The 144,179-nt window shown below is 45.1% G+C and overlaps 1 protein-coding gene across 5 annotated transcripts; it reads left to right on the top strand.

Moving 5' to 3' along the window:
- The first annotated feature begins 38,353 nt into the window (after positions 1 to 38,353).
- On the top strand, positions 38,354 to 133,751 carry LOC144933143 (protein TANC2-like). 5 transcript variants are annotated; one of them, XM_078857769.1, is made up of 28 exons: positions 38,354 to 38,393; positions 41,862 to 41,933; positions 56,316 to 56,552; positions 70,518 to 70,616; positions 81,234 to 81,382; positions 82,398 to 82,593; positions 85,166 to 85,771; positions 95,185 to 95,310; positions 98,887 to 98,919; positions 100,730 to 101,047; positions 101,230 to 101,372; positions 102,264 to 102,495; positions 102,899 to 103,065; positions 103,335 to 103,631; positions 109,987 to 110,321; positions 113,967 to 114,075; positions 117,078 to 117,200; positions 119,336 to 119,572; positions 122,625 to 122,810; positions 123,650 to 123,743; positions 124,785 to 124,918; positions 125,114 to 125,237; positions 125,352 to 125,527; positions 125,959 to 126,091; positions 126,813 to 126,904; positions 127,480 to 127,626; positions 127,827 to 127,927; positions 130,501 to 133,751. In XM_078857769.1, the coding sequence occupies exons 2-28, from the start codon at positions 41,870 to 41,872 to the stop codon at positions 130,517 to 130,519; spliced, it is 4,677 nt and encodes a 1,558-aa protein (XP_078713895.1). In that variant the 5' UTR covers positions 38,354 to 38,393; positions 41,862 to 41,869; the 3' UTR covers positions 130,520 to 133,751. The 5 variants fall into 5 exon arrangements, with proteins under 5 accessions (XP_078713895.1, XP_078713861.1, XP_078713870.1 ...); XM_078857735.1 differs by having other exon boundaries at positions 128,088 to 133,751; XM_078857744.1 differs by lacking the exons at positions 38,354 to 38,393; positions 41,862 to 41,933; positions 56,316 to 56,552 and adding an exon at positions 64,453 to 64,572 and having other exon boundaries at positions 128,088 to 133,751.
- The last annotated feature ends 10,428 nt before the right edge of the window (positions 133,752 to 144,179 follow it).

Raw genomic sequence — 144,179 nt, 5'->3', positions numbered from 1 at the left:
AACGGTTGTGTGAAATCGGGGTAACACAAGGGGGGAGCCTGCACCAAGGCGTCACGAAGGGAGCAGAACGCAGCCTCCTCTTCCGCCCCCCAGTGAAACCTCACACCCTTAGCCGTCAAAGCGTGCAGGGGCCTGGCTATGGTGGCAAATTGCTTGACAAAACGACGGTAATAGGAGGCGAAACCAATGAAACTGCGAACCTCCGTGACCGAGGTTGGCGTTGGCCATGAGCTGACGCAATGCGTCTTAGCAGGGTCCGTCGAGATCCCTGAACGACTCACGATATGGCCCAAATACAGGACCGATTCCCGAAGCAGAAAACATTTAGCCGGTTTAAATTTAAGCTTAGCGGAACGCATCCTGAGGAACACCGCTCTCAGTCGCTGGAGGTGCTCCTCGAAAGTCCGACTAAAGACGATGATATCGTCGAGATAAATCAAACAGGTATCCCATTGGAGGCCCGACAAAACCAATTCCATGAGTCTCTGGAACGTGGCGGGAGCGGAATGTAACCCCATGGGCAAACGGTTGAATTCAAATAGGCCACCAGGTGTCCGGAAAGCAGTTTTAGGTTTAGACTCGTTATCGAGTGGCAATTGCCAAAATCCAGAAAGCAGATCGAGTGTGGAAAAAAACTGTGCTCCCGCCAAGGCATCCAGCGACTCATCCATCCTGGGGAGCGGATACGCATCCGCCATCGAGATTTTGTTTAAGCGGCGGAAATCGACACAAAACCGCAAGGACCCGTCCTGTTTCTTTACTAGGACAATAGGAGCACCCCACGGACTAGAAGAGGGCGAAATGATATCGGCCGCCAACATATCATTAACCGCCGATTGCACATGTTCCTTCTCGGCTGGGCTGAGCCGGAAGGGATTCTGTCGAATAGGGGCCGCGTCCCCTGTAGCTATGTGGTGGCGCAACAGGTCAGTGCAGCCGATATCGTACTTATGTTTGCTGAACACGTCAGCAAACTCGAGTAGCAAACCCCTCAACGCTCCCAATTGCACCTCGGACAAGTTAGCAGAACCGGCACACAACGAGTCCAACCACTCAGTCCCCTCATCACTTGGAGGATGCGACTTGACAGTGAAATCTGCTTGAGCCACGAGCCGTTCCTCAACGGGTAGCGGCGCGGCGTGAGCCAGCACCGTTCCCTGCGCAATTACGGCCGGCCGCGACCCCGTATTCAGGACCATTACGAACGGCTCACTGTCCCCTCTCACCATGGTTTGAGCAACCGCTAAGTCGAGGCCCCTTCTGGCTCTGTTAGACGGCCCCAACAGCACCCCCTGTGCCTCCGCACCCACCTCGAGTGGCTTCCTGAACCGAAGGGGTACTAACATTTGCGATCCCGGGGGCACCCGTACAGTGTGAGTTGCCAGCGCCTGCACCGTCGCACAAACCGTGCGCATTTTGGTAGGGCTCGTCAAGAACGCAACCCGCCGACCTGACGGAAGCTCTATGCAGGCCTGATCTATAAGAATTTTGATGGGCATTTTGGACAAAAAGTCCGTACCTAGCAAACAGGGAACGGCCAGCGATGATGATACAAAAATAGGGCCCGCCAATTTGATGTCACCAATGCAAATAGTCGCCCGAATCTGGCCGATGATCCCCAGGGATCCCCCATTCGCCGCATAAAATGGCACGTCTACTGGCAGAAGGGGTCTACTTTGGACGGGAAGAATGTTATAAATAAGGTCCGAGATGATGGTGGCCGACGCACCCGTGTCAACAAGCACCCGGACCTCAACCCCGTCAATGAACCCCGTTACCACGGACGACCCGGCCGACGCAGCCACGATCCTGTGGGCCAATTCGGACCACTCGACTGCTTGCGGGCCGCGTACGGACCCCCCTCGCCGAAATGAACCCCCGGCACCCAGCCGCGAACCCCCCACCGCCAAGCGGCGACCCGAATGTGCCGTGTTTGTGGACCGAACGTGTGAGGTGCCGCGACTTGCCGGGTTTTGTTGGGATGACTTGTGGCCCTGGTCGTCGTCCCGACGTGGTCCTGTGGCGCGCTGACGCGGGGCCCGGCACCCGGCTGCGACGTGACCCCGAAGGCCGCAGTTGTAGCAGACGACGGACGTCGTAGGTTTCGGTTGCTCCAGCTTGCGGGGTGAACGTGTGGGCGAACGACCTCCCGTTCTCCACTCCCCCGGACGCGATGCAGCGAAGGCCTGCTCCTGATCCGCAGCTGGCTGAGGTTCGGCGATCGTGGCGGCCAGTGCCGCGTTCCCCGCCCATTTGCAGACGACCCCCGGCTTGCGTTTGAGGACCTCGTACGCGTGAATGCTCGTGGCGATCGCCAGGGAGCAGATATCCATCTCGTCCGCCACATTGATGGGGACCCCCAACTCGTGGGCCAACGCCAGCAGCTGCTCCGTCACCATGGCGTCCTTCCCTTCCTTATCCATGCGGGGAAAAGCTGCGTCCGCCAAGGCGAGTAGTGCCGTGCGATAGGCGAGCGTCGTTTCTCCAGCCACCTTCCGCCGATCGTAGAACTGGTGGCGACACGTGGAGGGCGGCCCGAACACCTTCGCCATCAGGTGTAGTGCGGCCTGGAGCGTAGAGCGGGACGACCTTGCAGCAGATGTGAAGGCTGCAAGCGCGTCGTCGTCAAGCATCGCTGGCAACGCACGCAGGGCAGTGGTGTCGGACCACCCTGACATCTCCTGATGAGCGAGGAACCTTCGTTGGAAGGCTCCCCAGTCACCCCCATCCGCCTTGAACGCCGACAGCGCGGGCAATCTTTGCTGGAGGACCCGATCGTCGTCGACGTCGGAGAGATTTTCCCGCGCTCCGCTGTAGTTGTGTAAAATGTCGGCTCGGTTGTCAGGCGCAAAATGGAGAGCTCCGGCGCGCGCTGATGACGTGGGCAGCGCTGAGCGGAGGTGTCCGGCCACGTGGCGTCCGTCTTTCCCGCCAATCGGTGGCGGCCCCCCAAAAACGGCGGCAACTTCCAGACTTTTGGCGCGAAGCGCCTTTTGGTGGGATTCCTCCAACGTCGCTTCCTCCACCAACCCCGCAGCCGTTTTTCCGCTCGCCGGAACGGAGATGTCGGCCAAGACAGCGGCGGCGGCGAGTAGCAACTCCGCCAACCGGGAGTGCGCGTCCTGGAGGCTGGTGTCGGAGGCAAGCGGAGCGTCGGCCATCACCGCGAAGTGCTGCATCGGCGGCAACTCCTCGTCCTCTCCTGCCGAGGTTGGTGTCCCCGGTACGCCGTCGTCGTCCCGACCTCGCTCGTGGGTACGGGTAGTCTTCCTCGTGTCCATACTTCTTGAAGACAGGTTTACTTCTGACGCCAGTTGTAATGTAGTAACTCGGCGGGAGACGACTTCACGGGTAACACACTCTTTATTTTATCAAACTCGTTCACAGGTGACTAACACCTACTTTGTATCTCGGGTGACAAACACCCACTTAGTATCTCGGGTGACAAACACCCACTGAGTATCTCGGGTGACAAACACCCACTTAGCTACTTGGCGACTAACGCCCACTGAGCTACTCGGATGACCAACATCCACTTAGTATCTCGGGTGACAAACACCCACTTAGCTACTTGGCGACTAACGCCACTGAGCTACTCGGATGACCAACATCCACTTAGCTACTCGGCGACTAACGCCACTGAGCTACTCGGGACACTCCCTGCCCGGGGTATCCGTCTCGACTGTGGGTCCCCGGCCCGACCCACGGGGGCATCGGACCCCGGGTCCCACAGCCTCGCCTCCGAGCCACACAGGGCCCCGGTCCCCACAAGGACGGCGGGACTAGGGGTCTCGGGGCACTAGGTCTTCAGCTCCGTCTTCGGGTCTTCAACTGGGTAACTCTCCCCGAGTGCTCTCGCGCGTCCCCCTTTATACCCCACCTGCGGACGTCGCTGCGAGCACCCACTTATTCGAACAATCGCTGGGCGCTGGCTACGATCCTGTTTTCCCACATCTCATCGTGCCTCACCACCCACGCCGCGCCGCCCCGTCATCTGTCACTCCCGGCGCGCGCGTCCACACCACGCCCACAACGCGTGCCCAACCCCGCACCCCGCGCCGCCCCGTGATCCATCACTGTCACAGTCGGCGCACGTCAACACCACCACTACAGATATATAACGTTATGGTATACTACTATTAGGCCATCGTTTGTATGACTGCCACATTTAAATTAGTATATGTGTATTCCTTAGCTTTACGAACGTTGCTGGAAATGATGCTGTTATCTCAATGCATTGCAGTATTTTTACAGACAATCTGCAAGAAGTCAATAATCAAATTATCATATAACTCACCGTGTCTTATTACTATGCAGTGCATGTGTTGTGGAATTATAGTTTGTTCTTGTAGGAAACGTTGACAGAGCTCTCAAGTAGCTTTTGGCTCAATTCATCATTCAAATATGTAAATGATTAGAAAACCCATCTCAGAAAATTAAATGTAGGCCAAACCAGTGGACTTGTTGACATTCTTGTGCTTACACGTAGAGTGCTTTTAGGTGGTTCTCTCATTTTGATATTTGGTAATAAACAGCAGAGGTAGGGTTAATGTATGTTGCCTTACATTATAATGCAATGGGGATGTGTAGATCTATATGCATAGCCACAGCAATACAAATCAATATATTCGTCATTGGCCTTAGCTCTGTTGCTAGCTTGGAGAAGCATCCCGAAGGCTCAAGTAATGGATTCTCAACTGGTGACTGCTATATTTTACATAGTATTTAAAACTTCCAACAAGCGAAGGTTAAGTTGAAAGATATTTAAAACCATCGTTTTCATCCCTTTTTTTTACATATACAGTACTTTACTCTATTAGTCTCAGATGTATTTGTTCATTGCTTTTTATTTCCTATTGGTTTTAGGTTGATGCTGTGTTTCTACACACATTGCGATTAGCCAAATTTGCCTGCATTTTAACAATGTTATGTTGAGATGTTCTTGTTTTCTCGGAAGCAAAAAAATTATTCAATGTCAAATATATAAACGAGAATGGTATGCAAAAATAGAACCAGGCAATGTCATCAGCCACTGCTATTCTCATTTATTCAGTGGAAACAATTGGTCTGGCAGATAGATGGTGGTATTTTTTGTTTATGATTTATCTTATACAGTATGTAGTGATCAACAACTGTCAGATTATAAATGTATATTTTCCTTACCTTGGTCATTGTAAAACTCTTCATCCTAGCTCTATGAGATAACTGGTCGATCACTAACAAGAAGAATGGCATCATACTGTATATTGCAAATGCTGCATAATCATATACAAAACAGAGAATGCTTTTAGCTCACTATTAGAGGAACGTAAAAATACTGCATATTATAATAAAAAAAAACCTTTGCATCCAATACAAATAACAATGTGGATTGCCCTGGTCATTCCAGTTGGTAGCAGATGGAAACACTTAGGTAATCCAAAGCCTCATTGATCATTCTGCATCTTGACATTAAAAATCTGCAATCACTGGCAAGGACGTATGCCCCACCACACAGGCACACTGTACTGTGTTGTGCTCTTGCCTGAGGCTGTGGATTTTAATAAGCTGAGTGGAGGATATCGCTTTGTTCCTTTACAATGCAGAGGAAAACTATGTGCCGTGTTGGTGGGCTGGTGTGCTCTTAACTGGTGCTGAAAGCTTTGTGCCCTGTACATTTGCGATGAACATAAAGCCTCCGGAACTTATTGTTAATGCTGTGTAAGTGCTGAATTAAATCTATCACGTTTGAAGTTGGGAGTGTAGTTTCCAAATGTATTACACAGTAAAAGTCATCTTTATTCAGTACTGTATTGACTTTTTACCTTTCTGACACTGAAATGAAAGGTCATGCATGTTTTTGCTTTCTGATGCTGCGGTTCAGTACAAATCAACCCACCCCCCAAACTTTTTGTTATATAGGGTTGAGGAAGTGGATTGCCAATTCGGTTTCCTTTTGGAGGAAACCTCGTGTGCTCTTCGGAAGAATAGCAGCTTTTTTCACACTGACGAGGTCACAAGTCATGTGGAACCCCAGAGGAGGGATGGGTCAGGGTTCCTGGTGTAATTATGTGTGGGGGTTGAGCATTGCTGGAGTGTTGATCCAAGGATGTGGTCTTTCTGTGATATTGATGCTTTAATTAAAACCAAATTAGGGGACTGCAGTAATATTGGCAGTTATGCACAAGCCAAATGATCTCATCACATTTACAGTTCTCATTGCTGCCTTACAACAGAAACAAAATACAGCTAAAGATTGTCAACAACGTCCTTTGTTTAGACCGTTCCCAACATCCTATTATAGCCTGTAAATATAGATATGCACAGCGCTTTGTAAATGCACCACGAACGCCGTGTCGGTCATGGATGTTTTTTTAACCTCACTGTACTTTACTAGGCTGGTCAGTGTAGTGAAGAGAGACCACCTTGGACTGTATAAGGGTATCCTTGATTGTCATCCGTGATGGGGTCTTGAAGTCTGGTCGCTGAGTTTAAAGGGCAGCATGATAACTACTGTGCCACTGTTCACCTATCATGAATCCTATTTTAAAATATTGTATTTGAGCGTATGGCACCACTGCCAACACAGTAACTTACATGTTTGTTTCATTTCAATACAGTGACTGTGCTGTTGCGTTTATGTTCCGAGTAGGGTATCCTCGGTATGTTTTGTGTGGAGCAGAGGTTGTCTGTGTGCCAGCGTGCAGCGTATAGGACTGTTCCATTGACCACCTCACTAAATATTGTGTGCGGTCACAGCCACACCAGCCACAACATCTTCTGTGGCCACAGCAATTCTTTGTGAACTGACTTTGAAAGGTTTTTTAAAAATACATTATTTCAATGATAGCTCAAAAAAAGATTTGTAGCAAGTGCGGTGCAATGGCTTGCATTAGTTAGTGTGCTGCGCTATAAAGCTGGTAACCAAAGTTTAATTCCTGGCCACGGCTGACATCAGTGGCAACTAATATAAAACTGGTACTTCCCTCTCCCTCCCCCCCCTTCAACCTTCACTAACTAGCATGGTATGTCAAAAAACATGACTGCCATGATTTGGGGAGGCCTTCGTCCATTGGTGGTTTGAGAATTGCTGGAATGTATATTATTTGTAGCAGATCTGAGTTTACCAAAATGTAAGATGCATTTGAAGTAATAATTTAAAGCTAAAAATGCTTTTTGTCATAGTGACTAATTCCATCTTAACAGTTGTGGCATTAAATGCGTTACATACATGTAGGACGATTTTCTATCAATGCATGTGTCCTGATGTAATATAATCTAAAATGCAATATGATTACAATGACCGTGGCTGTAAATGTATATCAATGTTTATTTATTTAGATATATATTTTAGATCAGCACGATTAAATGGAGGAAATGTCAACATTATTTTTCACTCATCCCGACTGAATTTAATTCACAGATATGTGCTAGAGCTACAAAATAATAATCTGGGCTCAACCATGAGATGAGGTCACTGAAATTCCTATCCCTGTACGTGCCTGCGCAGTCAAACGAGCCCGCTGCGCCTTTGCAGTGTCATTTTGCAACACAAGTGCGCATTTTGGCCTTGAGGGTGGGGGCCCCAAGCATTGAGACCCCATCTTTTTTTAATTTACCTCCTTCTGCAGGTAGTAAGCTGCCAGGGTGTAATCCTTACCACACTGTACTTACAATCCAGAGGTCGCTGGTTCGATTTTCCAGCGAGGCATTTGAAACAATTGGCACATTTCTTGAATCCACCTCACCTCTGTCCACCCAATAGATTAAATATTAATACACCACAGTCGATCGGCAGGTCACGTGTGGTGGGGTCAATTGGGGGGGCTCCTATCTCATCTAAGTCACGTGTCCAGTGTGGAAGAGTAGGCCAAACGTTTCCTCTATTGGGGTTATCTAGAGCTCCCTCTTAACTGGAGACCTTTCCCCCAGCAGTAGCATGAGCAATACATTTCAATGCTGTATTCTCAGATAGTGCTACTACCTCTTTCCTCAACTCATCGGCAATTCTGTGGATATCTGGAAGGGCCCAAAATGGGGTTGCATGGTAGTGTTGTGCCAATGTAGAAACATCTTTATTGAGCTACCCGAGAGATTTTTTGTGATAATTTTTTTTTAATTCTCTAAAATTGTAAAAAAAAAATGTAAATCGTTTATGTGCACCATGTATTCTTCTTAACAAATTCAATGTTTATGGACATTTTGAAACTTGTTTTGCACAAAAGAAATATGAACAAATATTTAGCTATATTTTTGTGCCAAAAATTACGAATGCAGCATTTGTGCAAACAACACAGATATTTCGGCATGGTAAAATAGTATATTCTATATGCATGATTATGTGTTTGTTCATCATGATTGCCTGTATTGACATGTGCTTTTATCAGGTGTTTGTGTGCATGCAATTGAAATCAATTATAGTTGCATATCTTCATGTAAAGGCCTAAAACTAAAATGAGTAAACCTATTTCAATCTGTTAAGCAGTAATTAATTTTGTTGAGGTGAAAACACAATTGATATTGATTGGGCCTGATTTATATGTTAGCTATATATGTTACTGTTTGTTATAAAAATTTACAAATTTCCACTGTATGCCACGGATGTGGCTGTTCTTCCACTGAAATTTTGCTTAGAATCCATTTCAAAAACATATAAACCAGACAGGCCCTCTTGAAATGTGGACCTGAGATTCTATAAGATAATAAAAATAAAAAAAACCACGATGTTTAGATCGCAACACAAAACATTGTGTTTTTTTTTACCTTTTTATGATATTCTATCTACGTGACTTTACCGAAAGAACCAAAGAATATAAATTCCTGCAGTCACGAAAGCTTAAAGTCAAGATTTAATATATGGATTGTCCTTGAAATTGATTGGTCCTCACAAGAGACAGCTTTCATTTGAGCCTCGTCTCAAACGGTGTGAGACCAGAAGACGCTTAAAGGCATACAGCCCAAAGACAATGCACTATCAGAGTAATGAGAGCTCGGGCTGAGCATCTACATCAGTACCAAAATATGATAATAGGTTTTTCTCCTTTATTTCTGGCAACAAAACAGGTGTCAAGATGTTAAAACACCAAACTGCCTACACATTTATCTCATAATGTCCTTCCATGAAATGCTGTGATTATTTTTTTTGTCAAATATAACAATTGAACATGGATATAGCCTATACTAACACCAATTATGTAAAACGCTTTGTGTAATGTCACGATTAACACTCCTTTAAACCTGAAAGTACAATATACCAATGTTTATAATACAGGTTTTTTTGTGTTAGATCGCGCAAATATATAAGTGTGTCGTTAAACCCACCACCACCCGACACAGCCAATTAGTAAGGTTTGTCACGTAAACAGAATATGCCAATTCGTTACGAGTACAGCACACCAGTGTGTTGAAGAGCAAAGCACAACATTTACAATCTGAGTACGACCTTTTGCCAGCAATTACAATTAGCTTCATCAGGCGACAGCCAGATTTGTGGAGAATCCTATTTCATTCCTTAAATACCCATCATGAGTTCCATCAAATTGTTGAGAACTATGCTTTCCATGAGCTTTTATGAATTCGATTTTTAAAAACTACATTTAGAGGCAGCTCTGATGCGTTTACGGGTTGTACCACGTGTTGGCCAGTGACAGAGGACTCACTGATGCATTTTAAATGCAGTATATGAATTAATACAGCAGCAAGGTTTTGCAGGCAGTTTTTTAACCAGCTATAATCCACAACATGATTGCCCCATTGGAACCTCATTTGCCAGTAAAAAATATGATAATTGGTTTTTTTACCCTTCTATCTGGCAACAAAACTGACACCTTTTTTTACAAGGAGTCATGTTTACTTAGACCACAATACCTGCAGTCATAATGGAAACAAAAACATAACTCTGATAATGTGCACTGTCCTTGAAGTTGATTGGTCCACACCCGAGACGGCTTTCTTTAGAGCCTAGTCCCCCATTGGTGTTGGATCAGATGACACCAGAAGGCGTACAACTCAAACACAGTGCAATATCAGAGTATTGAGAGCTCGGGGTAAGCATTTACACTATGATATCTCTTTTACCAGTGGCAAAATATAGTAGTAGGTTTTAACCCTTTTAAACTGGTACAAAACTGACACCTTTATTCAAGGCATCATGTTTGCAATAACCACAACACAAGTAGTCAAAAAAGCAAACAAAAAGAAGCAACTCTGATAATGATAATAATATGCACTGTCCTTGAAGTTGATTGGTCCACACCCGAGACGGCTTTCTTTAGAGCCTAGTCCCCATTGGTGTTGGACCAGATGACACCAGAAGGCGTACAACTCAAACACAGTGCAATATCAGAGTATTGAGAGCTCGGGGTAAGCATTTACACTATGAGATCTCTTTTACCAGTGGCAAAATATAGTAGTAGGTTTTTACCCTTTTAAGCTGGTACAAAACTGACACCTTTATTCAAGGCATCATGTTTGCAATAACCACAACACAAGTAGTCAAACAAGCAAACAAAAAGAAGCAACTCTGATAATGATAATAATATGCACTGTCCTTGAAGTTGATTGGTCCACACCCAAGACGGCTTTCTTTAGAGCCTAGTCCCCATTGGTGTTGGACCAGATGACACCAGAAGGCGTACAACTCAAACACAGTGCAATATCAGAGTATTGAGAGCTCTGGGTAAGCATTTACACCATGAGATCTCTTTTACCAGTGGCAAAATATAGTAGTAGGTTTTTACCCTTTTAAACTGGTACAAAACTGGCACCTTTATTCAAGGCATCATGTTTGCAATAACCACAACACAAGTAGTCAAAAAAGCTAACAAAAAGAAGCAACTCTGATAATGATAATAATATGCACTGTCCTTGAAGTTGATTGGTCCACACCCGAGACGGCTTTCTTTAGAGCCTAGTCCCCATTGGTGTTGGACCAGATGACACCAGAAGGCGTACAACTCAAACACAGTGCAATATCAGAGTATTGAGAGCTCGGGGTAAGCATTTACACTATGAGATCTCTGTTACCAGTGGCAAAATATAGTAGTAGGTTTTTACCCTTTTAAACTGGTACAAAAATGACACATTTATTCAAGGCGTCATGTTTGCAATAACCACAACACAAGTAGTCAATAAGTATAACCCGTAAAAACAAAGTTTTTCACTATAAATCCTTTATATGCGTGGCAGCGAACTTAATATAAAGGATTAAAAAATATATTCGCCTGTGGAGGACGCGGGGATCGATCCCGCGACCTTTGGCATGGGAAGCGAGGGCGCTACCAACTGCGCTACTCCGCCACGGCCTGTGGAGGGGTTACGCTCTGGGCTCTTACACTGTGACGTTCAGCCAAAGCCATGAATGAGTTCTATTTGAATATATGTAAAATAAAAAATTTTTGCCTAAAAAGTATAAAATTTTGGGAATTTTTTTTCACGAACATTAATTGTCTCGCACAACGAGTCTGTGTGGAAAATGTCAGCTCGATTGGATCACAGGAAGTGGGTTAAAAAACGACCGAAAGATTTGCACGGTCGTAAGCAAGCAAGCACGCAAGCAAGCATGCAAGCAAGCACGCAAGCAAGCAAGCGAACTTAATATAAAGGATTTAAAAAAGCAAACAAAAAGAAGCAACTCTGCTAATGATAATAATATGCACTATCCTTGAAGTTGATTGGTCCACACCCGAGACGGCTTTCTTTAGAGCCTAGCCCCATTGGTGTTGGACCACATGACACCAGAAGGCGTACAACTCAAACACAGTGCAATATCAGAGTATTGAGAGCTCGGGGTAAGCATTTACACTATGAGATCTCTTTTACCAGTGGCAAAATATAGTAGTAGGTTTTTACCCTTTTAAACTGGTACAAAACTGGCACCTTTATTCAAGGCATCATGTTTGCAATAACCACAACACAAGTAGTCAAAAAAGCTAACAAAAAGAAGCAACTCTGATAATGATAATAATATGCACTGTCCTTGAAGTTGATTGGTCCACACCCGAGACGGCTTTCTTTAGAGCCTAGTCCCCATTGGTGTTGGACCAGATGACACCAGAAGGCGTACAACTCAAACACAGTGCAATATCAGAGTATTGAGAGCTCGGGGTAAGCATTTACACTATGAGAGTAGTAGGTTTTTACCCTTTTAAACTGGTACAAAACTGACACCTTTATTCAAGGCATCATGTTTGCAATAACCACAACACAAGTAGTCACAAAAGCAAACAAAAAGAAGCAACTCTGATAATGATAATAATATGCACTGTCTTGCCTCACGGCAGATGGGGAGCGTACGTTCACAGGAAGTTCCTGTTTTTTTATGCTAATGTTGGTCACGTGACCAGGAAGTGACGATGTTAGATTTCCACTGTACCACGCGGGCGTCAGCCATTACACAGATAAGTCAAGATGGCGGCACGCATCGCATCTCAGTGAGACCACAGCCGCACGTGTCCATTGTGGGAGCTTAAGAAACATTATCTGTAAGTTGTTTATATTCCTATAATATTGGAAATGCTGTTGTAATGTTGGAATGACCGATATAGCAATGTAAATGCCTTTATGATGCCGTTAAGTTGTTGTAGTAAATATGAGGCCTAGTTAGTAACGAAGCCTGTGACTTTCCTTATTGTGGATGTTACTTGTGATTTAGTAGGTCGAGTCAGACTTGTGCCTATGTTGCGATCCTGAGAGTGATGACGAAGTATCTCATCCACAATTTAGTGTTAAGTGTAATGCTGTACATTTGGGGTGCAGTGGGATGAATACACTATGTGCCTGTATGCAACGCACCAGCTTGTGCCTTTGTCTAGTTGTTCAGGGGTAATGTGGGGGCCTGGTCCTTCCAGGATCTATTGTTATCTGAGACAATGTTCTGATGCTGTGGTGTTCATTGTGTGGGTGTTTCCGAATTATAACAGATGCTGTATCTGTGTTTTCTCACCAGTTTTACCTGTTACAATCAATAAATGACGATCGGAGTTGGACGGTCATCCTGGCTCCGAGGGTTTATTGAACACATGGTTATCTACTCGACTAGCGGTGCAACGCAGCGCACAGCGAGGCCGAGATAGTAAAAAGATATTCTTCTTAAAGTTCCCAAGAAGTCCTGCAGCCAGCTCTGCAGCCAGCCCTGCAGCCAGCTCTGCAGCCAGCTCTGCAGCCAGCCCTGCAACCAGCTCTGCAGCCAGCTCTGCAGTCAGTCCTGCAGCCAGCTCTGCAGCCAGCTCTGCAGCCAGCCCTGCAGCCAGCCTTGCAGTCAGCTCTGCAGCCAGCTCTGCAGCCAGCTCTGCAGCCAGCCCTGCAGTCAACTCTGCAGCCAGCTCTGCAGCCAGCCCTGCAGTCAGCCTGCAACAAGCAAGGAGCTCTGCAACGAGTCTACATTAAAATCGTGCTGCAAGCATCGCAGCATGGAAAGCCACAGTTCAGCAGGGAGAGATGCTGAAGAAGGTGAACCAAGCAATCCAGGATCTCCCATCCTGCCTCAAGAGGACCAAGGGAGTTCAAGGCCCCAGAGGGAGGTCAGGTTGACGCAACGGGCCTTGGAAAGCTATGAAGCTGAGAAACAGGACCTTGATGCCAGGATACAACGGGCATGGAACCGGGTTGAAGCAGATTTATCTGAAGCTTCAAATGCCTCAGACACAGTGGCCTCAATTCAGCGGGCCATCCAGCGAGTGAATGTGAGCAGCTCAAGCTACAAGCTCCTGGCAAATAAATACATCTCGCTCCTGATGAAGGTGAAAACAGATGAGGGCATTGAGGGAGTGCGCAGACAAGAGCACTTCCTCGAACTGCTCGATGATAATGTGCAGGCAGTGATACAAGATGCAATGGACCGTGTGGAGGGCTTAAGAGAGACACGATCTCAGCACTCTGTCTCATCCAGGTCCACCACAAAATCTAAAGCCTCAGCACACTCAAATACATCATCTACTAGTATGGCAGCAGCTCAGGCACGCGCAGCAGCAGAAGCAGCAAACGCCCGTATTGCCTACATGGCTGAAGAGGAAGCCATGCTAATTGAAAAGGCCCACATACAAGAAGAAGCAAGCATAGCAACGGCTGCCGCACGGAGGAAAGCAGAGCAAGAAAGTATATTAGCAACTGCTGCCGCACGAGAGCAAGAGAGTATATTAGTGGCTACCGCCACGCAGAAGAACATTGAGCTGGATGCTAAGTTAAGCACCCTACAACTCAAAAGGGAAGCAGCTGCTGCAATGGCCCAGGCAGAGGTGCTCGAGGCAGCAGCCAGGAATGGTGAAAATGCATATCCTGCCCTGGCAGTTAGTCGCCAACTCAGCGTCGCGCACGTGGGGTCAGACGTGGATGCACCAAGTCAGACCCACATTCCAGACAGTCATATAAGGGGATCCAGCCAACGTGATCGAAACCCTTTGGGCCCACAGTCCAACGCCATCGCAAATGACGGCATGCAAGGCAATGCAGCAAATAATAGCACCTCACAAGCGCCAATATGGACACACTCTGGATCAGCAGGACTAGGGGACTTTGCTAGGTACCTGGCTCACCGCGAACTAATCAACACAGGACTCGTTAAGTTTGATGACCACTCTGAGAACTATCGAGCCTGGAGATCTACCTTCAGGAATGCAATCCGAAATGCAGACATCTCTGCAAGTGAAGAACTCGACCTGTTGGTGAAATGGTTAGGAAATGAATCTGCAGAGTACGCAAAGAGGATCCGGTCAGCAAACATTGACGACCCCGCCTCAAGCCTGCATGCGGTGTGGGAGAGGCTCGAGGAGTGCTATGGTAGCCCAGAAACCATTGAGAAGGCTCTCTTCAAGAAGTTGCAGAACTTTCCAAAAATCTCTGGTCGAGACAATAAAAGGTTACGGGAGCTTGGAGATCTTTTGATGGAGCTCGAATCAGCCCAGGCTGATCCCTACTTACCAGGTCTCATTTTCTTGAATACCTACCATGGCGTGAACCCCATCGTAGAGAAATTGCCATTTGACGTGCAGGAAAAATGGAGAACAGCGGGTTCAAGATACAAGTCAGAGCATCAGGTTGCATTCCCCCCATTCTCTTTTTTCTAAAAGTTTATCCGCAACCTGGCTAAGACTAGAAATGACCCGAGTTTCATGTTTGGCACCACGGGGATTTCCAGTCCAGATCTCCCAAAAATGGAAAGGACAACGGCGAAACGAGGAACAGCGAGAGTGCCAATTTCCGTACACAAGACTGAGGTCTCTCCTGCGACATTCGCAAACTCCGTCCAGGCAACCACCACAAAGAAAAAGATAGAGGATCCAGAGAAGCAATGCCCATTGCATGATAAACCTCACTCCCTCCAGAAATGCCGTGAGTTCAGGAGGAAGCCATTGGAAGAGCGGAAGAACATGCTGAAAGAATTTGGAGTGTGCTTCAAATGCTGTGCTTCTACAAACCACCTTGCAAGGAATTGCGAGACAGATATCAAGTGCGAGGAATGTGGCAGCGACAAACACACAACTGCTCTGCACACATTTTACTCGAAACCCAGTAGCACTAAGGCTTCCGATCCCGAGGCAGAACACGGCGGGGAGCAAGGCGAGACCGCCGCACTCACTTCGTCAATCACAACCAAATGCACAGAAGTCTGTGGAGAAGGCTTCAAAGGAAGATCTTGCTCAAAGATATGCCTCGTCCGAGTCTATCCCAAAGGACATCCTGAAAGGGCAGTAAGGATGTACGCCATAATGGACGATCAGAGCAACAGGTCTTTGGCAAGGTCAGAGTTCTTTGATCAGCTAAGTGTAGGTGGGAATTCCTTTCCATACACGCTCAGAACATGCTCAGGACTGATGGAGACAGCGGGAAGAAGAGCGAGCGGCCTCATGGTGGAAACCATAGATAGCACCATGAAGCTAGCCCTTCCTACGGTGACAGAGTGCAACGAGATACCGGACGACAGGAGTGAGATTCCCACGCCCGAAGTTGCACGTCACCACCCACACCTGAAACCCATAGCAGAGTTCATCCCGCCATTGGATCACGCGGCACAGATTTTACTTCTGCTTGGCAGGGACATGCTGAGAGTCCACAAGGTTCGTAACCAACGCAATGGACCTCACGACGCTCCCTACGCCCAGAGACTCGATCTAGGATGGGTCATCGTGGGTGACGTTTGTCTCGATGGGACCCACAAACCAGACCACATTAGCACATTCAGAACGAGTGTGCTCACGAATGGACGCACGTCGCTCTTCAAACCGTGCCCCAACCACTTCACGCTGAAAGAGGAACTCGGCGAGAGAAGTCAAGGCTGTACCGTGCAGACTTACGAAGAAACCACCATGACTTCGCTTGTGCATCCACCGTCTTCGTTGGAGTTTGTTCCTCCACGTTTCTCCAAGCCAGTCCTGACTGACGGGAAGAAGACTAAGGTGAAGCCGCTGCTCGTCGCTCTGCTGGTGGTCGTGGCGGTGGTCGCTGTGACCGTGGCCTCTCCGTTCCTCGACTCGGAACTATCGTCCGAGTGGGAATTCTGGAAGGAGTTCCACGGCAAGGCCCCACAACCGGAACATACCATCTCAAGGCTCGAGCTGTGTGGAGCCATTCTTACTACAGAGGTGGCGGAACTGATCTTAGACGAATTTGACGTCAAACTGGATGCGGTCAAGTTCTACTTGACCGCGTCCAGTAGGCTACATAAACAACCAAACCAGAAGGTTCTACACATACATCAGCAACCGGGTGGAGCGCATCAGGAGATCGACGCAGCCGGAGCAATGGAATTAGGTTCCAACTGGCCAGAATCCAGCAGATCTCGCAACTAGGTCCGTCCCTGCATCTCTGCTGAATCAAACCATCTGGCTGACGGGTCCAGCGTTCCTGTTACGACGTGACGTTGGCCCATGTACTACCAAGGAGATTCGTCCTCTAGTGACAACTTTCGTAACAAATGTGCGACCGAGAAGTCCACTGAGTCCACACCATTTTGAACATTTCTCGAAATGGACGACGCTCGTGCGAGCGATAGCACATTTAACGCATATCGCAGACTGCTTCCATCGCCCGATGAGAGGCACCACTGGTAGCTGCAATGGATGGCATTACTGCACAGTGCCACGCACTGAAGACGAGCTTTCCAGAGCAAGGAAATCAATCTTCCGCTGTGTGCAACAGGCAGCTTATGCAAGTGAGATCAAGGCCATTAACAAGGGAGAAGACCTTCCTAGGGTCAGCACCCTCAGGAAGCTAAACCCCGGGATGGACAAAGACGACTTGCTCAGGATCGGTGGTCGGCTAGGGAATGCAAAATTAGATGAGAATGAACGAAACCCCCTCATAATCCCAAGCCAGAGCCACATCGCAATCTTACTCGTGCGCCACTACCACGAGAAGGTCAAGCACCAAGGTCGGCACTTCACAGAAGGAGCAATCCGATCTGCAGGGCTGTGGATCGTTGGAGCAAAGAGGTGCATCGCCAGCACAATCCACAAGTGTATCCGGTGTCGCAAGCTACGTGGAAAACAGGAAGAACAGAAAATGGCAGACCTCCCAGCCGATCGACTCAGTGTGGAACCTCCCTTCACCTCTGTAGGGATTGACGTGTTCGGACCGTGGACAGTCATCTCCCGCCACACCAGAGGAGGGCTCGCGAACAGCAAACGTTGGGCAGTGCTGTTCACCTGTATGAGTACACGAGCAGTGCACATCGAAGTCATCGAGTCCATGGACTCTTCGAGCTTTATAAATGCACTCCGGAGGTTCTTCGCCATCAGAGGGCCAGCCAAGCAACTCCGTTCTGATTGTGGAACCAATTTCATAGGAGCATGTAAAGAGCTTAAGATCAATACGGAGAATGTCGAAGATTATTCTGTCAGGAAATACCTTAGTGACCAAGGCTGCACATGGATCTTCAATCCTCCCCACTCTTCGCACATGGGTGGAGCCTGGGAACGCATGATCGGGATTGCTCGACGCATTCTCGACTCCATGCTATGTGATGTCGGGTCCACACGGCTCTCTCACGAGGTCTTGACCACTCTCATGGCCGAGGTCTCAGCCATAATTAACTCAAGACCCCTGATCCCCGTCTCAACCGACCCGGAGTCACCATTCATCTTGACTCCTGCTACACTTCTTACCCAGAAGACAGATGTGCTCACAGCACCTACCGAGGAGGCCAGCACTGCAGACCTCTACAGACGTCAATGGAGACAAGTGCAGAGCTTCGCGAATACGTTCTGGCGTCGCTGGAAAAACGAGTACCTTACGACACTCCAAGTGCGCAACAAGTGGCAGTCTAATAGACTAGACATCCAAGAAGGCGACCTCGTCCTACTGAAGGACAACCAAGCCAAACGGAATGAGTGGCCAATGGGCCGCATCCTCAAGTCGATTCCAAGTGCCGATGGAAAAGTTCGAAAGGTCGAGGTTATGACTGCGAAGCAAGGAGTCGCAAGAACTTTCATCAGGCCCATAGTCGAGATAGTATTACTTCTCTCTCACAAAGATATGGACAAATAAGTCGACCCGTTGAAGTTGTTATACACTTGTTTATGAGATAAGAAATAAATGGTGGTATCTCCTAGATACCAGACGGGGAGTGTCTTGCTTCACGGCAGATGGGGAGCGTACGTTCACAGGAAGTTCCTGTTTTTTTATGCTGTTGGTCACGTGACCAGGAAGTGACGATGTTAGATTTCCACTGTACCACGCGGGCGTCAGCCATTACACAGATAAGTCAAGATGGCGGCACGCATCGCATCTCAGTGAGACCACAGCCGCACTTGTCCATTGTGGGAGCTTAAGAAGCATTATCTGTAAGTTGTTTATATTCCTATAATATTGGAAATGCTGTTGTAATGTTTGAATGACCGTTATAGCAACGTAAATGCCTTTATGGTGCCGTTAAGTTGTTGTAGTAAATACGAGGCTTAGTTAGTAACGAAGCCTGTGACTTTCCTTATTGTGGATGTTACTTGTGATTTAGTAGGTCGAGTCAGACTTGTGCCTATGTTGCGATCCTGAGAGTGATGACGAAGTATCTCATCCACAATTTAGTGTTAAGTGTAATGCTGTACATTTGGGGTGCAGTGGGATGAATACACTATGTGCCTGTATGCAACGCACCAGCTTGTGCCTTTGTCTAGTTGTTCAGGGGTAATGTGGGGGCCTGGTCCTTCCAGGATCTATTGTTATCTGAGACAATGTTCTGATGCTGTGGTGTTCATTGTGTGGGTGTTTCCGAATTATAACAGATGCTGTATCTGTGTTTTCTCACCAGTTTTACCTGTTACAATCAATACATGACGATCGGAGTTGGACGGTCATCCTGGCTCCGAGGGTTTATTGAACACATGGTTATCTACTCGACTAGCGGTGCAACGCAGCGCACAGCGAGGCCGAGATATGCACTGTCCTTGAAGTTGATTGGTCCACACCCGAGACGGCTTTCTTTAGAGCCTAGTCCCCATTGGTGTTGGACCAGATGACACCAGAAGGCGTACAACTCAAACACAGTGCAATTTCAGAGTATTGAGAGCTCGGGGTAAGCATTTACACTATGAGATCTCTTTTACCAGTGGCAAAACATAGTAGTAGGTTTTTACCCTTTTAAACTGGTACAAAACTGACACCTTTATTCAAGGCATCATGTTTGCAATAACCACAACACAAGTAGTCAAAAAAGCAAACAAAAAGAAGCAACTCTGATAATGATAATAATATGCACTGTCCTTGAAGTTGATTGGTCCACACCCGAGACGGCTTTCTTTAGAGCCTAGTCCCCATTGGTGTTGGACCAGATAACACCAGAAGGCGTACAACTCAAACACAGTGCAATTTCAGAGTATTGAGAGCTCGGGGTAACCATTTACACTATGAGATCTCTTTTACCAGTGGCAAAATATAGTAGTAGGTTTTTATCCTTTTAAACTGGTACAAAACTGACACCTTTATTCAAGGCATCATGTTTGCAATAACCACAACACAAGTAGTAAAAAAAGCAAACAAAAAGAAGCAACTCTGATAATGATAATAATATGCACTGTCCTTGAAGTTGATTGGTCCACACCCGAGACGGCTTTCTTTAGAGTCTAGTCCCCATTGGTGTTGGACCAGATGACACCAGAAGGCGTACAACTCAAACAGTGCAATATCAGAGTATTGAGAGCTCGGGGTAAGCATTTACACTATGAGATCTCTTTTACCAGTGGCAAAATATAAACTACCACTATGGTTGAAATATTTCATTTAAATCCAACATAACCCGCTGAGCTGCAATACCTTGTTGTGGTATAACAAGGTGAATTGCAAGTACAGCAGTAAAACTGGCATTAGTAATATAGTTTAGATCATGATACATTCAACATAACAATCAGAATATGTATTTATACTGGAGGAATCCGATGAGCTATGAAGCTATTTTTCAAAGATGTGCTTTAGGGGCAGGTAAGAACGTTACAACAACAAAGAACAACACAAAAACACGATAGGAGTGCAAAGTATAAGGAAGGTAAACAAATCACCCAAACACATAGAAATAAAACTAAACCATCCCAAACCTACCAAACAGCTCACTGAGGTATAAACTTATTTTTCCAAAGCATGACCAGCTGCTGAAAGAAGGCATCGATTTATATTTATTATGGTCCTTTGATGCAACAATTAACCGAGCATCTGCAAATGAGCTGATTTCATTCCTGATTTCATCGCATGCACCGATCCACACTTCTTTGAATCCTTTTTAGCTTTTCCCATTTTCTTTGTCAATATGCACGTCTCCGATCACATCAGGAGGGTATTATATACCTCATGGCAGTTATTGAAGGTAGACCGGGATCAACGTGATAATTTATAGGCAGATGAGAGCAGGTTGTCGGGCTTTTGAAAAACGGATCTCAACATTGAAAAGTAACATACTGCTGTGCTTAAAGAAGATAGTGTACCTTCTGTAAAATAGATACAGTACTGTTTATTTTTTTTATTCATCTTATTGAGTTCATGTTGCAGTCATTTTAGATGGGTTAGGATTAGGATTACTTTATAGTATGCACAGTATTCCAATTTAGTGTGATATTTGTACCATAAATGTAACTACACAATTATATTTGCTTAAAATCGCTGGCCCCTCTAGCACATATAATGTCACATTTAAAATGTGAAGTAATGACTGGTAATTTGGTGCTCTTACAACCCATCTGGCCAGCATTACTGCAAAGCACAGAAATGTGAAAATGTACCCTGCCCCTCATAATTAAAGGCATCAAGTGTCTTATTTCAGCCTGGATCAATTGACCTTTCAACTCTTTCAACATTTGGCTGACAATAATGAATGTCACTTGCCATGCAGACTTTAATTAAAGGCCCCAATAAATCATTAGTTTTATTTCAGACAGTTTTTAATTCAAGTAGTATATAGCAGAGGTGTGGACTCGAGTCATGCGACTTGGACTCGAGTCAGACTCGAGTCATGATTTTGATGACTTCAGACTCGACTTGGACTTGCCTCATCTCTGACTCGACTTGACTCGGGACTCGAGAGCAAAGACTTGAGACTTACTTGTGACTTGCATAACAATGACTTTGTCCCACCTCTGGTATATAGCAAACTTTATATCACTGATATAAGGGCTTCCGTTGTTTTACGAGTACTGGAATGTACACGCAAACACTATATTTAATCCCTCACTGGGTAAATATTGCATCGTCATTCATCAGCTAATGTGCTACTTTCAGTGCATCAAAACTATATTTTCTCAACTTGCAGTGATTATGCAAGTTTTTACTCCTCTTAAAGGATTTGGTTAGAATGATGTATATAATTTCAGTCACCTACGGGACATGCAATCATCATCAGCCATTATCCACTGCTGAATAAAGACTCGCCCCAAGCCGTTGTCATCTTTTAAGATTCTGTAACGTAACAAATCACCAGGCACATACACACGAGCTGATTTCATTGTTCCATCTCCTAGGCATGGATTCTTTTGGATGGTTAATTCCTAGGCTGCCATTCCATCACTATTTAACTATTAACTATCTCACTATTCTTGACTATCACTATTCAATCACTTCTTTCCCATCGATTATCACTTCTTCTGACATGTTCTGCTTAATTGTTGGAATGTTGGAATTCACCTGTGTGTAGAGTATATGTACTATACTGTTGAATATCAAGATGAAAAATCGTAATTACGGTCATGCACATACTGTGTTATTGAAGATTGCTTGTGTGACAATTAATTGAGTTATCCGAAGAACAAAAAAACATTCGATTGTTAATTCATACACATGATGAATGCAATGTAAATCATTTTCAAATAATTTGTATACATAGTATGGTTTGAATTTAATATGCTATCATTTAATGAATGGTTGTATGAAACATTAATTTTAGCAGTGCAACTGATGATATTTTATTGAGTAATGAAGCTCAGTCACCGAAGCATCACTTATATGCTAAAGGTTTATATGGCGGAGTGATATTACAGAGATGGATCCACAAATCGATATCCTCATTCTAGTGATAAATGTGGCATCCTGTTTTCTGTGAGTGACATGTAATATAGCCTTAGAAGCCCAGGGTTGACTACAATTTTAAAGTGAATCTCATACTGACTTGCAAAACTGGTAAAAGCATTTTCTCTCACTAAGATATACCGTCATTGACTGGATACTGTATTTTACTCGCACACCTAGAGGATACGTATGCCATTCTTGGAGTTGCATTCATAAACAGAAGAGACACACGTGAATTAGAACATATATGCAAGTTAATTATATGATTCAAACCGTAAATAAAAATAATTGGGCTTTAGTAGGATATGTCGGTAGATGGTCAAGAATAATGATGGAATGGCAGCCAAGGGGTGAAATGTGCCCAAGAGGACACGTCGTAATGAAAGCAGCTCTTATGCAGTATGTGAGGGATGAATATGGCTTCGGGAAACCTTCATCCAACAGTGGATTGATCATGGTTGATGGTGATGTGGAGGATAGTTGTGTATATTCTGTATACAAATCATTCAGTCTGGATATTTAAAATATGGGAATTTATATGTTATGGCATTCAAGGTAAGATTTTGCAGATTGCTGAAGAATTACTGAAGAATATCCATGCTTATGCACTGCTAAAAGGATAAACAACAGAGTAGCTTGAGGCGAGAACCGGTATGTGACAATGATGTATTTTGTCTCTCACTTTGTTCAAATATTGTACTTAACTTAGTGTTCACTGAAACCATGGATATGGAAGAGATGGCAAAATACCAATGATTACCCTGGGTCATTTCCAACTCAGAGACTTGAAATGTGTGGATAATGCAGGTTTGTTCGTTAGACTACAGACTGGGGCTTTGCAGAGTTTATTTTATCCAGTCTCAGAGCCTGAGGCTCTACAATGGGACCATTACATAAACCTTCCCAAAATAAAATTCATGATAGTGGCTTAGGGATGTGAGCTGTGCACGTTTATGATAAGTGTAAGTAGGAAATGAGAGTGTGGAGGTAATTTCGGGCTTGTATTTGGGTAGTCCAGGTACAGGAATGTTAATTTTATTTGGGGTAGTGATCATGAGGTCAAGAGATGTAGCACATTAGCAGGGCAGGCTTTTGATGGACCACATAAACCACATTGGTATCGGTCCACATTGGTGTTAAAAGCCAAGTGTTTGAGGTAGGAGTTTTTTGTTACTGTTTGGATTAGAGAATTGGATTTCAATAAAGCAAATAGAAAATAGGCCCCTGGCCTTTAGATGCACATCAATGCACATAATGCTAGATATTTCATGGAAGGACCTTTTGAAGAATAGATTTGGAAACAAACATGTTATGGATATAATTATGAAAAGGAGGTTTCGATGGATGGGATATGTGCACGTAATGACTGAAACAGGCATTGGAGGGGTTAGCCAGCATTCAGCGATTAAGTGGAAGTGGAGAACAGTATCTTCAGTTAGAAAAGCATTAAATAGTACACTAACTAGATAGTTAGATACTCTAAGAAGGGATCTTTAAGATTAGGAATCAACATAACAACTCTGGGATCGGATCTAGCAAAAGCAAGGAAGCAAAAGCAGGATACGGAGGCATCAGCAACATTGTTTGTGATGACCTTGACCTTCACTTGAAACAATATTCTACACCTATTGACCACAGTAGGGGATACGCACTGTTATGTAAAACATTTAATTCTAGATGTGTTGGTGTCTTTTTTTGTCTTTTATGTGCATGCGTGCGTATATAAAAGGGTACTAAAACATTGAACTGACTACAATGCATGAGTAAAGCAATGCTATATAATGGCCTATTTTTTATATGTAATGTGGAAAAGAGGATGCTGCAGTTTCGTGAGACATAGGACAGGTTTCAGACAATACATTTTTCTTCAGAAAGCTGTGAAAATCATATCCAATTCGAGAAATGCCACTATTGTGCTGTGCTTGATTACCGTTTATTGCAATCAAATAACATTGAAGATTCAGCCTGCTGTAATGATACTCTTGCCAGTAAAAAAAAAACATACGCTGTATGTATTAAAATAAAAAAGGTAACACATAAATAATCAGATAATAAATTTCTTGCTGAAATTAACGTAGTGTAAGGAAATTGAAGCAGCCATGCAGGGCATCAAATGCCTATAAATTATTGTGGTTGCATTGGATCCTCTTTAATAGCTTTTTTAACCCTAATGACCATTGTGACCCTAATAGCCACTGGTTGTCAAAATGATATAATTCACAATGGAATAGGTTTCTATAGTACAAAAAGTCTTGACCGGATGCAATTTTTTAAGTCACAAAGATATCTGGGACTGCTTGGATTCAATTAACAATACAGATAATACACTATCCAGTAGATGTGTTTATCATCTGTTACTGTGTTTGACGATTTAGTACTGTATCCATGGGATAATCCAATTTGTAATTTACAAAACAGATTTCAAAGGTCAGCGTCCAAGGTCAAGGCTTTTTTTGTTAAATTAAAATCACTCTATTGCACAAGGCTTAGCTTACTTTATGCTCAGACATCATTAAACATTATACTCTGGGGCCTGCCTTTAAAAATATATTTAAAAAAAGTAATAGATATATAAATGATGAGAGTATTTTGATAAGAGATTTGAAACACTGTACTTGTGTAATGTAGCTCTCAGATACACCGTCTTATTCAGTTATATGTATATTATTATTAATAAAGTCCACCGACTCACTGATAACTTAATGAGTAACTGCGAGTGATTATATACAGTTGGGTAACTTAGATAGCTCTATTCTGAGACAACATAACTCTAGCCTTCCAAGACTACAAGGTGCCCCCGCTCCAAGGTGATGAAGGTGACGGCAATTCTCCCACAACAGCAGCCCAGCGCCCCGGTTTGCGCCGGCTCTTATCCCCCTCACGACCCGGCCACGCCCCTATTCCCAACCCTCTCTCACCACACCTGGCCCTGTCTCTGCCCGTATTACAATTTACGACCGTTAGGTCCCATGCTTCCCCTCACATGACCCTGTCAACGCTTGTCGCATCAATCGTTATTAGCAACCACTTAGGTCCCACATTACCCTAACGTGACCCTGTCTGTTCCTGTTACGTTAATTAGTAACCATGGCCACGGGGAACTGTACTGTCCCTACATCACCCTGTACTGTCCTTACACTTGGAGCAAAGATCAAATACTCTGGTTTCAAGAGCGACAAGTGGATGGTCTGCTATGGTAATGATTTATAAAGTGGCACCGCACAGAAATAATTTATCTAATCCAGGCAGTTGGCTTTTACTTAAAGCTGTACATTTTTTTCATGGTCACCTATACTCGTCAGTTGCAGTTTATATATGTTTTATTCATTGTTGTTACATAGTATTTTGGGATGCTAACTTTAATATGCCTATTGATCACATTTTTTTCATACAAGAGTAGTGAGTTACTTCGAAATCACTATTCAGGAGGCAACAACTTTATTCTACATTACATAACACCATTACACACGGGACTATAATACACCTGACTCTTACCCTCGTTACACACGAGACTATAACACTCCTATCTCTTGCGCACATGGGATAACTATAACCAGGTCAGAGCAGCCAACATGCTGTCTGACCCACGACGTCGTAGACGGAGACAAAGACGTAGCACTTGGGTTCCACATCACCTGCAGACAGCCCCGATATGTGATCAGGGCTCCCCTTTTATCCCTCTCGGCGCGACCTGGCTCCACACTTGGCCGTGCCCCCCTCTGGAACTCTCCAGAAGATTCCCGGCTACACTTCCCGTGTCCCCTCGGTCACCTTTTCCCCCGACTTCTCACCCCGGTCCATCACGTGCTTCACCCGATGCCGGGGTGACTCGTCCTCACATGCCCCCCTCCGCCAGAAGCCCTCACCACGCTCCCCCGTGACCAAGTATGTGGCAATTACTTGCTGCGATGGCGGAGTGGCTGCTATTCCCTATTCTGTCGGTAGGACTCATTTGCCTCTTTCTACTAGCACCCGGTACCATGCCCCTCATGACCCACTGTATGGGACTGCACGGTGTGCGAGCCTCTGCACCCATATTTCCTTGTTTTACAGCACTTAGCGCTACGCGCCGTAGTGATCCATTTTACATCACTACATAAGTATAAAATGCATGGGGAGGCTCTCATCCAGCAGTGAATTGACAAAAATTGGGTGTACATTTATAATTAAATACAGTATTCCACTATACAGCATATACACCATGATTGCAAAATTATTTTAAATGCTATTTATTTTCATGTTACAGTATAGCGCGAGATAATTTCGCAATTAATATTCTGTATTGTAAAATTACTTCTGTTTTGTATTTCAGTCATTCTCTTTCCACGGCTGGATGAAGACCTCCCCAGGCCATAGTAATCATGGGGATTTTTGGTCAAGGGAGCTCGGGTGGAGGAATGGCAGTGCCAACTCTGATATCACTTGTCACTGATGTTAGCCGTGGTCAAGAATTGAACTCGGGTCACCAGGTTCATGGCGCAGCATGAACTACTGCTCCAACCCCTCTGCTCAGTCCTAGTTATATCCAGTACTAAGTAACGTTATGCAAACAAGAATACATACTGTGTGGTATCATTCCTTTAAAAAGAATGCTGTATTTTATTCAGACAGTAATACTGAGTCGCAAACGTTGTCTTGGGAGCAACACTATTTATTACACCAACTCAACACAACATAACGTAACCTACACTTGGGTGTTGAACACCCATCTAACCATGCTACGGCAGAACTAGACACGGTTCACTATCGCGGTCCGGACCACGAGCTGGGTCCCGGACCGCGTGGCTAGAGGCTTCTTCAACTCGACGTGGATCTTCTTCACCAACAACCCCAAGAACCCCGAACCCCTCACGGGGCCCCGTTATATCGGCCTGGGCTGGGGCTGGCTCCGCCCCTCGCCCCGCCCACCTTCTAGATCTCTCGAGCTCCACTGTGGCCCCCCTCCAATATCATCTGGTCACATGTCGGCAGGTCAACCAGCGTATCATGCCCCAACGTAACCCTGGCTGGCTGACACTCCCTCTCGCTCCCTCACCGAGAGCCCGCACCGCACACTGTACGTGATGCCACCACGCTGATCAGCGCTCACCCAAGCCCCCCTAGGGCTGGTACTACGCCCAGTAACCGGGCTGCACATAATGACAACATATTATTCGCCGTGGCTTCGCAAGCCCAGCACCAAACAGTGACATTCACAGTCACTACACATGTAATAGTCCATGAGTACAAAGGCATAGTTACTAAAAGTGCACACGCAAGATGATTCTTTTTTAAACACTGTACTTTATTCTGGAATCCTGCTTAGATTGAATTTAATGTTTGGATGGGTTGGGGTGGCTTTGAACATAGCACACTATTGCAGGGCATACTCTAAAGATAAGGGGAAATAAAAAATATATTTTAAAATGTCAGATAAATTATTCATACGTGCGTGAGTGCAGCATACATTGCAGGGATTTTGACAGTTCACACAACTGTGATAAATGGTGCCTGACATTTCTACAAATGCTCCTTTAGAAGTTCAACTTTTCAGAAGAAAATATGAGAGATGTTAAGTCAACCTGGTGCAAAACGTTTTTTTGGAAATTATATTGCCGTACATATTTACATCCTCTCATTTTTGGAGGGTAAATATGCTGTGGTTGGCACAACAACCCATACAGTATACAATGACATGAGCCTGAAAGAGTAATATATATTAAAACACTGGAAAACATCTGTTAATAATAGAACTGTTAGCAAAATTCTGTGTACATATTTTTAAACAGCAGATAGTTTAATTGCTCTGTATGTACAGTATATATAGTACCAGGAAGATTCACACGATCAGTGTGAAGTGTGTACATTTAAACGAAACGTTATGCATTCCTAAGATCCTTGTCTAAACATGTTGATGTTGTACAATGGTACGTGTTGTTTTGCTGCAAGCACTTTGAAAAATACTCGCATGCTTTTTCGCCCTACTGCCATGCTTGCTTGCATGGTGAATGTTATATTTGGTCCAGCGGGATACGATTGGTTGGCCAACAGTATGCCATCTGTAATTCCACATGATGAGTGGACTGTGTGATACAATAACAGCGGTACATTTGCATTCTGAATCCATTATTGCCTCATATATATGTGTAGTGTCACGTAGAATCACTCAGTCGGACACGTTGTTCCAAGTCACCTGCTTACACTTTATTACTGTACTCTTGCACGGTCACTTTGTTAACCAACTTCCCCCATCTACTTTATACCTCGCTGACCTGCCTGCGGCAGCTCTTCCTCACTGCAGCTCCTTATTCACAGCTCCGCATTCACAGCTCCGCACACAGACAGCAGCTCACACAGAGGCTTCGCTCACACAGAGCTTGCACACAGCAGCGCTCACACAGAGGCTTCACTCACACAGAGCTTGCACACAGCTGCTCTCCTGCGCCGCTGCCCTCGCCTACGTTCCCTCAGACCCACTCACTCGTCCGATCCGGGCAGGGCCCCGATCAACCATCACCCGCCCGTCGACTCGTGAGAGTTGAGGTCCGTCCCTGGCTTGAGCCGCAGCGGCGAGATGTCTTCACCTTGGTGCCAGAACCCGAACTCCCGCTCCGCTCTCACGCACCCCCTTATATCCTCCACCCGATTATCCAGCTCCTCCCTTGTGTCTCTTTAGGGCCCGACAGGCTGGCACCTGTCAGGCCATCAATCACTCCTTATCGCACGTCTCCAAGGCGACACCGGTGCCAGCGTACGACCGACCCCGTCTGCAACCGAATCTCCCGTTAACGAGGTGGCAGTTTGCACGTGCAACCTTACGGTGCACACGCGCACCTGCCTGTCCTCGGTTGACCTCGGTCAGCAGTGCGCACCGCGTATTTTACCACACTACATCTGTATGTATGTGAGGCGTTGAAATCAAGTAGGATAAAAAAAACACGTATCGTGCTCGACTTGTTTGCAAGGTTAAACTGTGATACCACTGGGTAACCTGGTATTTGTCTGCTGAGGCAGTCCAGGAGTTGGACCCCCTTGCGCACTTTGTCCATCTTAAATCTCAGCTCCAATCAAATGACAAATTATTTAAATTGAGCCCTGGTTGTTTGATGTATTAGTCAATTGCAAGGGCAATGGAGTGACAGCAAACGCACTTCAATTATTTGACGTTTAATGTTTTTTACAAAATCTCAAACATTGCAGTTTCATATTACATATTGAATGAGATAGGTCTTCCTCTTCTTACAGTAATGCAGTCCTGTAATATAAGTACAGTATATTTTTTCAATGATATATTATAACCAGTGCAATCTGTCCTGACCTACACAGTTTTGAATACATTTATGAGCACGCAGCAAAAAACACACGCCGTGTGTGTTTGCGCATGTGCATTAACTGAGTACTATACATGCGTGTGGATGCTTCCATTGTGCACGTGCGTGCAAGGGCGGGCAGGCACGTGAATGAATTTTGGTGCTGCAGAGGTTGACATACCAAGGTCCCCCATCACAAATGATGGATGAACCCTGGATGAAACTTATGGGACGAGACCGTTGCTTTTTATTGTATCTTAGATTGGCTTGGGGCTCATTACTCTGGTCACAAGTGTTGTGTATCTCTGTGCTGTGGATGTGCGAGATATGTTTTTGTTTGTGTGTGTGTGCTTTGGCACGGGTGTGTTTATGTGCATTTAAAAATATATATATAATGTATATGTCAATGATACTGAAATGCGTATAGTGGTTTGTATTCCCTTTTATACTGTGCATTATGATGTATTGTGCATTAAAATTAATTGTAATGCATTTACAAAGGGTTTCATTGTATTCAGAATAAATGGGTTAAAATAAGTGCATACTGCTGTGCATATTTATTAGCCATTTTTAATACCAGTCCCTCCAGAAAAACGCGGAGTTTTTTGGTGATTGTTGCGGGCAAAAATCGTTGATTATGCGGCACGTTTTCTTAAAAAATGCGATGGAATATGCGGGATATTTATGCAATTTTATGCGATTAAATTGCGGGAACTTGCAAAAATTGCGGGAACTTGCAAAAATTGCGGGAACTTGCAAAAACTGCGGTTTGATGAAAAAGAGAAAAAAAAGTGATTCCCCCAACACCCTATTCACTAGGCTACTACTTTAATGTAAAGAGTCATTTCTTATTACTTCCTATGATAAGCAAGCATACTACATCATAGAAAGTGCTGGGAATATTTAAGTTCTCATCTTGTTTTATTTCAGACCTTAACAAACAGATGGCTCAAACTTACAAAACATTGAGTCGAACAAGTTCTGTAGCTTTACAAAATGAATATGCTACAACTTCTGTAAAAATGAATAAATAAAATATTAAAAAATAAAATGTGTGCTTCCTGTTTTACAGAGGTAGCTATGCAAAATAATTTGCCCCCACTGTCATGTAACACACTGGGGAACTGCTTTGCGCGGTCTTTTGCGCTTACGTTTGTTGGCAAATGAGAAAGATTTGCGGGCTTCATCATGGTTTCATTGGCATCGCGGGGTTTGCAGCTTTTCAATGATGTCGCATAATGAGTGACGTCACTTCATAACGTTCCCATGGCAACAGGGGAAATGGCTGCGCTTGTGTGAAGTAAACGCAACATTTTTCAACTTTCTGCTAAGATATATGTGACTTTTTGCAACGAAAATGCGGGGATTATGAAATCATGCAAGCCCGCATATTTTGCGCGCGGAAATTTGCAATTTATGCGGCGAAAGTGCGGCGTATTTGAAAAAACGCGCCCCCCGCATAAATATGCGGACTTTGGCTGATTTTGCGTGAAATCTTGCGATCGCATAATCGCGTTTTTCTGGAGGGACTGTAATACGGTAAACGATGAACCATATAGTAAACCACTATAGGCTGAGCTTATTCAACAGAGGAATATGAAAACTACACGAACTCTCTCCTAAAGCCCTCTCGTGGCTAGCAGACATACACAATGGCATTTAGCGCCTGAAAATATTTCCGTACACACGGATAAACACAGTAAACCATTTTTGACCGATGAGAAGCAATGAAATATGGCAACCGTGCATCTGTGACCCACCATAATGGCACGGGGGAATGTGTACCATGCCTTAATTGGAACTTGAATAAATCATTACGCAGATGTCGGGTTTTTTTTCTAATGCCTTTTTTTTATCACAAGTAGCAGTTACATTTAATTTCAAAGGTGAAATAATTATAGTTACAGCTGGGAGATTTTTTTTTAATAGCAAGTTACTATCCTGCCTTTTCAGTAGTGTTCTTGTTTCTTGTATAAATCTGACGCCTTCGTCCAGCGGTGGATAGACAATGATTTATACATTCACGATATATAAACATTGAACCATTTTATGATCGCTTCTCGCTTGTCTCAATATACATGTTGCATTCCAGATTTGACTAAGACGATAATTATAGAAATCCAGTCTTTCATCATATAGTTCAGCTTACAGTATGAGTAATCATGTTTTAAAATCCAGTACCTTACTGTACAATATCAAAACGATGGCATGTTATAGAGTATTAGAATGGAAACTAGCATGCAGTAGACATTTACCCATTAACACCAGCCAGTCATTTTGGAAGCAACGCTGAATTTATATTACACAACAGTTAGTCTTGGAACCTCATTTGCCAGTAGAGAAATATGATAATTGTTTTTTTTACCCTTTTATCTGGCAACAAAACTGACACCTTTTTTTACAAGGAGTCATGTTTGCATAGACCACAATACCTGCAGTCGTTATGCAAACAAAAAACATAACTCTGATAATGTATGTGTAGTGGTGGTGTTGACGTGCGCCGACTGTGACAGTGATGGATCACGGGGCGGCGCGGGGTGCGGGGTTGGGCACGCGTTGTGGGCGTGGTGTGGACGCGCGCGCCGGGAGTGACAGATGACGGGGCGGCGCGGCGTGGGTGGTGAGGCACGATGAGATGTGGGAAAACAGGATCGTAGCCAGCGCCCAGCGATTGGTCGAATAAGTGGGTGCTCGCAGCGACGTCCGCAGGTGGGGTATAAAGGGGGACGCGCGAGAGCACTCGGGGAGAGTTACCCAGTTGAAGACCCGAAGACGGAGCTGAAGACCTAGTGCCCCGAGACCCCTAGTCCCGCCGTCCTTGTGGGGACCGGGGCCCTGTGTGGCTCGGAGGCGAGGCTGTGGGACCCGGGGTCCGACGCCCCCGTGGGTCGGGCCGGGGACCCACAGTCGAGACGGATACCCCGGGCAGGGAGTGTCCCGAGTAGCTCAGTGGCGTTAGTCGCCGAGTAGCTAAGTGGATGTTGGTCATCCGAGTAGCTCAGTGGCGTTAGTCGCCGAGTAGCTAAGTGGGTGTTTGTCACCCGAGATACTAAGTGGATGTTGGTCATCCGAGTAGCTCAGTGGGCGTTAGTCGCCAAGTAGCTAAGTGGGTGGTTGTCACCCGAGATACTCAGTGGGTGTTTGTCACCCGAGATACTAAGTGGGTGTTTGTCACCCGAGATACAAAGTAGGTGTTAGTCACCTGTGAACGAGTTTGATAAAATAAAGAGTGTGTTACCCGTGAAGTCGTCTCCCGCCGAGTTACTACATTACAACTGGCGTCAGAAGTAAACCTGTCTTCAAGAAGTATGGACACGAGGAAGACTACCCGTACCCACGAGCGAGGTCGGGACGACGACGGCGTACCGGGGACACCAACCTCGGCAGGAGAGGACGAGGAGTTGCCGCCGATGCAGCACTTCGCGGTGATGGCCGACGCTCCGCTTGCCTCCGACACCAGCCTCCAGGACGCGCACTCCCGGTTGGCGGAGTTGCTACTCGCCGCCGCCGCTGTCTTGGCCGACATCTCCGTTCCGGCGAGCGGAAAAACGGCTGCGGGGTTGGTGGAGGAAGCGACGTTGGAGGAATCCCGCCAAAAGGCGCTTCGCGCCAAAAGTCTGGAAGTTGCCGCCGTTTTTGGGGGGCCGCCACCGATTGGCGGGAAAGACGGACGCCACGTGGCCGGACACCTCCGCTCAGCGCTGCCCACGTCATCAGCGCGCGCCGGAGCTCTCCATTTTGCGCCTGACAACCGAGCCGACATTTTACACAACTACAGCGGAGCGCGGGAAAATCTCTCCGACGTCGACGACGATCGGGTCCTCCAGCAAAGATTGCCCGCGCTGTCGGCGTTCAAGGCGGATGGGGGCGACTGGGGAGCCTTCCAACGAAGGTTCCTCGCTCATCAGGAGATGTCGGGGTGGTCCGACACCACTGCCCTGCGTGCGTTGCCAGCGATGCTTGACGACGACGCGCTTGCAGCCTTCACATCTGCTGCAAGGTCGTCCCGCTCTACGCTCCAGGCCGCACTACACCTGATGGCGAAGGTGTTCGGGCCGCCCTCCACGTGTCGCCACCAGTTCTACGATCGGCGGAAGGTGGCTGGAGAAACGACGCTCGCCTATCGCACGGCACTACTCGCCTTGGCGGACGCAGCTTTTCCCCGCATGGATAAGGAAGGGAAGGACGCCATGGTGACGGAGCAGCTGCTGGCGTTGGCCCACGAGTTGGGGGTCCCCATCAATGTGGCGGACGAGATGGATATCTGCTCCCTGGCGATCGCCACGAGCATTCACGCGTACGAGGTCCTCAAACGCAAGCCGGGGGTCGTCTGCAAATGGGCGGGGAACGCGGCACTGGCCGCCACGATCGCCGAACCTCAGCCAGCTGCGGATCAGGAGCAGGCCTTCGCTGCATCGCGTCCGGGGGAGTGGAGAACGGGAGGTCGTTCGCCCACACGTTCACCCCGCAAGCTGGAGCAACCGAAACCTACGACGTCCGTCGTCTGCTACAACTGCGGCCTTCGGGGTCACGTCGCAGCCGGGTGCCGGGCCCCGCGTCAGCGCGCCACAGGACCACGTCGGGACGACGACCAGGGCCACAAGTCATCCCAACAAAACCCGGCAAGTCGCGGCACCTCACACGTTCGGTCCACAAACACGGCACATTCGGGTCGCCGCTTGGCGGTGGGGGGTTCGCGGCTGGGTGCCGGGGGTTCATTTCGGCGAGGGGGGTCCGTACGCGGCCCGCAAGCAGTCGAGTGGTCCGAATTGGCCCACAGGATCGTGGCTGCGTCGGCCGGGTCGTCCGTGGTAACGGGGTTCATTGACGGGGTTGAGGTCCGGGTGCTTGTTGACACGGGTGCGTCGGCCACCATCATCTCGGACCTTATTTATAACATTCTTCCCGTCCAAAGTAGACCCCTTCTGCCAGTAGACGTGCCATTTTATGCGGCGAATGGGGGATCCCTGGGGATCATCGGCCAGATTCGGGCGACTATTTGCATTGGTGACATCAAATTGGCGGGCCCTATTTTTGTATCATCATCGCTGGCCGTTCCCTGTTTGCTAGGTACGGACTTTTTGTCCAAAATGCCCATCAAAATTCTTATAGATCAGGCCTGCATAGAGCTTCCGTCAGGTCGGCGGGTTGCGTTCTTGACGAGCCCTACCAAAATGCGCACGGTTTGTGCGACGGTGCAGGCGCTGGCAACTCACACTGTACGGGTGCCCCCGGGATCGCAAATGTTAGTACCCCTTCGGTTCAGGAAGCCACTCGAGGTGGGTGCGGAGGCACAGGGGGTGCTGTTGGGGCCGTCTAACAGAGCCAGAAGGGGCCTCGACTTAGCGGTTGCTCAAACCATGGTGAGAGGGGACAGTGAGCCGTTCGTAATGGTCCTGAATACGGGGTCGCGGCCGGCCGTAATTGCGCAGGGAACGGTGCTGGCTCACGCCGCGCCGCTACCCGTTGAGGAACGGCTCGTGGCTCAAGCAGATTTCACTGTCAAGTCGCATCCTCCAAGTGATGAGGGGACTGAGTGGTTGGACTCGTTGTGTGCCGGTTCTGCTAACTTGTCCGAGGTGCAATTGGGAGCGTTGAGGGGTTTGCTACTCGAGTTTGCTGACGTGTTCAGCAAACATAAGTACGATATCGGCTGCACTGACCTGTTGCGCCACTACATAGCTACAGGGGACGCGGCCCCTATTCGTCAGAATCCCTTCCGGCTCAGCCCAGCCGAGAAGGAACATGTGCAATCGGCGGTTAATGATATGTTGGCGGCCGATATCATTTCGCCCTCTTCTAGTCCGTGGGGTGCTCCTATTGTCCTAGTAAAGAAACAGGACGGGTCCTTGCGGTTTTGTGTCGATTTCCGCCGCTTAAACAAAATCTCGATGGCGGATGCGTATCCGCTCCCCAGGATGGATGAGTCGCTGGATGCCTTGGCGGGAGCACAGTTTTTTTCCACACTCGATCTGCTTTCTGGATTTTGGCAATTGCCACTCGATAACGAGTCTAAACCTAAAACTGCTTTCCGGACACCTGGTGGCCTATTTGAATTCAACCGTTTGCCCATGGGCTTACATTCCGCTCCCGCCACGTTCCAGAGACTCATGGAATTGGTTTTGTCGGGCCTCCAATGGGATACCTGTTTGATTTATCTCGACGATATCATCGTCTTTAGTCGGACTTTCGAGGAGCACCTCCAGCGACTGAGAGCGGTGTTCCTCAGGATGCGTTCCGCTAAGCTTAAATTTAAACCGGCTAAATGTTTTCTGCTTCGGGAATCGGTCCGGTATTTGGGCCATATCGTGAGTCGTTCAGGGATCTCGACGGACCCTGCTAAGACGCATTGCGTCAGCTCATGGCCAACGCCAACCTCGGTCACGGAGGTTCGCAGTTTCATTGGTTTCGCCTCCTATTACCGTCGTTTTGTCAAGCAATTTGCCACCATAGCCAGGCCCCTGCACGCTTTGACGGCTAAGGGTGTGAGGTTTCACTGGGGGGCGGAAGAGGAGGCTGCGCTCTGCTCCCTTCGTGACGCCTTGGTGCAGGCTCCCCCCTTGTGTTACCCCAATTTCACACAACCGTTTTTGCTTGACACAGACGCCAGCAACACGGGTATCGGGGGGGTGCTCTCACAGGTGGTCGGGGGGGTTGAACGGGTGGTCGCCTACGGTAGTAGAGTTCTTTCCCCCGCCGAACAACGCTATTGCGTAACTCGTCGTGAATTGTTAGAGATTGTGGTTTTTACACAGCAATTCAGGCCGTATCTTTACGGCCGTCATTTTACGGTCCGTACGGACCATGCGGCTCTACAATACGCTATGCGCGTGGCACAGCCATCGGGCCAATTGTCCCGATGGTTGGAGGTCCTTCAAGACTACCAATTCACGACGATTTACCGCAAGGGATTGCGACACTCAAATGCGGACGCCTTGTCGCGGTTGCCTCCGTGCACGGACTGCACATGTTTGTTGGGATCGGCGCGGTGCAAACCCCCGGTCGCCGGCACCCCGGGAGTTGCGCTCGCCGCCACTGACACCCCGGGAGAGGACGCCCCCACGGGGAGGGATTCGCTGTTGTCGTTGCCCCTCATTGAGTGGGGCCGTCTCCAGATGTCCGACAGCTCCCTACTTACGCTACGTCGGAAAGTTGGCGCTCCCGAGGTAGGGGAGGCGCGGGTCGGTTCCTGGGTGTGCAGACAGGGCCTTTTGATGAAGTGGGACAACATGTCCCGGCGTCACGTGCTCGTTGTGCCTGTTGCTATGCGGGGTAGGGTTGTTCTGGCAGCTCATGAACGGCTCATGCATCTGGGTTTTCACAAAACGCTCGCCCTAATCCAGCGAGACTATTATTGGCCGGGGATGGGTAACGACGTGGCGAATATTCTTAAGGGATGCGTAGGGTGCGCCAAAAGGAAACCGCCACCATTGGCAGCTAATCCACCGCTGCAATCCATTCAGGTTTCGCGTATAAACGAATTGGTAGCGTTGGACATCTTGGGGCCCTTTCCGGCTACACCAAGGGGAAATAGGTTCCTGCTGGTTGGCGTGGAATACTTCACCCGATGGCCTATGGCATGGCCGCTCGCCAACCAGTCGGCTGCGGCGGTGGCGGACGCCTTTGTCCAGGGTTATGTTTTGGACAAGGGCGCCCCCGAACGCTTGCTGACGGATCAAGGAAAGAATTTTTCGAGCGTTTTGTTGCGCGAGGTGTGCGACCTGTTGGGTACAAAGAAAGTGCGTACTTCCCCCTACCACCCGCAGACTGACGGGATGGTTGAGCGTCTGAACAGGACGATTACGTCTATGTTGTGCCAACAGGTCTGCGACGATCAGGTTGATTGGGACTTACAGGTGCCGGGGGTACTCGCGGCCTATCGAATGGCCCCTCATGCGGCGACGGGGTTTTCCCCATTTTTTCTTATGTATGGGCGGGAGGCCGATCCGGCCATGGACGTCCAACTGGGGATTTCCCAGCCACGTGCAAAATCTAAATTGGCAGACCACATCAAATTTAATATCGCCAAATTGACTGAAGCGCGGGAGGCGGCGAGGTTGAATTCGCGGTCGCGGCAAATTGCGAACGAGAAATTGCATGAGCGGAGGGTGCATACGCATGATTGGAAACCAGGCGATAAGGCCTGGCTGCATTGTCCACATGCACCGTTGGCTACGTCCCCCAAGTTGTTGAGACCTTGGAGGGGACCGGTGGAAATTGTGCGGGTTGCACGACCCCAGAGTATACAGATTAAATGGGGGAAACGCCGTTGGTACGTGCACCCCTCCCGACTGAAGCCCTATGCGGCACCGTGTGACCCCGTTCTGTGCCGTGACGACCGGGCGTGTGATGTGACCGTCGACTCGGGGAGGGAGGTGTCGCAGGCTGATCCTCACGTGTCTCCACCTGACCCACCCCCAGGTGCCTCGGGCTTGACGGCTGCTGACCGTCGGGAGCCTGAACCCCGGGGCACGCACGGGTCCTCGATGCCTGGCCGATGTCTTCCTGAACCGCCGGCACCACCGGACGTTCAACCGCGTCTGGTGCCGTACGACGGACCGGCAAGGCGGACTCGGGCTAGGGCTCAACAATTTTCATGAAGACGTTTTTTCTCTACACCGAGCTCGCCCGGTGTTCCCCTCTGCCGGGGTAATGTCCCGTTGTAGGGACGCTCGAAAAAAAGGGGACACTGCACGAGTCGAAAGAAAAAAAAAAATTTCCATTTATTTTCCTTTCTGCATACACATTGCTATTGTCACTCGCCGGTTTGTATATATTGTTCTATTGTCGCGGTGGCATTGGTTGATGGTTGCGGATGGTAGTGTTCGCGTCGTGTTGTGTTGTTACGTTAGTTGTTGTTCTTGTTGTTGTGTTGTGTTACGGGGCACACAGGGCGGTTTCCAACACCATGTGAGACTAGGCTCTAAGGAAAGCTGTCTCGGGTGTGGACCAATCAACTTCAAGGACAGTGCATACATTATCAGAGTTATGTTTTTGTTTGCATTACGACTGTAGGTATTGTGGTCTATGCAAACACGACTCCTTGTAAAAAAAAAGGTGTCAGTTTTGTTGCCAGATAAAAGGGTAAAAAAACAAATTATCAACAGTTAGTCTGACAAACACAAACCCTCTTGGGTTGGACAGGTTTGGGATGCAAGGGCTGGTTCAACATTGAAACCCGTGTGAACACATTTTGTACAATTCAACCCAAGCAACACTGCAAGTGGTAACCTTTAAGCTGTTATTACAAAAAAAAATACCGTGTACAGTATTGTTTAATGGATTGCCACGTTTTATGTGACAGGTGTAATTTTGTCTCATTAAGGGGGCTTGAATTAACTTTAAAAGCAATGGTTATTTAAACCAGATTCACAAACTTTAACCATACCTAAAACATACATTCGTTTAAGTGCTAATATGCACTGAGTATACATGCATTAAACTTTTCAGTAATTTTGTAGTATTTGATATGAAAAAAAATCTCATTACTTTGTAAGTGTCTGATCTTATTCAATTATTGTTTATTAGTTTACTTACAAACCTGATAAATTTAAAGAGGAATTCAACGTGTAATAAGAGAGTGCCATCTCCTGTATTATTGTGGGGGGTGTATTACCTTATACAGGCTGTTTATCTATAGTGGGTATTACATCCAGGTGAAAGGTGATGGGGCGGATCCACCAGGGAAGCCTCTGGAACGTTCCCGAAGGTTCCAAGAGGGGCGTGGCCAGAGGCGGGGCTTAGCCTCCGGGGAGCGAATATAAGCCGGGGGCAGAGCAACGTTAGGGGTCAGTGTTGAAGATAAAGAGAAGCTCCCCGTCGCTGCTGCCCCACCATCTCCACCTGCCATGTGGCGGCTTGACCTTCAGCCGCTCACCCAAGTGGGTGGACATCCGCAGAGAGTGAAACAAGTCTGTACTGAAGATTTATTAATAAACAACTTCAAGTCTTTACCGTGTCAGAGCCACTTATTACAAATGTACTATGACACGTCTGCATATTAGGATCACTAACTTTACGCATGCCAACAAATACTTCAGCCTCGCGTTGAAGCAGATTTGGAGTACCTTGAGCTCAATTAATCTGCCGTGAGAAGGGACAGCTGCAGCTTGTGGATTAGCCCCATTAAATTAGAGGCACCTGGACTCTATGAGGCTCTGGTTCCGGCAATAATTTCTCTTGATGACCTCGCCAGTAACGTCAAGTGACTGATCTATTCCGTCTCCTTTACCCATTGCCTATTCTAGTGATCACTGCAAATGAGCAGCCTTTACAAATATATATATATTTTTAAACAGTAAAGATACCTTTAGATGCTGCTTTGATGGTTTTGAATTTAATAAAAGAAAATGGTAAAATATTTGAGGATTTCAAAGTATTGCATTAAGTTAAAGCCACCGATGTGCAAAGTCAATTGTTACTCATCTTACTTGTGGCACTCGGGACGAGCGTAACGCTTTTATACCTTAAAATTGTGAAAGACTAAGTGCAGGTACAATATGATGCTTAATACAGAGAGGCCATGGGTTCGATCTCAACCCTGATGCCTGCATATTTGGGATTTGCATGTTTTTCCCATGGTCGTGTGGATTTTTCTCCACGTCCGCTTTTTCCTTCCGCATTTAGAAACATGCATTTAGAGTATTTGGCTGCTTTATATTTCCATGTGATGAGCCATTTTTTTTGCCAATGAATGGAGTCACGCAGTTTTCCTTTCAATGCGGGACACACCGCATCGGCAAAATAAAAATTTCATCATTATTTAGTCTAACCTCCACAGTGTGTCATGGATCTGAAAGTAATGGAATAGACATTCAGCTGCCCAACAAATAAATATTGCACTATCAGTCACTACTGACTTGAATACTACGCATGATTGTGGTGACAAAAACCTGGTCAAGTTCAACAAAAAAACATTTCACGATAATATCCACACTTCCATTATATTCGTATCTACAATAAAACCATGACATTACTTGACAGTCTCATCTGACCTGTCTTGGAATGGCTATACAGTTTCACTAAGCTGGTTAAGGAGGCATGCAAGGAGCTAGGATTTATTTTATGTGTCAAGGCCTTTTTTACTATGAACAATTCGTACCATACAAAGCACAATGTCGGCCAAAGTTGGAATATTGTTGCATATCTGGGATTAAGCAACCAGTTTCTACCTCACTGTACTTAATATAATTCAGGTTAAAGCAGTCAGGGTGATTGGTGGTCCAGCACTCACTAAATTTACTCCATTCACTCACTGGCAACCAGTAACCACCTTATCACGCTTCCATCGCTACTACCATGGTTACTGTCCCCCTGAACATCACTCATTGATTCCTCCACCCATGTTGAGGACTAGGTCTATGAGACTGACTGTTTTGTCTCATCCATACTGTGTTCAACAAACTTACTTATAATCACACGTCTATTTCTGATACTTTCCTTGTAATACTCAACTTTCTAATTCCCTCCCACACTTGTCTTTTACCAAGCTCTCATAATCTTTCTCAATTTAAGAACGTGTTAAATCGTATCTATTACAACTTCAACCGTGCTTTTTGTTGCTGGTTCTTTGGCTTTGTGGGCCTGTGGGCCTATGCTTGGCAACCGTGTAAAACATAAGCCTCTTCTGTTTCTACACACTCCTGCTCTTTGGATGGTGTGATGCCTCAAACCTCCTATACAAAAGTGGATCACATGGGAAAAGAGCCTTTGCTTTTGCAAAGAGGAGGAGGAGAGAATAAAGGACCCATAAATCAATGCTGAGCTGTTCCCTGACATCTTCAGAAATGAGAGCCACCTGAATTAACTCCTGTGTATCCTCTGTGAAAAGGGCACAGCACTACTCTCGGTTCAAATTACATTTATTTTGTGCATTTGAAGTGAGTTAAATTTTTTCTAATCAACTCTAAAGGAATACTTAGAAAAAAACGTTTCAATCAAATATTGAAGATGATGACCATTTATGCATTTGTCAATTATACTTACATGTTTTATTTTCTTTGACATTAAGGGAACATTTTGTACAGTTCGCATTTGGCATGTTTTGTGTGAATGTACAGTTGTAACCAGAAAGTTATTTTCCAGGTTCTAAGCTGACATTTAGATTTTTTTTGGCAGATAATGGGATGGAGGACAGTGCTCACAAAAAGCGATCCATTGCTGGGCTGGGCACTTTCAACAGAAAATCTGGTAAACGTTCTTCTTTTATCATTTGATTTTAGGTATCCACTATTAAGTAAAAGTGTATCAACATTACTGTAATCGTTTTCCTTTCATATTAAGTTCCAATGCTGTGTTTGAATGCGATATGACAATTATCTATATGGGTCCCATGATTTTTTGGTTCTCAGGTTGCCTCATGGTAAATCTGCAATTATTATGTGTAAAATGCAAAAGGTAGATTGCTGACCTCTCTTAAACAGCTTCTCTGTCATATCCTCTTGAACAGTACATGAGTTCTTATACACAGAGGAATGCACAGATGGGTTCAAGTACCCACTCGCTGTACTGCCATCTCCAGGTCACCTTTTAGCCCAGCAGCGAGCTTAAGAGTCAAACCAGTGATCCAAAACCCCCTAGGTACACCTCTTCGGCCGGCTGTTAACCCTTTCACAATAATGATTGCAGTTGGGATTTCACGTTCATGGAAGACTGTAATTAGCATCTGCAGTATGTGGTTGATGCAGTTCAATTTCTGGCATGAGTATGCACTGTAATATATTGTATGACATTTATTGGTGGCTTAGATGAGATTTTAATGAGATTTTTTTAAACCCTGAAAACTATTGTAAATATACCTTTTGTCATATCGTTCCTGTGTCAGAATTCAGTAAATTTTTATACCATATGTTATTCCATGTTACTCCATTGTTATGCTATATATCATATTTGCACATAATGTTACTTTTTAAAATATGATTAGTACAGTAATGCTTTGTGACTGAGAATATTTTTCTACTGAGGTATATTGCATAAACGTTATTCATTTGTAATACAACACTATATTGTTAGTTTTGCATGTCTTTTTATCTAACACGTATGCCTCTGTAGCCTTTTAAGCATGAAAAAATTGGTTAATAAGTATTGAACTCTTACCGGACATTGGTGCATTAAATCTTATATCCCTTGGCACATGATCCGGTTGCAATCATGCTTTTGAAGCTCTCAGTGCTAATTCACCATGCAGTCATGGGCAGATGCAAATTATCATATGTCAATCAAAAATGCGGAGGTTGATGATGCACAGTTCTCAAAGCATTTACAGTAAATGCATTAACACTTCACGAAATTGAATCACTTCACGATTAAGGGTTCTTTCGGTAAAAATAAGCCCATTGCAATTTAATCAAAAGTTGTGTTCACCCTAATTATAATCTCGTAAGTTTTGATGTGACTTCTCTGTTCAAGAGGGTTCCGGTCAACGAGTCAATTAAATTACTCGACACTGGTATTGAACAAAGGTTTAGCCAAAGATATCCCAATACTAACTGAACTCTGTCTAAAGAACACCTATTTCTTGTGGAAAGGTGACTTCTATAAACAAAAGGAAGGAGCAGCAATGTGCTCCCCTTTGTCTCCTGTGATAGCGAATTTGTACATGGAAGATTTTGAAACAAAAGCAATAGCTTCAAGCAAACCCTCTGCTTGGTTTAGATATGTGGATGACACATTGGTGGTCTGGCCACACGGAAAAGATACACTTCACGGATTTCTAAATAATCTCAACTCGCAAAACCCATCCATCCATCCAAGTCACCATGAAAGTGGAAGTTGACAGAACTCTACCATTTCTGGATATTCTGCTCGGATGGGGTCGAAATGGTAAAATAACACACGGCGTTTACTGAAAGAAAACGCATACTGACGCCTATTTCAATGCAGAGTCACACCATCACCCTGCACATAAATCTGCTCATATCAAGACGCTCAATCATCAAGCCAAAAAAGTTTGAGATATGAAATTAAACATGTTAAAGAAGCACTGCAAATGAACGGTTACAATGATGCACAAATCAACAGGGTATTGAATACCAAAACCAAATCAAATACCACGAGCATTTAAACTGCCCAAGTAATTAAAACGATCAAAATAGCGTACATTGCTTGAGTAACTGATAAACTAGCCAGATGTTTGGAAAAACAAAACATCCGAGTCAGATTTGGCATGGTACATAAAATGCATAAATTAATATCTGGTACAAAATATGTATTACCGAAGCTATCAACAGGTGTGTACAGGATTAACTGCACTCGTGGCAAATGCTGATGAATGATCAGCACGAGACTAAAAGCACATCAGAGAAATATGAAATACTACTAAATACAACTGTCAGCGAATCATCAAATAATACATTGTTTAAATGCATGGCTATACAGGCAACTATACTTCCATAGGGATTACCGTTGGTACGGCTATTTTAATACACACAATGGACAGGAAGGACAAGATCTAAGGGCTCACATATTGCACATGAATAATGTAAGTTGACTCATTAATCCCCCCACATCTACGCCTCTATATAAGGAATGAAACAGGTGGACTTCTGCACAAATCTAGCTGTCGCCTGATGAAGCTAGTTGTAATTACTGGCAAAACGTCGTACTGAAATGGTAAATGGTGTGGCTTGGCTCTCAAACACACTGGTGTGCTGTACAGGAATACCTTGTACTTTCGTCTGGTTAGGGACCAGAGCATGGACGAATGTCAAAAATGGACGAATGTCAAAGCAGGGCCTTTATTTAGCTTGCAAATTTATTTTGGGTGGCGAAAAACGTACATGCAAATAACTATAGTAACTATATAAACATGCGTGCGAAACCTAAATAAACACATAAAAGAAAAATAAACGTAATAATAAATAAATAAAACTAAATAAATAACCAAAACTAAATAAATAAACAAATTTATACCTTCAAATATTTATATTTTTGCTCAAGTGGACGATGAATATATTGGTGATTTAGGGGGAATCTAGGTTCATAAAATAGGAAGGAGAAAATTGGTGAGTATGAGATTCATCATCAGAACTGGAAATCAATATCTTTCTTTTGGGAGAAGGGGACTTTGATTGAGATCACAAAAATAACTATGAATTGTTTACATTATAATCACAGAAATAAGTACAGGATTAATAATATATTAATAAACACAAATATAATAGATGCTCACTGAACGACTTCTATTCAAAGACTGAACGTAAAAAATGGCGCATGGCGCGAACCTCGTGGAAGGTTGGATGAAATTGGACGAAAGAGGCAAGGACGTGGACGAAATTTGAAATGTGGTTATGATTGAAAACGGCTGAAAAATCGAAGCGACGAAAGTCAAGTGGACAGAAGTCAAGGTATCGCTGTACTCGTGACGAATTGGCATATTCTATTTACGTGACAACCCTTACTACAGTGAGGGAAAAAAGTATTTGATCCCCTGCTGATTTTGCACGTTTGCCCACTGACAAAGAAATGATCAGTCTATAATTTTAATGGTAGGTTTATTTGAACAGTGAGAGACAGAATAACAACAGAAAAATCCAGAAAAACGCATGTCAAATTTGTATAAATTGATTTGCATTTTAATGAGGGAAATAAGTATTTGACCCCTCTGCAAAACATGACTTAGTACTTGGTGGCAAAACCATTGTTGGCAATCACAGAGGTCAGACGTTTCTTGTAGTTGGCCACCAGGTTTGCACACATCTCAGGAGGGATTTTGTCCCACTCCTCTTTGCAGATCGTCTCCAAGTCATTAAGGTTTCGAGGCTGACGTTTGGCAACTCGAACCTTCAGCTCCCTCCACAGATTTTCTATGGGATTAAGGTCTGGAGACTGGCTAGGCCACTCCAGGACCTTATTGTGCTTCTTCTTGAGCCACTCCTTTGTTGCCTTGGCCGTGTGTTTTGGGTCATTGTCATGCTGGAATACCCATCCACGACCCATTTTCAATGCCCTGGCTGAGGGAAGGAGGTTCTCACCCAAGATTTGACGGTACATGGCCCCGTCCATCGTCCCTTTGATGCGGTGAAGTTGTCCTGTCCCCTTAGCAGAAAAACACACCCAAAGCATAATGTTTCCACCTCCATGTTTGACGGTGGGGATGGTGTTCTTGGGGTCATAGGCAGCATTCCTCCTCCTCCAAACACGGCGAGTTGAGTTGATGCCAAAGAGCTCAATTTTGGACTCATCTGACCACAACACTTTCACCCAGTTGTCCTCTGAATCATTCAGATGTTCCTTGGCAAACTTCAGACGGGCATGTATATGTAATGCGAGCAAGGATTGAGGGGGGGCGGAGTCTGGGTCACGTGGGGAGTGGGTGGAGTTAGGGTCACGTGGGGGAGAGGATTTAGGGAGAGAACCGGAAGGGGAAGGGGGAGTTGAGACGGAGTGAAATACGAGGAGGCCACGCTGGGCAAGACGGAGAGAGTGGCGCGGTCGCCACGCGGTGGGAGATGTCGACACCGACAGCCATCGGTGTCAGACGAAGAGAGCTAACGGGGCAGTGAGAGGCTAGCTGTGAAAGGGGCAGCAGTGACGCTAGATAGCGGGGCAGCGGTGTGGCTGCAAGGATTGCCTGACGGGGCAGCAGGGAGACTGCATATTGGAGCAGCAGGGAGACTGCACAACGGAGCAGCCGAGGGCTGTGGAGAGGTCGTCGAGCGGGACGCGGGCCTGAGCGAGACGCCGTGGTATCGAGATTCTACGAACCCAATAAAGGACAACGGAGATCGACATCTGAGAGAGAGTCCTTTATTACATTGGTGTCAGAAGTTGGGTTGGCGAAATTGTGCGTCCTCGTGACGCCGGCGACGACTTCGGGGAGGCCCGGCGAGGAACAACGGGCCGGGGCCTTGCCGTCGCCATCAGCCCTCTCGACCACGCGGCACAAAGACGCCATCTTGGGCGTGGCCGAGGAAGAACGGCGGGAAGCCGCCATCTTGCGCCCTCCGCCGCGGGAAGCCGCCATCTTGCACACGTTGCGGAGCGACGCCATCTTGTCGCTGCCGCGCGTGTCACCATCGGAGGAGGACAGAGGAGCAAGAACCCGCAGCCGTCATTTAACAACGGTCAAAGAATTCTCAATCAGCAGCGATTGGAGCGCATTCGCCTGCTGTTTTCAAGTGGCCGTACGCTCCGCCAAATGGACGGACGCGGAGGCCCTGGAAGTCTTACCAACACTTCTCGACGACGAGTCCGTCCGTTTCTTCTGCTCCATCAAGGCCGACAAGAAGAAGACGCTGCAGGGTGTCTTCGAGGAGATGGCGGATGCGTACGAGCCTCCGGACGACGCCCATCGGAGATTTGTTCAGCGCCAACGGGCGCCTGATGAACCGCCGGTGGCATTCAGAGGAGCAGCTCTGGAACTGGCGATGGTGGCATACCCCGAGACGGAGCCCGATTTGTTGGAGCCCCTCGTGTTGGGCAAAATGCTCGAATTATCTAGAGACCTGGGGATCCCCATGCCGGTGTGCAGCCATGATAAATTGACATCCCGTGCTGTGGCTAAGTGCTTGGACGCTCAATTTAATCTCCGACGCTGGAAGCAGGTGTCAGCTTGGACGGGGGGGCCCGTCGTTGAAGGCGGTGCTACGGGGTGGTATCCTACGAAGGCGATCTACGTTCCTGACGACAAGGGTCCGCAGGAGTTGACGGCCGCCTCCGCCCAGTGGCCTGCTCGGGGGGGGACGGGGCCGATGTCCGGGCCGCCGGCGTGGGAGCGTCGGGACAGGGGGGTGCCGCGCATTGGAACGACGTGGAGTGTTTCCACTGCGGCCGTAAGGGCCACTTCGCCAGGGACTGTTGGGCTCGCATCCCAGGGCCGCCCCAGCAGGAGGCCTCGACCACGGACGTCGCGCGAAAAGACCCACCAGTACAGGCAAGTCGGTGCGCACCAGACACCCGGCAAGGCCTGTCACCTCATGCATCACCATCACCGCGTTGTCCGTGTGTCGTTAACAACAAGGTGCCTCCGGTTGACCCGTGTCGCTCGCTGACGCAATGGGGCCCGTTCGGCACGCAGGGTAGTTGCGGCCGCTACGGGGTCGTCCACGGTACCGGGTTCCATTCAGGGGTTCGAGGTGCGTATTTTGGTGGACTCCGGTGCGTCCGCGACCATTATTTCGGATGTCATTTTCCATCTTTTGGGCATTCCGCCAGGGAGAGTGCGAGCGGTTTATGATTCATGCATAGCGGCGAACGGGGGAAGTATGGGCATTGTGGGCCAGGTGGATGCCAACATATCCATCGGGGGGGTGTCGGCTTCAGGGACCGTGTTGATCTCTAGGTCCCTCGCGGTACCCTGTTTGTTGGGGACTGATTTCCTGGCAAAAATGCCCATTCAAATAAGGATTGATCAAAACTGCATTGAATTACCGGGGGGGCGCAAAATTTCATTCCTACCGTCGCCATGGGGCCGGCCTGCCCCTGTTTGCCAGGTGCAGGCGCTGTCCGAGGTATCTGTTGACATTCCACCTGGTTCGCAGATGCTTATCCCGTTGAGATATCGGAAGCCAGTACCTGGTGTTGAGGGAGCGGCGGGGGTTCTGTTATCGCCGTCCACGGCTATAACGGGCGGCTCGGCGCTGGTTGGGGCACAAACAATTGTCCGGCCGGGCCAGCCCCCGTTCTTACAGGTGCTAAATGGGAGTGCAGAGAATGTCAGTGTCCCGGCCGGAACGGTTGTGGCTCACGCCACGACCGCGTTCACGACCCATGACAACCGGGTCCACCGGGACATGTTAGGAGGGGTTTCGGGGCCAACGGGGCAGGATGACCGTTGGGTTGCCGAGTTATGCAGGGAGAATTCATCCCTGACCAGAGAGCAACGGTCCGCGCTTCACGCGCTGTTGCTAAGTTATTCCGACGTGTTCAGCTCGGATGATTTTGACTTGGGACGCACCTCCCTGCTTTCCCACCACATTGATACGGGGGATGCCGCTCCCATTCGGTTGAACTCGCATCGGTTGAGCCCGACGGAGCGGGATCAGGTTCGCGGGGCAGTGGAGGACATGCTAGCCGCTGACATTATATCCCCGTCTAACAGTCCATGGGGCGCGCCGGTAGTCCTTGTGAAGAAGAAGGATGGGAAACTGCGATTTTGCGTCGATTTTCGGAAATTGAATAAGGTGTCCGTCGCAGACGCGTACCCACTTCCGCGTATGGATGATTCCCTCGATGCCTTGTCTGGGGCGAAGTTTTTTTCAACATTGGATCTCTCTTCGGGATTCTGGCAGCTTCCCCTTGACGAGTCCTCGAGGGAAAAGACGGCTTTTCGCACGCCGCAGGGACTGTTTCAGTTTAATTGCCTTCCGATGGGCTTAAATGCGGCTCCCGCCACTTTTCAGCGGTTGATGGAGCGGGTTGCTAACGGGTCTGCAGTGGGAGACATGTTTGATTTATTTAGACGATGTCATCGTCTTTAGCCGCACATTTGATGAACATTTGCAGAGATTGGAGACAATTTTTGCTAGGATGCGCTCCGCAAATTTAAAATTCAAACCGAAAAAGTGTCACCTACTGCAACGATCCGTGCGTTATTTGGGACACATAGTCAGTGCGGACGGGGTGGCCACGGACCCAGAGAAGACGGCGTGCGTCCGCAACTGGCCAACCCCGGCCTCGGTTGGGGACGTACGTCGCTTCTTGGGGTTCGCCTCATACTATCGCAGGTTCGTCCCGATCTTTGCTATGATCGCTAGGCCCTTGCACCTCCTTACGGGTAAGGGTCGGAGGTTCAGTTGGGGTCCGCCGGAGGAAACGGCGTTTCAGGGCCTACGCGATCGGTTGGCAACGGCGCCGACATTGGACTATCCGGATTTTGATCGACCTTTTATTCTGGATACGGACGCTAGTGACATTGGGATTGGGGCCGTTCTGTCACAGTCCAAGGGCGGCGTGGAGCGCGTGGTAGCCTACGGTAGCCGTGTACTGTCCCCGGCAGAAACCCGCTACTGCGTCACTCGCCGCGAATTATTGGCTATTGTCTATTTTCTCCGCCAATATCGGCCGTATCTTTACGGCCGGTCATTTATTGTGCGCACGGACCATGCGGCTCTGCAATATGCCCTGAGGGTTGACCAACCATCTGGCCAACTGGCACGATGGTTGGAGACCCTGCAGGAATTTTCCTTCGACATACAATATCGGAAGGGGTCGCGTCACGTGAATGCGGACGCACTCTCTAGATTACCGCAGGGGTCCCCTTGCGCTTGCGCGTCGGGTACGGTGTGCCCAGGACCGGCCGATGGGGTTCTGAACCTGCCGCGCTCGGTATGGATTCGCGAACAATTGCTTGACGACTCGTTGGGGGCTTTACGGAGTCGGGCTGCGAAGGGAGCGGGGAGATTGCTGTCCGGTGAGACGCCGGGGGCCGCTCTCCAGGATGGTTTGCTCATGTGGAGAGAGGGATTGCATGACCGCTGGCGTCTGGTAGTACCGTCGTCGCTACGGTACGAATTGATTCGGACTCTGCACGGCGACACTTTATTACATCTCGGGGTGCAGAAGACTTTGTTAACATTACAGCGAGACTACTTCTGGCACGGCATGACGATGGATGTCGTCGGACACATTCGGGTGTGTCCCGAGTGTGCCCGGCGGAAGCCGCCTAAAAACCCTTCCGTGCCGCCGGTGCAGTCTATACAAGTGTCTCGAATCAACGAGTTGGTGGCGCTGGATATTTTGGGACCTTTCCCGCCATCCGCTAGGGGTAGTAAATATTTGCTGGTCGGGGTGGAATATCTTTCCAGCTGGCCGATGGCTTGGCCCTTACCCGACCAGTCGGCGGCGTCTATCACGGACGCCTTCCTATTTGGATATGTGATGGACAAAGGGGCGCTGGAGAGGCTACTCACGGATCAGGGGCGAAATTTTTCTTCCAAATTGTTGGCGGAAGTGTGCGCTGCTCTGGGAACCAAGAAGGTTCGTACGTCTCCTTACCACCCGCAGACGGATGGCATGGTGGAACGCCTTAATCGGACGCTGTCGGCCATGCTATGTCACACGGTTGACGAGAAACAAGCTGATTGGGACTTGCATATACCTGGGGTACTCTCCGCGTATCGGATGACGCCTCATGCGTCCACTGGGTATCCTCCATTTTTTCTCATGTACGGCCGCGAGAATGTGCCGCCGGTGGAAGTACAGCTGAGTACGGGGGCGAAGGGTCCTGTTAAACCTCTCCCCGAATACACTCAGGACACGGTTCGACGCGTCGCCGAGGCACGGGAGGGGGCCCGGTTGGCTACTGCCAAGACTCAGGCGCGAAACGAGCGTTGAGCCCGGCGCTCGACCGGTACATGCCCCTGGCGAGCGGGGGACATGGCATGGCTGCACTGCCCGCAGGTGCGGCCGGGGACCTCCCCTAAGCTTCACAAACCATGGCAGGGGCCGGTTAAGCGTATTGAAGTCCCTAACCCGCAATCCGCACGGGTTCGGTTCGGATCACGGCGCTGGTACGTTCATACGTCTAGGCTGAAGCCTTACGTGGCCCCACGGACGGATGCGTCATCCCCTGATGTTGCCTTGCCGGTGTCTGTTGCGCCCGACGCACCTCTGCCCTTGCCTGTTGACTCTGCAAGCGCGCCTGTCGTGCCTTCTACAGATGAACCAGCCGTGACGCAGGCGGATGTGGTGAATCCTGCTCTGGGTGGGCCTACCACGGCGACGGGGCCACTTGGCCCCGCTGCCCTTCCAACCCCACCACAGACACGGTTGCCAGAGACCCCGGACTTGGGTCTCCCTGGGGAACGGGACCTTGGCGTTGACAGGCCTCCAACAGCGGCAGGCGGTTCTACTCCCGTCGATCTTAAGACCCCGTCGCGTTCTCGGTCCGTGAGCGGACCGCCGCCCATTCGGGACGGGCCGGCGACCCGCACGTGTTCCAAATCCCTTTCCTTTCGTTGATTGTTATTGTTCTTGTTGTTCTTGTTATCGTTCTTATATTCTCTGTTGTCCAGTGATGCCAGATGGTTCCAATATTGCTCGCATTATTTTCTTTTAATTATTGCAGCCGAGGACGGCTGGGTTTTCATTAGGGGGGGGGGTCGTGTAATGCGAGCAAGGATTGAGGGGGGCGGAGTCTGGGTCACGTGGGAAGTGGGTGGAGTTAGGGTCACGTGGGGGAGAGGATTTAGGGAGAGAACCGGAAGGGGAAGGGGGAGTTGAGATGGAGTGAAATACGAGGAGGCCACGCTGGGCAAGACGGAGAGAGTGGCGCGGTCGCCACACGGTGGGAGACGTCGACACCGACAGCCATCGGTGTCAGACGAAGAGAGCTAACGGGGCAGTGAGAGGCTAGCTGTGAAAGGGGCAGCAGTGACGCTAGATAGCGGGGCAGCGGTGTGGCTGCAAGGATTGCCTGACGGGGCAGCAGGGAGACTGCATATTGGAGCAGCAGGGAGACTGCACAACGGAGCAGCCGAGGGCTGTGGAGAGGTCGTCGAGCGGGACGCGGGCCTGAGCGAGACGCCGTGGTATCGAGATTCTACGAACCCAATAAAGGACAACGGAGATCGACATCTGAGAGAGAGTCCTTTATTACATATATGTGCTTTCTTGAGCAGGGGGACCTTGCAGGCGCTGCAGGATTTCAGTCAATCGGCGTAGTGTGTTACCAACTGTTTTCTTGGTGACTATGGTCCCAGCTGCCTTGAGATCATTGACAAGAACCTCCCATGTAGTTCTGGGCTGGTTCCTCACCGTTCTTATGATCATTGCAACTCCACGAGGTGAGATCTTGCATGGAGCCCCAGGCCAAGGGAGATTGACAGTTATTTTGTGTTTCTTCCATTTGCGAAAAATCGCACCAACTGTTGTCACCTTCTCACCAAGTTGCTTGGCGATGGTCTTGTAGCCCATTCCAGCCTTGTGTAGGTCTACAATCTTGTCCCTGACATCCTTGGATACCTCTTTGGTCTTGGCCATGGTGGAGAGTTTGGAATCTGATTGATTGATTGCTTCTGTGAACAGGTGTATTTTATACAGGTAACGAGCTGAGATTAGGAGCACACTCTTAAAGGGAGTGCTCCTAATCTCAGCTAGTTACCTGAGCTGAGATTAGGAGCACACTCTTAAAGGGAGTGCTCCTAATCTCAGCTGATTACCTGTATAAAAGATACCTGGGAGCCAGAAATCTTTCTGATTGAGAGGGGGTCAAATACTTATTTCCCTCATTAAAATGATAATCAATTTATAACATTTTTGACATGCGTTTTTCTGGATTTTGTTGTTGTTATTCTGTCTCTCACTGTTCAAATAAACCTACCATTAAAATTATAGACTGATAATTTCTTTGTCAGTGGGCAAACGTACAAAATCAGCAGGGGATCAAATACTTTTTTACCTCACTGTAGTTGGCTGTGTCGGGTGGTGGTGGGTTTTAACGACACATTTATATATTTATGCGATCTAATCCAAAAAAACCCTCTTATGTACGAATACTGTAATTGATTAAACTAGATCGACTATATCAAGATACTATGGATTCAACGCGTAGTAAATTAATTGGAAGGTTCTTCCCCCCATATATCACCTCCTCTTTGCTGGTGAAACATTTGCACTGTGGGTACAATAAAGCAAGTAATTTTTTTACTAAAGCAAATTATATTCGATAAGAACTTACCCATGAAAGTAATTTAATCACAAATCAACCACATATATGCTAATTAAAATATTTCATTAATATGAAGTGCAAAGCGCAATTATGGGAAGCATCCACGACAAAATATTTTGTATGTCATAGACTACTGTACTATACAATGCAGAAAAATAAATTGTTGTACTGCGCTCCGATGCCCTGACATCTACACTCTCCACCTTCAACCCATGACCAGTATGGGGAAGTATGGTGAAATATTCCCCATGATTTGCAGTACAGACATTTTTATGATCCTCAGAAGCTCCTATTATCCATGGCCCTATGTTTCCTATTTGTGATTTTTTCAAATTTTTACCACATCTAAGTTGGGTAAATTAGCAAATAATCTCGTGAATTATAGGATCCGTGATGTTTGTCCCACACAAAGACAAAGATCCCTCGTATAGTCTTAATAGACTGTAGGGGCAAGTGCTGTTAGCGAGCACCTATAAAGGCCGGCACGGCACACGAGTGGGTGGGTGTCCAACACCACGCCCGGCCACCTTTATCTCCCTCGTGGCGATGTTTACACTGCACCAGGTACTCATTTGAGGCTGAGTCGACCTAGGGGAGGCCCAGGACCGGTTCAGATAATTGTCACATGCATTCTGTATTAATTATATGTTTTCGTGAACGTAACTGATATTTTTTCCCTTTTTTTACATTTCTATAGAGAATGTATTTTAAATAACGCTTGAAGAATACAAAAAAAATTCTGACTAAACATCATTGGCATCACCATGACAGATATGTTACGGATAAAAGTAACTGGCAGATTGTGAATAAAGCTTGCTGTGGGGCTGTAGGTGGCTCATAAGTTGTAATTATTATAAAACATGGCATGTTATTACCTCACTGAATTTGCCCTCCAGATTGATTTAACTGTCCACCACTATATTTTGTACAACTCACCCTTTTCATAGCTTTTTAAGCTTTTTAAACTGTACAGTGATGATGTTCTAGTCAAAGTTCAAAATTAAGTAGCATAGTTGTACAAACTAGATTCGAAGATTTCGTGACTGCAGGAATTACTCTTTGGTTCTTTCGGTAAAGTCACGTAGCTTACTGTTCGTTTTTTTCATTCATTCTTACCTAATGACGGTTGCTTGTGTTGCAATCGAAACGTCGTATTCTTTTATTATTTGATTTTATTTTCTACGTGACTTTACCGAAAGAACCAAGTAATAGTTGGTAAAGTTGGTCTTTTTACAAATTCACTGGTTTATTCATAAGTTCACGTAAAGAAGGAACTAAAAAACGATGTTTAAAAAAACAAGATTTGTTGACAAATCTTCAAATATAGCCATGGTAGAAACATTTTTAAAAAACATCCGTATGTTTGTATAACTTCTATTGAAAGTGCGTTTGAATTTATACATGTGGAGTGGGCTCAAATTGGCGCTCACACTTCTTTGGAGGCAACACTGTTTATACTGGCAGGAACCCACTGGTTCCACCAGCCCACAGGCGATTATTGTGTCCGTCCGTCGTGCAGGAAGGGGCTGGGTGGGGAGGGAGGGGCTGGGTGGGGAGGGTGGGGAGGGTGGGGCTGAGTGGGGAGGGGAGGGTGGGGAGGGGCTGGGTGGGGAGGGTGGTGAGGGGCTGGGTGGGGGGTGGGAGGGGTGGGGCTGGGTGGGGAGGGGCTGGTCACCCCGTGGTGCCCTTATAAAACACAACGTTTAACCAACTCACGCCGGCTTGTGCCCGCCCTAACAGTGAGGCATATTTGCGGAATACACCACGCTGCCGTTGACCCTGGCCATTGACCGAGCAACCCAACGTTCCTACCAGCTTTCTCTGCAGGAATGTGTTTAACACCACACGGGTTATTACATAGTGTGGTAACCACCATCCTATTCTAACTCACACGCCGTCTCTCTCTATCTCTGACTCTCGGATATTCTAGCGTGACCCAGCCAGGTGGGCTACTGGCTGGCCCGCTGATTGGAGGCTTGACTCTTCTTGGTGTCTTCTTGACGCCTCTTCATTCTAGACAAGGGCAGCCTCGAACCTCGTTCAGAGGCTGCTTATATCGGCCTCAGTGTGCCCGACTCCATTCGAGAACCTTCTCGAAGCCTCCCTGCTGTCCACGTGCCCCCCACGGTGGGGCCCCTGGCCCCCATCGAGATCCGGTCACGTGTCCAGCCGGGGTCACGGAGAGTGCCACGGCCTCCCGAGTCTAGAACCGGCCCTGACGTCATCCCCGCCTCCCGCTGGGATGACGTCATGTGTGTGTGTGCGTATGCGTATGCAGTAGTGACGCTACTGGTCACTACACATGGACTAGTTTTATGCATCCCATTCCGTAACACTTTTATAAAAACAATTCTGCATTGAAGCACGTGTACATGTTGAAATTAATACCAATGATTAATATACATCTTCTTGACAATTACTTTCTGTGACATTTTAAATAATGCATTTAAAGGAAACACACTGTAGTTTGTTAAACTGAGTAAATATTGCATACTGGAGTTCATGGTTGAGTGCATTTATAAAAACAAATATTAGAAAACTATTACTTTGTTGGCTTTGAGATGCAGTTTTTTGTGAACAAATAACAGTGAAATCATGAAATGCTGTCCACTTCGCACAATTATAAGGCTGTTTTTATTTTGCCCCTAATATATGACATAACTGTATATGGGTAAAGCTACAAAGCACACTAACTCTGTTGATAACCGATCAAAGGTGGTATTATTCTACTTTAAATAACATTGATTATACTTTAATATTAACATTATTCCTTAGATGACTTTGTGCTTGGAATTTCGATAACCTCTGGTCTTCAAAAACTACATAAATTGTTCAACTTAGGGTACATTGATGCGCATATTATGTCAAGTTTGAATGAACAGAATGAGTAGGTATTGTAGACAGCATGGGCCAGTATGTCTAATTTGTGCGAAATACGTTTCACTTGCTCACCCATGTTGGAGGTCGAGATCAGTACCTCAAGCACTACGGCACAGTGAGCGGGAGCTGGGGTCTTGTGCCGGACGTTGAGCCCTTGCCGTACGACTCTCTGAGCCCGAGCCTGGGAGGGGGTTCCAAAGTGGGTGGAGGGGCTGGAAGCTTGCATGCCACCGAGGGCACGTCTGCATCCCTGCCCACGTCTCCACTCCTCTCGAGACACATCGGTGGCATGAGGCCATGGTCTGGACACAAATCTCCAGGTAAGTGAGTGTAGTGAAGCCAGTATTAATAACACTATGTAATACGATTTCTGTCCCTGGGTAGTAAGTGTTATTTTTTAATTGCTTATGCCTTAAAAGTATAGAAAAGGCTATTATTCCCCACAAACTTTGCTTTTGTGACCAGGACTTTACGTGCAGGAAGGACACAAATGCACACGTTTTCTCATTGAAAATAGGTAAATTTCAAAATATCACTGTCCGGGTCACAAAAGCAAAGTTTGATGGGAATAATAACCATTTTCTGTACTTTTGAGGCATAAGCAATTCGGAAATAACACTTACCACCCAGGGACAATTTTTTTGTTACACAATGCAATCATTACTCTTTCTTTTCATCTGGCTGGTAGCTCTGCAGATAGGGAGCTTCGCTCACAATTATGTAAAGTCGATGGTTATGAGTGCAAATGCTGGTGGGTGTTCATACATCCAGGGTTGATTATAATGATAGAGAACATTGACCAATGCATTAACCGATGGTATCAGTATTCATTCTTATAATTTCCGACGTAGAGTTTTTTTTTCTATTCCATATAGTTTATTTAATATTCCACATATTTACGTGCGTTCTTTGGGTTGTGTTTGCACTTCCAGCTGCCAATGCACAGAGCACAGAGGCCCACTGGGATGCAACATTCAATCTGTAGTTACTATGGTAACATATTGGCTTGCAGGAAGCCAAATGGGTTTATTTTGTTTGACCAGCAACTAAAGTGTGTAATAAATATAGTTCTTCCAAATTTGATAATTTAGCATAGCATACTAGAAATATATATTCATGGTATATATATTGCTTGCCAGTACTCTCATTACCAAATAGCAGTACTGTCACTTTATTGTTGTATATATGATTATTATTTTTTACAGAATTAAAGAGGCAACTCATGGTTAAGCTGGAAAGCGTCTTACTACAATAACGTAATAATTAATGTTTCCCAATATAGAACAGTTTAAAATGTGTACGGTATTCTGACACTTTGCTGAATGCACTTTCAATTATATTGGTAATCCTGTCGTGGTCGGCAATACTGTACAGCAGTCTGATGAATCGTAAATGTCCCTGTGTAATCTTTTATAACGCCCAATTGGGCGTTAGCACAATGTTAAAGTGCAACTTTTCTTTCTTGCAGCAAGGTCCCATAAATCCAACAAGTGAGCCCAGGGGCTTTTGTCCAGTTTTACACAAATTCATTAACATTACAAAAGCTATAGCCTCATTGGCAGCCCGGTGCTCATGCTTTGAGCTTGGTTTCCGAGTAGCCATTGCTCCTGAAAAACTCGTGCTCTGGACAGTATTGCATCACACTGTAGTTATATCAGTTACAGATTTAAGCCAAGTGCACAGTTTTCAGTGAGAGCTATGAATGGTGTTGCTGTTGGAATGTTGTCTGGGTGATGAATGAACTACGATGCCTTGCCTAGGACAAAAGTAGGAACGTTAAAGAGTGGTGATTCATCGGAAAGGCTGGAAGACCGATGAAAGATGAGATGCAGATCCGAAGTGGGTTATGAGGTTTAGTGATGCAGGATTGACTGAATTGTTGCTGTTGGACTTATTCACCTCATTTATGACTGTGACCTTCAAGGTAAGAAGAAACAACAGAGACGACGGTTGATGTTTGCTTTGCTTATCACTCTCAGTTACTCCCTGACAAACGTACCAATGGGATGGAGTGTGCGTGTGCCTTATGTTTTAACCCTATATGCAATTTGTGTAAACAAAGAATAGGAATACTCCACAACACTAATACTCTGACTATGGTTTGTGTAAATGTTTCTTGTACTAAACATTGAGTAAGCAGATGTTTTTTTGAACTATATAATATAGTAGTTATTAATGAAACGCAATACAGCACGTAAATATATGCATTGGAACGTACTTAATTTTGTTAAAATTAAATTGAAAGTGGGGCATATACATTCGAGAGAATAACCTACAGTATAAACTTGTTCAGTAACGTCAAAATACTAGTTTTATAGATCACATTGAACCAGAATACATTATTACTAAAGTACTCTAAGAAAAATATTTCAATTGGTAATTTCAGTACGGTATTAATAACATACCAATGCAGTTATACGGTACAGTGCAGTTATACGGTACACATTTTTTTTTAAATGTACGTGTCTCTGTAGTGTAGAATGTACTATAAGAAATGACCAAGTTCGGCACTGTACTGTTTTAATGGATAACGTAGGGAAGTCTACAATGTAGTGTATACTTTACTCTTTGGTTCTTTCGGTAAAGTCATGTAGATAGAAACATTAATAGATCACGACGTTTCGATCGCAACACAAGCAACCATCATCAGGTGAGACAAACACAGCAGGAGAACTGCTGACGCAGGGGAAATAACTGCTGCAACACGAGGTTACTGTATATAGGTTAGGTGGGCTCAACCCATGGGTAAGTGGGTGGAGCTAGAGATGGAATTTGTACGTAAATGTAAGAGATTGGAATGTCAATGTGGCTTTAGGTGGGTTAAACCCAAGGGTAAGTGGGCGGAGCTAGAGATGGAATTTCTATGTAAGAGATTAGCATGTCGATGTGAGACAACTTCAGAAACCAGGGGCTGTGCCAATGAGAAGATTAGCATGTCAATGTCAGAGAACCGGGCAACAAGAACAATAAACCCGCAAGAGCAACTACGAGGATAGACCAGCATGTCAACGAGAGAGATAAACATGGAGAGAGAGAGACACACAGAGAGAGAGACACACACAGAGAGAGAGACACAACGAGACACAACACAGAGAGACAGAGAGAGGGATACACAGAGAGACAACCACCACAACCGATCTTGACACCGCTGGTACCAGTCATTGGCAAGTCCACTCAGCTCCATATCCTCCTGTACCACATCATTCCATCTCTTCTCCAGCCCGTGCCGCACCCGTTTCGCCCCCTCGATCTGGCCGAACAAAAGCTGTTTAGGCAAGCGGTGGAGGGGCATGCGGACTACATGGCCCAGCTAACGCAGCATTGTCTACCGGAGGAGCTCACCGATGGGACTTTGTTCAGATCTTTCAAGGATTTGTGAGCTCACACAATCCAGCGTGGTTAAACCCAGGATGGATCATAGGCAGGCCAGCCTAAATAGCTCTAACTGGCGAAGATGTTCCATTAGGGGGGTCCACGTTTCACAAGCATAGAGACGGGAGGGAATGACCGTGGCCAAGAAGACCTGAAGCTTTGTGCGGAGCAACAGACCAGGTAGTTTCCACACAGCGTTATGCAACCGATGAAAAGATAATGCCACTCGACTGATTCGAAGTGAGACCTCTGCTGTTAAACTGGAGCCGGTCATGAGGAAACTGCCCAGGTATGGGAAACTCTCCACTCTCTCCACAACTGCCCTATCACCAATTGGGAGTTGTGGGGGTGGAGCGTCCGATGGTACAAAATACCCAAGCAGGTGCTTAGTTTCGGTGGGGCTGGTGGTAAGGCCCCACTTCTTAGTGGCAAGCTCCAGGTTCAGCAGCAGCGCCTCCAACTCTTCCTCTGAGTGAGCAGCAATTACCAGATCATCGGCATACGTAACATGGTTGAGCAATAGGGAGCCATCCCTTGACCGCACCCAGGCATCGATCAGCCTCCCATTGTATCTGTACCAGATAGAAATTCCTCCGGTACAGCTATTGAAGGCATCACGAACTACGTGGTCGAAATAGATGTTAAATAATGTGGGAGCCAGAGGACATGCCTGTCGCACCCCAAGGTGTACAGGGAATGGCTCCAACTCCCACATAGTTTTACCCGTGCCAGCTCACCATCATGAAGGTCCTTAATGATCGTGAGCAGAGGGTCACGGACTCTGAAAGCACGAAGAACTACCCAGAGCCCAGACCTACTGATGGTATCATAGGCCTTGACCAGGTCAATAAAGCAGTGATGTAGGTCTTGTTGGAATTCCCTACACCTCTGCTGTAGCAGATGGATACAAAATATGGCATCTGTGCAGGACCGCCCTTTCCTGAAACCGCATTGGGGCTCCGCAAGCCTCTCCTCAGCGTGCCTAGCAAGGATATGTTGAATAATCCTTGCCAGGACCTTTCCCGGCACACTGAGGAGTGAGATGCCCCTGTAGGTAGTTGTTACAGTCTGTGCGGTCCCCCTTCTTACAGAGAGGGACCACCAGGGCATCCTTCCAGTCCTGTGGAACCCGTCCAATGGTCCAGACTGTTGTTATGATGTCTTGTAGGGCAGTCTGTGCACAAACGCCACCCTCCCTCAGCATTTCACTTGGGAGATCATCTCTGCCCGGTGCCTTTCGTGGTCTCTGACTCTGGATCTCCTTCAGTACTTCCTCAACAGATGGCACCTCAGCCAGCCACTCACAGGGGGTGACTTCCTCCAATATTTGAGGCACCGCAGCCTCAGCAGGGTCATCCCCACTTTGTCCCACGTTGTTATCCAGGCTGAGGAATGTCCCCTCCTCCAGGACCTCACAGAAATGCTCAGCAAATCTGCAAACCTGTTCCTGGGGGTTGGAAATTGGATCACTGGGTACAAACTGAGTAATCATTGGAAGGACGTTATTGACCAGGTAAAGTCTTAACTGACTGTGATGTTTCCATCCTACTTGCCGATGTCAGCTGTTATTTCCGACTCTCTGAGTACTTCCCCAGGTTAAATGTCTTTACATTAACGGGCTAATTGTCTCACTAACACAGCTAGCCGTTGCCCCTTTCTCTCGCTATGGCGGGAGCTCTCGTTTTTTAACAGACTATAACTGTCTGTGATGTTTCTGTGTATGTGTCTCTCTGTTTATTTGTCTCTCTGTGTGTGTATCTCTATGTATGTCTCTATATGTGTCTCTCTCCCTTTGTTTTCTGTGTGTGTGTCTCTCTCTCTCTGTGTCTCTCTCTCTCCATGTGTATCTCTCTCGTTGACATGCTGGTTTGTTCTTAATTTTGGAGCTTTCGTGACTGCAGGAATTATTCTTTGGTTCTTTCGGTTAAGTCACGTCTAAAGATAAAATAATAAATTAAATAATAGCATATTACGACGTTTCGATTGCAACACAAGCAATCATCATCAGGCATAAAAGAAATAGCAACAAAAATCAAACTAGAAAACTATAGACAGACATACAAGCAGACAGACATCACAAGGACACACAGAGAGAGGACACATCGGCACAAAGAGAGAGGTCGTTTCTGTGACGGTGCCTTAGATATAGAGAGGGGGGCGGGGGCGGAGAGAGGGAAGGGGCAGAGAAAAAATTAGCATATCAATGAGTGGACGGCAACGTGATGCTGCTGCAAGTAAGATGACGACGCGGCACGACACGCAAGCTTGAAAATCAGGAGAAAGACACACTAAAATTAAATAACCTAGTAAAATATCTAAATGTAATGTAATGCAACACAGAGAGTCGGTCAACACACAATTAACGCATAGCCTGGTTGATTACGTATTTCAAAGATTGCTAAGTTAGAATTTAAGTGTGAAAATTCCAAAGAGAGGACCCAGGCAGAGAGAACAGACAGCGGTAAGCAAGATGACGACGTGGTACGGTACGCAAGCTTGAAAATTAGGAGAAAGGCACACTAAAATTAAATAACCTAGTAAAATATCGAAATGTAGTGTAATGCAACACAGAGATTTCAAGCTTGCGTGCCGTGCCGCGTCGTCATCTTACTTGCAGCAGCATCACGTTGCCGTCCACTCATTGATATGCTAATTTTTTCTCTGCCCCCTCCCTCTCTCCGCCCCCGCCCCCCTCTCTATATTTAAGGCACCGTCACAGAAACGACCTCTCTCTTTGTGCCGATATGTGTCCTCTCTCTGTGTGTCCTTGTGATGTCTGTCTGCTTGTATGTCTGTCTATAGTTTTCTAGTTTGATTTTTGTTGCTATTTCTTTTATGCCTGATGATGATTGCTTGTGTTGCAATCGAAACGTCGTAATATGCTATTATTTAATTTATTATTTTATCTTTAGACGTGACTTAACCGAAAGAACCAAAGAATAATGCTGGTTTGTCTTCGTAGTTGCTCTTGCGGGTTTTTTGTTCTTGTTGCCCGGTTCTCTGACATTGACATGCTAATCTTCTCATTGGCACAGCGCCTGGTTGCTGGAGCAGTCTCACATTGACATGCTAATCTCTTACATTTACGTACAAATTCCATCTCTAGCTCCGCCCACTTACCCTTGGTTTGAGCCCACCTAAAGCCATGTTGACTTGCTAATCTCTTACATTTACGTACAAATTCCATCTCTAGCTCTGCCCACTTACCCTTGGATTGAGCCCACCTAAAGCCTATAACACGTTCCTTCTGAGTGGGCAGGTAGGAACTTGGTTGGATAGCGCATTCGTGCACGACAGACAAATATGCATGACAGACAGACAAATAATCCCTGGTGGGCAGTGTAGAACCTGTTGTTCCTACCTGTATAACCTCGTACTGGTAAGAACCACCTGGTTCCACCAGCCCACAGGGGATTATTGTGTCCGTCCGTCGTGCTTCCAAATATGGGAGGGGTGGGGCTGGGTGGGGCTGGGTGAGGGATGGGAGGGGTGTGGCTGGGTGGGGAGGGGAGGGGCTGGTCACCCCGTGGTGCTCTTATAAAACTCAACGTTTAACCTACTCACGCCGGCTTGTGCCCGCCCTTACAGTCGGCCATATTTGCGGAATACACCACGCCGCCGTTGACCCTGGCCATTGACCGAGCAACTCAACGTTCCTACCGGCTCCCTCCGCAGGAATGTGTTGTTGCAGCAGCTCTCTCTCCTGCGTCAGCAGTTCTCCTGCTGTGTTTGTCTCACCTGATGACGGTTGCTTGTGTTGCGATCGAAACGTCGTGATCTATTAATTTTTCTATCTACGTGACTTTACCGAAAGAACCAAAGAGTATGGATTCCTGGAGCCATGAAAGCTTCAAATCAAGAGTGTATACTTTATTTCAATTTCATTTAAGCGAAACACGGATGTATAATGTTCTCTGATGCGTCAAATAAATAGTGACTGCCACGTTTATCATCATACCACCTCGAGACAAACAGCAATTGGGGGGACAGACGATGTGGGATTTCTGGCAGTTTTGGGTACAGTATAGCCTCCAAAAATGGGACCTTTTTGTTGGGTGGTTGGGTGGTGGTGGCGGTGGTTGGGTGGTTGAGTGGTGGGGGGGGGTTGGGTGGTAGTGGGGTGGAGTGATTGGGTTGGGTGGTGGTTGAGTGGTGGGGGGGGGGCTGGGTGGTGGTGGGGGGGGGAGTGATTGGGTGGTGGTTGGGTGGTGGTTGAGTGGTGGGGGGTTAATGGGTGGTGGTTGGGTGGTGGTTGAGTGGTGGGTGGTTGGGTGGTTGAGTGGTGGGGGGGGGGGGTTGGGTGGTTGAGTGGTGGGGGGGTAGGTGGAGTGGTTTGGTGGGGGGGGGGATTGGGTTGAGTGGTGGGGGGGGGGGTTGAGTGGTGGGGGGTGAATGGGTGGTGGTTGGGTGGTGGTTGAGTGGTGGGGGGGGGTGATAGGGGGGAGTGATTGGGTGGGGGGGGGTTGAGTGGTGGGGGGGTGGTTGGGTGGGGGGGGTTGAGTGGTGGGGGGTGGTTGGGTGGTTGAGTGGTGGGGGGGGTTGGGTGGTGGTAGGGGGGAGTGGTTGGGTGGGGGGTTGTTGTAGGGGGAAGTGGTTGGGTGGGGGGGGGTTGAGTGGTGGGGGGTGGTTGAGTGGTGGGGGGGTGAGTGGTGGTGGTTGGGTGGTTGACTGGTAGGGGGGGGTGATTGGGTGGTGGCGGTGTTACATCACCCGACCACCACGCCGTCTCCAGAGGGGGGCGGAGTGCCACGGGGAGGAGGGAGGCTACTACAGTGTAGGTGGCTGTCTTTGCCGCCGTCGATGCTGCTGCATCGCGGGCAGATTCTGGGGGGGGGGGGTCTGCGGCGAGCGAGAGGGGCGTGGAAAACGTTAACAGCACATGAACAAGTCGGATGTCAAGTGGGTTTAAAGGAAAAGCGGGTTCCGCTTATTCGTCCCGGCGACTTCTTTGGCCGTGCCAAGCGAAAGGTGGAGGAGAGTTGCGGCGCGCAGATCGAGGCGTGTTTGAACGGGGGGTGGGTGGGTGGTGGAGACCTTGACTCGCCTTATGTTTTGCAAATTCATTTCGCTTTTGCTCCTCCCGGCCGTTCTGCTGAACTGTAATATATTGTATGTGTGTGGCAGCAAAGCCACCCACCACCACGACCGTCTTGAGTCAATGCAAGTTGCTGCCTTGCTAACATGCTGCCCTTCAAATTACTCGGTGGGTAGTCGCCGTCCGACTGCAGGCCGTGTATGAATGTTGTTGTTGCTGCTGCTGCGTTGTCGCTCCATGTGGATGTGTCGGGGGGGGGGTTGCTGTATTTGTGGGAAGATGGGTTGAGGGTTTTTTGGCTTTTGTCAGGTGTTGTGCGCGCACGTGAAGCCAAATAAAATTCGTTCTTTTAGCATTTGACGCCGTGAGATTCTGCCATGTAAAATGCTGCAATCGGATCTTACAAGCTCATGTATTTAAACATCTGCAAGCTCGTGTAATTACAGTGATATACTCTTACTCTGTTGGAACTGCGAGGGCAGAGATTCACCTGTCAAACATAGGTACGGCAATTTGCGTATTAAGTTAACTTTTATCAGTGCTTGTTGATTGAACCATTTTATATTCCCTTGTTAGTGTGTATTAATCATTACTATAGAACAACTGTGGATGTTTTCTTTGTGTTCTGGATTTCTTGTTCGACTACATTGCAGAGCCACACCACTTCTATACCTGCCGAGTGCGGCATTAATCCCCATTGCATTTCCCAGAACGTTTTCTGATGCATGTCGGAACATATCACGTACTGTATCAAACATCTATGCGTGTTTGTTTTTAAGTAACCTGTATAACACTTCACCAATCCATGGCCACGCGTTTGACCCATTTAGGTTGTTTTCAGCATTATCTAAAGCTTGATAACATATACTGGGTAGCGATTCGCATTGCACGCGATGTACATTTAAATCGCTTTGCTGCTTGAAACGTAAAGTAAAATTGCAGGGACGCCCTTGCCTAGTTACTGTACAAGCAACTCTTATATATTGGGTTGTTTTTTTGAATAATGCCCGCTGCATTTGTATAACAGCTGCTGTGATGACACTGGTCTGGCTTTGGTCACTAACGCGTCAAGCCGCGACAGCTTGTAAAAGCACTTGGCAATGTGTGTGTGGGGTGATCATCCCCCCCGGTTAAAGACTTGAAGCGTGAGATTTGTAAATAACATGTGGTTGTGGGTTGTTTTCATGAAACAACTGGATGGGCCATCGATTCCGGCTGTTGCAGTTATTGACACCCACAGGTTCCACTGGGTTTTATTTTTCACACCGTAGTATGACACATTGCAACAAAGGCACTATTATCTAAATACGCAAGAACGGCCAGTTTTTTTTACTAACACGTGCTTTGCAGAATTTAGATTGCACGCTTTGACCATAACGGTCTTGTGTTCTGAATGCTTCAGTAAAATAAAAGTCTGGTTATAGCAAAAAAAAAGGTCTGCACATTTTCCCATCTCTTACTGTGTAAATCAGCCTGTTGCTCATATAAAACTTGCATCTTGATAAAACCAGAACTGTACTGACAAATGGAATGTTATGTATATGGAAAAACTGGTAATTTTGGGAGGAAAACGTTAATATTATTCACACCTATTACTGGAAGTACAGTCGCACGACAGGCATGTGAGTCTATAACCATATTAATGCAAAACATGCTATACATAGTCTTTGGCTCGCACATTTACATTTTACATGCTTGGAGTTAGGGGGTTTAACCATTTTAATTTTTACTTCTACCCTCAATATATACACGTGGAATCGTGCTTGATAATGCACGAACCGTATATGTTCTGTGTAATACTCTTGTCATTTTGAGGACCCAGGTGACCTGAAAATTACACTATCCTGGTCTCTTGGAGTTCCCACGTGGTTAAATAAAATAAAATAACCGTGGCCACTAGAGGCGCCAGCTTTCACCGCATATGAAAAATCGAAACAATGACGAGAGACACTGCAGTCATCTCAAATTACAAATTATATCACCAATTAATATACTCTACATTGTGATAGCGAATGATACAATTACAATTGTGATTGATCCCAGGTCTGTTCATGACCCTGAGTCATGACAATTAAATTAATCTCAGGGGGTTGAATATTTTACACTTGTACTTGGTAAAGATTGCTACAGGATGTACAGAGGACAGCACTAAAATGGAATGACGGGAGCACATCATCTGGGAGGGATTGATGCTCCAACAATAAATCCATGGATCAAAGAACTGAGTGCAAATCACAAATATCAATCTACCAACTGGCCGATGGAAACATGACACTCCTTAAAAAGTCTGGAGTTTCAGCAAGGCCTTCATGTTTAAAGACGTGTAATAAATAGTGTGGAAACATTTCCGAAAAACCGATAACACAGTACACATTTGTCATGGCATATACAACATTACTTCCTATAGTTGTCGTCCTAGGAATGTGGAATTTCCACCACTCGCTCAGGACCACTAAAGGAGATGGATGAGCACCGAATCTTTTACCACTGGAGCAAGGAGGGGTGGGGCTATTTTAGGACGGCGTTAACTCAGCTCATGATTCAGAAGCTGGCGGAATGTGAAATCATACAAAAGGTGAGATGTTCAGGTTAACGGTCATAAGGGCAAATTTCAATTTAAAGCTTTCGTGACTGCAGGTGCTTTGAGGTTAGGCTCGGGGTGACTTGCCTTAGCTGATGGCTACTTACAATGTGTTGGCAAGCAAAAATAAAGAGGGTCATTTGCCCATGTGATTAAAGGTCAGGTCAGGGTGATGTCCTTTGCAGAGCTGTTCAATAAAGCTTCTTGCAGTAGTAGCAACAGCAGCTGCAACATTCGTGAGTGGATTAATGCAACTGGAGCAGAAAGTGTACATTTTTTCCATGTTTGCGGCTTCATGTTGCTCCGTTTTCAGTATTAGTTGGGTGAAGACAAACAAGTGTTTAAAGAAAAACATTCTAATGTCAAGTTAAAGTCGCTCTGCTTTGTATATACAGTACAGTTATGGAAGTCAAAACAAACGTTAATGTTATTAAAACATGGCATTTTAATTAAACACATTAACTCTGGTAATGAGCTGAAGAAAATATTTTGCAAAGTGAAATATAGTATCCGACAGTATAGAAGACCTAACAGAATGGCTTGACGACATAAGAGATTGGTGCCAGATAGATGTGCACTACTTGAGCATATTGGCACAAGACGGGAAAATTTTAACAAATGACGAAATGTGCAGTGGACACCCTACCGGGCTACCCATGGATCGTGATGATGATGACAGTATATTAGTTTCATGTAAAAAGTGTTAAGTGAAATGGCACAATGGGCGTACACCAATGGCCCCACAACACCCCATTATATTACATAGAGTAAATATGCATTGAACTCCATTGCATAATGGACACCGTTACATAACAGGAAAGTTTGGAGCAATAAGCACTACGTGGACTACCAAAGGGGACCCAAAAGTAAAACAATTACACCAACTGGCCCCCGCCTTTAAGGCCCCCGCATTTAAGGCCCCACTCTCCCCCAGCATTCCTGCCTTTGTTTTGGTCTTTGCAAAAACACACTGGGGAGAAGTTCTCGGTGCTCTTTTTCCAGTGGCGTCTCTTCCTTCCTGCCCCGCATCGACTCATGGCCATCCCTTTCAGTTTCTGGCTTGGCGTTGTTTGGGCGTTTGCGGCAGAGCCCTCCTAGTTCGTGACTTTATGGGCCCAACTCGCCGGTCCTGCAGGCTTCTCGTATTACCGTGGAGCAAACTGATGGCTCCAACAGATGAATCTGTCTCTTCCCCCCCTGCCCCCACGTCGTTTCCTGGGAGCTGTAACTAACTCGTTTAGTAGCAGTGGTAGCAAAGCCAGTATGGCTGTAGTAATTCTGGAAGCAGACACACATTTTTTTGTCATTTAACTTTATGGTCCCAATAACTTATGAGTTCATACTTAGTTTTACTGTGTGAAGATGCCATGTGTCGTAAGAGTGGAAGACATTTCCACTGAATGAAAGACACTTTTTGCTGACGTGAAGGTAACTACTAAACTTCATGCAATATTCTTGTGCAGTTATTTCAGTCTTTATGGAAGGATCACTGTCAGAAATACAGTACTGTATGTGTTTATATAGTTATGCAAAATAATACTTTATTTTTGTCAACTTCCTATAACCACACGCTAAAATGATTGGTAGTATAATTACCAAAAGTTGTCAATACATTTGAAGAGTGTAGTTGTAGTGAATGAGTTGGCTTGTAAATTATATTTTGTGAACTTAAATATTGCTTCTCGAGTCAATTGCATTCATGCAATTATATATGGAAATGACATTTTTGAGGGTGTATTTTTGCTCAAGCTTTTAATAAATGCAAACGATATTTAATAATTGTGCAAAAATAAAGCCCATGTCTTAAAACCTCTAACTACTGTACCACTTGATATTTAATCCTCAGAAAAGTAAAAAATCTGTTCCTGCTTTTTTAATGCAGAATGTGTTTTGCAAGGACTCCAGATGTTTTTTCATTCAATTATATAGTCCATGGGGTTAAATTAATATCAGCTTTGGAAACTATGTAAAAGTATAACTGCATTAAAAAAGCAATGCAAATTGCTATAATTGCACCTTCACCAATGAGCATGTAAGTGAGACATACTCTGACTCGCACTGAATTAAAATGTTGCCTCTTGCTGTATACATTAATCTCAACTTCACCAAATGTAGAAATTTTACGGTGCAAAGCAATACGAGCCAGACTGAAGTTTGCATTACATTTGGATTTACAGAAACCGTATTGAGGAATGTTTTTTTTTTACGAAGACATTCCAAACAACTTAGGTCTCATCCACCCTTATGCCTTGAACGCATGACGTTTCTGCAGTTTTGCTACACAGTGTGACACTTGGCTCAAAGTGTTCAAGTTTTAAGGGGCCGAGGGCATCTCGTTTAAGTGGTAATGTTATATTTTGTATTCTGAACTTGGGTTCAGGTTGTGTCAGCATGTGTCTTATTCCAGTCATGTTTAAATTGAAGCAGACTACTGGTTTATTCCTGCATTTCATTTGTATTTACAAGTATGTTTTACACAGTACAGTATAGTTACATTGCTGTTGTACATTGCTGTGGTGATGATGTGTAAATATGGATGGATAATAATCTGAAGAGTATTTGCACTGGGTTTAAGAGCCTGACCAGCAGTGTGAAGTATGGCTATATACAATTATATGACCAACCCGGCAATGGGAGATCTTAGTGGATGAAGATCCACAAATGGATGTGGATGTCTTGATATGCTCAGAGGTTACGTTAACCAACGGTGTGCTTACTGTATTCTGTATAAATGTCATTTATTGAAGTTAGAACGTTATGTCATTAGGCTTATAGTATGAAAATGTGCAGGAGTTTATTACACTAACACGTAATACAGGAATTCATAGGGAAAATAGCCATTGTTAAATAGTGTATATGGTACTTGAATAATTATGTTCTTGCATGATGAATACTGTAGCACCCAAACATTGTATCCTTGTATCCAATGCCTTATTTTCGATTAGTCATGTAATTATGGATTTATTTTCATCTGGGAAATACTGAAACAGATGTTTGTGGTAATTTAGCCTAAAAATGTGACAACCAATAACACAAGTCTCTGGTGGCATTCCGGCCAATCCAGTAACTCGTTTCATTGTTGTCAGCAATGGGTAATAGGATTGGCTAGGAGAGCTTGTAACTGAAAGTTTAGGCTTAATAACAGGAAAACTCAATTGCATGACTGTGCTTGGAGGCAAACTTAAGGGTGCTAATGAATATGGATGTTGTAAACGGTTAAGCTCACAGTAACTGTGCCCAACCAGTGTTACCTTTCTTGCTGTTGAATCTCTGCATTATCTCACCGCTGAATCGCAGGTTCAAACAGGAAGCCGAGGTACGCGGACGTAACCCGTGACCCCGAGCCGGCTGCGCCGTCCGTCAGTAGAGCAGACTCGGAGCAGCTGCCTACTCATGGTATGCAAGCAAATCCTCACAACAAGCAAACCTGTTTGCCAGCCTGTCAGCAGCTCATAACTGAGGAGCACGTGTGTGTGTGTTTTTTCAGCAACCATTCTCCATCAATTTTTTGTTGTTGCGTACATTTCCACAAAGGTGCGGGATGTGGGAAAATTGTTTTCGTGCCTGGGGTTCTTTGGTTTTTCAGGTTACAGTCGATTTATTGCACATATTTGCGTTTCATATTGGGATGAAATGTGTAAATGAAATGTGTAAAAGCATGTTTTATGACATGTAAAATCTTCAGAATATACAGTATGAATAACAAGCACTTTCAAATTGGAGTGATGTTCATCTTTGCTTACATTTTTTAACATGTAACTTTTGTGCCCGTTGTTGAGTAAAGAAAATCACACGTAGAAAATGTAATATGTTGAACTTTTCTCTCCTGCGAGTTAAAAGAGCATGCTTTTTGAAAAAAACTTATCTCTTTACATCACGTTATTGCTACAAAGTTTAGCATCGATCCTCGCCACAAGCCCTTATCCCTCCCATACTCTTACTGGCATGTTTAAATTGTGCTAAGGCTGTAGGAATGTGTCAGATGAAAGATTCGGTGTCTTCTAGAGGTGGGCGGATTTAGTCATGGAGTGAGCCGTTTCTGGATGGTGAGCAGGGTCACTTCACAGGTGACATTATTGAAAATGAGGCCAGCGTAAGCCCAACGTCTCAAACGAGTACCACAGATTTCAAGAAAATATCTGCGTTTTCTGCAGTTAACGTTTGTGAACTACAGTATTTTTCTCACGTAAATGTAACATTATAACATTATTTTGTAACTGTTAAGTTCAGTAGCTTCGTTGTAATTGCATGTTTAACGCGATAAACGGGGTACTTACCTGCACTAGCAGACATCCACCAGTAGGGTGTGATGTGTGGGCCACCAAGGTTCCCCAGACCCCAAGAGGGGGGCTGGGGGAAGATTCCAGGTCCCTCTGTAACTCTCTAGAAGGGAGGCGTGGCCAGAGGCGTGGGAACCCTGGCAGGTGTATAAAAGCCGGACCCCTGACCCGGGTTCGACAGTGTTCCTCAAGCCGAAGACTGAAGACCGGGCTTAGAGTAGGACCCAGAGGCCCCCAGACCCACTGTCCTTTTAAGGACCGGGACTGAGGTGGGACAGTAGTTGGACCCTGGGTACCCACAGACCCCGACGTCCTTGTAAGGGCCGGGACTGAGTGGGCCAGTGGCCGGGACCCGAGGACTTTGGCTGGGTCAGGTCAGGGTAGCCTCCCCTAGGGCCCCTAGCCGGAGGGCTGAGTGCAGAGTGGTCCCCAGTGTGAGGAGGCACGATAGCCCGGAGGCCATACCTCCCCAGGTAGCGGGTGTAAGGGGCCGTTACCCCTTTGTCTTAGAGACCCTGTACACTAGTGTTGTTAAATGAAAGTGTCGCCTCAACTACCGGCTCCCCCTCGTCCTTGGGCTCACTACACATGTGTAGTAAGACCGAATTAGGTGCACACACACGCACTTGGAGGCAACACTATTTATTAAACGGTAAATAACATAACGCTGTACCTGAGGTGGTGACCACCTTCCTCAACTCACTAACACTCTGGAACACGACACAGACTGGACCAGGCAGGCAACGGCCTGCCTGGCCCAGGACGACGACTCGGGACTTGACGACTCGTGATGTCTTCACTTTGGAGTACAGTACAACAGCAGCCTCGCTCTGCGTTCACACCACGCTTATATTTGGTTTGGCGTCGCTGGCTCCGCCCCGGCGTGGCTGGCTCTCTTCAGGCCACGCCTCCCTTCCCAGGACACGCCTCACTTCCCCCACCTCTGGGAGGGTCCGGATCCCTCCACCACGTGACCCCCCAGGCACCCCCTTGGGGCCCCCAGCCTTCGTACGGGCCGACACAGTAGTGACCTTTCTCTGTCACTACACATGTGTAGAGGTGTAATTGTAAAGATGTATGGGCACGGATGGGTAACAAACACAAGGGGCGTGGTTAGGGCCGTACACAGAGGAGGTGCTCACACCGACGTCCGCACCTGCATCCCCCACGGGCCCCTCCCGGGGGCCGAGTGCTATAAAAGGTGGTGAGCCGGAGGGCTCGAGGTCGAGTGTTAGCTTTAACCAGCGAAGAGTGAAGACCAGCTAGAATAGGCCCCGGAGCTCCCCTGGCTCGCTGTCCTTGTCAGGACCGACCAGGGCAAGCCGGTGGCGTGGCCCCGAGAGCCCAGACTGACGTTCTTATAAGAGCCGGTCTGGAGACTCAGGGTGCCGGGATCCCAGCTTGACCAGGGCTGGGATAGGTAGCCTCCCCTAGCTCCGTAGTGGAGGACTCGGGCGTAGGTTAGCGGGGTTAGACGTTGTGTCTCCCTGTTAGACGAGTGAAGGGGACGATACCCCTTCAAGTGCTGTGTATTCCCGTTACTGTACACAAGTTAGTATTAATAAATAAGTGTGCCTCCAACCACGTCGTCCAAGCCTCCTGCAACTTACTACATCTGGGGTCAGAAGTGATCGTTCAACAATGGACACACGAGGGACGACGCGTACCAGGGAGCCGGAGATGGAGGACACCTCGGCCGGCTCGGCACCAGAGATGGCCGAGGTCGGATCCGAGCAGCCGGGGCCGAGTACACCCGCGCCGCTACGACAGGAAGGGTGGGGTGTGTAGGCCGAGGGACTTCGGCTGGCTCACTCCCGCCTGGCGGAGCTGCTCTAGGCTGCGGCCGCCACGTTGGAGGAGATCACGCGGCTAGGGGCTGGAGAGGCTGCGCGGGACGACGATGGCAGCCGACGCGCAGCGCCGTTTCCCGCCACCCCGACGCGGCTCGCAGTCAAATTTCCCGCCATCGCTACAGTGGGAGCAGAGGGCGGGGCCGGCCCGCGTCAGGTGACTGCCGAGGGCCAAGCAGAAGCCGTGACATCATCAACACCGGCCAGCGCGTCGACAACGGAGCGACCGGCGATGCCATACGCGCAGCCCGCCCGCACTGTACCGAGTGCCGGGAACGACGGAGCGCGATCCACAACCACGGACGTCGCGTTACAGCAGCGACTGCCGCCTCTCAAAGAGTTCGTGGGCGCGGACGGGGACTGGGGTGGCTTCAAGAGACGGTTCCTCGCTCATCAGGAGATGGCGAACTGGACGGACGGCGAAGCACTGCGCGCGCTGCCGGCGATGCTGGACAACGACGCCCTGGCTACGCTCACCTCAGCGCCTAAGGAAAAGCGCGCCACGCTGCACTTGGCGCTGCAGCTGCTGTACGCTGTCTACGGCCCGCCTTCGGACTGCAGGCAGCTGTTCCACGATCGCCAACGGGGCGCCAACGAATTGCCTCTGGCTTTCCGGACGGCTCTCCTGGCCCTGGCGAAGGCAGCTTTTCCGCGGATGGACGAGGAGGGAGTGGACGCTATGGTGGCGGAAAAGCTGTTGCTGCTCACGGACGAGCTGGACGTCGCCGTCTTGGCTCAAGACGACACAGAGATGTCTTCCTTGCTGGTCGCGCGCCACATCCACGGTGGCTTGCGGTCCCTGCGTCGCAAGGCCGCCAAGGGGGTGGCCGGCCATGCCATGGCGGCTCCCACCCTCCCATCGGAGGAGGTCTGCGGGGTGGAGCGGCGGGGGGGAGTGGAGATCTGCGGGACCACAGGCTCGGAACGGACCGAGCCGCCAGGAGCAGCCCAGGTCATCTGGGGCGCTCACACGCTGCTACAACTGTGGCCTTTAAGGCCACGTGGCTTCAGGATGCCGGGCTCCTCGTCAGCGCGGGGCGACACCTCGTCAGGACGCCGCGCCGCCTCCACCCAAGCTCCAGCAGAGAAATACGGCGAGTCGTGGCACCTCACACGTTTGGCCCGTGCACACATCTGTCACTCACTCGCTGAAACAAACAGGGCTCGAAAATCGCCGGGCGTTGCGTCAGAATGTTCTGAAATGCGGCGAGCGCTCCAACCGGGCCAGTGGTCGGAGCTCGCCCATCGTGTCGTTGCAGCGTCGGCGGGGTCGTCGGTCATGGTCGGTCACATTGATGGGGTTGAGGTGCGGATTTTAATTGACACGGGAGCATCGGCGACCATTATATCTGATTTGATTTATAACATCCTTCCCGTTCAAAGCCGTCCTTTGCTCCCCGTTGACGTGCCATGCTATGCTGCTAACGGGGGCTCGCTGGGCATCATTGGGCAGATCCGCGCCAAAATTTGCATTGGGGACATCAAATTATCCGGGCCGGTATTGGTTTCCTCCTCGCTGGCGGTTCCGTGCCTGTTGGGGACGGATTTCTTGGCCAAAATGCCTATCCGTATATTGATCGACCAGGGGTGCATCGAACTCCCGTCGGGCCGACGTGTAACGTTTTTGTCTTCCCCCGCCACGGAGCGTCGGGCATTTGCGACCGTGCAGGCGCTCGTGGCAAGGACTGTACGCGTACCCCCGGGAGCTCAGATGCTCGTCCCTCTTAGGTTGCGTCGGCCGTTTGCTGAGGGGGTTGCGGATCGGGGGGTCTTGTTGGGACCATCTCGAGCCGGGGTCAATTGACCCGATTTGCTAGCGGCTCAGACCATGGTGAAAGGGGATGGGGACCCCTTCATTGCAGTCCTTAATGTGGGATCGCGAACGTCCGTGGTTCCTCAAGGGACCGTGCTTGCACACGCAACGCCGGCACCCTATGAGGAACCGCTCGTGGGTCAGGTGAGCACCGATCCTCCGTTGCGACCGCATTCGGACTGTGATGACGGATGGCTGGATGCGCTTTGTGCGGGATGAGTGGACCTGTCCGACTCACAGCGTGAGAGGCTGCGAGTTCTCCTGAAAGAGTTTGTCGACGGTTTTAGTCAACACAAATTTTATATTGGTTGTACTAAATTGCTGCGACACCACATTGACACGGGTGACAGCGCGCCAATCCGCCAAAATCTCTTTCGGTTGAGTCCCGCCGAAAAGGATCATGTCAAATCGGCCGTTGACGACATGCTAGCCGCCGATATCATATCCCCTTCCAACAGCCCGTGGGGCGCACCGATCGTTTTGGTGAAAAAACACGACTGCTCACTGCAGTTTTGTGTCGACTTTCGGCGGTTGAACAAAATTTCAGTAGCCGACGTGTACCCGCTTCCTCGAATGGATGAGTCGCTTGATGCCTTGGCGGGGGCGCGATTCTTTTCCACCCTGGATTTACTTTCTGGATTCTGGCAGCTTCCTCTGGATGACGAATCTAAACCTAAGACTGCTTTCCGTACACCGCACGGCCTTTTCCAATTTAACCGCTTGCCGATGGGCTTACATTCTGCGCCGGCAACTTTTCAGCAGTTAATGGAACTGGTCTTAGCGGGCTTGCAATGGGATTCGTGTTTAATTTACTTGGACGATGTCATCGTCTTTAGCAAAACATTCGATGAACACCTCCAGAGGTTGCGTGCTGTTTTCCTCAAAATGCGGGCTGCCAATTTGAAATTTAAACCGCAGAAGTGCCATTTGCTCCGCGAATCGGTGCGGTATTTGGGTCATATTGTTGGACGCTCGGGGATATCCACTGATCCCACCAAAACGAAATGCGTCAGCTCCTGGCCGACTCTCACCTCGGTAGGGGAGGTCAGGAGTTTCATTGGGTTCGCGTCGTACTACCGACGGTTTGTGGCTGACTTCGCTACGATCACGAAACCCTTGCATGCCTTGACGTCCAAGGGAGTCAGGTTTCGTTGGGGACCGGAGGAGGAGGCTGCTTTTCGCTCCCTCCGGGATGCCCTGGTGGGGGCTCCGCCGTTGAATTATCCCGATTTCTCACAACCCTTCTTGCTCGATACAGACGCAAGTAACACGGGCATTGGGGGCGTGCTGTCGCAGCTCATTGGTGGCGTAGAGCATGTGGTGGCTTATGGTAGTCGGGTGTTGTCTCCGGCGGAACAACGGTACTGCGTTACCCGTCGTGAACTATTGGCGATCGTTTATTTCATTCAGCAGTACCGCCCATATCTGTACGGTCGACGTTTCACCGTCCGTACAGATCATGCGGCGCTGCAGTACGCCTTGCGGATTCAACAACCATCGGGACAGTTGTCTCGATGGTTGGAGATTCTCCAAGACTACGATTTTGTCACCACATATCGTAAGGGCGTCCGCCACACAAACGCTGACGCTCTGTCGCGGTTGCCGCCCACTTCAGAGTGCGCTTGCCTCTTGGGTTCGGGGCGTTGTAGGCCTCCGAACGTGACCACGGATTCGGTCCTTGTGGCCGCCGCCGATGCGCCTTCAACTTCGGGTCCTATCGAGCAAGAAGGGAGGGATTCCTTGCTGGGGTTGTCCGTTGCGGAGTGGGGACGCCTCCAAATGGAGGACACCTCCCTCCTCGCTTTGCCCCGTCGCATCGGGAGGGTTGGTCAGGGGGCGGCGAACGTTGACTCGTGGGGGTTGTTCCAGGGGCTTTTAATGCACTGGGACGGGAAATCCCGCCGCCAACGGCTGGTGGTGCCTTCAGCATTGAGGGGTAAAGTGGTGTGGGCTGCGCATGAGCGGCTCCTGCACTTGGGGACTCACAAGACCCTGGCCATGCTCCAGCTCGATTTTTTCTGGCCGGGCATGGCAAAGGACGTGGGGGATTTCCTGGGGTCGTGCACTCAATGCGCGCAGCGGAAGCCACCAGCGAGGGGGTCCAACCCTCCGCTGCAGTCGATAAAGGTTTCCCGGATTAACGAGCTCGTTGCTCTGGATATTCTCGGGCCATTTCCCGCTACACCCAGGGGAAATAGGTACTTATTGACAGGGGTCGAATACTTAACGAGATGGCCCATGGCCGCCTGGCCCCTGGCCAACCAGTCGGCAGCAGCCGTCGCGGAGGCCTTTGTCCAGGGCTACGTCCTCGACAAGGGTGCTCCGGAACGGCTTCTGACTGACCAGGGTAAAACATTTTCGGGGAAACTCCTCCGCGAGGTGTGCGACCTCTTGGATACGGAGAAAATTCGGACCTCCCCATATCACCCACAAACTGACGGGATGGTGGAACGGCTGCATCGGACTATCACGTCCATGCTGTCCCAGCAGGTATCGGAATCCCAGACCGATTGAGACCTTCACATTGCGGGTGTGTTGCAAGCCTACAGGATGGCTCCCCATGCGGCCACGGGATTTTCACCTTTCTTCTTAATGTATGGCCGCGAGGCTAACCCGCCTGTGACGACTCAGCTGAAGCTCTCGGCGCCTCGGGCAAATTCTAAATTGTCCGACCACGTTAAATTTAACATCGGGAAATTAACAGAGGCGCGGGAAGCGGCCGTGCAAAATTCGGAACTCCGCCAAAGGGCGAATGAGAGGCTTAGGCTGGGGCGTGCACATGTGTTCCAATGGAAACCGGGGGACAGGGCATGGTTGCACTGTCCCCAGGTGCCACTGGCGACCTCGTCGAAGCTGGTGCGGCCGTGGCGGGGGCCCGTGGAGGTCATACAGGTCTTGCGGCCGCAATGTGTACGCGTCAAGTGGGAGAAGCGTCGGTGGTACGTGCACCCCTCCAGGTTGAAACCGTTCATTGCGCCGCCCCGTGTTCCTCACACACACACGCATGGCCAAACGTGTGAGGGGTCCGCCGACTCCCCGGCTTCGCTGCTTTCGCCTAACCTGACACCGACTGTTCCATCTCCAGGTGCACCAGGCGTGACGTGCCCACGACCGCCAACCCCTCCCGGGGGGGTCGGGGGTCACTCAGCAGCGAAGCCAGACACTCTCACACCCGGACTGTCGACACCCGCCACTGGGCGAGCCGGGGCGGCCCCTTGTGACGGGCCCGCCGCGAGAACGCGCGCCAAAACGCGCAGACTTTTGTGAGGTCGGCCGTTGGGGGGCCCTTGCGGAAGGAGGGGGGGGCGTCCGGGGTACGTGTATATATGTTGGTTTTACGGAATGGGGTATTTATTCAGGGGGGGTGCGTCGGGTTATTTTTCTTTTTCCTGTTGTTATTGTTGTTCTTGTTAAAATTACGCGAGGCACACACGGTTTTGGGGGGGGATGCACCTTTATTGTGATTTTGTTGCAGCCGGGGACGGCTGCGGGCTGTACAGGGGGGGAGTGATGTAGAGGTGTAATTGTAAAGATGTATGGGCACGGATGGGTAACAAACACAAGGGGCGTGGTTAGGGCCGTACACAGAGGAGGTGCTCACACTGACGTCCGCACCTGCATCCCCCACGGGCCCCTCCCGGGGGCCGAGTGCTATAAAAGGTGGTGAGCCGGAGGGCTCGAGGTCGAGTGTTAGCTTTAACCAGCGAAGAGTGAAGACCAGCTAGAATAGGCCCCGGAGCTCCCCTGGCTCGCTGTCCTTGTCAGGACCGACCAGGGCAAGCCGGTGGCGTGGCCCCGAGAGCCCAGACTGATGTTCTTATAAGAGCCGGTCTGGAGACTCAGGGTGCCGGGATCCCAGCTTGACCAGGGCTGGGATAGGTAGCCTCCCCTAGCTCCGTAGTGGAGGACTCGGGCGTAGGTTAGCGGGGTTAGACGTTGTGTCTCCCTGTTAGACGAGTGAAGGGGAAGTTACCCCTTCAAGTGCTGTGTATTCCCGTTACTGTACACAAGTTGGTATTAATAAATAAGTGTGCCTCCAACCACGTCGTCCAAGCCTCCTGCAACTTACTACATCTGGGGTCAGAAGTGATCGTTCAACAATGGACACACGAGGGACGACGCGATGTAATGCAATGTAAACAAAAAAAAGACAAAAATCACTTTATTTTCTTTTCTTATATCGAAGTGCTTTGCCCAGTTATGGAATTACTCTTTGGTTCTTTCGGTAAAGTCACATAGAAAGAAAATAAATTAAATAATAATAGAATACGACGTTTCGATTGCAACACAAGCAACCATCATCAGATATAAATGAATGAGAAAACAAACATAGTAAACTTCGAAATATAATGCAATACAACACAGAGAGTTGCCCAACACAACAGTCAACACCCTACCTGGTTGATTATGTTCTTCCAAAGATTGCTAAAATTGAGAGAGAGACAAAACATAGACACGGAGACACAGACAGACACACAAGCAGAGAGAGACTCACACAGAGACAAACAGAGATAGACACACACAGGTACACAGAAAGACAACGTCTCTATGTCGAGGCCTTAAATATGTAATAAAGGACTCTTAGGCGATGTTGGTCTCCGTCTGTCCTTTATTGGGTTCTTGTCTCGCACCCCGCAATGTCTCCAGTCGGATCCTCACCTCTTCCGTCGCGTGCCCCCCCGCACGCCGTTCGAGTCCTCCGCTCTCTCTGCAGCCACACCGCTGCCCGTGTGCCCCGCACACTCTGCAGCCACCCCGCTGCTCCGTGTGACTCCGCACACTCTGCAGCCACTCCGCTGCTCCGTGTGACTCCGCACACTCTGCAGCCACTCCGCTGCTCCGTGTGACTCCGCACACTCTGCAGCCACTCTGCTGTTCCACGTACACCGCTGGCTGACGGTGCCGTGACTCCGACCACGTGGCAATTCGTGCCACTCCTCCGCCAGCACCCCGCGTGGCTTCTCCTATCTTCACTCTCTCTCGACTCCCGATCCCCTTCCGGTTCTCACCCTATATCCTCCTCCTCACGAGACCCTGACTCCTCCTCCTCCTCACGTGACCCTGACTCCGCCCCCACTCACCCCGACGACCAGGCTCCACCTCCCCTAATACTCCGGCCCGCGTGAGTGGTGCGGAGGCAGCGCCCACCCTTTCCTTGCTCGCATTACAAATAGAGAGAGGGGTGGGGGTTGGGGCAGAGGGGGAGTTGTGTGGAATTCCTGCTCATAACGGATGGACGAGCTGGACACTGGACTTCTAAACAAACAAGCACGGAGCGTTGTGTGGAATTCCTGCCCATAGCGGCCGGACGAGAGAATGGACTTATAAACAAGCACGGAACAAGCACGGTAGAAAGCAAATTTAGTAAAATTAGGGAGTGTAATGCAATGCAACACAGAGAGTCGGTTAGAATACAGTTAGCGCATAGCCTGGTTGATTACGTTCTTCCAAAGATTGCTAAATTAGAAGTTAAGTGTGAAACAAACAAGCACGGAAAACCCTCCCCGTAGAGGTGGTTCAAACTAGATTCGAAGCTTTCGTGACTGCAGTAATTACTCTTTGGTTCTTTCGGTAAAGTCACATAGAAATAAATAAAATAAAATAATAATAGAATACGACGATTCGATTGCAACACAAGCAACCATCATCAGGTACAAATGAATGAGAAAACAAACATAGTAAACTTGGAAATATAATGCAATACAATACAGAGAGTCGGCCAACACAACTGTCAACACCCCACCTGGTTGATATTTTCAAGTTTACTATGTTTGTTTTCTCATTCATTTGTACCTGATGATGGTTGCCTGTTGTTTGTAATCGAAACGTCGTATTTTACTATTATTTAATTAAATTTCTTTCTACGTTACTTTACCGAAAGAACCAAAGAGTTATTCCTGCAGTCACGGAAGCTTCGAATCCAGTTATGTAATGTTTTGCGTTTTGTATTTGAATGCATGATGGTTTGTTTTGTCAGTGTATGGCTATGTCCTGGGCTATTATAATGGTGCCATTCCTTTTGTGTAGCTGACCATTTTGAATGTTTGTGTATGCGCCAACTGGCTCACAGGCTCTACGAAGGCACTTGGCCCAGCTCCTTGCAGCGATGAAACTGCACATGCCCTGATGACACGCTTGGGCTTCCTCCTGGGAGACAGGGTCCTCACCTCCAATTCTGGCTCTTTACAGCTGCACACTGATGACAGAAGGAACCAAAAGGTCTGCTGCTGGGCAGATCCACTGCCTTTACTGTTCTTTTCCAGTTGTTGAGTATCACCAAAGTAAAGTTACTTTCTTTCTCATTTTACAAAAGAGCTATTGTATTTCACATTAACATTCTGTCGTGTACAACTTTTCAGTAAAGTACAATGTTGCATATTCAACCATCCCATGTCGACAGTGACCAATCAAGTGCTAACACCCAGTGTAGTATTGTACATTGTGACCATCATTTCTATAAATATTCATAAATCAAACCACCTCCCATCCACTTATACCTTATTCCCTAGAAAGTCAGATATGTGATGCAATGTATGTTGCTGGAGAGTGTCTTTCACATGTTAAGATGGTTCTGTTTTATCCATATCTATGACTGTTTAAATGCACTTCTCGCTCATAAGTTATGGTCATGTGTCATTTCTTAGTTAAGAGGTGCATGAGTTGTGCTCTCTGTGAGCACACGTTGGACTACTCATGTTATATTACATGTTTTGTAAACCATCAGAATTCATGTGACTGCACGCCATTGTAAAATTGGCCGGTTTAACTATGTATTTGTGTATGTCCTTTGTGACAAGTATCATCCATGAGACGGAGGTTAGGGTTCGTCATTATTTGACCTCAGGATACAGTAATCGCATTGGAGTGAATGTATAAAGTATAAAATAAAGCCTCTGTCGTTTCTTCTTTGCCGAATGGATATTGGGGAGGAGTGGCACTACCAGATACAAGGGTTACATGGAACACAGTTCAGTGTCATTATGTGGACTTGGCAAAATAGAATACCAGGTGTGGCCAGTAATGTCAATCTGTGTAGCATAGCATACATACACTGTATAAGTGCATTACCGGTCACACTTGACATGGGGAATTGGACAAATCTGTTGAAGGTCAGAGTCATCTTTCCTAGCAATTTATTTAGCCACGAATAAAAGCTAGCCGACATGTGCATGGGAAAAAAATGTAGATATTTGTAGATGTACTTTTTACATATGTTTACTATTTTTTTGACTAGCTGTGTGCAATGGAGCAGGGAATCAGCCCTTCTTCCACATTGACCAGCAGCTCGGCTTCTCCGCACACTTCAAGCCCGTGCTCCACGCTCGCTGGGCCATCCACCAGGGGCGGCCCCCCCCTCACACGCTCCTGTCCCTACGGCCTCGTCCCAACTCCCAGCTCTACTCTTGAGAGCAAGGACAGCGGAATCATTGGTAAGACGCTCCACATCACCAGGGGCTACTCACATTTCAACGCGCAGCAGCACTACTGGTAAGGCAGGCAGTAGCTGGTCTTGCCTCTCCAAACTTGTGGCCACAGAAAGCCATCATGGCTGCATGAGCCCCATTTACTATTTTTATATTGGTTTTGTTTTTGCAGGCGCAGCATAGCGTCATCAACAGCCATTGTCAATCTACATTGACGTACCGCAGACATGAATGCAATATATCTGACCAGTTCAGTGTATGACGGTGCCTGACTCACAAAGAGAAGAAGATCACAATTACAAATCTCTGTTGATTCAGGACCTAATATTTATTTTAATACAAGATATCAGTGGTTATCTTATTTTAACAAAATGTTCCCTGCTATGAGTTGTATTTCCTCCACTAGCACAGAAACACCATAGTAGATGGTGGGTGCCACTCAAATGAGCTTTGAGTGTGGACAATGCGAAGTAAAAATGTATCAAATGATCGATTCATTTGATTCTAAATCTCATGCTACGTGTATCGAATCATATATAAGAATCGATGTTTTTCTATTTGTATATGTTGTACATGATAGGTTCACTCGATCCCTGAAGCCAATACATTCACCATAATGTCAAAAATTTAATTGGTTCACGAATCAAATCATGACTGGATCACAACATTTTATTGAATGATGGAGGGAGTTTATTGTTACGCGTTTATGAACACACATTATCACATCAGCGATGGAAACCTTTCTATCACTGACAGAATTGGCTGTAATTTATTCTGGGTGGGTACCACTCAGTAAAAACATTGCTTGCAACTCGCAGTGTAGGTAAATTATATCTGTGACATGTCTATGCGATTACAACACATTGTAGAGCAGTGGTTCTCAACCAGGGGTATGCATAACCCTGGGGGTATGTGGCAATGTCCCAGGGGTACGTGAGGTGATTTATAAATGTGAAATGTTATCATACATGAGTCATTGGTGAATACTCATGTATGAATCTGCCAATATAAAATAACTACGATAACATTTGTATCCATTTGGTAACCTCGAACAATATAAAAAAGACCTTTCTTTCATTGATCGTAAACAATGTTGTTTCCAAGATTAATCAGCGAGCGTGAACAAATTACATCATTCATGCACTGCGTCCTTTGAATAATTGCAGTTACTAGCTCGTTAGGATTCCTCACAAAATGGACAATTGGTTAAATTATTGATGTTCATTATTCATACATTTATTTCTCAGAAACATGTTGGGTCAGGCAAGGGGTACTCAGTTAAAACAAAATTCAGCAAGTGGCACAGTACCCAAAAAAGGCTGCGATCCATTGTTATAGATATTTTATTGTAGATACAAAATTGTTGCAATATTTTAGATACTCACAAAAACTAAAACTGGAGCATTATAAGTTTCATGGCTTTTACAAATGGTCATCAACAAAACTAACATTAGTTTAAGAACATATAGGAAATGGATAGGTGGAGTAGTGGCAAACCCAGAGACCTGGGTTCGATTCCTAGCCATGGCCAACATCAGTGGCGATGTGATAACTGAACCTGTCCTGCCCTTCTCCTACAACCCCTTCACCAACCCGCACTGACCAGTATGGTGAAACGGTAAAATATCTCCCATGACCAACATGGTGTGTGGAGGCCTTGATCCAACAGTGGATTGACAAAAGAGGCTGTAAGTTAACTATATAAATTAACTATGGGAAGTCATAATGGAATTTGAAAGCAATTTTGTGGTGATGTAGAGCAGTGTGAAAAAGGTTTTAACTCAAATGGTCCATATTAAATGCAGCACTAATTGATAAAACGGTTGAAATGGTTATATAAGCGACTTGTAAGGGTATTGATGAGGGACTGTGTGCAAATGGTATAGAGTAGGCTACCTTGATTAATGGGACAATGAGGACTGATTAAACAAAGATTAAATTAGATCCTGTTATACCTATTAAGTGTATTAAGCTGTATGCAAATAATAGCGTGTGAAGTGAAGGGGGGGGCAGAGAGTGTGTATTCAACACGTCCTCTGGTCCTAGGTCTGGAAAGCATGATAAGATGTTTGCACGGCCAGCACTCATTGGTTTAAGTGTGTTGGTCACTGCTTGCTGCGGCAGCCTTTTTGCCAGATTGCTTGCTGATAACAAACAGGATACAGTGGTATATCGGCAACGGTGTGTGTTGGTAACTGTTGAAGTGTGCAAAACAAGTTTTTTAAGCCAGTTTTTTCCATTTAAGCCAGTTTTTTCCATTCAAAATCTTACAGATAATGTGTTCGAATGTACGAATCTTACGTTTATTTTAGTGGAGTTTTAGTTAGAAATATGTATTGATTTGTTACATTGTATGATTATTCACGTTTTAGTTAATAATAATGATACACGAATGACACAGGCACAAATTAAGTTGAGCTCTATATTTAATTAAATTTGGCAGTACGGATTGTTATAAATTCCAGGCTGGATCTTCTTACCTTACCAACAGCAAGCCTTGTGCCTTTTAAATGCTCATGAAAAATATATGACTTGATTGAAAAGTGTCTCCTGTCTGCAATTGTCTCCTGTGGGGCAGCTACAATTACAAGGTCTAGTGCTTACATGGAGCGCGGTGGCTGCAGCTTGGATCAGATTGAGGAGAGCAGCCCACCAGACGACCCGTCCGACAGCAGTCGACCTGAAGAGCTCAACGAGGCCTCCTGCCATATCCCAGCAGAGCCCTCTCACCGACGTGCTTTTCTTGGGGACCATTTTAAGCGTTCTGCCACCCAACTGGAGCCATATGAGATTGATTCATTTACGGGCGACCGTTCTGATGGGTGCTCTGATCAAGCAGGCTCATCTCAGATCCTTGGCTTCTCGGGCCGACGGAATGATCAGCACATTAACCGTCGTTTGGTCCTCTCCAAACAACGGGATCCATATCTGGGAGACCACGCCCGTTGCTACACACTCCATGGATCCTCCTTCACTTCCCTGGACGCGTCTGTGTTGGCGGATCGTCCGCCAATGGCCCCTACGCGTGCGCTCCGGGTGTACGGGATGCCGGGTGCGGACGAGCTGCATTCCAGTGCATCCTTTAGCCTGAGCCGCAGCACGGAAAGGGGTTTGGACATCTTCCCGTCGCATTCTACCTACTCTATCCCCACCTACCTGACACCTCGGCCCAACTCGGTGGCAGGTACGACCCAAAATCTCAAATAATGTGGTGGACACGCTGCCCAACACTAAACAATGGGACGGTCTGTCATGAGATTATGGGTAAAGTTGAGTGATCGAGTATTTCCTCTTTTGGTCTTCATCAGCACACACTGACGAAACGTATCTTGCAACATTGATAATTCTTCTGATAAAAGGAAAAGGTAAATAATAAATGTAAAACTAATTATACAGTTTTTTTGTTCTTTCGGTAAAGTCACGTAGGTATGGATTCCTGCAGTCACGAAAGCTTCAAATCAAGATTAAATTATACAGTTGTTGATACTATGTCGTGTTTACACTGCGTCTTCCAACATCACATGCAAACACCCCATCACCCATTCTTGTTTAACTATTAATGGTCGCGTTCAACACATTGTGGCATAATCTGTGTATTGCCTGAATTCATCGTTTATGAATACTGAAGTTGTTGATATGATAAGATACTGAGTAGAGCTACGTTCAACTTTAACAGAACTTGCTGTATTGAGATAGTTCATGTGTATTCGTTTGAGTAACTGAAAAAAAAACAGGAAAAGGCAATAAACTTACGTTGTAAAATATGTATAACTGACTTTCAACACCGCAGGGAAACGATATAATCTGTCACTATATTAATAATAATTTAAATTATTGTATCGTTGAAAAAATATATAAATTGAGTTTCAGTATTCATTTTGTTCAGGAATGAAAATTCAGTACAGTACTCCAAATGCCATCCTACGACTTTAGTTACGTGAAATTTATAAAACCAGAGTATAAATTATAATGTGTTCATGTGGAGCTGATGACCTTTGTAATTTATAAATATACGTGATGCATTGTGCAGCAAATGCAAATCGTAACTGTGGTTAGGGAGTAAAATAATGAAATAATTTGTTTCCATTGGCTACACTGAGAGTTAGTATTGTAACAGCAAGTCATTGGGTGCTGGGAATTGATTACCATCTACAGTAAAAGCACCAACTGCTGCTCTGTTAAGCAAGACCGGTTAAAGGGCACGTTTCATTTCGAAGCTTTACATCCTGGGTGTAGTGTGCGATGCGGTAGCCTGGGATGAATTTCAGCTTGACACTGGTAAGTGGAGTGTATTTATAAAAACAGTGTACGGGACGGGCATTGTATCCGTCAAAAAAAGGTTATACTCTGTGTTAAAATAGGTTACATGCAGTGGTGTAATGTCAGAAGAGTTTTACGTGGTCGTGTTTGCTGTCAGACCTGTTGGGTTTGAAAAGCTGCCAGGGCGGTAAGATGGACAAACAGTGTGCCTCTGCGTATGTAGAAATGTTCAATACATAGCAGCACGGATTGAAGAGGGGACAGGAACTTTGGACCTTGGGAAGGGTTGGGTGACAGGTGCAGCTCATGATTTTTTTTCTGATTATTAACAAAGTGGAGGTTGTCAGTGTACACAGTAAAAACCCTCAGGCACTTTGCATTGGCCATATGCAGTGCGCACCTGACTTGCATCATACAAGAGAATTTGTATTGAATTCTTGAAGTGGCAATTTATACAGTATTGACTGTGTGTTGAGGTTATCTGACATTTTGACAAACCATACAAATCTAACTTTGATTTAAAAGTACAATTAGAAAGTAGCAGTGTATTTGAAAAAAGGTGATATAAATATATACACTCTATTTATTCTATATATGACACCTTTATGATAATGTGTGTATTATTACGTTTGTAAAAACAGTGTAAAATATGAACACTTCTTTTATTTGACTCTTCTATATTGCATTATAGACCGAGCCCCATTGTTTTTAAACAATGATGGAACAAATGTATTATACAGTCTAACGAACTCCTTCAGAAACTAAATAAATCACAATAAAAACAAATATACATTCTTTACCAAAATACTTATCTGGATAATATTGTCCTGTACGTACGTACACAGTGTAGATTATTTGAAACACCATAGCTTATGTAGTAAATCATAATTTTTATATTCAATACTCTAACCAGTGTACTTTGGGGAAACTTGAGAACTAAGGCTTTTCGGCCATTGGCTGCGAAGAAATCGCGGTGGTGGGGGTGTCACACCAACTGACACTCGTCAGGGGCCATGGTCACATGGTGGCTCTCCAGCCCTGTCGCGTTGAGCCCAGTGCCTCATGAGCAACAGGAATGTCTCCTGAGGAACAAAACTAGCAGCAGTAGCAGCGTGTTCTGCCTAAGTGTTGAGCATCGACTGCTGGTTCTGGTAACACCATGCCTTGGCAGGATAGGAACCAGCGCTTCTTGGGCAGTCCCATATTTTGAGGTTACAAAACATTTGTTCCAGGAATTGAAAGATGACACAAACGGGATCTGGAGCATATGTGGAACATGTGTACAAAAGCATATAATGGGAGGGTGATTAAAATATGATACTGTCTTAACTTTGAGGGATTTTTCAAATTGGTGGGTTCGGTAAACACTATTGACTGGCAAGTTTTGTCATTTAGAATTCTGACAGGAGTAAATCAAACAGACAAAGCACCCTTGTAGGCATGTAAAATGAAAGGAATCTATACTCTGGTTCTTTCGGTGAAGTCACGTAGGTATAAAATATATATACCTACGTGACTTTACCGAAAGAACCAAAGAGTATGGATTCCTGCAGTCACGAAAGCATCAAATCTAGATTGAAAGGAATCTGTTTATAAACAGGGACTGCTTCAGTCATTAGTTAAACGGCAAGCATCGAGTAATGAAATATATGAGAGCTTCTTTATAAGTGAGGCAAACCCATTAATCTAACAATGTTTTCTATAACATTTTTACCAAAGTTATGTGTCTGGGGAAAGTTAATTTGGTTAGGTTTTGTGTTTTCTTTGGATCTTGATTCAGGTAAATCTCCAAATCTGACATTACATATTTCTCCGTCTCATCCCACGCCTCCAGAGATCATCTGTTATTATGAAAGAGTCCTGTTTTGGAATACATATTTACAACAGTATAGCTTATGATGATCGCAGCTGATGGCCATGAAAATAACAACAGGGACAGTGTTATTCTATTTCCAGGCATTCCTATGGTTGTGTAGTGATTTAATAACATTCAAACTGATGCTAATACAGTACTGTACATATTTGATTCCTGTGTCTATTTTTTATAAATATATATATCTTTTTTTATGCAGAAATATAATACAGTACTTAAGTATTTTTCTGAATTTTGAATTGATGGAATACTGCCACGGTGTGATGGTTAGCACACGAGACTTGGAATCCAGAGGTCGCCGGTTAAGTTTGATCACCTGTTGTGGAAACAATAGTACATCACGGTTCATAAATTAGCAAATTGTTGTGGGATAAAGTGTGGGTATTCCCATCCCTTTCAAGATGTCTGATCAGTGTGGAAGAGTAGGCCAAATTCCCTCTCAAAGGGCTTTCTAGACTCTAAGGGAGTCCCTTCTGCCACTAGTGGCATGAGCAAGCAATTTCAGGGCTGCAACTTTAATATTACAAAGTGATACTATTATATTGTAAATTGAACGTTGTAGATCATGCCTTTGACATGGATGACTACAGAATTGTATCTTGGTTCTCAAAGAAAACTATACGTATTTTTTTTAAAACCTATCAAACGAGCCTAGTAAGGGAGCTCCATTTTTGTTAGTGTTCCAACCGTATAAAGAACTCGGCACAGAAATGTGAAAAAGTACAAACGACTAACACGTTATAATAGTCGTGCGCACTTAACACTCAACCACCCACGTTCTGATGCATGCGAATACACCCACGCGCTTGCTTTACAACACACAAACTCACACAGATTTGTAGCATGTAATCTGCACACGTGCTTACACCACAACGCTTGTAACACTTGCGTGGTAATTGTGCTGCAGTGCAGCGTGAACATTAATTTTTATAGTAAATACATTTTAAAATGTAATTTCATATCCAATTATGCTCTCGCTCAAGAGATGTGGGCTTTTGTACTGGTGAATTGTGGCTAGTCTCAACGGTTAGAGACTTTTTGTGATTTTTTTTACGTTTCTATAGATTGATGGACAACACAGATAATCATAACATTTTCTGATTATAACAATCAGTAGCCGATCAGTTTGATTAAAAAAAATCTGTGCCATTCGGCAATAAACAGTGCGTGAACTACATCTTCCTTTTGGACTAAACACTATATAACTAATTTTCAAGGAGTATATGTTTTATAAAGATGAAGCCACTCCAGCAGGTTTATATACACTTTTGAATGTCATGAAATATTAATGAAAATGGATTTTGTTCAGGCCTTTACATTATTCACGTTTGCCAATGTTTGCACAAATTTGTTCCAAACTCTCAAGATCAGAAGGTGATATTTGATTCACGCATGCTTGCTGTTATGCTTGCGCAAGTGGATATTGTATTCCCACTTATCCTGAGAGATACTCTATGACTCTTGCCATTTTGTAAAGGTTTTTTTTAGCACATCTCTCACCCCCTTCACACACTGCCTGCTTCCAATCCCCCAAGCCTTCTTCGCAGCCAAACTGTCATGAAGCATGCTGTTGTGGTGCTGTATATGAATAGTCTTTCATGGAGAAAACAGTGTGTATACAATCATTTATGTAATTGTATGAAAGACGTAAGAAATATTGTAGTTACTGTGTGTTTACTTCATTCATGTACACCCAAATTATTAAGTAATGAAGTCATAAGTGACTAAGATAAAGTTAATTGTTTTATCTGTAAGCCAGGACTACATTCCTTGTGCATGGAGCTGAGGCCAATTTCAAGGTTCAATCTGAATATGCTGTCTTGGCAAAAAATGCAAACAGTGGTTTATGGTGAAAACGGCTGTGTGGCTCAAGAGTAAATGTAATCTTAGGTGAAATATGCACATGTATTTAACTAATCTAAACCTGGATAAATGTCACGGAAAATTTGTAATGTTTTAAAAGCCAGAGATATAGCACAACATTTGTTTATAGACTTACCATGCATATGCATTCACTGTCTTTAAAGTACATTGAACATCCATGTACAATGAGACACTTTTCCATGACCCTCTTATCCATGCATCCTCTCATACATCGGTCCATATTATTCCATGGCAACTCATGATCCTCGGGCTAATTATTCCTAATGTTTGACATTGTGCAAAATGCGTGTCACCTCGAAGTGGTCTTTGTGAATGCTAAATTCGTCATAGTCATCTATATTTGTGAAAAAGATAATTATGTGGATGATGAAAATGCCAACTGGTTCTTCTGCTGTTGGTGTCACTGTTGCTGTTGACGACGCCGATAGTAATGATGATGTGACATCGTGCTGTTACTACTGATGATGATTGCAATGCTAAACATCACCGCGCTGTTGTTGGGAATGACCGAGTCTCAAGATTATTTTTCTGGGGGTCCAGATCTGGAATGTTTAGCCAATTACATTTTATTAAGTGTTTTTCATGTGGGAGGAAACCAGGAAAAACCCACACAATATGGAGCAATACAATTTAAAGGTCCCTACAGAGAAGTTGCAGTGCCCACTTGCTGAACTGTCATTTCCTCGCCATCAGATTTTGGGAGTTTAATTAATTGAGTGTCATTGATCAATCCTGTCTAGCTGCTTTCCGCGTGGTGCGCCTGGTCGCTTTGCACGTGGATGACGCCTGTGATAATGGCAGCCAGAGGAGAGGAGAGAGACTCCACCCGAGGCCAATTGCCACAGACAAAGAGCAACGAGATCAGCTCATGTGCAGCAGGAAATATATGGATTGTGGAATCACAGGATTGTGAAGGATGGTGATAGCACAGGGAGGCCTTCATTCAGCAAGGGATATACATTGATGAAGAGATGAATATCATCATTGACGATGCCATTTTTGTCACGGTCTCGTTACTGCTGATGCTGCTGCAACAGCCGTGAGGTTCAGCATGCTGCACGACATCACCACACAAGACCTCTGATGGATCTTCCTATATTATCCGTGAATATTTTACGACAGGAATCACCTGGAACAGGTCACCAGTGGGTGCTTTGTGCATCCTATTGTCCCTGAATGTTGCACATGAGGGAGTCTTATGGACAAAATAATCTGGTCATCTGCATTTCGCCACAATTTAGTGGATTAGAGGAGTTATTTTGATAGGTATTAGGACGAGAGCTTTTCTCTCCATTTCCCCCACTCCAGTGTGGATAGGAGTTCCATATTACATTCAATATGAATATTAATTTCATAGATAACATCCGTATTTATCAGTAAAATGATTATCTTATTATTTCATAACTGTATGTTACTTAAAAAATACGAATTATGTCACCATACCACCATACACTAACATGTAATAGAATGCAGTGGAGTGGTGGTGCAGTTGGTTCGCCTTCTCTATAAGTCCAGCGACCTGAGTTCCATTCCCAGCCACATAACATCAGTGGCGAGTGATATCTGAACTAGTCCTGGTACCCCCACCTTTACCAACCTGCACTGACCGATGTAAAGTATGGTCAAAGTAGCCCCCCGCATGACCACTGCAATGTGGGGAGGCCTCCATAGATTGACAATGGGCTGCAAATTATAAGGAATCTTAAAAATTATCTGTTTCAACAATTACACATACAAGGGGTGGGGGTTGAGCAACTTAACTGCAGCACAGTGTATTTTTCATTGAAGTACATTGTATTTTTCATTGGTCTTCTGCTTCCATCAATCGGTTGCTTTGTTTAAAAAAATGATGAGCACCCGCTGAGATGCAATACTGTACTCAACAGTATCTGTTTCACAAAGGGAACATCGGTTTAAACCAGCTCAAACAACAAAATTGAAGACAACGACATATAATATACATGCTGTTCTCTGATTCTTATTTTTGGTGAACATTTCATAAAAAAGTAGACATTTCTCAGTGGCCTGTTGTATCACAGTGACCTTTTGAATTCCCCTCGCCTCAGCACCAACCAGCTTTCAAGTTTGTGAAGTCTGTCGTTCCACAATGCCTGTGTGGTGTCAGCTAGGGAGTGTGGTAATGCGTGATGGCATTTTTGAAGGTACTCTTTGTTTTTTTCGGTAAAGTCACGTAGGTATTTTTGAAGGTTTTACACCCCAACTTTCCATATATCTTTGAATGTCGATGCTACTACCACATAATTGAATGCAAGGGAATTGTATTCTTGAAGAAAACTTATTTTTGCGTAAAATCGTACAGCTGAGAATTTCACAGCTCCTCCTGCAGTTCATATGAAAAATGGCTCCCTCTGATTTGATGGGGTCATGTGGCATAAATAGAAGAATGCATTTTTGAAAAAAAAGCTTTCATAACATCGGAAATTGTAATATAATTTTAAGTTGTACCTAGTTCTTTTTGTGCAACAGACGACAGTGGAATAAATCTGACGTGTCAGAGCAAACACGATGTTGAGCAGTTAACATACAATTCTCCAACCTTTGGTGTCAATCTGAGAAGAGCCACCACATGACCGCTTCTGGAATGTCATTTTAGTTATGGGACTCCTGAGTGTTGGCTAAATGGCTAAATTACGTATGTTACACGAGAGCTGCCAAGTTGATGTACTGTAGGAAGTCTTCGAGCATTTAAACTCCGCCTGCCTCTATAGCTCCCCCCCTACCTTCCTATTTTTTTAGCTTCGCGATTTCCCCCCCTCCCCACATCTACCCAGAAACTCAACTTCCTTCTTTTGAGCAAGGGGTTGGGGGGTGGGAGAGACCTCTGGACACAAAGCTTGTTACTGCTTGTACACAGGCAGGCAAAATGTCTACAGGGTCGCCAGATAATAGAGGCTGGCGCAGGAAGTTGGATTTTTGAAAGAAACATGAGCTGCAACTTTGTGAGCCTTTTGTCTTATTACAGTAACGTGAGAATTTGTATGGAAGCGTCCCTTGTTTGACACATGGCTTACCCTCTCAGCATGAAGCATGTAAGTCATGTGGTGATGTCATCTGGTGGATATTGCTTTCTGGGTCTTCCCTGGGACTTGGAAGTAACTTGGGTAAGCTGGACTCTTGCGTGTTTGTGGTCAGCGATGCTCTGTGCGGTCTTGTTGTGTTGAAATCCTTCCTTGGTTGACGGCGAGCAAGTAGGATGCGGTCATCTGTGCAGATAGACTTGTTTGTGTTTTAGTTCCCCTGAAGCATGGTACAGTTAAACTCGGTGCCGCCGTACGTGGCAGCTGAAAACCCTTTAGCACTCGGTGTGGTCTCGGTCTTTGCGTGAGGCGGAACCACAGCTGAGCGAACTATTTTTAGGGAGCGGGAAGGAACGATAGAGATGGAAGCGTGGTGTGTAAAAAGTAAAATATGCTTGGGCATGTTCAGCGGGTGCTACGTGCAGCTAAATTGTTGTTTTCCGCTCGCGATTGTGTACTAGAAAAAGTATTGTTATTAACTGTTTCGCATGAATACGATGCCATTGAAGAATGGGCCATTTGGTGGAAGGGACATTTATGGATCAGGTTTTAGTGGAACAGTGATGTCCGTGGTCAAATTGTAATTAAAATGTTCATGAAAATGTTAGCCTCGAGAGAGGTGACCTTTAGACTTCAGAGAAGCTGGTAGCTTTCATACAATTGTGTGGCAGTTATAAATGTGTAAAGCCTCTACAACTTTACTGGAAAGTAATTATTTAAGTTAAAATTTATATTCATATTTTCTCATTCAAGTGTAATCCTGGACAAATCTTGGCATAACTTATTTTATACTCTATATTGTAGTACTGTACTTAAAAAAATGTACTCCACATGGTGAATAGCATGAAGTTAGTATGCAACAGAGTTTTGAACTAGGTGTAAAACATTCGGTGATGAACATAGTTCTAGATTTGAAGCTTTCGTGACTGCAATGATTCATATTCTCAGGTTTTTTCGGTAAAGTCACGTAGGTAAAACATTAAAAGTAATGAAAGTAAAATAAAAACAAAACAAAAATAAAAATAAAATTCACGACGTTTCGGAGGCGGAGACTTGTGTTGCCTCCGAAACGTCGTGAATTTTATTTTTATTTTTGTTTTGTTTTTATTTTACTTTCATTACTTTTAATGTTTTACCTACGTGACTTTACCGAAAAAACCTGAGAAGATGAACATAGTGTATCGCCTAAAATGTGGAAATGCAGCATCACATAAATATCCATGCAGATATTTTTGCCCAGCTGATGTGTTCAGGTGGTATTATCTTGTTCCCATCGTTGCTAGGAACATATATACATAGATACCAAATTTACAAAAAAAACTGGCATTAGATTATATTAACGTGCAGCAGCTCTATAAAATTAATATCCTTTAGAAAATGACACTGAGATGATCCTAATTTCTACAGAGCACAACATTTATATTTGGATTTTTGCTCAATGACCCGTGGTTTGCAACTTCCCTTTTTCAAACTTTGGCGTTTTATTTCCCCTACATGAGAAGTGTTCACCACTTGGTAAGGGACCCTTGTCTGTGCTGCCAGCCACGAGCTCTGCGCGGCTGGAGGACCTGAGTTTCCTGGATGAGCAGCGTGGAGTTCCGCTCCGCCCATCTATGAGGATGCCACGGCAGCATCTGGCACCTGGCCACCCGCAGCCTGACCACAGAGGTGAGTGGCTGGAATAATTCTGCCCCTTTGCTTTATTGCTAATGCCTTGTTTGCCAGGCTCTGCTACATTATTATTCGCAGACTTAGTCCCACTGCCCTGATGTTCGCAAAGCCATATTCAGCCACTGTAGCCATATGGCATTTATGGAATTTCTGCCTAATGCAGTGCTTAAAAGAACACATTGTTAGTGTTATCAGTACTTCTGTCTGTCAACATATATGTTATGTAAAGTTTGGTTGTAGATATGAAGGTAGGTCAGTTGTGACTAAAAGTCATCTTCAGATTACAATACTGCGCATATCGTTATCCATGTTGTGTTTGCACAAACTATCGCTAAAGTTGATATTTTAGAAGATGTCTTTTCCCAATCCCTTCTGTGCGCATCCTTGTAGTAAGCGTTCATATGCACTGGCACAGCTGGGTGATGAGAGGATGTATGTGGGACTATTTTTGGTTTGTTCAGGGAGAGACTGCCGCCTCTGAATTCTTGTCATTCTGCCAAAACATTGTAACGTCCTCGTCCACCTTGTGCTTTACTTTGCCAGGAGTTTTGCACAAAAAAATATATATGCGAGGAATATTTCAGATGTAGCCTGGAGCATATTTACAGAGGTATTGTAATCTCTTTCTAGGTATCTGATTGAACTGTTATACTTGTCAGGAGCTTACTCGTAATTTAGTTAAGTTTCCAGGTTTTTTTTTACAATTAGGTACTTGGATCAACTGTTAACCCATTGTTGTTGGTGTAGGCCCAATACCTAAGTCATGACTTGGGGTTTCCTTAATAGGTGTGCATCATCATGTCAACTGTGAACATGATTTTCAAAAGTGAAACACGATGTTTAAGATATTACACTGGCCGAGTGTGGAGTTGAACATTTTTTAAGTTTGGACATTCGTTAATACATTTTTTAAATACCTTTACCCGTGCCAGTGTATTTAATGTGTTGCTAGTTGCGTTTAAATTCTTTGTGGATACTATTAAACACAAATTATTGGGGGAATCATGGCGATACCAGTTTGTTTATGTTCCATTGCTAGCTTTCAGGGAACGCATTGGACAGTGTAAACAAATGAAGTCATTATGACTGAAGATAGATTTAATTACAGTAAATTAAATTAATGAGAACAACCACTGGCAGTATAAACACTTGTAAGTAGCATGTTTTGGAAGAGATATCATCTTGTAGCTACACACTAATGTGATGGAATGTTATGAGAAAATGCAAGCAAAAGGAACACGTATTTTACATCGTAATTAAATGTCATCTCAGTTAATCACATTTGAGCTGTGTTCCAATGATGACCTTTGCTGGTAATGAGATTGACGTGTACATAGCAATCAGAAGTTAAACAGACAGCAACATTCCTGTATGTAACTTTGTTGCACACTTAAAATGTTGATCCACGTTACAACTTCGCTGTTCCTATTTTGCAATAGTTTCACGTTAAATTTCGATTTAAAGCTTTCGTGACTGCAGGGATTCATCTTCTTGGTTCTTTCGGTAAAGTCACGTAGAAGGGAAGTAATAAAATAATAATAATAAAACATAATAAAATAATTCTCACGTCCTCAGGTTAAGAAACCTGAGGACGGCTGCTTGCGTTGTGGTCGAAACGTCGTGAGAATTATTTTATTATGTTTTATTTTTATTATTTTATTACTTCCCTTCTACGTGACTTTACCGAAAGAACCAAGAAGAGGAGTTTCACGTTACTAAACTGATGCAGTATACTCTGGTATTTGTATTTGATCATTGGTAACATAGGGTATATAGGCTGAGGCCTAACACCCACACCCACTCCTCTTGCCTGCATGATTGACCGAGAGAGATCACCCAAGCTTGGCAGGGTATCTAGGAATGGAAATGCGGCTGTGATGCCTAATAATATAACACAGTGTTTCGCTTTGTATATAATAGATAAGGGAAAATTGGGAACATGTCAGTATATTTACAAAAGCTGAGCTATTTTTTGTCCATTAAAAAGAGGATTAATCCAGTTTAACATGTAGGCTTTATACATGATACATCTTAATGCTATTGCACATACCTAAAAGCCACCATGCTTGAATGTTTGCCTTTTCATTGCCTTGCCAAAATATCACAACAGTCGGCCAATCATATCACTGTTGCACATGCAATAAGAAACATTTTGAGGAGAGTTTGAACAAAGTTGTGTTGTAAGTACACACCTAACTTTCATTCCAGTGTTACAGCCCATGATGAACAAAGCGACTTGGACAAAAAACTTTGTTGTTAGCAAAAATGATTCCGGAAAAGTTTCTCCCCCTATATGTGTAGACTGGCTGTTGGAACCAACAAGCAAACATTCCGGGAACATTATTTTATTAGCTATTGTTGAGAATACTCTTTGGTTCTTTCGGTAAAGTCACGTAGGTAAAAAAATAGAACAAAATAAAAATAATATATCGCGACGTTTCGATCGCAACACAAGCGGTCGTCCTCAGGCGGAAAAAATAACCCAGCAGTGGAACTGCTGAACCAGCGAGAGAGCTGTTACAACAAGGTTATATATGTGGCGATGGGCCACATATATAACTTTACAAGAACCAAAGAGTATGGATTCCTGCAGTCACGAAAGCTTCAAATCAAAGAATATAAAATAATTACAAAAGTTTTTCCTTGACAAAATAATACAATTAGCAGTAGATAAGAAAAAAATTGTGTCTTTGTACCACATCGTATTTTCTTTAACATTACGGAGTATAATTGGGTACAACTAAATCATTGGGATTTCTGTCATGGATTCTGTAATATATGCTCTTCTTTTCAATGTACGACTATAATTTGGGGCCCAATTTATTTTTCTGAAATACATTTTACATAACAAAAATACCATAATGAAAATAAATACAAATCAAAAAGATATCCTAGTTTGTTGAAAGTGCTATGAATAAATGTTTTACTTCAATGTGCGTTTGAAACAAAAGATCTCTTCAACGTTTGCATTGAGAAATAAGAGCCGTGTTGTGAATTATTTAACCAGATCGGGCTTTCAGCGCGCAGAGCTGAGCTGCACAGAGCTGAACCACGCAGTGGCAGGACCTCACGCGTGGCAGGTGGCACGGGTGCTGACGGATGCGCCCAGAATAAAAGCTTGTTTTACAAATCATGAGCACCACAAAGCAACCAAATGCTGAGCTCAGATTGGAAACTCGGCCCACTTGTGTTGCATATGCCATCCTTATAAACAAACGACATGTTAAAATATCAGGCACTGTTAAGAGGCATAGAATGTTAACTGCTTGCTCAAAAATAAATATAAATACTTATTTTATTCACAATTCCAATTCTGCGGGAATGTATATCTTAGAATATTTTTTTGTAAATAATATTGTTCTACAATAAACTGCTTACATTTCACATAAACACAATGTGCTTGACTGATCTATTATATACTACATATGTACTGTTTTTCTTATTTTTCAAAACCTATCTACAAATTCTGACTTATAACACTTACTGTTCTCTTGTTTTTTTTATGTTTTCATTTTGACAATGTTCTGTTAATTCTCCTTGCATGGCTACATCTACCCTGCATTCTGCCTATAGCTCCCAGAGTGCAGTCCTGGCTAAACCACTCAAGTAAGTGCTGCTCTCTCTTTTCATTCCTCTTACATGTCTGTGTAATTTCAAGAACAAAGTGGGTAATTCGTTTCAGAATTGTGTTATGTTTGTTTTTTAATCTACTTCAAAATACATCTATGTATTTGTGGCATGGACTGTTTGTACAAACCTATAGCCGACGACAGCAATTCTGGCACATCAGCATCTATTTGAATAAATTAGACGTTGATTTGGAGCTTTCGTGACTGCAGGAATTACTCTTTGGTTCTTTTGGTAAAGTCACGTAGAAAGAAAAAGAAATTAAATAACAGCATACGACGTTTTGATTGCAACACAAGCAATCATCATCAGGTACGAATGAATGAGAAAACAAAACTAGTAAACTTAGAAATATAATGTAATACAACACAGAGAGTCGGCTAACATAAGTCAACTCCCTACCTGGTTGATTACATTCTTCCAAAGATTGCTAAATTTGAGAGAGAGACAAAACAGACACGGAGACACATAGACAGACACATAAGCAGAGAGAGATAACACAGAGACACACACATAGGAACACAGATAAACAATCAACCAGGTAGGGTGTTGACTGTTATGTTAGCTGATTCCCTGTGTTGTATTGCATTATATTCCTAAGTTTACTAGGCTTGTTTTCTCATTCATTCGTACCTGATGATGATTGCTTGTGTTGCAATCGAAACGTCGTATGCTATTATTTAATTTATTTTTCTTTCTACGTGCCTTTACCGAAAGAACCAAAGAGTAATTCCTGCAGTCACGAAAGCTCCAAATCAAGTTTGAACCACCTCTTCGGGGAGGATTTAAGTTTGTTTTCTCTCTCTGTGTCTCTGTGTTGTCTCTCTCTGCTTGTGTGTCTGTCTTTGTGTCTCCGTGTCTGTGTCTTGTTTCTCTCTTAAATTTCACACTTAACTTCTAATTTAACAATCTTTGGAAGAACGTAATCAACCAGGCTATGCGTTAATTGTGTGTTGACCGACTCTCTGTGTTGCATTGCATTACATTTCCAAATTTTACTAAGTTTGTTTGATTAAGTGTGTTTTATCGCTCTCTCTGTGTCCTTGTGTTGTAGCTCTAGTATTTCCTGCAGTCACGAAAGCTCAAAATTTCTCATTGACATGCTAATTCCTCCACCCCCCCCTCTCTCTCTGCCCCCTCTCTCTATTTAAGGCCTCGACACAGAGGCGTTGTTTCTCTGTGTGCCTATGTGTGTGTCTCTCTCTCTGTGTCTTTGTGTTATCTCTCTCTGCTTATGTGTCTCCGTGTCTGTCTTTTGTCTCTCTCTCAATCTTTGGAAGAACGTAATCAACCAGGTAGGGTGTTGACTGTTATGTTAGCCGACTCTCTGTGTTGTATTGCATTATTCGTACCTGATGATGATTGCTTGTGTTGCAATCGAAACGTCGTATGCTATTATTTAATTTAATTATCTTTCTACGTGACTTTACCGAAAGAACCAAAGAGTAAATTAGACGTTTCGGCAACATTCAGAGGTTCATAGTCTTCATCAGTCTGACATATCACAGTAGCGACTGCCATTCCGTGGCCCAGCTCAGTACTCAGGAGACCACATGGCAAGGTGGATGTTGAACTGGAAGTGAAAGGTGTGTACATAACCCGAAAGATGTCTCATGAAAATATAGGCTGACATGCCCCAACTTGTTGTCGACATATTCCCACCCAGCTGCCTCGCCTTGTATTCAAATACAATTAAAAAAATAATGACAAATAAAGCCGTTTTAGCATTTTTGTTGAAATACATTGTACACAGTGTTATGTTTTAAAACCATTTGCTTGTGGCGTGCAGTGCGATTTGCGCCATACAAGCCGCCGGACATTGCACTGAAGCCACTGCTCTTCGAGGTGCCGAGCGTGACCACCGATTCTGTGTTTGTGGGACGGGACTGGCTGTACTGCGAGCTCGAACGGCAGCTGGCCACCAGCGTGGATGGCACCAGGGGCACGGGCACCAGCCCTGATAGGAACACCAGCTGCAGGGGGGCTGTCGTCGTCGGGGGAGTCGGCACCGGCAAGACGGCCATTGTGTCTCGGATGGTGGCCCTTAGCTGCCACGGCACGCGTATGTGGCAGATCGCATCTGACAGCCCACGCCTACAGCACAAAAGTGAGTGATGCATCTCGGTGTCAATTCATTTTTTTCTCCTCTATTTTTTAAATTCCATTAATTGTTCTATTTTTCGGGTCAATGGCCAAATAGTGTCATTTGTGTTACAGATAGTCAGTGTGAAATGGACCTGCTGATTTAATTTGCTGAAAAAAAGGCTTCCTTTTGCTCTCTTGGCACAGATCCACACCTCGGCAAGGAGCTGCCGCTGGGCCAGCCTCCGCCTACCACAGATGGCATGCGCTTAGTTAGCCGTGGAAGCTGCCCAAACACGCCGGAGCTGCGCTGCAGGCCCGAAGAGGCTGTGAAAAGACTTGCAGCTCAGGTGCTGTGCCACACGTGCAAGCTAAACATGGGGTGTAGACACCGAACACATGGTGTACTGTTTCACTTAGAGAAATACAAAATATTTTATTTTAGAGTGTATGTATACTCGTGCAGCTAGAGCTTGCTTTAAAAAAAGTATGTTTGAAAGTTATTGAGTCTTACCCCTATCTTGATTTTTAAAAAGGCCTTTTTGCTGTTTTTGGCATATTTTAAAATAGAATGCATTGCCGAGAAGGAGTCGGTGACGTGCGAGCAGACTGCAGGGAACGGGGTAAATGGGGAAGCTTGTGTTCAGACTGACAGCTGTCCTGCGTCATATTTTATTTCCATTTCTGCATTTGGCCTTTTACCACAACTATTGCATAACATGAGGCACAACCGGTAGAATTAGCAGAAGAATGTAATTTTACATGCATAGAAACCAAGCATAATATGATCATATGAACCTTATTGTGGGACCCCGGGGTCCCGAATAAACAGAAGTAAAAACGTAATTAATTACTTATTTTTTGGTGGCTCCATCCCACCACGCACATAAACGCCGCGACCCACCTGGTGTGGATCATTCTGTTGTCATGTCGTCCAAGCGCAGCCAGAACGAATGCGCAGAAGAAACAAAACTTTGATTAGGGCATCGTGTAGAGTTCGTCGAGAGGAATAGATTGCCGTATCATTCGCCTTCACCAGACATAAAATGATGTCGCAACGCATGTTATGTGTGAGCCGGAGGCATATGGGACGAAGGAGTCCTGAAATAATGCAATAATAATGTGAAAACCTTTCATTGCCCACTGCTGAATGAAGACCTTGCCATGCTGTGTCATTCATGGTGGTTGTTTGCCCATACTTGACCTTGCCGATCAGTCCTTAACTTCACCTTACATTGCAGGTGGTGGCCTACCATTACTGCCAGGCCGACAACACATACACCTGCCTGGTGCCAGAGTTTGTGCACAGTGTGGCGGCGTTGTTGTGCCGAGCCCCGCAGCTGGTGTCATACCGGGAGCTGCTGTTGCGGGAGCCACACCTGCAGAGCCTGCTCAGCCTGCGCGCATGTGTCCAGGACCCCTCAACTGCCCTGCGTAGAGGGGTCCTTGAGCCGCTGACGGCACTGAGAAGGGGTGAGTGCTGCACAAGGACACTGCAGGGGAAGCGTGTGTTTGGATTCATCTCTTGCCAAACGTCATTCTACTTAGTAGTATGTAATGTTGCTGCAATAGACATCAAACATACTTGTAATGTAGTATCTGTTGTGCAGAATATGTACGTATGTATGTTGAATATTTTTCACTATACGTAGTCAACCATGTTAATCTGAGGTCCATGCATGTGGAAGTTTACAAGTCTATAGATCCTTATTTAGTAATAAAGTGCTAATTGCCATTTTGCATAATCCACTTCATGCAACTGAGATTATGCGTATTTTAAAAATATGCATTAAATACTGTGTCGTGGTGGTAAGAAAACCTTGAAGTAAGTATCCACGCAATAACAGTTACCATTACTTGTGCATTTCCATTGCAGAGCGGAAGATCCTAGATGAAGATTTCTTGGTTCTAGTGGACGGACTCAATGAGGCTGAGTTCCACAAGCCTGACTACGGGGACACCATTGCCTCCTTCATCACTAAGCTCCTCTGCAAGTTCCCTCCATGGCTCAAGCTCGTGCTGACCGTTCGAAACAGCATGCAGGTGCTGGTTATTCCGAGGCTGTTTTATTTATGCATTCAGTAGGAATGAGGACATTTAACATGTATAATCAAGTTTTTTTGGCCACCTGGCTTGTCGGAAAATGTTATGTATTTATTCATGGGATTTAAAAAAATACATTCACAAACCTAAAGTTTGGTCTGACAACCAACAAATATTTTAAGTGGTATTAAATGATTTTGTTTTCATTTGTGTATACATCTGTTTATACAATGCCATGTATATCAATGTGATTTTCTTTCCTTTGCCAGGAGGTGACGAGCTTATTGCCATTCACCACCATCCAGCTAGACAGCGCCAGTGTGGCTGGCGGGGCCGTAGACATGGGACTTGTGGAACGAGACCTGCAGGCCTACGTCATGTATCGTGTCAACGGAAGCCACGAGATTCAGAGCAACATTGCGCTGAGTGGACGGCCCGATGGCGCGGCGCTGGCTAAGCTGGTCTCGCACCTGTCCTCTTTGGCACGCGGATCGTACCTCTTTCTTCGTCTTACCCTCGACCTCATAGAAGAAGGACACCTCGTGTTGAAGAGCTCCGGCTACAAGGTGATGCACTGACTCGTCATTCTCACATTCAAGACTCAGGGAGTGCTTGTTGCCTACAAATGATCTTCTGCCAACCCTAGATATTCGTCGCAATTGGCACACAGCCATATTCTAGGTGTATTCCTGGAAGAGGTCTGCAGCCATTTAAACATCTGTTCACGACAGAATATAATAATTTAATAAGCCAAACATTTGTGCAACGTTGAATGACTCGTCTCCACTAATCGGAGCTATAGTTACATGGAATGACCTGCCAAGAAGGATCAACATTGTAAGAACATTACCTATGTTTAAGTCTGCCTCCTCTTTTCTGATTTAAAAATTATTGACGTATTACAATTCTTTTTATGTTTTACTAAAATTTTAATTATGAGTGGCATTGGAAACTGCCTTGTGTAATAATTTCGAAAGTTTATTTAGTCAAATTAAACTGCCACAGAAGAACATAAAAATAAATATTGATTTGAAAATAATGAAATATCACGTCTAAAAATGGCAAAATATTAAGTCAGAAAACAGTGTGGTTATTGGCCCTGGATGTAGTATAATCTGTGCCGTTGGGAATGCTTATTGATTATACATCTTATGTATTTACATTACACAGGTCAAACTCATTGTATTATACTGGTAGGAACCTCCTGGTTACACCAGCCCACAGGGGATTATTGTGTCAGTCCGTCGTGCAGGGAGGGGCTGGGTGGGGAGGGAGGGGCTAGGTGGGGAGGGTGGGGTGGGGCTGGGTGGGGAGGGGAGGGTGGGGAGGGAGGGGTGGGGCTGGGTGGGGAGGGGCTGGTCACCCCGTGGTGCCCTTATAAAATTCAACGTTTAACCTACTCACGCCGGCTTGTGCCCGCCCTCACAGTCGGGCATATTTGCGGAATACACCACGTCGCCGTTGACCTTGGCCATGTAACTTAAAAGTATTCATGTTCAAAATGTGAAGGATTAATGTGAGTTTAACACGTCAGCTTTTGCGACTACTTATGATTACAGCAGTGCATACTGTGGTGGTACCTGCTTTCACCTACAGCAGTGCATACTGACTGTGGTGGTACCTGCTTTCACTACAGCAGTGCATACTGACTGTGGTGGTACCTGCTATGAATACAGCAGTGCATATTGCTGTGGTGGTACTTGCTATGATTACAGCAGTGCATACTGACTGTGGTGGTACTTGCAATGATTACAGCAGTGCATAATGTGGTGGCACCTGCTTTCACTACAGCAGTGCATACTGACTGTGGTGGCACTCTTAAGATTACAGCCGTGTATACTGACTGTGGTGGTACCTGCTATGATTACAGCAGTGCATCCTGACTGGTGGTACCTGCTATGATTACAGCAATGCATACTGACTGTGGTGGCACCTGCTTTCACTACAGCAGTGCATACTGACTGTGGTGGTGCCTTGCTATGATTACAGCTGTCTCGGCCTCGCTGTGCGCTGCGTTGCACCGCTATCAGAGTAGTTAACCTCGCATCCAATAAACCCTCAGAGCCAGGGTGAACATCCGACTCCAAACGTAATTTATTGAATTGAACGAGGTAAAACTGATGGAAAAACACAGCACAGATACACCGTCTGTTAATACTTGGAAACATCAACACAATGCATGAACACTACAGCATCACAACATTGTCCTAGATAACATGTTTCTCAACAATAGATCCTGGATGGACCAGGCACCCACAACAGCACTGAACAGCTATACAAGAGAACAAGCTACTGTGTTAAACAAAGGCACATCGTGCAATCATCACACTGCACCCCAGATGTACAGCACTGCATATAACACTGCACTATGAATGAGACATTTCGTCATCCTTGCTCTCAAGATCGCAATATAGTTACTTGGGTACAAGTTTGACTCGACTTATTAAATTACAAGTGACATTCACAATAAGGCAAGTTGCAGGCTTTGTTGTTAACTAGGCCTCGTATTTATCATAACAATTTAACAGCATTATAAAGGCATTTACAGCATTATAACGGTCATTGTAACATTATAACAGCATTCCCAGTATTACAAGAACATCAACGAACTTACAGACAATGTTTCTTAAAGTCCCACAATGTACAATTACAGCTGGCTTGACTGGGACGCGATGTGTGCCGCCACCTTGAACTCTGTGTAATGGTGGACCCCCAGCCTCGTGGCTGAAAGGCTGTCAAATTGGAACTTCTTGGTCACGTGACCAAACTCGGCATCAAAAACAGGAAATTCTTGTGTACACACGCCCCCACTCCTCCCACGGAGCAAAACACCTACCGTGAGGCAGAACAAAAGCAATGCATATTGACTGTGGTAGTACCTACTATGATTACAGCAGTGCATACTGTAGTGGTACCTGCTTTCACTACAGCAGTGCATACTGACTGTGGTGGTCCTGCTTTCACTACAGCAGTGCATCCTGACTGTGGTGGTATCCTGATATTGCTACAGCAGTGCATACTGACTGCAGTGCTACCTGCTATGATTATAGCAGTGCATACTGACTGGTGGTACCTGCTATGATTACAGCAGTGCATACTGACTGGTGGTCCTGCTTCCACTACAGCAGTGCATCCTGGCTGTGGTGGTATCCTGCTATTGCTATTGCTACAGCAGTGCATCCTGACTGTGGTGGTATCCTGATATTGCTACAGCAGTGCATACTGACTGCAGTGCTACCTGCTATGATTATAGCAGTGCATACTGACTGGTGGTACCTGCTATGATTACAGCAGTGCATACTGACTGGTGGTCCTGCTTCCACTACAGCAGTGCATCCTGGCTGTGGTGGTATCCTGCTATTGCTATTGCTACAGCAGTGCATACTGACTGTGGTGGTATCCTGCTATGACTACAGCAGTGCATACTGACTGTGGTGGTACCTACTTTCACTACAGCAGTGCATACCGACTGTGGTGGCACCTTGCAATGATTACAGCAGTGCATGCTGACTGTGGTGGTACTTGCTATGATTACAGCAGTGCATACTGGTGGCACCTGCTTTCACTACAGCAGTGCATACTGACTGTGGTTGCACCTATGATTACAGCAGTGCATACTGTGGTAGTACCTGCTATGATTACATCAGTGCATCTGTGGTGGTGCTTGCTTTCATTACAGCAGTGCATACCGACTGTGGTGATACCTGCTAATATTACAGCAGTGCATACTTTGGTGGTACCTGCTTTCACTGCAGCAGTGCATACTGACTGGTGGTACCTGCTTTCACTACAGCAGTGCATACTGACATGTGTGACCTGCTATGATTACAGCAGTGCATACTAACTGTGGTGGTACCTGCTATGATAACAGCAGTGCATGCTGACTGTGGTGGTACCTGCTATGATAACAGCAGTGCATACTGACTGGTGGTACCTGCTATGATAACAGCAGTGCATACTGACTGTGGTGGTACCTGCTATGATAACAGCAGTGCATACTGACTGGTGGTACCTGCTATGATAATAACAGCAGTGCATACTGACTGTGGTGGTACCTGCTATGATTACAGCAGTGCATACTGACTGTGGTGGTACCTGCTATGATTACTGCAGTGCATACTGTGGTGGTACCTGCTTTTACTACAGCAGTGCATACTGATTGTGGTGGTACCTATGATAACAGCAGTGCATACTGACTGTGGTGGTACCTGTTATCACTACAGTAGTACATGCTGACTCTATAGCAGTATATATCGACTGTATAGCACAAACTACTAACCTGACAGAGTGCCGTGGTGAGGCCTAGTCACGTCGTTAGCCCCCGGCCTCGCCTAGATTGCCCAGCCGGCCGAGGTGGCGCACCTTGGCAGGCTGGGGGCTGGGCCGCTATCCCCCCCCCCACACCATCCCTCCGCCCGCGCTACAATAATACTATCTAACCGCTATAATATTAGTGTCTACCGACCCTATAGTAGTAAGTGCACACATTGGGGTGGGGAGGGGGGGAGAAGAAGACATGACACTTTGATGAATTTACCTCAGCGTTGTGTGTATTTTTTTTTGCATTTTGAACGCGAATGAGAAATCACCCCCCCCCCCTCCACAGATGATGCGAGGAAATAAATAAATAAATTTCACCACATTGTACATTTAACTACTTCTAAGTTGACGGATGGGAAAATGGAATAGCGCTGGCTCACCACAGGGCTTACGGGGTGGAACCTGACTACTTATTTGTAAACGTAAACCCCACGGTTCGCCAGCCAAATTCTTTGCAAGTTTCGTCCAAACACGGAGACAGACGGGCAGGCAAAACATGACTTTTATAGGTAAGATGGGGTTATTTGGTCATAGTAGCATATAGTGAATGTGCATTGGCATTAAATACAGCATCACTAAGCGGGTAGGATACTCACCTGCGTTCTTCATTATGATGTGTGGATTTTCTTGCCACGCCTAATGATCTTCAACATGGAATATACTCGAAGCACTCAACGTAATCTGATATTTGTGTAATATAATGCCAATATAATATGTATTGTGAGGTTTTTTTTATACTATTTATGATTTAAAGAATATTATGGTGAAAGAATAACCTTAAAGGCACACACATTCAAAAGTTGGAGAAATTTTGAATGAACCATGTAAGTCTTCTGTATTCATTCCTCCCACCTTCGGTGTTGCTGTCTATAATGTCCAATGAGCTTCTTCCGCCATTTCACCACAATTCAATATTTATTTGTTACACGTAAAATGCCATTTTAGCCAGTTACCCAACTATTTTTGGAGACAGTGGCCCACAGCCACTGACAACAGAGTTACTGTTGGGGTAGAGAGGAGCCCAGCCAGCAGCAAGGCAGGAAATTTGAGGCATAGATTATTACTTTTAATCATACCATACTAAATTGTATTTAATTGGTTTACATGACTCCCTCCAGCCACTAAAGGCACTTCAGTTACCACAATATACAAAAAACACCCGATTCTTGAATTCAACCATGGTGGCAGAGACTCATTACATGCATAACATGCACAGCTTGTGAATTTTCTAGCCAGGTTAGAGCCCATTGAGACCAACATCTCTTTTACAATGGAGACTTGCAAAATCTACGTGCCTCCTGCGTGCACTCTTCATACATAATGGTGGAATGGTGGTGCAGTGGTTCACACATTCCAACCGAACAATGTTATATCCAGCTTACCTGTTATGAGCAGTATTCAGAATATGTATTCTGTAGTTTACACAGTACAACCCATACATATGCAAAGCTTATGCATTTGTACAGTACATGTGTAATGACATGATGACACCTGCTGGCTAGAAAAGGGAAGCACGGGTACAGGCACCGCTAAAACAACATCCAATCTTAAAGGGAGAGGTATCTGGGGCAAAGGAAATGGGCAGGGTTGGCCGAGATGCTCCGGGAACCTGCTCAAAGGTTCCACGATAGGGCGTGGCCAGAGGCGGAGCCTAGCCACGCCTGGGGAGATATAAGCGGAGGCGGACAAGGGCTTGGGGTTCATGTGTGGAGTCTTGGGTCCGGACTGCGTCGCTACTCGCCGTCATCCGGCCACGTGGAAGATCTCCTGCAGGCTTACATCACCCTCCTCAGCACGCCACCAGCCAGCGGCGTAGCCGAGTGTGGACGGTGGAACTGCGCCGAGTGATCGGCCGTGTGTGTGTAGCCAGTAGAAACGCTAACATCTAAGTATTGTACTCAGAGTGAGAAGATAAGGTTGGCCTGTGTTGTGCCCGTATAAGAATAAAGAAGTACCCTTTACATGACGTGTCGCAGAAGTCGCTCATTACACATGTGTAGTGAAATAGCGCTGACTGTTGTACAGCAGCTGCAACTGCAGGTGGGCACTTAGCGCACGGCCGCTGAGCATATACGCGGGTGTGCCGGCAGGGCGGAGGAACTGGGGCAAGGGTCAGAGTAGACCTTGTGGGTAAGCCCCTGGAACCCTCTGGTGGGTTCGAGAAGGGAGACATGGCTAGCGCGGAGCCAAGCCGCGCCGAGGTGAATATAAGTAGCAGAGAGCGAGGGCTCCGGGCTGCCGGTTCTGGGATTGGACTCGTCTCGTCATCGCTGTCGTTGTCGCCGCCCTCGTCACTGCTGCCTTAGCCCAGACAGAAGTTGGCTGTCCCGGTCGATGCTGTGAGTGCAACGCGGATAGGGTCGTGTCTGGGACGGGTCGTGAGGCAGCATGGTCATGAGAGAGAGGGGGCCCCGAGTGGTCGCGTGAACTCAATAACAATAAAAGGGGAGGACAGTGTCTCCTGCGACCACCTCGTCTCCGACTGAGTGTGTGTGCGACGCACGCCACCCGCACGCACACAAGCCTCGAGTAAGAGAACGAAGAGGAGACGCACGACACTACACGTGTATCTCCCCTATCCCTCTGCTAATTTTTTGACAGGTGCTCCCTGTCTCGCTGTCGGAGGTGTACCTGCTTCAGTGCAATCTGCGCTTCCCTTCGGGGGCAGCGTTTTCCCGGGCACAGCCACTGCTCTGCGTGGCACTGGCATCTCTGCACCCGCTCGCTGACGAGCAGCTGCTGCGTGCGCTCGCGGCTGGATGGGTGACGGGGCCTCGCTCGGATGCCGTAGCTGCGTTCACATTTGCCCTGGAGAGCGTGTCTCCCTTCCTGGTGCGGCGGCGGGATGGCACGCGCATGTTCTGCCACCCCTCGTTCCGCGAGTGGCTCATGTGGCGGCCCGAGGGCGAGAGCACCAAGTTCCTCTGTGATCCCAGGTGAGACCTTTACCTATTGATCTATGACTGATTGCCTACTTCGCTTCATTGTATCAAACTAATAGAGTCAAAATATTTTTTAAAAGTAAAGGTGCATCCCTGCAATTGCTTGTTCACAACACTGCTGGCAGAAGGGCCTACATTATAGGGAGCTGTAGAGAGCCCCGCTCAAGGGTAATTTGGAAGACTTTTGCCACACAAGCCAGACATCTTGGTAAATATGAGAGTACTATAATATACCATACCTGTGAACCCCTAATCAGTGCCCTCACCTTATTACAGACCAATTCAGACCTTATTGGTCACCCCGTGCTCTTATAAATCTTAACGTTCATCCTACAAAGTCCAATCACAAGGGAGAAACCGAGACAAAAGCTTGTTTGCCCGCATTGAATACAGTTAAACCGTATGGGTTGATGGGTATGATTATACCCCCACCACAGAAAGTTTTCAGTCAGACCAAATTTTATGGTACGCATCATGGCAATATCTTACCTATTAAAGAAATGTTTTGTCTGTCTGTGTGTCTGTGTGTCTGTCTGTCTGCGCGGGGGTACCTTGAGACGTTTTTAACTGACCAACTGTGGGGTTTACGTATAAAAAAAAAAGTATATATATACACATTGGAGAGTAATGGTTAAGTATATTTTGTATCTTATTCTGCTTCTTAACATGACAAATAAGATTAAATTAAATATAAAGTACTTTTTTACTAAAATATTTTATTTCAATATTATTATTTTTATCCTGCCTTTGATATTATTTTGAAAAAATGTAGCTTACTGTACATCCGTGAAAAAGAACTTCATATCTCATTGGATTCCTCCAGCCTAAATAAAGATTGTGATGCTGAAAAATAATGACGCAATAGGTTGTTCAAATTGAATAAGCCTATACATATATATTTGCGCTTAATTTTGATGTGTTTTATATTTGCAACAACATTTTGTATATATACAGTCAATAGTGCTGTCCGCTATTGCATTTCTTCGTTATCCATCAAAATAAAAAGCAGAGAACTTTTGATAACCGACCTGCAGATGGGCTATGTGAGCACTTATGTCTCCCATCTGGCTCCCTAAGTGTGTGTCCCAAATTACCAGCCCTTGTGCCAATAGGGGTCCCTCTAGCTCACGGCAAGTCGCACGACACAGCATATGCAAAAGTCAAAATGTACAGCGATGTTTTTGTGAATATGTACCGTTCTCTTCTTTAATAAAAAATAAAGCAAATTGCCACCTAGTTTGGCAAGATGTGAATCTGTCCTCATTTTTAACTGAATTATACTTTCTCTAAATTAATAAGTACACAAATCCAAATCCATAGATATTTGTTTTGTCACCATTCTTTGCAGGCTGTTGAGTTGCAACGGTTTAATAAACGTAATTAACCTGACACATTTTTTGTTCTGTGTACACGTTGTGCCATTATCAGCCAGTTTGGAACTATCAATGATATCAAAGGCAGCAACCAGTATATAATGGGGGTTGTAAGCTGTGAGTTTATGTGATCAAATGGTCATTAACAGGTGGCACACAGAGCGATACCAAAATTGATAACTACTGAGGTTGACCCAGAGTTTGATGGCTCTTTTATTTCTGAACCGACAAGGTTATACAATGCAATATATTGAAATAATGCTCATTTCTGCAATAGATCAACACTCATGCAAAGCGTGAGTACTGTGAGTCTTGTGAAAATAATTGTGGCAATTTAGGCAAGTTGGAGAGAACAGGCCCCAGGTTATAGTGTTGAAATTTAATTTATGGGTATGCATGCTTCATCTGTGTAATGTCTCTTTAACCCTGACAGACATAATTTAATTATCATCATAAGCCTATTTGTATAATTGAGAACACCTTGTCAACTGGGGGAAAAAAATCAAATAAAATGGTGCAGTATTACACTAAACATGCTCTCACAATAGTTTTTTTTCATAAACTTTGTTTTACATCATTATTATCATCAGTTATGTTCTATCCATTGCTGAAGGATTTCCAACGTCACCACTTCCCACGGATCAGCAAATTCCACAGTCCATCTCGCTTGTACACACATGCTCATCTCATCACTTCATCTTAGTGGTTTTGAGCAGGATCCCTCATTTGGCACCCTTTCCATCACCACGCTTGCCCATCATCCCTTCTCGTGATTTGTTAGCTTTGGCACTCACGTTTGTCTTTTTCATCGCGTTATTTTTTCCCCATCTTCAGCAACTATAATGACACCAACAAAAGAGCATCAAAGGCTGTATCTACTGTGAAAATTTGCCGAGACTAGCTAGAGACAGAGAATTGCAAGAGGAGGCTCTTGCCTAAGTGATCAAAACCTCGATGAATCTGCGGTCTTGGAAATTTCTGACAGAAGACAGCTGTTTAAGTCGTGGGTTATACCGAGATAGGTGAAGCATTTTGAGTGGGAGTTGCTCCTGGAGTGTGAAGCCTTCAATGGCCTTTTTGTTGGTGCCATAATCAACATTGAAGGATATTTTTTTAAACTGCATTGGAATCGACCCCTGAGAAGCGATGACACTTTGTAAATTCTATGAAGTCTCTACGTGAAATGGTTAAATTATTTTTTACAACGATTTGTAAATCCACTACTGAACGAAGGCTTTTCCACATCTTTTTGTCATGGAAGTGGGAGCTGGGAATAAGGAGAGCAAGGGTGAAAGTTAAGATGGAGAGAGAGATGGGGTGGAAGTAGGTGGCATACAGTAGAGAGAGGAGAGGAATAATGAGGAAGGGATAGGTAGAAGAGGGGACAGACAAATAGAGAAATAAATTACATCGGAGACAAAGCGAGAATTTGAGATAAATTGGGATATACAGTAAAGAGAAAGCACGAGAAAGACGGAGAGAGACTGGGCTCTATATAAGGTTAAACGTTTAGTTGACTGGCTTGCTGGGACAGGACGGACACATCCAAAGGATGTGTCTGTTGCTAGTTATAGAAAAAAAATACTTAACCCGTCTGTCGTCAATGTCTGATAAATGCACAACCCCAACTATTGCACGAGTTAACTAAATTATGTTATATAATTCAAGTTACAGGCAGAATAGCCACTTAAGAAATTACAATGAGTATACTTGTTTTACATGTCTCATACAGTAATCAATTTTAGTGTCAACATTTTACAGTGTGTGCTGTACTAAGTCAAACCACACATTTAAATAGCATCAGGGTTAATAATGTGTGCTTGTATCGGACTCTCATCAGTTCAGAGATAATAATCGCATCAAGATTCAATTCTCAAGAGGGTGCTATACAAGATGGAATTTTTTCTTGAAATGTTTATGAATTTGGTAGGAAACTGAAGCAGCCAAATAAAAGCCTAGCATACAAGGAGACTGGTCAAACATACACAAGGACAGATCGATAAGTGTGCTGTACTGCAGTCTATATTCCACTTTGTAGCTGTCCAGGTGTGTATCTCAGGTGCATGTTGATCCCTGTGTGATTTATCAATTTTGCGTGCGAACTGTGAGATTGCAAGTAAGTCCAGCTGTACCTAGCATAAGTGTGTTCTACCCTTTGAATGTTTGCCCTTCACATGGATGGTTTGGCTGTTGTGGGTTTCGAGTATAGGTTTATCTGCCTTCACCATCTGTTACAGCATCATTGTTGATGTGATTGTGTGTGCAGGAGTGGTCATGCACTGCTGGCCATGAGCTTCTCGCGTCAGGAGGGAAAGCTTAACCGACAGCACACGATGGAGCTGGGCCACCACGTCCTCAAGGCTCACATCTATAAGGCAGGTCTCATCTGCCATGCAAAGGCGCACAGTGTTTTGTGTGCGGAACTCTACAAGAAGAAACGGATCTCCAAGAAGAAACGGATTCATTCATTGAGATTCCAAGACGAGTCCAACAAATGTTTGTCTTTTTAATAACGCTAGCTTTCTTATACATTTTAATTAATCTTAGCATGTACTACATTTTAAAAAGGCCAGTGAATTGACTTCATTTTGATGATTTAATTTCACTCATGCACTTAAGTTCATACTGCCAGAGTTCATGCAAACAACCCTTAGCAACTTCTTGGTTCTTTCGGTAAAGTCACGTAGAAGGGACGGCTGCTTGCGTTGTGGCCGAAACGTCGTGAGAATTATTTTATTATGTTTTATTTTTATTATTTTATTACTTCCCTTATACGTGACTTTACTGAAAGAACCAAGAAGATGAATCCCTGCAGTCACGAAAGCTTTAAATCGAAACCCTTAGCAACATAAAACGTGGATGTTAGCCAGAGAATCATTACGTTTTAAAGGAACACACTTCAAAAGTTTAACATTTTTAGAGGCAGACTTCACCGGCCTGTTTTTTTTATATATGGATATTGAAATATTCGATGTGCAATGATATTTTACTTGCAATCAGTATTAATATGGTACAACATAAAAAAAATAAACTATTTGGCAAATAAATGTCATAATTGAAGGAGAACTATGTTGTATAATATTTTATTTAAGCGCATTGATGCCCTTTTGAAGAGTGATGTCCAAAAGCACTTCATTGGCTCTTGCCCACTTCTTTAATTGGTTTTCTTCTGCTCCCTTTTGCAGCAATATTTCCTGTAGCACATTTGCATCTAACCTATAAATGTAATTTTTTTGTCTGTCCATCTGTCTGTCTGTCCGTCTGTCCATCTGTCTGTGTGTGGACGCAACTTGCGAAGGATTTGGCTCGCCATCAGTGGGGTTTATATCTTTTTAAAAAAGTAGCCAGGTACCACGCCGGAAGCCCCGCGGTGAGCCAGCGCTATTCCATTTTCCCATCCGTCAACTTTAAAGTAGTTAAATAAACAATGTAGTGATTTTTATTTATTATTTAATGATTTCTTCCCGCAGCACTAAAGCTGCCCGAGCGTTGCCCCTAGAAATGCACACGCGTCATTGGTGGAGGGGGGGGATTTCTCATTCGTGTTCAAAATGCAAAAAAAATACACAACGCTGAGGTAAAATCAGCAAAGTATAGGGTTGGTAGACACTAATATTATAGGGGGTGATGGTGGGTGGGGGGGGGTAGTGGCTCAGCCCCCCGCCTGCCAAGGTGCCACCTCGGCTGGCTGGACAATCTAGGCGAGGGCGGGGGCTCTGCACGGGAATAGGTCTCACCACGGCACTGTCAGTTTAGTAGTTTGTGCTATAGAGTCGATATATACTGCTATAGAGTCAGAATGTACTACTGTAGTGATAGCAGGTGCCACCTTAGTCAGTATGCACTGCTGTAATCATAGCAGGTATCCACCACAGTCAGAATGCACTTCTGTAGTGAAAGCAGGTACCACCAAAGTCGGTATGTACTGCTGTAGTAAAAGCAGGTATGACCACAGTCGGCATGCACTGCTGTAATGAAAGCAGGAACCACCATAGTCGGTATGCAATGCTGTAGTTAAAGCAGGTACCACCAGTCAGTATGCACTGCTGTAATCATAGCAGGTACCACGACAGTTAGTATGCACTATTGTAATCATAACAGGTACCACCACAGTGGGTATACACTGCTGTAGTTAAAGCAAGTACCACTAGTCAGTATGCACTGTTGTAGTGAAAGCAGGTACCACCACAGTGGGTATGCACTACTGTAGTGAAATCAGGTACACCACAGTGGGTATGCAATGCTGTAGTTAAAGCAAGTACCACCACAGTCAGTATGCACTGTTGCAGTGATAGCAGGTTCCGCCACAGTCAGTATGCACTGCTGCATAGACACAAAGAGGTGTGTTTATGTTGTGTCTTTCTCTCTGTGTCTCTGTGTTGTCTCTCTCTGCTTGTGTGTCTGTCTGTGTGTCTCCGTGTCTGTGTTTTATCTTTCTCTCAAACTTAGTCCTATCTGATGACGACTGCTTGTGTTGCAATCGAAACATCGTATTATATTATTTAATGTATTTTCTTTCTACGTGACTTTACCGAAAGAATTCTCATTTTCCATTAAACCAAGTGTTGTAGGGGCACTTCTTTATTTCGTGAAGCTGATTGTAGAAGAATGCAGCAAGATGATCACTGAAGTGTGCGACATGCGAGAGCGTCACGGGCGATAGCTCGAGTGGCAGCCTACCAATATCGGCTCATCAGTTGTCATGAGGGTTGCCATGGCACTTAGCAGGTCAGAGGCTTGAGAATAAAAGAATAGGGAGCATCAATTTAGTGTTTTTTCTATTAAAAGCCACAGCTGGCTTGCTCAGTTCAGTGCTGCAGAAGTCACTCTTTTGGAGTCGGAGACAAAAAAATTGTGATAAATTGTCTTTGTGTCTTGGTTATTTCCCTTTCACTGGACTGTGACTGGCCACAACCGTATGGTATCCATGGCTTAGCTCATTGTAGGACTTTCTTTTTGGGTTCAATGGCAGGAAAGGTTGTGAAAATGTTCTGTTAATGTCACAAGAAGCATCGGTCTGTTGAAAAGGCAGACGTGCTTGCAGCTCGCGCGGCAATGCCAAAAATAAACTTGCCTCTAAGAGCGGTTATAACTAATATCGCGGCTTAATTAGTGGTCACCACCAAATAGTATGTTAAGTTTATCTTGCATATTTAACATAAAATAACGTGTTGCTTACTCTTACATTTTTCTTCTCTAAATGGAGTTGTTTAAATAAAAATTAGCAATACATGAAGATGAAGTGATGTTTGGAAAGTAATAAATGTTCACTTAAATTTTGTAAAGAATGTGCAGAAATGATAACATGCATTTGGCTTGCTATACTAAAGCTTTGATACATTGTTAATGTTATTTGCACCCTCTGCTGTATTTGCAGGGTTTGAGCAAGAAACTCGGTATCTCATCTAGCATCCTGCAGGCTCTGTGGGTGGGGTACAGCACAGACAGCTTGTCTGCTGCGCTGGCCTCACTCCGCAACCTCTACACGCCCAACATCAAGGTAAAGATTCAGCCCAAATGGGCTTTGCACCTGAGAATATTACAAATATCAGGTTTCAATCTTGCCAGCTCTATATACTTTCGGTTTTAATTTTACATTTGATGGCCTGAGGCACATGTTGAATGATGCAGTATTAACTAATATTTTGTCGACTATTTTAATAACACCCTTTGTCTTATTTATTAAGAAAGGCATTGCAAATTGACAAGACTGTTTTCCAGAAAATCTTCTCTTGGATGTTTGTTTTTCTTAAGTATTTCAACATGTGGGAAGAAACTAGACTAGTCATAGCTGTGCTGTTTTTATAAGATTGTTTACTTCATTTAGACATTGAAATAATATCTCTAACATATACATTGACATAATAGGATCATAACTGCTATAATTGATGGATAGTTTACATTTATGATTAATTTGGGGAGTTGTGTTCACTGTAAGTACATTTTTGCCAATTATATTTGTCACTGCAAAAATATGCCCAAGGGATGTATTCACATTTTTATTATTTCCAAATGGTATGCCATAAGCTTATATTGCTACTAGCAGAAGTACCCGGCGTTGCCCGGGTGAAAAATATATTTCTTAATAACCTTACATGTATACACAGATGGGCTGCTACCCCTGCCCCCCCCCCCCAGCCACGATCTCCTCGGCCGCTGTGCAGTAATATGTACGGCCTATAGTGTGGTGGGGTGTCGAGGCCTAGTACCGTGCAGAGCCTCCGGCCTCGCCTAAATTGCCCACCCGGCTGAGGCTGGGTACTGGGGCCGTTACCCCCCCCCCCCCCGCGCTACAATAATACTGTCTAATCGCTATAATTTTATTATCTACCGACCCTATAATAGTAATTGCACACATTGGGGTGGGGGGGGAGTGAAGAGGACGTGAAACTTTGATGAATTTACCTCAGAGTCGCGTGTTAATGCGTGCGCATATTTTTAACGGGAATTAAAAATGGCGTCCACCCCGCAGCGAATGCGTCGCTACCCGTTGCCAGGGGCAACCGCCGTGGAAAACCAAACGGACCAATCGTGTCTCGCAAATCCCTCACATTTCGTCCAATGAAACTGCGTATGGTCCGGCGACACACAGACAGACAGACACACAGACAGACAGACAGATTTGCGATTTTATATATATATAGATAAGCTGCTGCTGGTGTGAAGGTTTACATGGCCAGTCTATTTTTTACTGAAACCTGCCTGCCCAAATCTTTAAGCCATATCTGTTTTTTTAAATGCTTTATATTAAGTTCGCTTGCTTGCTTTGCTTGCGTGCTTGCTTGCTTGCTTGCGTGCTTGCTTGCTTGCTTACGACCGTGCAAATCTTTCGGTCGTTTTTTAACCCACTTCCCGTGATCCAATCGAGCTGACATTTTCCACACAGACTCGTTGTGCGAGACAATTAATGTTCGTGAAAAAAAATTCCCAAAATTTTACACTTTTTAGGCAAAAAAAAATTATTTTACATATATTCAAATAGAACGCATTCATGGCTTTGGCTGAACGTCACAGTGTAAGAGCCCACAGCGTAACCCCTCCACAGGCCATGGCGGAGTAGCGCAGTTGGTAGCGCCCTCGCTTCCCATGCCAAAGGTCGCGGGATCGATTCCCGCGTCCTCCACAGGCGAATATATTTTAAAATCCTTTATATTAAGTTCGCTTGCTTGCTTAGGACCGTGCAAATCTTTCGCTCGTTTTTTAACCCACTTCCCGTGATCCAATCGAGCTGACATTTTCCACACAGACTCGTTGTGCGAGATAATTAATGTTCGTGAAAAAAAATTCCAAAATTTTACATTGTTTAGGGAAAACAAATTAAATATTTAATTACCAATTTCTTAATGGTGGCAGACAATCATCTGACCCATAGGTGGCAGCCATCTCAAGCCAGAGGACGAGAGGACTCTAGCCGCCATGCATATAAAGGATTTATAGTGAAAAACTTTGTTTTTACGGGTTTACTTGTTTCTGGTTCTTTTTCTCTGTCAATCTCCATTTCACTCGCTACCTACCTGTCTGACTGTGTCTCGGATTTTCTCCGCACCTCGTCAACTCGAGTATTTCCCTCTCGTGCTTCCTCCTCCCGCTTCCATTTCTTCGCCCGTTTATTTTACACGCTTTTCTGATCTGCAGGTGTCTCGGCTACTAATTCTGGCGGGGGCAGACGTGGATTTCCGCACAGAGGCACTGAGCAATGCGCCAGTGCTGTGCGTGGAGTCCCACTTGGGCTACAGCGAGATGGTCTCCTTGCTGCTGGACTCGGGCGCTGACATGGACACGGCCAGTGAGAGTGGAATGACACCGCTGTGCTACGCTGCAGCTGCCGGGCAGCAAGAAATTGTCGCTCGTCTCTGTCGTCGCAGTGCCAAAGTAGGTCTATTTTTACAGCTGCCCTAGCCTGTGCATTTGTTTGTTACACTTTAGTAGCATTCATAGTGGTCCGTCTGGATTTAAATCATGCTCTAATTATGCGGTTCTTATTTTTTTTCCAATGGTGTCCCTCAAATCAGAGACTGCCCCAGCCCTAAAAAAAACCAACTAATATTTCACAGGCTACTGTATGGAGAGAGCACATGTCCACACCCCTCGTCAGTGCGGTGTTAGTAAGGCATGTTTCATATTGTGTTTTGTCGCCGCAACGTAGTGTGGACATTCAGAATTTCTCCTGCACGGTCTCTATGCCGCAGTCTGCATCCCCCCCATGAAAGGCGACCCACGATTTAAGAACCACTGCTCAAATCATTACCAAAGAAGTTAGTTTTGCCTCATTGATAATTAAAAAGGCGTAATTATTTAGTTTCAACAACCTCGCAGTCAATTCTACAGCCCTGCCTTGTGCACTCGTTTGTTAAATTTTGCTGGTTTTAAGAGGTCGTCTGCAGTTGGGAATGTTACCATAGTGTAATAATTAGCACACTGGACTTGGAATTCAGAAGTCACCGATGCGATCTCCCAGCGCAGAAATTGAAACAATAAGCAAGTTTGTTAATATGCCCCACATCTGTCCGCCCATGAGTATGAATGGTTATACCACAGTCTATTTGGCAAAGGGCAATGTGTGATGGGTTCTCTCATTCTAGCCAGGCCAGTGTGGAAGAGTAGGCCAATTGCCCTCTTGAGACACTCTAGAGCTCCCTCTCGTGGCAGCAGTGGCATGAGTAAGTAATTGCAATGCTGCACTGTCATAAAGAAGTGAGTTTAGCTCTCTTACTAGTTGTAACGCCAATCTCTTATCTTAAATGTTCTACAGGCATTTACCAATATTTTAGGATACCTTTACATATGTTGTGGATTTTATTTAAAGTTGACTTAGGATTACGCATGATAAATAGACTTTCATGACCAATATTATCAATAATAGTGTTTTTTGGGTTAAATCGCGTAAATATAAATGTGTCGTTAAATTCACCACCACCCGACAACTCTGCCTGTCGCCTGATGAGGCTGGTTGTAATTACCGCCGAAACATCGTACTCAAATTGTAAATGTTGTAGGTTTACTCTTCAACACACCGGTGTGCTGAACTAGTAACTAATTGGCATGTTTTGTTTACGTGACAAACCTTCCTAATTGACTGTGTGGGCGGTGGCAGGTTTAATGACACTTATATTCATGCAATCTAACCCAAAAAAACCTCCATTACGGATTATGTATGACATTTTGGTTTCTGAATTATATTTGTAAAGTGTTTCGTTTGTCAGCAGATAGTTAAGAAACAAATGTTGTTTATTCTTTATTTGAACTTTCGTGACTGCAGGAATCCAAACTCTTTAGCTGGGAAAGCGCTTTCCCAGCGCTTTCCCACCTGATGATGGACGCTTGTGTTGCGCCAGAAACGTCGTGATTTATTTTTTATTTTATACCTACGTGACTTTACCGAAAGAACCAAATAGTAAATATTGTAAATTTAATTAACAGTGATTTATCAATTTTAAACAAAGCCAAATGAACATCTATATATATAAAAGGGAAATTTGTGAATATGTGTATCTGTTCAAAATGTTTAGCGTACTTCCTGCCATGCAACAAACTTGAAATTTGCCATGTGGGTACTTTCCAGACTGTACATCATGCAAAAATTATAAAAATAGACTTTGTATTTTTTTTTGGGGGGGGGGGGGGGGGGCGCAATAATGCATATATTTTGCACGGAAAGTGAGCTGTGACGTCACATCTGTCATGTCACTCCCGCAAATGCAGAAGCGTAACGCAGTGTGCCTGCTATGTCACGCACCCCCCCCCAAACCTCCACCCCCCAAACCTTCACGAGTAAAGTGCCATACAAATGTGTTTCAGGTCTAAGGCGTTCTTCGTGCAGCATTGGTTTATTATTTCAGTCGTTTACTGCCGTACGCACCCTGAAAGTTGTGTGTGTCTGCAGCAAGCGCGTGTATGTGTATCTATGGACGCACGCGCGTGTGTGGGGGGAGCGGTAGTGTAGTGGTTAGCGCACTGCGCTACGAACCCGGCGACCCGAGTTCGATTCCCGCTCACGGCCACCACCGGTGACGATTATTGAACTGGTCCTGGGCCTCACCTAGGTCGATTCAGCCTCAAACGAGTAACTGGTGTGGTGTGTGAACATCGCCACTGGGGGGACAAAGGCGGCCGGGCATGGTGAATCCAATAAATATTAAATACCCTCATTAATTTACCTATAGATAAGATGGCATCATTATGTATTCCTTCATATGGCTCTTAAGTCTCACAACTCTTGAATGATAAGTAACTTGAATGAAAAAAAAAAACCTATATTATGGATGATATTGATCGCGAAAACCTACGTGTTAAACTGATAAGTAACGTAAACGGAAGAACGTAATCAACCAAGTAGGGTGTTGACTGTTACGTTAGCATATTATTTCTAAGTTTACTAGGTTTGTTTTCTCATTCATTCGTCCCTGATGATGATTGCTTGTGTTGCAATCGAAACGTCGTATGATATTATTTTATTTCTTTTTTCTTTCTACGTGACTTTACCGAAAGAACCAAAGAGTAACTCCTGCAGTCACGAAAGCTCCAAATTAAGTCTGATAAGTAACGTTCAAAATGTGGCAGAATTTCACATTGCCCATTTACGAACACCTCTTTGTCAATCCAGCGGTAAATAAAGGTCTTTATAATTTTTGTGATTATGAGGTTTGATGGTACTTCACCCGCTCCTCAGTTCGATTGATGAAGAGAGGGGTGCTCAGAACCAATTCAGACATCACTAACCGTTCACTAATGTAGCCAGTAGTCTTGGGTCACTAGGTTGATAGTGTGGCGAATGACCACTCTACCCTTCATTGTAACTAAGTGTAGCATATTTATGATTGCATATTAGATACCAATAAGAGGAGATGACACGAGATTAAACTATCTCTGCACAATGATGGACAGTAGCAGTGTCCTCACATGAAGCCTCTAATTGTGCATGCAGCTAGCACACGTGGACCGCAATGGGCAATGTGCGCTGGTGCACGCCGCACTGCGGGGTCACCGCTCGATCGTGGAGTTCCTGGTGAACCAGGACTGGTCCTTGGCTGGGCAACAACCCGGATTGCCGCGCAAGGGACAGGCGATGCAGCAGGGCCTCACGGCTGCTTCCAGCATGGGCCACACTGAGGTGCCCAGATCTGCGCACCCTCGAATGGGCACAAACTGAACGGCAGATGGATGATATTGTTCATGCTGTTTTAAGTGCACGACACGCTACATTACACGACGCAATTTGTTGATCAGCAGGTAGGGTACATTGTGGGTACTTCCAACCTGTTCCAAAATGTCTCACCGGCATGGAAGAGTGGGCCAAAAATATTATCTTGAGCTCCTTCTAGAACTACTTATGGTGGAGGACCTTCCTCCAAAAGTTTCAAGAACAAGAGCTGCACATTTACCTTTTACACGCTTGAGATGCAATGATTCTCCCCCCCTCCCCAAGTGAATCAATGAATTGTTACGATTAATGCTCATGATTCAATTAAATATTTGATTATTTTTTGCGTATGGTGGTGAACATCGTAGCCATATAAAATATATGTACATTAAATATGTATATATTGTGCACATGATACATGTGTTTTGAGCTTAAGAATTGAAATGAATAAATTCATCGATGTATCATTACATCTGCCCTACACATGTTTGAAGAAAACATGACCATTACACAGTATATGGAACACTTATAAAACTAAACTCACAGAGCGCATGCTCACAAATACAAATATCTTAATTCAAGTGTCTGTTCGTACCATGAGAGGATGTTCTGATATGTCAAGGACTGTGCAAAATGTATCTAAGTCAATCCCACATGAGGCCAAAGTATTTGCAACTTCATTTTGATGGAAGGATTTATGGATTTATTTAATTTGCTTCCTGTCAACCTGTAGACTTGATGTATGCCATAAGAAGGGTAATGAGCGCAGAAGCCTGCATGAAATTTAATATCTGTGTACCTGTTTGCAGGTTGTGGAGTATCTGTTGGATTTTTCGGCTGATGAAAAGAAACAGGAGAATCAGTCACAAATCGATGCCTTTGACAGTCTGTGGGGAGAGACCGGTCAGTCACGATTCAGTTCACGTGATGCATACTAAAGCCAAAGCAGTAAAATGTGGAGACTTATAAAATCAATATTTTACACTGAATTCTGTTTTGTTTGTGTTTTTTTATTGATATGTATGCTTTTAATTTAGTAGCAAAAACATTGAAATATATGCATGAGCAGTGAATTAAATTTGGTGTTTGATTCTAATCTATCCTTAATATAGTCATCCAATATTTATGCAAATTTTGACAGGATGCGTCTTTGTTTATTTTTTGGGTAAGAACACCAATCCAGTATTTAAGCTACACGATTATTATGTTGACTTCCTTACTGTCTTCTTTGATATACTGTGGCTCTTCAATGTACTTTCAAAGCCATTGGTTTGTTTATTGCCTTTTTACCTGACATGGTGTGCACTTTAATTCATGTTGGCACATGTGATTGAGCAAGCTTTGGGTGTCTCCTATATCCATTATTAAACCCAAAGAGACATGAGGTCACCTTGAGGATGTTAAAGGCCTATTGCCAAATAGCACAGAAATAGAGAAATAGGGGACGGTATGGGAGTGCACTCGCCTATGAATTCTGCATTGGGAATAAAAATTGGTATGCAGTAAGAGACACGTTTGACAAATATAAAGTACAGCAGACAGGCAATTGAAGGCACTGAACCACAAAAGGATATCTTGACTGCTTAAGGGTAGCTGCCCACATTGCACATCACGACCGCTTGTCAAGACATGCTTAATTGGATAAACTCAATTATTACTGTTTGCCTTTGCAATTTCTTCATTGTTGACGATGATTGATTGACATGATGCTTTCATTTTTAATAGAGTTCTCCTCTAACCTCTAACCAATATTTAAATTGGGTGGTTGTGCTACTCTAAAATAGAAATGCAGTCTTTATGTTTAATGGAATCAAATATTATTTGTATGGTTCACAACAATTCTCTACGTATTTTTTTTTTACTCCCTTGCTTGTGCTTAAAATTCAATGAAAATACGTATTCAGAATTGATATAAGTGTCGTTACACCCTGTCGCATCTGACAGCACTCACTGCAGCCAGTGGCCGTGGCAGGCTGGAGATATGTGAGCTGCTGTTTGAGCGCGGAGCCACGCTTTCACAGCCCAACCGCCGTGGGATCAGCCCCGTGTTCAGTGCAGCGCGTCAGGGCCAGTGGCAGGTATGTATGTGGATACTCTTGCTTTTCTTGTGCATAGGATTGAGCTAAATCCTCAATGACTACTGCATTGATTCTAATGTCATCCCACCAGTAGTTCAGGTTGGCATCACTAGACCTGGTGTCCAGCCGACAAACACTAAGTTCGGGCATTTATTTAGGCCACAGTGGATTTTGTTTCATTTATGTTTTCTCTAGGTAGTGGACTTACTGCTGAAACGGGGTGCAGAGGTGGATGCTATGGACAGGCAGGGTCACACAGCTCTCATGGTTGCATCCTGCGAGGGTCACATTGGAACAGTGGAATACCTCCTTTCCAAAGGTACTACTACACTTTCATGGCTCGTGCTACCTTATGGTGCCACAAAATCGCATCCGTAATCTCACACTGTACTTTTCTTGGGCAGCTTATTGATGGTTTGTCACCATTGTGCAGGTGCGAGTATCGGATGTGTGGACAAGGAAGGACTCAGTGCCCTCAGTTGGGCCTGTCTGAAGGGCCACCAGCCGGTGGTGCAATCTTTGGTTGGACGTGGTGCCGCCATCGATCATACGGACAAGAATGGGCGCACGCCACTCGATCTCGCTGCTTTCTATGGTGATGCTGGAGTGGTAAGCACATCCCACACTTGGGCTGAAAACCACCACATCCACAGTAATGGAAGCTAATTTTGCTATATTTTTATGATGAATAATAGCTTGGATAATTAAAATCAGTAAAAAAATGTGCATTTTTTATAACATGGACTGCATATCTTACAAAGCTATAAACCATTCACTTGTCAACACTTGTCAATTTCAAGGACAGTGCATACATTATCAGAGTTATGTTTTTTGTTTGCATTCTGACTGCAGGTATTGTGGTCAATGCAAACATGACTCCTTGTAAAAAGGTGTCAGTTTTGTTGCCAGATAAAAGGGTAAAAAAACAATTATTATATTAACACTAGTGTTGTTTCACCTACTTTCACCAAGCATAGTTTTTTCTCAATACAGTGACTAAATAGTCAGTCAGTCTTGTGCGATTTGTGTTTGTGTAACAGGTCCAATATCTGGTGGAGCATGGAGCCATGATAGAGCATGTGGATTATAGTGGCATGCGCCCACTCGACCGTGCTATTGGATGCCGGAACACCGCTGTGGTAGTTGCCTTACTGAAAAAGGGTGCCAAGCTTGGTAATATATGTACTACATAACTTGGGGTGGATGTATCTGTGCCAAAATATAACACATTCACTTCATAATATAAGAAAAATGCTAAAAAAATTTTGGAAAGTTAAACTTACAGCATTGGCTAAAGTTGTTGTTATTTGTGTTAATACCCAGACATTATCCTCTTTGGTTCTTTCGGTAAAGTCACGTAGAAAGAAAAAATAAATTAAATAATATCATACGACGTTTAGATTGCAACACAAGCAATCATCATCAGGTACGAATGAATGAGAAAAAAACCTAGTAAACTTAGAAATATAATGCTAACGTAACAGTCAACACCCTACCTGGTTGATTACGTTCTTCCGTTTACGTTACTTATCAGTTTAACACGTAGGTTTTCGCGATCAATATCATCCATACACAAGCGACCGTCTTCAGGTGAGGACGGTCGCTTGTGTTGCGATCGAAATGTCGTGATCTATTAATAATTTTCTATCTACGTGACTTTACCGAAAGAACCAAAGAGTATGGATTCCTGCAGTCACGAAAGTTTCAAATCAACCCAGACATTAGTCTATTGAGTGAAATTACGAAGTTATCACAATGTATTTCACTTGTACTTTTGCACTGGAGTTATATGCCATGTTATATGTTAAATATTATTTAAAAATAAATTATGACACTAATAATGATACGTGCCCACTGTTGTCTCGTTTATTTACCCTGTATGTATATATTTAAGGTCCTGCTTCCTGGGCTATGGCCACCTCAAAGCCAGATGTCATGATAATATTGCTCAACAAGTTGATTGAGGAGGGAAACTTCCTCTACAAGGTAAAGCAGTAAATTACATTTGAAGTTCACGTACTTACAGTGCCGAATCTATGATTTACTGGTAGGTAGGGTGCTTTGTAGTACAGCGCTGCACCGCGTAGTCACAGCAATTAACATATAACTGCGCATAAACAGACTTTAGAACGTGGACACTGAATCGGTGTTCCAACATGGCCATTTGTAATTTGCTTTGAGACAAACACAGGCATAGGGCTTAAACCTGGTATCACAAGAATAGATAGTGATTGTAAACCTCTTAAAACACAGCGCCAGAGCCTGAACCTACCATCTGACATGCTTAATCACTACTTGGAAAATACATTCATGAACCTCGTAAGAGACAAACGTCCCAGCTCCAGAGCTTGAACCTAGACTCTCAGAGGTGCTGTGTAAATACTCTGAAACGTCACCTGTTATTCTAGTTAGTGATTGGCTTCAATTCACAGTTGCCCATGCAGTAGACTTTGGGATACATAAAACGGTGGAAGATCAGACATACAGATATATAAAACTGCTATAAGCTTGTATTCCAACCAGACTGATCAAAAAATGTTTGTCTTCATTTGGTATCACAGGCAGGACGAATGAAAGAAGCAGCCCAGCGCTACCAGTATGCTCTGAAGAAATTTCCCCGTGAGGGCTTTGGTGAAGAACTGAAGACCTTCCGTGAACTCAAGGTCACCTTGTATCTCAATCTGTCACGCTGCCGTCGCAAGATGAATGTGAGTCCCGAGCTGTATCATCAACAACCAGTGAATTGTTTTCTTTAGTACTATGCACAGCCTTATTATTATACTTTAAATATGACAGTTTTTATTTTTAGAGTTGAAAAATTTACCCTGCGATCGAATCATCATAATACTATGACTAATAGTCATACAAAATACATGTTGATGTTGAGACTAATATTTTGTTCAATAAGGATTATGGAATGGCAGAAGAATTTGCTACAAAGGCTCTGGAATTGAAGTCAAAATCGTACGAGGCTTTTTACGCCCGGGCTCGTGCCAAGCGCAGCAGCAGGTGGGTGTTGTAGCGGTGCATTCAACAAGGCTTTAAGAAATAATTCCTTGCAGCTCTGGCATTTGGTGTAATAGAATAGCATATGTTTCACACAAGACACACAAGCCTGTGATATATTTCACACAAGACAACTGACTGTGGCTCACCTTGCGCATCCCAGACAGTTCATGGCCGCGCTGGAGGACCTACATGAGGCGGTGCGCTTATGCCCAGAGAACCGGGAAATTCGTCGCCTACTCGCACGGGTGGAGGATGAATGTCAGCAGCAGCTCCTGCTTCCACAGAGCCAGCAGCAGCAAGTACAACAGGAAGGAAACTGCACACAAACTGAAGAGGGTTACTATGCTGAGCCTCCCACTTACGGTGGAACCAAGGAATATTTTCCTGTGGCAATGCCAGAGGATGCCAATGGCAAAGTAGAGGATTCTGATGAGGATGAGTCTCCGTCTTCTCCCCAAGCTTTGCGTTCTCGCCCGACTTACCCATCTCCCATTGAGACCTCTCCCTGGTCTGATGCACTGCAGCAAGAAATGAGAGTTAAATGCAACTTGGGGTCAGACATTTACGGCAGAGCTGAACTCAGGCCTGGGGAGGGTACTCAAATGGTTCCTCGATCACACCAGGATGCCGCTGCTCGAGAGCAAATTCTTAGAACCCAATCGGCCCAACATCCCTGGCTGGTTAGCAGAGGAATGAATGTTGGATTGGGAAACAGAATGTCACAATATGAACCTAAAAGTCCAGCGATGCAGAGATCAATGGAATTGCCCTCCTCTGCTGTATCTCAAGGCAGAGTTTTTCACCAAACATCCCTGAATGTTGCGATGAGTAGTGGTAGGCCAATGCTAACTGGTGGCAACAGAGGACTTGAGCAGCACCTGTCGATTTTGGAAACAGAGCCCCACGTGAACAGTAATCATCCTCTGTCAGATTTAAATGCAAGTGTATTTGAGTGCAAAGAGCAAGAGAAGCCCAAGCTGTGTAGGGAGTCAACAATGGGAGCTTATAGCTGTCCAGGTCAACTCATTCCCCTGGAAGTGAGGCCGCATCCACCTACTCCTCGTCCTTCGCTTCATGTTATGAGCACTGGCCTCTGCAGCTCTTCTCTCAGTCTGATGGAGGCAGGGAATCCCCAGTATGCCTGCAGTCCCCAAGCTGAGGTGCGCATCCGTACCACATTGGACCTAAAATCGCTGACCAGTGCAAATAGCATTGGAGTTGCTTGCAGTGGAGGTGAGCACCCTGGTGTGATATCTCCCACACAAGATTCGAGACAGTTTGTTTTGCCTGACAGCAAGTCCCGCCCGACACCCTTCATGGGAGTCAACGACAAACGTGCTCGGGCCCATCAGTTGCAACTGCCACTCGTATCAGCACAGCAGCCAACACCACAACAGCAACAGCAGCAGTCACAAAGTGGCAGGAAGTGGGTCACATCATCGGTTGACGTTATTGTGACAAGTCCCGTCTCTGACTCACCCCTCTCCTCCGCGGTATCACCTCCAATGAACAGCCTGACCTATTACAACAAGACAAACAATTATCTTGAGCAACAAGAGGGCACTGACATTGACTCACCACCTTTGCCACATCAGCAAAATAACAACAACATGCATAACGGACGATGCCTTATGCAGGAGGAGCTCTCCACAAATGATGAGGATAGGTCATCAAAGCCAACTTCACTCTCATTGCAGGGATATCAGGATGGAGTGGGCCTCATTGTACAGCATGTGGTCAAGGATCCCAAGCCACCGTGCACCTCCCCACTAATTCCTAAACGCCCTTTTGTAGAGTCGAATGTATAAGGCTGTGGCGAGCACACTCTTAACTGCATCCTAAATAGTTTGTCAAGGTCAGTTAAAACTTTGCCACAATCCTCATGCAAATCGGTGTGGCAAAATATGAAATGATGTAAATAGAAAATACATAAGCATGTGAAAATATTGTGCATCCCTATATCTAAAAAAACGATTGTACATTTAGCTTTAGAGTTATGTATTATTCATGGTATGCATTACTGCTGCAAAAAAGCAGAAAAGCATAATCTAAGAAACTATGTAATGTGTTCCTCTGAGTGAAGTGCTTGACCTTGCCAGGTTTAAAACAATCTACTGAAAATGAGCCAGGGCTTTTAGCCAAAAGGTAATTATTCACCAATCTCAACCATTACTGGATACACTTTGCATAAAAATGTAGAAGAATACACTAATAGTGAGCAGAATCACAGTTTCATTCATGCCATTCAAGGGCTCCTGGACATGCCTGTATATATATAGCTCGTGTATCAAATTCTCCCGTTTAGAAGAAACTTGGTATGGTATTGTACACTGAATGCACATTACACGGTTTTTTCTTGTGTATTATAGTGGTGTCTACTGTATAACGAAGCCCACAGGTGTATTGGTAGTTTCTTAATCTGCCAGCAAAATTCAAATAATCATTTGGTGATGTAGTCGTAGTAGTGCAGCGATCACTGTCCCTACACTTTCCAATCTGGATGCACACGTATCAATAAGAGCACTGTCCTTAAAGGGGATATTAATCCTGTTCCCTCATTTGTTTTCTTGCAGATGTCAAATGCCCCATTGATGTGCGAGCCCAGTTAAGGGAAGATAGTGCTGACTTTTTTACCTTATATTTGTCATCTGTGCCAGGTGTGGCTTCAAACAAAAGTTTTCCCACTCCGTATTTATGAACTGCAATTGACCACACATGGCAACAAGTTAAACACAAGACAGTACATGAGTCTTATTCCTCTCTTTTACTCTTGGTATGAGCAGGGCCCATGTCATGGGTCTCGTGACATCGTTAATCGTTCTTGCAGTACCCGTATTTCCCGCTAGAGGGTAGGGTAGGAACCCGGTAAATGTGGTTGGAGTGTGATTCATGCAGCATGAGCGTTTCAAATTACCCATGCAACTCAGGGTCTCTCCTGAGACGGCCCCTTCTACAGAAAGAGTATCGCGTAGCTAAAGGAGCCAGGTGACACATTGCAAAACGTTAAATACAAAGAGACATGGTTGAGCTTTTTTGCAAAGCTTACGTGTTGTGCTCTTGTCATGCTCGTACAGGCTCTCGTATGAATGTGAATGAAGCATTAACATGCAGAATTAAATAGTACACTTATTTTTCAATGCAGAATTGAACTCTGACGTATTGCCACCAGAATTGTTCACTCTGCAAAATTGATCGCCTCATTAGAAGGACTCAAATTCCATTACCATTTACCTGATGGCAATTCAACCCATGGAGGATGTTATGCTGTGCACTTGTGTTGTGTCTGTACATTATTATTAATATTACATTTATGCGTAATATATGTACATAAATGAAAATGTTGCCTTGCGGATAACTGCAAACTTAACTGCATTTCTTGTAAATATGCATTTGGTGTAAATTATTGAAAACATGGAATGCAGTAGTATTCACAATGTAGTCAGATGCATTTTCAACTGCCAAAATATGTATATATAATAAGTATGCTGAAAAAAAATGTACCACCAAATAGTTGCACTGACTGTGGAATGATGAATGATATATCATTGTGAAGTGCACTTTACTGCAGTATTTAGGTGGCATAGTGCTGACAAACAACGTGTTGGTCTTGATGTGCTGTGCACAGAGTTTAAGATGACAAACAATTGTTAGGTATCACGATCAAAGTGCTAATGTGCAAGCTATATCTGGTTAGTAAATATATTGCTTCTATTACTGAAGGAAAGTGTATGTATGCAGTCTTTTTTACGTGTTTTTGTTTTATATTGCAGCACATGTGGTACACAACAGTTAATGATTACATATTATGGATATTTGCATGTTTGTTTATTAACTTGACAGTAACCTAATGGTACACAGTCCTTTCTCATCTCACACCATACCCATAAACCCTTCTTTAAAAGAAGTGAAAGACTTTTTGTCAAATATAACTATATAAATGTCAGTTGTCCAAGTGGATAGATGTCTTTTATTTGTCGGGCAGTTGAGGATTCGATGTGAATGTCGGCTACAAAAAGCCGGGTGCAATCATCACCTTTACTGTTGAATTTACTACATTATTTCCATTGTGTTACCCAGCATGTGTAGCAGCCCTATGGGGTATAAACTGAAAATAATCTGCTATTCCCATTACTCGAGTCCTTTCCACATCATCCAACAACAATAAAAAAAATTTGTAAAAAAAACTATTGCTAAATGTTATTTTAAAAAAATAGTTGTTCATTTCATATCAAGTTGCATCGGCATACTTTTGTGCGTGTGAGCTTGTGTTTTTTGCATCCTGTGTAGTTCGAAGATTAAAATCCAGGGCAAACCCATGCACGCTCACACCCTTTTTCTGGAAATGGTTTGCAAATGTCCAAAATGGTTTTAGATGTAATAAAATAACACATTTGATGCGCGATTGTAAACTAGTTTGTAACTATGACAGCGTTGTGTAAGGAAATAGCTATTTTTACACATGGTCGTGAAAGTTTAATTGTTGGTACTTTAAAATGGATATCAACCTATGAATTTCCAACAGGCACCCAACAACGTATACGCAAGAACTTAAATGAATGCTGTAATGCTGGAGTATATGATTGTGCATTTCATCTCAACATGTATGAATAAAGTATGTTTTTCCTGGTAAATGTGATCTCATATTGGTTAGGTTCAGATACGGAGATTATTAAAATCAATCAAATTACATCATATGAACTGGGTGGATCCTGAAAGATGGATGAGATTTTAGTGGTGCAATCTGACTGAATAATGCATATGTATACACTCGGTGACCATAAAGCCCTGCCTTTGTTTTGGTGTCCCTATGCTGTACTGTATTTGGAAATAAATGCATCTAAATGGACTATCAACCAATGACCACAAATCACTCAGATTTGTATCGATCTCGTCACCTCTTGAAGCTAAACCGTGCATTGAGGCCCTCATCCAGCAGCTGATTGTGCATATATGGCGTATCCTTTCAAATCAAATATTCCTTGCATTCCAAAAGGTTTGTTTTGTTGGAATTGTTTGATTCACTTAGAGCAGATGGCAACACCGATTAGTGCATTCCAACGTTGTGGTTTAGATAAAACTAAAATAGTTGAGTGTATGGTAGAAGATTGTGTGCCAATCTGAGGAGACGTTACAAGCATGGATGAACAAGTTAAGAAAAAATCGACAGCTTTTGCGATATAATCTAAGCCAATGGTTCTTAAGCGTTACTGCAGCCTTGCACCCCTTTGATTCTCAATCGTAATTTTTTAAAATAATTTTAATACGTAGGTTTAATGAAACAAAGTAGTTGTACTTAGGTGCCCTTAATTTGTTTCGATGATTTACCTTCTGAAAAAAAATCTGGTATGTCTTGTATCGCCAGGCGGTTCGTGGACTTGAGATCGAAGCCTTTAGTGAATTTTTTTAAGATGGACCACAAGTGTGCGCAAAATAAAGGACTTCAACGCAGGAGTAAAAAAAAACGTTGACTAACCGTACATTTTAAGGCATCAAAAAAGATTCGTCGTGAAGATGCATTACAATCAGGGAAGGGCTTTATGATCAATATTTTAATTATATTATTTGCAGTGCATGTTACACTTGTTTTAAAGGGGTGTTATTACTAGTCTACTTGTAACATTTTAAAAATACTGTATACATATGGTCACATTCATGTGTATTGCTCAATGATTTGTCATTCCCATCCAATATTTTGAGGGGACACTGATCATGATTGCAGACCTCATTTTGTCGTGTTCTCTAAATGTTGTATTCTCTAAATGAACCTTATGGCGGGACCCCGGGGTCCCAAATAAACGAAAGTCAAAATTAATTTATTTTTGGCGACTCCTTCCCACCTAACACATAAATGCCGAGACCCACCTGGCGCGGATTATTCTGTTATGTCCAAGCGCAGCGAGGATAGATGCGAAGAAGAAACAAAACGTTTAAACTTTGTCACGTAGAAAGAAAATAAGTTAAATAATAATAGAATACGACGTTTTTATTGCAACACAAGCAACCATCATCAGGTAAAAATGAATGAGAAAACAAACATAGTAAACTTAGAAATATAATAAATCACAACAGAGAGTCGGCTAACAACAGTCAACACCCTACCTGGTTGATTACATTCTTCCAATGATTGTAAATTTGAGAGAGAGACAAAACATAGACGCATAGACAGACACACGCAGAGAGAGATACAGAGAGAGACACAGAGAAACAACGCCTCTGTCGAGGCCTTAAATAGAGAGAGAGAGAGAGGAGGGGGTTTGGAGCAGAGAGAGAGGGGGGTAGAGAAATTAGCATTTCAATGAGAGAGTTGTGTGGAAATCCTCCTTGTAGTGGCTGGAGGAGAGAAAATGGACCGATAGACAAACAAACCTGGCAAAATTTAGAGAGAAATAGGAAGTTTTAGAAAACAAACGTAGTAAAATTTGGAAATGTAATGCAATGCAACACAGAGATTCTGTTAACACAACAGTTAATGCATAGCCTGGTTGATTACGTTCTTCCAAAGATTGCTAAATTAGAAGTTAAGTGTGAGTTGTGTGGAAATCCTCCCCGTAGTGGTGGTTCAAACTTGATTTGAAGCTTTCGTGACTGCAGGAATTACTCTGGTTCTTAGAAAATAAATGAAATAATAGAATACGACGTTTCGATTTCAACACAAGCAACCGTCAATGGGTAAGAATGAATGAGAAAACAAACCTAGAGAGAGAGGGGGGGTCAAATTATAGACTGCCAGTACACTCACACCGATTAAGAACCAGACTACAGTCTACATTGTTTTTTCTTTTATTTTTTTATCATTTTTATTTGTATTCACTGATATTTTATTATTTTTATATCTATGTGACTTTACCGAAAGAACCAAAGAATATGAATTCCTGCAGTCACGAAAGTTTTAAGTAAAATTGTTTTTGCTTTTATTGTGCAGTGATTCTTGATTTTAAGCTTTCGTGACTGCAGGAATCCATACTCTTTGGTTCTTTCGATAAAGTCACGTAGTTAGAAATAAAGTAAACGTCGTGATTAGTTTTATTGTATTTCTAACTACGTGACTTTACCGAAAGAACCAAATAGTGTGCAGTGATTGTTGGGCGTAAAAACGCAGGTTACAATGAATTTAACTGACCCTAAAGGCTGAATTCTGTTATGCAGCCACTGCATTATTATTGGCAATTAGCTTCCATACTTAATTTATGTTAATATATAGCAGTTAATAGTTACAACGCTGGTGATTGAAAATATACAAGACATTATCGTGAGTAATTTGCGACAAGGCTGCCAATAAAGCATGCACGTGAGTCAGCCTTTCCCATTGGTGGCATCCCCGACTGCAAGCTTTAAGCAACGTAATTGGACAAGCGTGCAGTGCCAACAAATTCACCAGACCATCGTATGCGTCCGTTATTAATGCTGTGCTGCTGCCGAATGTCTCATTCATCGCTATCATCCCCGAAGCATCGTCATTGCAATGCTGCAGGCGCTCATCCGTGTGGCGAGATGAGTATAAAGCAGAGGGCTTAATTATAAGAATGCGCATCACCACGAGTAGCAGCCTGCCTGATTGCTTTTTTGGTGAACGGAAGAAAACTTTTCCAGCTGGTAGACATACCGTAGTCTCTGGATTATAAGACGGGCCACCAGGCTTGTGCCCGGTGTCAAAGTTATACAAATATGGTCACACACCTATCTGGTTTTAAGACGCACCCCCAACTTTTGAAAAAAAAAACATACTGGAGTAACAAGTGCGTCTTAAAATCCGGAGAATACGGCACTACAACAGAGCATGTTCACCTGGCCAGTACTTTAACATTACAAAATAATCTAATGAGCAAAGCTATCACTTGCCTGGCTAATTTTTTGGTTGTTGTTGCCGAAACAAGTTGCTTTTTATTCGAATACGGCAAAAAAAAGTCTACAAATTGCATAGTACTGGCTTTAATCATTATGGCATGAAAAATTATTCCCTCAAGACCAATACAAATATTTTAAATCTGTTGTCCTGATACAGGACGACTCTTGTCTGCGCTGCTTTGGGGAAACGAAATGCACGGTTCCTGTTATCCGCACGGTTATTTGAGAAAGAATGAACTCATTTATCCGCGAGAAAAAAACAATCGCGGTCCTGCGGATAACCAGTAGACACGGGTAAAATGGGCCACGTATTAGTGGAGTTATACTGCTGGTAAGTGTATTACTTGGTAAATGAGAAACAATGGTATTGTGTATCTTGTTCCTTAGCGTGAAATCGTTCTAATGCCCTTCATAAACAATAGCTAATATTGGTGATATTTTAACCGGTACTGGGCCTCCCTCCGCGCCTTCACTAACCTGCTGTCACCAGCTAAGAGAGGAATGGTAAAACAACAATAACAACCCAATTTCTGAATCTGCGTGGGGTGCCATTCATCCAGCAGTGGAATGACGAACCCGCAGTACTTACTATGTTTCATCTTTAGCTGCGGAAATGGTAAAGCAATCGTTTCCCCCTCCCCCCTTGACTTGAAGTATGCGAAAATATCTGGGTATGGATTCTCATGACTACCGCATTTGTTAACAGGACTCGCTGCACACTCTATCGACGTAGCGACCACGTGTTTGGAATAAAGCGCAGTACAGTATGAGTACACAGGGCGATCAATGTAGAGATACCCCACTACTTTCTAACGAGCGCTCTTATGTGGTCTAAGAGTGACCTCTATTGTTATGACCGTTTGCGGGATAACGTCCCAAATTCGTCTGCTCGTAACGCCACGGCATCGTCGTTGCAATACTCCGTACAGGTGGCAAGGTGGATTATTATTATGAGCGCCACAGTGGCGAGATGTTAACTCCCTCGCCTGGTATGGAGGAGGTCGTGGGTTCGATCCCAACCCTTACGCCTGCTGTATATTTGGAGTTTGCATGTTCTCTCTCCCCGTGGTCTCGTGGATTTTTCTCCGGGTCCTCCAGTTTTCCGTCCACGTTTATAATTAATCAATATGCGTTTAGAGTATTTGGCTGCTATATATTTCCACGCATTGCATCGTGACGCGCTGTCTCGTTTTGCTAATGAGATGAGCTCCAATTAACAGCGGAGGTGTGAACCATGGCACGCTGTCGTTCAGTCGTCTGCAAGGCGTTAACTATCTTGTCGACTTGTTAAAACAATACGGTTATTGTATCAATACTTTGCCTACATATGTGCGTTTGTATCATAAAAGCTGGTAATCCCATTATAAAACATACATTGAAATAATTAGGCATCAGTACATATGCAGGTTTAATCTACGGCACCGTAGATTGTCATCGAGAAATATGTTTTTATATCAAGGTTGATTGTAATTTACGCACAATACAAAATGGACATCCCAATTGCATTTAAAATATTTTTTTTATAACAGTAGTACTGCAATTGCAATACGTGTATAGATTAATTTTTTAACCGACAATGGATGTATCTATAGTTGTGTTCTTAATCTTCACAATAGTTCCAATGTGGGGAACGGTGGTTCAGTGGCGAGTGTACTGACCAGCGTGGTGAAGTATAGTAAAAAACAACTCCATGACCGAAAGGCGTGGGGAAACCTTCAGCATATCTATTGATAAAGTGCTGTAAGTGATGATGATGGTGAGAATGATAGTGAAAATTTTGGGAAATATTTATACTGATAAATTATGTACTTATGTCCTCTATTACATGATACAGGATTTCTCCACAAATCTGGCTGTTGCCCGATGGTGCTAGTTGTAATGACTGGCGAAACGTCGTACTCGAATTGACAATTTTGTGGGTTTACTCTCCAACACACCGGTGTGCTGTACTCGTAATGAATTTTCATGTTTTGTTTACGTGACAAACCCTACTTATTGGCTATGTCGGTGGTGGCAGGTTTAACGACGCATTTATATTTACGCGATCTATGGATAATATTGGTCGCGAAAGCCTACTTGTTAAAAAGCCATTTGTTTGGAATTGTAACCAACAAAATTAAACAATCGTTTCATGATTAACTTATTGCTTTATTTTACCATATCGAAACGAAAAATACATGTCAACAACATCATACTTCTATGACATTTGTACAACGCACACTCGGCAAGGAATTATCCATCATATGACGTTCCTATAATTTCCTATTGACATCTGGGAAAACTCTAAAAACCAAAAATTTTATCTCGTGGTTTTCTGGAAAGGGGAAATGAGCTGAGGAGAAACGAGAGAGAGAAAAGTTGGTTTTGGCGAGGGGAAAGATGAGTGGAAGGTAAATCGTTATTAAATCTTCCCCGGTGAGCTCCTGTTTTTGATGCCTCAATTATGCAGGTAAGGCCACCACGTTTATCTCAGCCAAGAAGCTTAAGCGGATCTGTCACTCATGTGAACAGCGGGGCACAAATGAAACGCCGCCTCCACGTCCCTCGCCAATCTGTCACTATTTAAAAAAAATAGAATCTCTCGTCGCAGCTCCATACACAGCGGTTGTCACAGCAAAAAAAACATGTACTCTAATCGACTTCTCGAGATGGTTTATTTCATTACACCTGTTTGATATTTATTTTATTTTTTATCTTGAACCTGCCAGTGGTACCTGCTACTGACTGTATATATTTTACACTGCCGCAAGGCTACCGGTTGTCGTGTCCCTTTCTATAATTTGATGATCAATGACATTTTGTCAAATAATTTGTTGTCTCGTGGCAACTTTCTTGATGGTCTGCTTCATCTGGACCAGATTTCACGTCTTGATGAAATGGCCAAAATACACCGCTTTGGCGCTGTTCCTCTGTTTTTTTTTAATGAAGGGAACATCGTCACACTGGGGAAAATAATTGACAAAAAGGAACATTCTCTAATATGTGAATCTAAGGTTGTCTTCTGTTCTGGTTGTCCCAGGATCGTTCTCATTTTAAGGTAGCTGTCCTGGGAAATGTGTCTTTTTGGGACATTCAATGTCCGTTTATTTTGTTGTTGCATAATAATACACTACTCAAGACAGAGCGTTTACATGTAGCTCTCCCCTCCTCCAGTGTTGTGAAAGATTCTTATTTTAATAATATGTCCTGATGTTTTTTTGTACATAGGAGGTAGCAACCACCACCATTTGGACAACATCTGACAAAGAATCAAGATTCGCCAGCACTTGAATGGGATACTATGGTACATATATCTTGTATTGAAGTCATTGTGGTTAAAATCTTCATTAAATTGTGCCCCTCCTGGTATTACCAATATTGATTGAAAACCCAAAAATAATCTGTCAAAGCATTGGACGCCTTGCTTGTCAGTGAATCATCATCGTCTGTTCTTTCCGTAAGCTCGTTAGCAATGGTGGGGCTGAATATATTTCCATGTTTCTTTGGGCAGTATTACTGTTTCACTCCATCTCGACCCCTTTTCTCACATGCAATCTATTTTAGCGAGCCTTGTGTTTATGATGCATTCACATCATAGAGGATTACATATTATGGGGAGAAATTATATTGAAAACATTTTTTTAATACAAAAAAGCCTCTAAATGTATCCCACCAATCGATATATGCTTATTAAATATGTTTTAAATCTCTTCTGTAAGATACCGAGCCATTTAGTACACAATATTCAATAATCTGAGAAAAAAAGGATCATTAGATATCATTGGGGTATCTATATATGGAGAACCCTATATATTTGTTTGCCGATGTAGGGTACATGCATATTACAGCGAGAGAGAATTGATTACATTGCAGGATCATGAGCTTGCGGTGGCTAGGGTTGTAGGCCGTCATCCAGAAGTGGGTTGACCGTGGCTGATGTTGATGTTGGGGGTCACGGTGGCGAGATGTTAACTGCCTTGCCTGGTATACAGGAGGTCGTGGTTACGATCCCGACTAACGCCTGTACTGTATATTTGGAGTCTGCACAGTTTCTCGCTCTACCCCTGTGGTCGTGTGGACTTTTCTCCGGGTGCTCCGGTTTTCCCCTCCACATTTAGAATTGACATGCGTTTCGATTATTTGGCTGCCATAAATGTCCACGTGATAAGCCACTTCGTCGAGCTGTTATTTGTGGCCAAGTCGCTTCTGAATAAAATAGCTATCTAGCTCAGTGGGCCTTACTTTGTAAAATAAAAATTGTAAAAATATATGGTTTAGTGATAATGATGAAACAAGAGAGATGCATTAAAACGCTAGGTATACATTTTAGCTGAGATGTGTAATGCTGCCACCAGTACCAGAGGGTCTCGCACCACCCAGCGGAGCCGGATGGCGTTTATTGGCTCTATGCAGGATATAGCGGTTGGACTATATAGAGCTTTCTCGGCTCCCTGACATTTCCGATTTACCCATCGGGGACCTTAGTGTTTAAATTGTCAGGCTGCTGAAATAGACCGAATGGCCTGATGGTGACACCAGGAACAGCAAACCCCATGATCATTGCTTATTTAAATAATTTCTGTTGGCGGAGGTGCATCGCTGAAATGTATGCTAACAATAGAAATAACCACAAACTGCATGACAATATAAATGTATATATAAACCAATACAATCAACACCCACTCATATCCAAATCACACTGGGCAATTAGAAATCAGTGCGTAGATTGTGTGTTGGCATCGTGGTGGTTAGTGGCAAGTTAGGTGCTCGCTAACAGCATTTTCACCAGCAGCCTGTGTAGTCTATATATGGGGGATCTTGGTCTCTGTCTTTGGTCTCTGTCTTTGGACTCTGTCTTTGGTCTCTGTCTTTGGTCTCATGGTGATAGTGGAGTGGCAATCTCATAGCACTGTGAATCCGGCTTACTTGGTTCGATTTGCAGGTTCGATTTGCAGCCACGGCTAACAATATATCAGTCCTGCGTCTCCTGTCGGTTAGCTCGGCCTTAAATGGGTACCCGGTAGGGTGTGAAAACATCGGCACGGGGTAGGCAAACTGTGGCCAGACGTGGTGTTGGCCTAAATATGTGCTCACTAACAATGCTTGCTTCAATAGTCTCTGTATGGGGGGATCATTGTCATACAGAAAATACTAAATAATCGCACTGTGTAAGATTCTGCAATGGAGATAAAACATCGTTGCACCATAATACTGGGAAGCGATGGAAATTTACCAATTGAAAATGATTAATTTTAAAGCATTACCCTGAACCAATATTTGTGAGTGTTGTGTACCCTTCTATAATATTAGTCCTGTATGCCAGTAGGCTAATTTGCAATTATGTATGATTTTGTGCAGAGACACAACATAATTCAGCATTGACCCGAAATGCCCAAAAGCCATGTGCATAACGAGTTTGTATTGATGTAAATGCATGGACAACTATGCAGTTTAGGGCATCAGTAAATTATATTTTATCAAAATATGTGTGTACATTCACAATGCTCTCCAGGAAAGACGCGCGTAGATTTGTTGGGTGTACATAGTAATATTGCACATCTGTAATTCAGCCGGAAACGTGTAGGTGGGGTTGGTGGATCACACGAAGATGAAAGCTACCCTGTGACTTGACGCAAGAAAGTGCATTGATGCGTTACACCCATTTGTGGTGGTGTTGCAGTTTCATTCCTGTGTTCGCGCTGTTTCACGGGTCTCCCACACTCATAAAAAGCAGTCTTTTGGCCCCCCTGTTAGGTAAAATACTGCAGGTGAATTTTGCCCCATTGTGCACACAGACTGCAGGTGAATTATTCATTTAAAAAATTACATTTTCAAACGTTAAAAGAACCATCTTACAAATATCTGGTGAGAGCGGTGGTGCAGTGGTTAGCACTGTCTGACATCAATGAAGAGAGCTGGACTATTCCTGAGCTCCGCATTGCTACCCCCCCCCCCACCCCACCAAATGACTAGCGTGGTGAAGTATGGTTAAACAAATCCCTGTAACTGACAATGTGGAGAGGCCATCAACAAGCAGTGGCTTGACAAAGGGCTGTAAATTGGTATAACTCTTGATGATGTAACGCATAACTGTTATCGATTACATATATAACAGGTCCCTGCGGAGTGGGCTGGTAGGAACGAATAACCAAAGAATATAAACATAATGTATTATTACACTTGTTTAGCCAGGAAAGCCTCACTGAGTGTAAAGGTTTTTGTAGGGTCCTGCCAAGTGTTTGCAGTAGGGGGCGATGTTGCTACACGTAATCGGACGATACGAAGGGAGAGTTTGAGGCCTAGTTCTAGGCTTGAGGCCTAGCTGTAGTCTTTAGGCCGCTGTGAGTTAATTTTTAATTTAAATGTTTTAATTATTAATGTAAAAGCTTTAAATGTAAATGTTTATATTTAAAAACATCAGGGAATGTAACATTGTTAAACATTAACTCCCTTTCACACACGCGGGGGTACGATACGAAGGGAGAGTTTGAGGCCTAGTTCTAGGCTTTAGGCCTAGCTGTAGGCTTTAGGCCGCTGTGAGTTAATTTTTAATGTAAATGTTTTAATTAAAAACTATCTCAGGGAATGAGTTAATTTTTAATTTAAATGTTTTAATTAAAAACTATCTCAGGGAATTAAAAAACTATCTCAGGGAATTATAAGGGAATGTTACACTTGTTTAGCCAGGAAAGCCTCACTGAGTCTAAAGGTTTTTGTAGGGTCCTGCCAAGTGTTTGCAGTAGGGGGCGATGTTGCTACACCTAATCGGACATCGGACGGACGGACGGACGATATAATCTATTGTAGGCTGGTTCACTTTGTTCCTACCAGTATTAATGATCATTAACAGCACAGGTTATGGTATAAAAGAGACAGCAAGCAATCAACATTAGTTCTGACCTGTCCCGACTGGACATCTGTGAAAAAGAGCTTTATAGCTCATTGGATTCCTCCAGTATAAATACATCTTCTGATTCTAAAGCAAGAACATAGACATTGTTTCTTAAGACGATCACCTCATGCAGTACAGTATACCGTCCAATAGTGCTGTTTGTTGCTGGTCATTTGGAGGTTTGAGCCTGTGCTCAGCCACCGTGATTAAAAACATATATTTTCCGACGAACATTGTGCTTTTTATGTCTCTACAGAACTACGTACATGCGAGAAATTTATAGCAGTTATGTATCAGTTTAAAATATAACATTACATATGTAGCGACATAAACGGTGTCACTATAGTGTAGCGACAGTACCAGGTGAAGAGTGGTACTGTATGTGCGGGGCTTATCTCTAGCACTAGAGGTAGTATGCCATGGAAGGGCTCGAGAGAGGACATGGTCCCGGTGGCAGTGAGAGAGGAAGGCCGGGTGAGGACATAACAACCTGGGGGGAGTCGAGAGGGCACGTGACCGGTCGAGGTGGTAAAGAGGACCAAAGAGGAGGGGAGAGGGACACGTAAGATGGGCCCTGAGTCTCCAAGAAGGATCTGAAAATGGGCATGGCCAAAGGCGGGGCCTGGCCATGCTGCAGCCCATAAAGGCCGAGTCCCGAGAGGAATCGCAGCTGTTCATCTCTGGGAAGAAATCCTCCGTCTTATAGCCTGGATCCTCGGTCTTTGGTCTTCGCACATGTGGACCAGGCAGCGTATTAGCTGTCCTGGTCCGATTGTAGTTATCCTGTCCAATGTGTATATAGTCAGCCGTGGTGGTCACCACCCTAAGTCGTTAATGTTAATAGTTATCCCGTGGTGTGAGTTAATAAACGTGTTGCCTCCAAGATCAAGTGTGTGCCTCGATTTAACCCACTACACATATGTCATGCGTTACTGCTTTCGGAATATGATTGGGATTAATTGTATTGAAATACAATACTTTTTTAAGAGTATCAATTATTGTATGTGTCGTGAGTCCAACTGAGTCGCAGACGTCATTCTTTAGAGGCAACACATTTATTTAACATCAACACATTAACACAAAGGGGCAACTGCCCCTTTACCAGATACAGCCTAGGGTGGTGACCACCCAGCTAACTATACTATACATAGGAGTTACAGCTACGAAGGGTCAGACCCTCACTCGGGTCCCCGACCAAGTGTTGATGCCTCGTAGGACGTAAAGCTTCCGGCTTGTAGAACGAAGTGACCCCGGTCCCTCTCAGGGACCCACCTTATATACTCCCGGGTCGGGGCTGGCTCCGCCGAGGCCCCGCCCGCCTTCTCGAGCACTCTAGCTCCCTCTCGATCCCTCTCGAGAGCTCTCCCCAGATACGTGACCACTCCCTAGCCCCCCCACCTGGGGCCCTCTTTGTGGACACACGTGTCTACGGGGTCAACTAGAGTGCCATGGCCCGGGGAAACCCTGTCCCTGGGCTGACACTCTCCCGCTCTCCTTTGTGGGAGCCCGCACTACACGCTATGCGTGGTGCCCGCG

Source organism: Lampetra fluviatilis, chromosome 1 (assembly GCF_964198595.1).
Source record: "Lampetra fluviatilis chromosome 1, kcLamFluv1.1, whole genome shotgun sequence".
Classification (NCBI taxonomy): domain Eukaryota; kingdom Metazoa; phylum Chordata; class Hyperoartia; order Petromyzontiformes; family Petromyzontidae; genus Lampetra; species Lampetra fluviatilis.
This window is presented reverse-complemented; position numbering and strand designations above follow the sequence as displayed.

Excerpts from the sequence above, each read along its gene's own strand:
- LOC144933143 (XM_078857735.1), top strand. The coding sequence starts at position 41,870 with ATGGAGGACAGTGCTCACAAAAAGCGATCCATTGCTGGGCTGGGCACT. Across the intron at positions 103,066-103,334 it reads CCGTTCGAAACAGCATGCAG|GAGGTGACGAGCTTATTGCC; the intron begins GTGCTGGTTATT and ends TTCCTTTGCCAG. Across the intron at positions 119,573-122,624 it reads TCTGTCGTCGCAGTGCCAAA|CTAGCACACGTGGACCGCAA; the intron begins GTAGGTCTATTT and ends TTGTGCATGCAG.